The 144,179-nt window shown below is 46.4% G+C and overlaps 1 protein-coding gene across 1 annotated transcript; it reads right to left on the minus strand.

Annotated features, from left to right (window-relative positions):
* Positions 1-23,940: 23,940 nt before the first annotated feature.
* Positions 23,941-81,823, minus strand: LOC125998173 (CCR4-NOT transcription complex subunit 10-like). Its single transcript, XM_049766454.1, has 19 exons — positions 81,787-81,823; positions 68,051-68,145; positions 64,383-64,544; positions 62,307-62,457; positions 58,413-58,555; positions 56,856-56,942; positions 54,001-54,084; positions 52,381-52,498; positions 50,218-50,367; positions 48,213-48,415; positions 46,289-46,410; positions 43,608-43,784; positions 41,507-41,587; positions 35,008-35,121; positions 32,777-32,907; positions 30,410-30,445; positions 30,102-30,229; positions 25,653-25,728; positions 23,941-24,347 (listed from the first exon to the last, which is right to left on the minus strand). The coding sequence occupies exons 1-19, from the start codon at positions 81,806-81,808 to the stop codon at positions 24,196-24,198; spliced, it is 2,232 nt and encodes a 743-aa protein (XP_049622411.1). The 5' UTR covers positions 81,809-81,823; the 3' UTR covers positions 23,941-24,195.
* Between the last annotated feature and the right edge of the window lie 62,356 nt (positions 81,824-144,179).

Here is a 144,179-nt window from a genome sequence, read left to right on the forward strand (position 1 = left end):
CCCAGGATCACATTTCCTTTGTCACCCGGCCACCTCGAGGGCCCTCTAAGCCCGGGGACCCCCTCTGGGCTAGGCCCCGGGGGGATTTGGCGATCAGTGGCACCGGCCACGACCCCGCGCGTGGCTGCGCTCCGGAGCCGAGTGCTCCAAGGGGCCGGCCCGAGCCCGCGGCATCTCCTCCGGGTCCCAAGGCCGAACCGGGTCGGGTTGGGTCGGGTCGGATCAGGTGGAGTTGGGTTGGGTGGGTGGCCGCGTGCGCCCTCCTGGCTCGCCAAGGATCTTTTGGAGAGGTTCGCTCGGCCCGGCGTGGTGGGCGCAGAGCGCGCGCGCCCGGCCCTTTCTCTGTTTTGCTGGGCCGCCTCCGGGTGTCGGAAGGGATCGGAATTCGGGTCCTTTTAACCCGCCGAGGGGCGAACTCACTTCCGCCGGGGGAGGGGGCTGCGGCCGGCCGGCAGGAAACCTTCCTTGGCCCGCCCGGCCCCGCGCGCTTTTGTGTGCGCCCTCCCTCTCTCCCTCCCGCCCGCCCGGCCCGCCGGCCGGCCCAGGAGGACGTGGACTGGACGCAAGGGGGACGTGGACTGGACGCCCCGGACCGCCCTGCCCTGCCCTGCCACGACCTTTGGAGCCTCCCCAGCCCGTTGGGGGAAAAAAAAAGGACAGGAAAGATGTTGGGAAGGGTGATCCGGTGCGCACACACACACACGCGCACGGTTTTTGCCTTTTTGCATTCCCTTCCAGGCCTTTCCGACCCCTACGAAAACATCTCGCAGCTGTGCGCACTTTCGGTGCACGCGTGCTGCGGGCTGGGTCTGAGTTCTGATCCCTGGAGTAGCCAGTTCCCTGGGTTGTTTTTTGGGTTTTTTTTTTTGGGGGGGGGACAAGGGTGCTGGCCATCTGGTGGTGCCCAGACTGCCTGGGTGGTTCTGAAGAAGGACCTGGCCCCCGCCTAGGAGGAGACTGTATTGGGAAGTGCCGAGGGCCGAGGATCAGGATTTTGAGTCTCTGGAGACCATGGATAATTGTGTCCCCCACCCTCACCCCGTCTGACTAGGGCCAAGCTGCAAGTGACATTTTGGGTCTCGCTTCCAGGCACATGGCCGGCTTGCACGGGCCAAGGGAGCAGCAGGTTCGAAGAAACGACCCCACACCAATAAATTCCGACTGTGTGGTTCCCTCGATGGGAAATTCTAGAAAAGGCAGAGCTCCTTGCAGGGCTCCTAAGGAAAGTTCCACCAAGGGAGGGGGGGAGTGCTGGGTTCGAGAAGACGTTTGTCAGAACCTGTAAGTATGATTTAGTTTAAGATCAGGGCCAAATTTCACTGCAAATTAGATCTTAATTTTAAAAGGGGGCAAGGGGATAAATTGATGTCCCTGCTTGTGTCACCAGCCTGCTGGATCATTAAGATGGGAACAAAAAACGACAAAACACCCACTACTACGCAAACATCCTTGACGCGCCTGGGATTGTTTTTGCTTACCAGAATTTAAGGCTTTTTCCGGGGACGACAAAAAGAGCTCCGAGACCAACCTCACTGGACAAATGTCCTGCAGCCTCCTGACCCGCAGCAGCAGCTTTCCGGCCAGCATGCACCTGGACCAAGTGGAGCCTGGCATCCTCAGGGGCAGGAACCTCAGCACCTGAACCCACTCCCAGCATAGCCGGCATTTACTCAGGGAAAAAACTAAGTAAGACCGAAGCAGAGACGGGGCTTGAGCTAGCACGGCCAGGAGGCACATTTGCCTTGCAAGGCCAACCCCACATCCCCTTCGGTGCCACAGAGCAGGACCAGGGGTCATTCTGGAGGGGAGAGCCGGGCCTCACTCCAGAGTGTCATTGCTGGGTGTGGCCCAAAAGCTTCCACACACAACACACCCCACCAAGAAAAGATTCCTTTGACAAGTGAAAAATAGTACACGTGTACTTTAACAGAGATGATAGGAACAGGGACCAGAGCGATAGATAGCACAGTGGCAGGGCATTTGCCTTACCTGCGACCAACCCGGGAAGTAGCTGCTTCGATCCCCAGCATCCCCTTTGATATCCTGAGTCTGCCAGGAGTGATTTCTGAGCACAGAGCCAGGAGTAACCCCTGCGTGCCACCGAGTGTTGCCCTAAAACCAAACAAAAAAAAAAAAGAAAGGATTTTCTCATGCTGCCATGATTGCCAGTATGTTTCTTTCCTAATTTGAGAATTGTGGGCCCGGAGAGATAGCACAGTGGTGTTTGCCTTGCAAGCAGCCGATCCAGGACCAAAGGTGGTTGGTTCAAATCCCGGTGTCCCATATGGTCCCCCGTGCCTGCCAAGAGCTATTTCTGGACAGCCAGGAGTGACCCCTGAGCACTGCCGGGTGTGGCCCAAAAACTAAAAAAAAAAAAAAAAAAAAAATTGTATGTCAGTATATACATGCTCATTCCTGAATCATGCAAAAATCAATATCTCAAACTGGCTTTATTCCCGACACGGTGGGTATATGATGGACGGGGTTGCTTTGCTTTGCTTTGCTTTTTATTTATTAGCATTGTTTTTAACTTTTCTTTCTTTCTTTTTTATTTTTAAGAAAAAGGAGGAAAACAGATGGGGAAAGAAATGGCTCTGAGGATGAAGGCCCCAGAAGGTCAGAAAAGGAACAGGCCAGACCCTGATTGGCCCCACCCACCAGGCTTAGAAAAAAAAATAAATGACGGCGGGGGGTGGGGGAAGCAGCCGACTTGGCCCATCTTCCGGGGGCTGAGACTCAAATATCCTGACAGCGGATGGCAGAGAAGTCAGCGGGGACATCATGGAAGAGCAGAAAGGGGAATCGCACTTGACGGCTTTCTGAAAACAATTACTCAGAATAAGCCAAAAAGAAAAGAGAAAACACAGAGGAGGGGTGGGATGGTTTGGGTTTCTCTGCTGAAAGCCGCTTCCCTTTCTGGAGTTGCCAGGAAAACAGATCAGCAGTGTAAATGGTTAAAATAGCACGGTCCGAATTTACTATTGGTAGGGAGGAAGGGAATCTTTTAAAATAACTAGCTCCAGTTGCAGAGACTTCTGTTACCAAAAAAATATTTCATGGGATGTGTTGATAACAAATTAGGCTAAAAGGTTCATAAAGCTGCTGACTAGCCGTGAAATGAGAGCTACTGATGAGATGAAAGACCAAGGACTGTCCCTCCCTCCTGGCTATAAATTAGTATTAAATTTTTCATTGCCATCCTAACTCATAAACACCTTCCTTAGCAAGAGAGGAGCCCACTTCATTCCAGCTTTCTCTCCACGAGTTAGCACTGGGTCGTCCAAACTTTGCCAAATCCTATAAATGACCCACTTTTCTTCATAACTTTTTTTTTTTTTTGGTTTTTGGGCCACACCCGGCATTGCTCAGGGGTTACTCCTGGCTGTCTGCTCAGAAATAGCACCTGGCAGGCACAGGGGAACCATATGGGACACCAGGATTCGAACCATCGTCCTTCTGCACGCAAGGCAAACACCTTACCTCCATTCTATCTCTCCGGCTCCCCAACAATAATTTTTTGTAGTTTTTGTTTTTTTGTTTTGGGGTCACACCCGGCGGTGCTCAGGGGTTCCTCCTGGCTGTCTGCTCAGAAATAGCTCCTGGCAGGCACGGGGGACCATATGGGACACCGGGATTCAAACCAACCACCTTTGGTCCTGGATCAGCTGCTTGCAAAGCAAACGCCGCTGTGCTATCTCTCCGGGCCTCCAACAATAATTTTTAAAGGACATAGAATAGGGTTGCCTTGCTAGTGGCCACTCCAGTTTGATTTCTGGCACCCCATATGGTCCCCTGTGACCCCTGAGCATTGCCAGGTGTGCTTAATCCCCCCAAATCATTGAAGAGTATTTATTAGCATGCGGGAATTCTTTATATAGTTTGAATATAAATATTTTTTCCAGATATGCTTTGCCATTTTTCTTCCATAACCTGTAGCTAGCTTGTGTTTGCATCATCTTAGAATGAATTCTACACTTCGATGGGAGTTTACCTATTTTGTTGGCCTCTTTCTCAGGCTGCAACCAGCAGTATTCTAGCTGCTCCTGGCTCTATACTCAGGAGTGACCCCTGGCGGTGCTCAGGGGACCCTGTGTTTACCAAATGATTCTTTGGCTTGTCCTTTCCTGTGTGCCTATGGAAATTGTTTTCTTTTGTTTTGGGGCCACACCCGGCGGTGCTCAGGGGTTACTACTGGCTCTATGCTCAGAAATCGCCCCCGGCAGGCACAGGGCACCAAACGGGATTCGAACTACCTGCCTTCTGCGTGGACTGCAGACACCTTACCTCCAGGCTATCTCTCCAGTCCCTTAGAACAATTTTTTAAATAAAAGAGAGAGATAGCCTGGAGGTAAGGTGTTTGCCTTTCATGCAGAAGGTCTTCGGTTCGAATCCCAGCCTCCCATATGGTCCCCAGTGCCTGCCAGGAGCGATTTCTGAGCATGGAGCCAGGAGTAACCCGTGAGCACTGCTGGGTGTGACCCCTCCCCCCCCAAAAAAAAAGCCCTTGAGCATGGGAAGTAGCTCAAATGCTGAGGAGCATGTTTTGCAGGCTGCAGCTGGGTTTGACCCATGGCAGGTTTGATCCCCTCAGCAGCACCTCCCAGAGCAACCCCTGGAGCACTAAACTTGGAGTAACCCCTAAGCACTGCCAGATGTGAACAGGAAACAAAATTAAAACTTCCTTGAGTGAGTCTGGCATTCTGGCACCTCACACTCACACACATTAGTTCAAAACAACAGCTTCTGATTTTTCTGACGATGAAGGATTGTATTAGATAATGCTGGTTTGACTTTTGACGGGGGAGGCAGCCCATACTCAACAGTGCCAGGACTAGTACTGGGTGTGGGGGCGCTTTTGCAGTGTCTGAGCAAGCCTAGGGCTCCTGCACGTTGCTGTAATTATTTTTTTTTCTGTTTTGGTGGTGGTGGTTTTGTTTTGGGGCGACATCCTGTGATACTCAGGGTTACCACTCCTGGCCATGCTCAGGGGACAACAGGGGTGCCAGGAATTGAAACTAGATCAGCCTCATGCAAGGCAAATTCCATACCCTCTGCACTCTTGGTCCAGTATATCCCACACACTCTTTTTTCTTTGGATCACATCCGGCAGCACTCAGGGGTCACTCCTGGCTTTACACTCAGAAATTGCCTCCAACATGCTCAGGGGACTATATGGGATGCCAGGATTCGAACCCCCATCCTTCTGCCTGCAAGGCAAACGCCCTATCTCCATGCTATCTCTGCAGCTCAACCACACAGTCTTATTGAAATAGATGTGGTCCTGGTCTCCCCTGACACGGAGGGATTCTCATTTCCGTTTCAGAAGTGTGGAAGTGAAGCTGTCAGGCAACCGTAATGGGCTGCCGTAAAAGGCCGGTTAGGGTGCCTGATCGCCTCAGCCTCTCTGTACTCAGCTCAGAGGGAAGCTTGCTCTGAGACGTCTCAAATGCCATTGGAAATGGTATGGTCCAGCGAGGCAGTGTAGCGGGTAAGGTGTTTGCCTTGCATGGGGTTGATTCAAATTCAGTCTCCACTTCGAACCCTGACATCCCATAGAGTGCCCCGAGCATTGCAGGGTGTGGCTCAAAAGCCAACATAAAAATAGAAATAAAATCCACCATGGGGGGCCGGCGAGGTGGCGCTAGAGGTAAGGTGTCTGCCTTGCAAGCACTAGCCAAGGAAGGACTGCGGTTTGATCCCTGGCGTCCCGTATGGTCCTCCCAAGCCAGCGGCGATTTCTGAGCACTTAGTCAGGAGTAACCCCTGAGCATCAAACGGGTGTGGCCCGAAAAACCAAAAGAAAAAAGAATAAAAAAATCCACCATGGGGGACTGGACATTGAGTAGTCACGTGACGAATGCCAGGAGAGATCTCTGAGCTCAAAGCCAGGAATAAGTCCTGATCACTCCCAGGTATCCCACAACCTCAAAACAAACAAATAAATAGAGTTAGAACTACGTCTCAAAGGATTGGAGCACATGCTCTTCATGGATCTGATCCTTGGTCCCTCCTGGTTCTCAAGCCACTGCCTTTCAGTACCTTTCAGCCTTGCTGTAGGAAAAACCCGGCACTCATTATCCTGTGTATGGTCCCAAACCCAAAAAGAAGGGAGAGAAGACAAAAGGAGAATGAGGGGCCAGAGAGAGAGCAGTGGGCAGGGTGTTTGCCTTGCGCATGGCTGACCAGTTTCTTTTTTTTTTTTTTTCGGGCCACACCCGTTTGATGCTCAGGGGTTACTCCTGGCTAAGCGCTCAGAAATTGCCCCTGGCTTGGGGGGACCATATGGGACGCCGGGGGATCGAACCACAGTCGCAGTCCTTCCTTGGCTAGCGCTTGCAAGGCAGACAACTTACCTCTAGCGCCACCTCACCGGCCCCAGCTGACCAGTTTCAATCCCACACCCCAGAGAGTCCCCTGAGCACTTTCAGGAGTGATCCCTAAGGACAGAGCCAGAGGAAGCCTTATACCTACAGATGTACCACACACACACACACACACACACACACACACACACACACACACACACAAACACAAACACAAAATAGAACAGATAAGATTTGCTCAGAGTTTAGATGAGAAGCAGATAAGAAGTCATGAGTTTTGGGGCTAGAGCAATACCACAGAGGTAGGGCATTTGCCTTGCACACGCCAACCCCTGACATACCTCTGTTCGATTCCCAGCATCCCATATGGTCCCCCAAGCCAGGAGCGATTTCTGAGTGCAGAGTCAGGTGTAACCACTGAGCGTCACTGGGTGTGGCCCAAAAACTAAATAAACAAGGGAAAGAGACAAGATAGTAAATGGAAAACTAATAAATCTACAAAATCTATTATTTTATTTTATTTTATTTTATTTTTGGTTTGCCTTGCACTTGGCCAACTCAACTGCCGTTGAGAAAGTTCTATGGCCTTGAGGTCTGTGTGTGGTTACGAACCATTCCTGGAACAGTCCCCGTTGTCTCGTATTGGTCCACAATTTATCACTTGGTTTCACCCAAAACGAAGGAAGTTGGGCCTGCTGTGGTACCTCTCTGCCCTAGTCCCAACTACAGAAAGTGTCTTAGTTTCTACGTCCCAGTGTCCCCTGGTCCAGAGACCTTCCGGACAGCAGCAAGGCAGCTTCCTCCAGCTCCATTCCCAAAGCCCATAGGTTGCCACCAATTTCCTTTCCTTTCCTGGGTGGCCCCTGACCTCCCTCATGGGAAGGGTGGACTTACCTGGAAGCTTCCAGGCTCAGAGTGAAGCAAACACCTTGCACAACCCTGCTCCACTCCCCTCTCCCTCCCCTAAGTGTGAGGTCTCCTCTGCCCTTAGGTGGCTTCGCACACTTCCTTTCCTCCACTCCGAGTTCCCAGGCGACCCTCAGCTCTCACAGCTGCAGTGTGGTTCAGCTGTGGGGTTTCTACATTGACTGTTGTGCCCAGCTCTGTGCTCACTGAGCTGTCTCCCACGACTCACGGCTCCCTTATGGGAAAATTTCTTTTTTATATTCTGTTTTGGTTTGGGACCACAGTGAAGCTCAGGACTTATTCCTGGCTTTGGACTTAGGGATGGCTCAGAGGGGCTCAGAGGACCTTATAGGATGCCGATGTCAAACCTAGCTTCCAGCGCCTGACCTGGTGGATTCTCTCTGGTCTCTTCTGGAGAATTTCTAGTCAGTCTCCCCATCATCCCTCAAGAATTCCAATTTGTGGGCCGGAGAGATAGCATGGAGGTAGGGCATTTGCCTTGTATGCAGAAAGACGGTGGTTCGGATTCCGGCATCCCAAATAGTCCCCTCAAGGCTGCCAGGAGCAATTTCTGAGCATAGAGTCAGGAGGGACCCCTGAGCACTGCCTGTGTAACCCAAAAAAACAAAACAAAAAAAAAATTCCAATTTATATGGGGCTGGAGAAATACCTCAGTGGTGGTAGGGCATTTGTTTCCCTTGCACGCAGCCAACCTGGGAGGGACCCAGGTTCAATTCCTGTATGGTCCTCTGAGCCTGCCAGGAGTAATTTCTTTTTTTTCTTTTTTTGAAGGGGGGGTCATACCCGGCAGTTCTCAGGGGTTATTCCAGACTCTACGCTCAGAAATCACTCCTGGCAGGCTCAGGGAACCATATGGGATGCTGGAATTCAAACCACGGACCTTCTGCAAGCAAGGCAAACGCCTTACCTCTATGCCATCTCTCCAGCCCTGCCAGGAGTGATTTCTGCCTGCAGAGCACAGAACCAGAAGTAACCCCCGAGCACTGCTGGCAATGGTCCAAAAAATAAAAAAGAAAAAGAATTCGATGTTGTAGGGGCAGAATGATAGTATAGCAAGAAAAGCACACACACACACACACACACACACACACATGCGGACCAGGGCTCTATCTCCATATCTTTATCACGATCACATATGGTTCCCCAAGCCAGCCAGGAGTAATTCCTGAGCACAGAGAAACCCTTGAACACTGCCGGTTCTGACACCACCAAAAACCCCCCAAAAAATTCCATCTCAGAGAGGCAGATTGTTTCTGGCAGTTTCGCTCCCCCGGCTGAGAAGCCTGTTCCCACATCTGAGCTGTCATCGCCAAGCCTGTCAAACCACAGGGCAGGCATGGTCCAGGTGTGTCCACTCCCATGGAAACTGCCAGCTTCCCTGGAGAAAGTGGGTTAAGTTACTGAGTCTGGGCCAGAGAATAGATGCAGACATAATCCCTGAGAAAAGAACCTGGAATAAACTCAGAGCTCCACTGGGTATGGCTCAACCCTTCCTACCCTCCCCCAAAAGTCACAAAATCTGACCTGGGCCTTTGATTCTTCTTGTGTGTGCCACAAGAATTGCTGCAATGGGGGCTAGACCAATAGCACAGCAGGTAGGCATTTTGCCTTGCACATGGCTGACCCAGTTTCTATCCCCAGCATCATATATGTTCTCCCCAAGCCTGCCAGGAGTAATTTCTGAGTGCAGAACCAAGAGTAACCCCTAAGTGCCACTGAGCATGACCAAAAAAAGACAAAATAAGACAAAAAAGCAATTCCCAGAGAGTTTCTCTCTGTCTCTGTGTTCTCTTCTTGGTTTTTTGGGCCATACTCTTCAGCACTTAAGGGTTACTCATGACTCTGCACTCAGCAATTACTCCTGGTGGGTTCAGGGAAACTTATGGGGTACCTGGGAGCAAACCTGGGTAGGCCATGTGCAAAGCATGCTGGCTCTCGTGTTCTCTCTCTCTCTCTCTCTCTCTCTCTCTCTCTCTCTCTCTCTCTCTCTCTCTCACACACACACACACACACACACACATACACATTCTTTTTTTGGGGTGTGGGGCCACAGCCGGCAGCACTCAGGGGTTACTCCTGAGCTCTGAAATCACTCCTGATGGGGCCGGAGCGATATCACAGCAGCAGGGCATTTGCTTTGCCTGTGGCTGACCCGTAATGGACCCAGGTTTGATCTCCCGCATCCTATATGGTCTCCTGAGCCTGCCAGCAGTGACTTCAGAGCACAGAGCCAGGAGTAACCCCTGAGCACCAGTGGGTGTGGCAGAAAGAAAGAAAGAAAGAAAGAAAGAAAGAAAGAAAGAAAGAAAGAAAGAAAGAAAGAAAGAAAGAAAGAAAGAAAGAAAGAAAGAAAGAAAGAAAGAAAGAAAGAAAGAGAGAGAGAGAGAGAAAGAAAGAAAGAAAGAGAGAGAGAGAAAGAAAGAAAGAAAGAAAGAAAGAAAGATAGAAAGAAAGAAAGAGAAAGAAAGAAAGAAAGAAAGAAAGAAAGAAAGGAAGGAAGGAAGGAAGGAAGGAAGGAAGGAAGGAAGGAAGGAAGGAAGAAAGGAAGGAAGGAAGGAGAGAGAGAGAAAGAGAGAGAGAAAAGATATCACTCCTGGGGACCATATGGGATGCTGGAGATGAAACCCGTGTTGGCTGTGTGCAAAGCAAATGTCCTACCTGCTGTGCTATTGCTCCAGCCCTTCTTTTTGTCTTTTTTTTTTTTTTTTGGTTTTTCGGGCCACACCCGTTTGATGCTCAGGGGTTACTCCTGGCTACATGCTCAGAAATTGCCCCTGGCTTGGGGGGACCATATGGGACACGGGGGGGGGGGGGATCGAACCGCGGTCCTTCCTTGGCTACGCTTGCAAGGCAGACACCTTACATCTAGCGCCACCTCATCGGCCCTGCTTTTTGTCTTTTAAAAAAATTTGGGGGGGGGGCTGGAATGATAGTGCAGCAGTAGGGTGTTTGCCATGCACGTGGCTGACCCAGGATGGACCTGGGTTTGATCCCCGGTAACCCACATGGTTTTCCAAGCCAGAAGTGATTTCAGAGCGCATAGCTAGGAGTAACCCCTGAGTGTCACTGAGTGTGGCCCACCCCAAAAAAAAAACAAAAAAAAGGTTTTTCGGGGCTAGCCAGAGTGATAGCACAGCAGTAGGGCGTTTGCCTTCCAAATGGCCAACCCAGGACCAACATTGGTTGGAATCGCAGCATCCCATAGGGTCCCCTGAGCCTGCCTGGAGCGATTTCTGAACACAGAGCTAGGAGTAACCCCTGAGCGCTGCCGGGTGTGCCCACCCCCAAAAAATCTGTCATTTGCCCTTCATTCAGTGTCTCTAGATGAAAACATTTTCCCCTTTTGCATCACCACTCCCTTCTTTTCCTTTTTTTTTAATTTTTAATTTTTGATTATGAGAACAATGATGCAAAGAGGACAAGGTAAAGTTACAGTGGAAGAACAATCACCCATAAACAGAGTTCTCAGAAGAAACCCCCTTGATGACACCTAAATATTGAACTTACAGTCAAAGAACATTAAGAAAAATAAGACAGAACCCATGTACAATTACTTTGTCCTCAAGTCCCCCGATTGTAGTATATTATAATATTTCTTAGCAGCACACAAAGCAATCTAAAGCCATGAAATTTATGTGACTCCTTAAACATTGAAGGCATAGTATTTTTTTTTATAATTTCATTCACATGCATATTTGTTTAAGTCAACATCAAAAGTTTAGGAGATTTTTTTTTTGGGGGGGGCCACACCCGGTGACGCTCAGGGGTTACTCCTGGCTATGCGCTCAGAAGTCGCTCCTGGCTTGGGGGACCATATGGGACGCCCGGGGATTGAACCTCGGTCCGTCCTAGGCTAGTGCAGGCAAGGCAGGCACCTTACCTCGAGCGCCACCGCCCGGCCCCTTAGGAGATTTTTTTTAAGGGTTAGAGTCAAAGGAGCACAGTAAAAACGGTGTTAGAGGGGCCGGGCGGTGGCGCTCGAGGTAAGGTGCCTGCCTTGCCTGCACTAGCCTTGGACGGACCACGGTTCGATCCCCCGGTGTCCCATATGGTCCCCCAAGCCAGGAGCAACTTCTGAGCACATAGCCAGGAGTAACCCCTGAGCGTTACCGGGTGTGGCCTAAAAACCAAAAAAAAAAAAAAAAAAAAAACGGTGTTAGAGTGGCAAATATTGTTTGCATAGGCCCACCAAAATATGGGGGACATTGAAAGGAAAAGCTTTGGTCTAAATACAAGAAGACCCTACCCCTGAAGTTTCCTGGCATAAGACCAACTCTAGGCTCCAGGCAAACTAGTTTGTTCAATCCAATTCATTGTCTGTAATGCCAATACAGTTTTATTTTTCATGCAGTCTCTATTGTTGGCATCAGGTTTCTGTATTAAAGATACTGAAATCTGCACATCCTACATTGAAGTCAGGCTGGTGTGGAGTATCCTCTAGTTTCTTTCTTTCTTTTTTTTTTTTTGGTTTTTGGGCCACACCCAGTAACGCTCAGGGGTTACTCCTGGCTATGTGCTCAGAAGTTGCTCCTGGCTTGGGGGACCATATGGGACACCGGGGGAATCGAACCGTGGTACGTCCAAGGCTAGCGCAGGCAAGGCAGGCACCTTACCTTTAGCGCCACCGCCTGGCCCCTAACCTCTAGTTTCACCTCACAATTAAGGGGTAATAAAGAAAGCCAGTCCAATAAGCAGGTCATTGTTGTTAAGTCTTCTCAGTGTTAAGGGAAATCTCTTTTGAGTAGGTCAATGTCAGAGCAGTGGTAGGGTCTTCCCTGGTAGAGGATTGCCTTCAGGTGATGTTATAGACAACCTTGGATGTTTCACAGATGTCTTCCCTAGATCAGGGGTGAATGGAGAATGCCCATTCTTCTGAGGCCTGTGCCCAGGTCATTATGTCAATGTTCAGGGTGTAAGGTCCCATTGCACTACAAGATTTGTGTGTTCCCATCTCTATTAGATAACTTATTGGTATGTATAGTATTTTCCTGTTTTAGTGTGCCTAAGCAAACAAGAAATAAAGCCACGTGGCGTTATCAGAGTATATGGGGGCATAATAACACGTCCAACAATACCCATGACTTGGTCCAAACATAAGCATTAAACTGAGGGACTCTTTTACAAAATTCCCTATTGAACAGATCACAAAGAGAAGAAAAGATAAAAAAAAGAAAAAAGGGAAATCGTCAGTGTATAAGAAAATATTCAGCAAGAGTTATAGTCGTCAAAGAAAACACACATAAAATGTTGAAAAGACATGCGTGTACATTCTATGTCTTTTGGAATAGCTGGGGGGGTGTTAACTCCAGGGCACCACTATGGTCTGTGACATAGGATTCTACAGTACCTAAGTTAAAAAGGGTAAATGTGGAGTAATGATGATACGGGGTGAGAGAGTTAAGAGAAAAATGATCTTTTGTAGGGGTGTGCGAATGGGCAGAGTACAAAATGGACATTCTGTATACACAAAGACATAACTCAATGATAGTGAGCACTATTAATATACCTTGTCCCCGCGCGTTTTTGAAAATATAGACTGGTAAGAGATTACCAGTGACTGCTTTAGTGCAACCCACAGGTAAAGCCTAGGGCAACCTTCAGCTACGCGGAGGGACCCACCTCCCTGGCTTGCCCAGGCATATGGCCCGGGGAAGCCCTGGAGATCTGGAGCAAGGAGGTAGAGGCGTGCTGGGGTCACCCAAGTCCCGCACCTCCCCCAGGCCTGGTTAAGAAGGTCTCTGGCATGGCGGAGGCCTGCTGAACCCCATGCTGGTAGAGACTCCCGGCTCCCAGGAAGGAAAAAGAACCTTCAAGAAGCTGGGAGGCTGGAAGTTCAGGGCTCCCACCCAGATCCTCCCTAAGGAGCCGAACCACTCCCTTCTTTCACAGATAATTTTAATATGCTCTGTTTACTACATACAATGCACATCATTAGTATTGACATGTATAAGAGTTTTTTTTTTTGTTGTTGTTAGTTTTTGTGGTGCAGGTCACAGGTTTGCAAGGAATTGAGTTCAGGTTTCAGGTTGTCAAGGTGTATGCTTGGGGGGCGAGAGAGCTAGTACAGAGTTAAAGTCTTCGTCTTTCTTATGGCCTACCTTGATGGGTTCTCTGAGCACTGCCAAGAGTGAACTCTGAGCACAGAGCTGGGAGAAGTCCTGAGCACTGGTGGATGTGCCCCTCAAATACACACACACACACACACACACACACACACACACACACACACACAAATGTAATATATTTTTGGTCTGGAGAGAGAGTTCAAGAGCTTACTGCAGGTTTTGCCCGCAATATGCTCAGGCTCCATCCCCCTCACTCCAAGGTCGTCCCAAGCACTGCCAGAGGTCACCCTAAGCACCACCAGGCATGGCCCCCAAATCAAAATCCAATAAAGTAAAATAAATAGGTTGGGGCAGCAGTAGAGTGGGCAAAGCATTTGGCTGCATGTGGCTAACCTGGGTTTGGTTCCCCGCAACACATATCATCCCCGAAGTGCGGGTAGGCTGTGATCCCCGAGCACAGAGGCAGGAGGAAGCCCTGAACACCACTAGATGTGGCCCCAAAACAGAACAAAAAAACAAACAAGTGATTTACCAATTAGATGCACCTGTGTGACTGTGTGTGTTCCCATGTTTGCTTTTCTGGTGTCATCTGACATTCTCGACCCCTGATCATTTTCCGGTGCTGTTCCTGAGTCCACAGGTTGTCCTTGGTACCTATAGCACAGTTCTCCGTGTGTCAGCAAGGTCAGCACTGATAGCATATCTTTCTTACAGAGTCCAGGGGCCACTGAGGGGCCTGCGCCCAGAAATGCTCCAGGCCCCTTGATGGCCCTTTTCTTTCCATCCTGGAAACCAGCCCAGCCTGACGATGGCTCTGGTCTGGACTGTTTCTAGCTTAACCCCAGCAGCTCCCCAGCTCTCCTGTGTCTTTCAAGATCCTGAAATTTTGGAACTTCTCTGGCAGTTGTTTTGTTTGCTCGCCAGCTCAAGAATGCCCCTCGGATTTCACCTCTCACCACCCTGTGACCCAACTCTTCCTCTTCAGACTCAGAGGAGGGCTCTTGGCTGGGCCTTGTAAAACCTTAAATAAACTACAGGAACAAATTCCACTTTGACCACTATCTTGTTAAAATCCCTTAAAAAGGGAACTCAGAGCCCTGAGTTCCTTAACAAAAGCCAGGCACACTTCTGCCAGCGCTGTCTATTCCTCCAAGGCTTTTATGTGCTATTTAATGATTTTTCACAAATAGTTTTCCTTGCCATTAAATTGGAATTCATTGAATTTTAATTTAGTAGGATCACCCCCTAAAAAAGGGGAACAGTGGCTATGAGGGTCGAGTTAGGGCTGGCACCCTCATTAAGGCCTTTCCCCAATAGCAGGGCGGAGAGGGCGGAAAGCCCTGCACAGCCCTGAACACAACTCTGCTTTAAGTCTCAGTGCAAAGGTCCCCTTTTCTTCTCTGGCTGGTCCCAAAATGAAAGCTAGCTACTGAGGCACCTACAGACCTCACACCTCCACTCCTCAGTGCCCCCTCCCTTGAAGTTAACCTCTCACCTTTGCTTTGCTGGGTCTAAGCCAGTATCTCCATCTCCTCACCATTTTCCAAGGTCTTTCCTTCTTTTTCTTTCTTTCTTTCTCTTTTTTTTTTTGTTGGGTCACACCTGGCAGTGCTCAGGGGTTACTCCTGGCTCGACGCTCAGAAATTGCTCCTGGTAGGCTCGGGGAACCATATGGGATGCCGGGATTCAAACCACCGTCCTTTGCATGCAAGGCAAATGCCCTACCTCCATGCTATCTCTCTGGCACCCCAGGGTCTTTTCAGTACTTCACTTTTTTTTTGATTTTTGGGTCACACCCAGCAGTGCTCAGGGGTTACTCCTGGCTCCATGCTCAGAAATCATTCCTGGCAGGCTCGGGATGCTGGGATTCGAACCAATGACCTTCTGCATGAAAGGCAAATGCCTTACCTCCATGCTATCACTCCGACCACAGTACTTCACTTTTATTTAAAAAACAAAATAAGGTCCAGGAGAGGACAGCTTGCTTTGCCCATGCTCTGACCAATCAGAGTTCCATCCTGGATTCACATAAGGTCCCTTGAACTCCATCAGGGGTGATCACTGAGCGTCACTGGGTATGGCCCCAACATCCTCCCCCACCAAAAAAAAATGGAGTGAAAATATAGCTGGTAAGGATTTGGTCTTGCATAAGGCCAACCTGGCTTTGATCCCTGGGTTTGATTCCCTCCAGAATGTCCCCTGAGCCTCCAGTGGTGAGCCCCGAACACAGAGCACAGAGCCAGAGGTCAGCTCTAAGCACAGCCAGATGTGTCCAAAAACAACAACAAAATAAAATGAAGAATGAAGAGCCAGAGAGGCCCACATATGGTCCTGAGTCCTGTCAAGAGTGTTTCCTGAGGCCAGAGCAGTGGCACAGTCTGTAGGGCATTTGCCTTGCATGTGCTAACCTAGGATAAACTGTGGGTTCGCTCCCCAAACCAGGAGTGATTTCTTAGCACATAACCAGGAGTATCCCCTGAATGTAACCCACTGGGTGTGGCCCCAAAAGAAAAACAAACAAACAAACAAAGTGATTCCTGGGACTGGAGAGATAGCTCAGTGGTATGGCACTTGCCTTGCATGTGGCTGACCCCGGATGGACCTGGATTCAATCCCCAGCTTCCCATATGGTTCCTCAATCCTGCCAGGAGAAACCCTGAGCGCAGAAGTAATCCCTGAGCACTGCTTAGAGTGTCTCCCAAACCAGCAAATAAATTAAAGAAGAGGTGAGGGCCAAGATAATAGGACAGTGACTAGGGCACTTGCCTTGCATGCAGCTGACCTGGATAGGTCACCAGTATCTGATATGGTACCTCAAGTTCCATCAAGAGTGAGCCCTCGGGGCCGTGCGGTGGCGCTAGAGGTAAGGTGCCTGCATTGCCAGCGCTAGCCTAGGACGGACCACGGTTCGATCCCCGGTGTCCCATATGGTCCCCCAAGCCAGGAGCGACTTCTGAGCACATAGCCAGGAGTAACCCCTGAGCGTCACAGGGTGTGGCCCAAAAAACCAAAAAAAAAAAAAAAAAAAAAAAAAAAGAGTGAGCCCTGAACACTGCCCTAGTGTGTGTGATCTCCAAAATAAAACCAAGGGGGAGAGAGAGACCTGGAGAGAGAGAGAAAGAAGAGAGACCTAGAGAGAGAGCGAGAGCGAGAGAGATGGAGAGAGAGACCTGGAGAGAGAGAAAGAGAGAGACCTGGAGAGAGAGAGAGATGGAGAGAGAGATGGAGAGAGAAAGAGAAAAACCTGGAGAGAGAGAGAAAGAGACCTGGAGAGCTGGAGAGAGGAGTGCATGGTGCTCTGCCTGTAGGCAGAAGTTTCATGTGTTTCCCTTGGCACCTTTCCTTCTGCACTGCTGAGAGTAGCCCCTGAGTACTGGAAAGAGGGTGAAGACCCCAAACCAAAAAAATAAAAACTGGGGCCGGAGAGATAGCATGGAAGTTTGCCTTGCATGCAGAAGGACAGTGGTTCAAATCCTGGCATCCCAGATGGTCCCCCGAGCCTACCAGGGGCGATTTCTGAGCATACAACCAGGAGTAAACCCTGAGCGCTGCTGGGTGTGACTCAAAAACTCAAAAAAAAAAAAATAAAAATAAATAAATAAAATAAATAAATAAAAAACCATGGACCAAGTGGGTCAGAGTAATAGCACAGAGGGTAGTGGTAGTAGCCCCTGAGTCAGATATGGTCCAAACACCCCAATCCCACCCCAGTTCAAACTTCCTGCACCTCATGTTGCTCAGAGAGCCACTGGGTAGCAACCTGTATGAAAAATGTAAGTCAATGGGGCTGGAGAGATAGCTTGGAGGTAAGGCATTTGACTTGCATGCGGCAGACCTAGGTTCAATCCCCAGCATTCCATATGGTTCCCCAAGTCTGCCAGGAGTGATTTCTTAGCACAGAGCCAGGAGTAACTCCTGAGTGTAGCCGGATGTGGCCCAAAAGCCAACCAAACAAACAAAACCAACCCATGGGCTTGGAGAGAGATGGTATAGGAGGGAAGGCAGTTGCCTTGCATGTGGCCCATCCTGGTTTCATCTCAGTCACTGCAAGCCCTATGCTCTTCCAAGAGTATCCCTGTACATGGGTGGGCCAGAGAGATTGCACAGTTGTTAGGGCATTTGCCTTGCATACAGCCAACACTCGGTTCGATCCCCTGAGCCTGCTAGGAGTGATTCCTGGGCTCAGAATCAGGAGTAAGCCCTGAACAATGCCAGGTGTGACTCAAAAACCAAAAATAATAAAATAAATTTTTCACTGAACATGGGAGTCAGTAGTAGCCCCTGAGTCAGATATGGTCCAAACACCCCAACCCCACCCCAGTTCAAACTTCCTGCACCTCATGTTGCTCAGAGAGCCACTGGGTAGCAACCTGTATGAAAAATGTAAGTCAATAGGGCTGGAGAGATAGCTTGGAGGTAAGGCGTTTGCCTTTCATGCAGAAGGTCATCGGTTAGAATTCTGGCATCCCATATGGTCCCCCGTGCCTGCCAGGAGCAATTTCTGAGCATGGAGCCAGGAGTAACCCCTGAGCACTGCTGGGTGTGACCCAAAAACCACACACACACACACACACACACACACACACACACACACACACACACAAAATTGCACCTACACCTATGGAGTATCTTTGCTACATTCTCTCTCTCTCTTTTTTCCCCTATATATATTTGGAAGGGTGGGGAGAAGGAAGGAGGGAGGTAGGAGAAAGGTAGAGAGAAAGAAAGGAAGGAAGGAAAGGTTGGAAGGAAGGAAGGAAGGAAGGAAGGAAGGAAGGAAGGAAGGAAGGAAGGAAGGAAGGAAGGAAGGAAGGAAAAGGGAAGAAAGAAGAAAAGAGGGAAGAAAGAGAGGGAGGAAAGAAAGAAGAAAGAAAAGAGGGAAGGAAGAAATAGAAGGAAAAGAGGAAGGAGGAATAAAATGGAAAGAGGGAGAGAAGAGGAAAAAGGGAAAAAGGGAGGTGAAGGAAGGGAGAAAGGGAGGAGGAAGAAGGAGAAGGGAGGGAGGGAGAGGAAGGAATGGGAGGAAGGAAGAGGGAAGAGCAGAGAGAGTTATAGGAGGGAGGGAAGGAGGGAGAGAAGGAAGGAGGGAAAGTAAGAAGAAAGGAGGGCCGGAGAAATAGCACAGTGCTAGGGCATTTACCTTGCACATGGCCGACCCAGGATGGACCAGGGTTCGATCCCCAGTGTTCTATGTTGCTCTCCCCTGGCCCCCAGCCTGCCAGGAGTGGTTTCTGAGCGCAGAGCTGGAGTAATCCCTGAGCGCTGCGGAGTGTGGTTCAAAAACCAAAACCAAGAAAAGGGAGAGATGAGGTAAGAACACCTTCAGAGGGACCCCTGGAGAGTTGTGCCTGGAGTGCCTTCCAGACCACAAGCTGTGGCCACCCCAGCAAACAAGTAGGGGGGTTTTGATATTTTGTCTTTTCTTGTTCTTTCCTCAAGGGCTACTCCCCCACATAACTTGGAGCACATAGGCTGCTTTGGCAGAACTCAGGGAACCGTGTGGTGCCAAGGATCATTGAAACTTGGCTTCTTGCATCGAAGGACGCGCTCAGGGCCAGAGTGATAGCACAGCGGTAGGGCGTTTGCCTTGCATGTAGCTGACCCAGGACAGATCCGGGATCGATCCCCGGCATCCCACATGGTCCCCAGAGCAAGGAGTGATTTCTGAGCGCAGAGCCAGGAGTAACCCCAGAGCGTCACAGGGTGTGGCACAAAAGCAAAAAACAAAACAGAAAACATAAACAAAAAAACAAAACAAAACAACAACAACAACATTACCCCGCAATGCTGTAGTTCCCAGTGGCTGGAGCGCTGCAGGTTCCCCTCGGGCAGGAGAGTGACCAGGGGACCCTGGGCCCCGCAGGCCCAGCGACTTGTCTTTGAACCTTTCCCCAAATGTCTGCTTTGACTTCCAATGCAGTCCTATGTAGCCTGAAATAGGGGACAGGGTAAGGGGGCAGCTGGGGCCCTAGGGGATACTGGGCCAACCCCTCCTAAATCCTCCAGGACAATCGCCTGTCACCACACACATCCCCTGGGTCTCAAGTGAGGGGCTAATGAACCCGAGGCCTCCTGCTTGGGCTCGGTTTCCTTCTTCCCTTGGGCAGGCTCTGGGTTTGTTTGCTTGTTTTGGAATCACACCCGGCAGCGGCAGCGCTCAGGGGTTATTCCTGGCTCTATGCTCAGAAATAGCTCCTGGCAGGCTTGGGGGACCATATGGGATGCTAGGATTTGAACCACCGACCTTCTGCATGAAAGGCAAACGCCTTACCTCCATGCTATCTCTCTGGACCCTGTTTATTTATTTATATCCTGGCTCTGCACTCAGAAGTCACTTCTGGCAGGTTTAGGGGACCACATGGGATGTTGGGAATTGAACCCGGGTTTGTCCAGGGTTGCCTGCGTGCAAGGCAAATGCCCTACCACTGTTGCTATCACTCCGGTCCCTATTACCTCATTTTAATAGTCACACTGGGCCAGAGAAAATGTACCCCTTTGCAGACGGGTCAGATACCTCGAGACATGGAGTGACGGGTTTGAGTCCAGGGCAGCAGTTTTGGGGAAGTGGTCATGGAATGGGCTGTGGGGACAAGAGCCTTGCTGTGGGGAAGGATGACGCTGTTAGGACAGAGGTGCTAGAAGGCAGGTGATAGATCAGGGCAGGAGCCAGAGGAAGTGGTTGAGATGTCACTGTAGGCTGGTGGCACTGAAGCTGGCCGGCACCTGCAAAGAAAAAACTGGGCTGCAGGCACTTGCCTTGCATGCTCGTTTGATCCTGAGCCCTGAGCCCTGAGCTGGGTCTGACCCCAAAATTAGAGGGAAAAAAAGCAGGAGGGGCTGGAGCAACAGTACAGCAGGGAAGGTGCTTGCCTTGCGCAAAGTCCACTTGGGTCCAATTCCTGGCATCCCAGATGGTTCCCAGAGCACTGCCAAGAGTGATTCCTGGGGCCGGAGCGATAGCACAGCGGGTAGGGGGTTTGCCCTGCATGCAGCCGACCTAGGACTGACCCGGGTTCGATCTCCGGTATCCCATATGGTCCCCAGCCCCTGAGCACCACCAGGTGTAACCCCCCAAAAAACCAAACAGTAATTCTTGAGTGGGAGTCAGGAGTAAGCCCTCAGCATTCCCAGATATGGCCCACAAATTTAAGAAAAGGGGGACAGGAGAAAGTTCATAATGGTGAAAATGCTTGCCTTACATGCAACCTAGCTCTATCTCCAGAACTACATATAGCACTCCCCCACCCCCCAATACCATCAACAGTGTTCCATTAGGGGCTGGACTAGAGCGATATAGCACAGCAGGTAATGTGTTTGCCTTGTACACAGCTGACCAGGGTTTGATTCCTGGCATCCCATATGGTCCCGAGCCTGCCAGGAATGGTTTTGTTTTATGGGCCAACCTGGTGACGCTCAGAGGTTACTCCCGACTATGTGCTCAGAAATTGCTCCTGGCTTGGGGGCCCCTCTGGGACGCTGGGGAATCTAGCCGTGGTCCGTCCTAGGCTAGCGCTGGCAAAGCAGATGCCTTACCGCGCCACGCCCCTGCTCTGGCCCCATGCCAGGAGTGACTTTTGAGCAGAGAACCAAAAGTAAAGCCTGAGCACCACTGGGTTTGGCTCCCCAAAAAGTGATCTTTGAGCACAGAGACAGAAGCCTTGAGCACTCTGGATTATCCAGCCCCAGCCCCAGCCTATGACAAAGCTCCTGGAGCGACTCCAGCAAGTACTGGAACTAAACAGATGTGTATGCCACAGGCTCTGCTAAGCACACAGGGGAGCAACACAAACCTCAGGAAGCACCAAGCACTACAGCCTGACGTGCAAAGCTCAGCGCACACCACGGGCAGTGTGCGTGCCGCCCCCGTTGGGATGGGAGTTGCCTGGGTCATGTTGGTGGGGCACTGCTCAAGAAGCTGTGGTGTGGGCCCGGAGAGAGAGCACAGCGGCGTTGGCCTTGCAGGCTGCCGATCCAGGACCAAAGGTGGTTGGTTCGAATCCCGGTGTCCCATAGGGTCCCCCGTGCCTGCCAGGAGCTATTTCTGAGCAGACAGCCAGGAGTAACCCCTGAGCACTGCCGGGTGTGGCCCAAAAACCAAAAAACCAAAAAAAGCACACCCACACCCACAGAGAAGCTGCGGTGTAGGCAAACGCTCAGCATGTGCCACTACCTACCAGTTCCACTGCGGTGGCCCAGAGTGGCAGAGTCACAGGCTGAGTTGATGTGAGTAGCTCTGGGCATCAAACCTGCAGCAGCCTACTGAGAGATGGCTTTTTGTTGGAGATCAGCGATCAGTCCCAAGCCAAGTTCTCAGAGACAGTGTGAGACACGAAGCGAAAGGACACTGGGAACAGCAAGGACCATCTTCATCCGAGTGTCCTTGAAAGCCTTGTATGTATACACGGTGTGTGTGTAAGACTACTGGGTTCTTTTTGCTTTATTCTGTTTTGGGGCCACACGTGGCAGTGCTCAGGGGTTACTCCTGGCTCTGCACTCAGGAATAACTCCTGAGAGGCTAGGGGGACCAGATGCTAAAGATTAAAGGGATCAAAAGAGTCAACTGCCCGCTAGGCAAACGCTCTGGTGCTGTGCTATCCTCCAGGCTTTGGGGACTATTCTGGCTTTGTGCTAGGGAGACCACGTGGTGCTGTGGATTAGACTTTTTGTTTGTTTTTAGGGTTACACAGCGGCATTCAGAGTTAGTTCAGAAATCTCCCCTGGCAGGCTTGGGGACCATATGGGATGCCAGGAATCAAACCCACGACAGTCTTGTGTTGGCCGAGTGCAAGGCAAATGCCCTATCGCCATGCTATTGCTCAGTCTCTTTAGGATTAAACTGGGCTTGGCTGAATGAATGCAAGTCAAGAGTCTTACCTCTTGGGCCCAGAGAGATAGCACAGTGGTGTTTGCCTAGCAAGCAGCCGATCCAGGACCTGGTTGGTTCAAATCCCAGTGTCCCATATGGTCTCCCGTGCCTGCCAGGAGCTATTTCTGAGCAGACAGCCAGGAGTAACTAACCCCTGAGCACCGCCGGGTGTGGCCCAAAAACCAAAAAAAAAAAAAAAAAAAAGTCTTATCTCTTGTAGGCTTTTGATACAGGTTTAATTTCCAACACTAGGTATATTCCACCAAGCATTGCAGAGGTCACTCCTGAACAAGGAACTAGGAACAGTACCTTAGTACCACCACCCTCCCAATCTAAAATCACCAGCCTCAAATAAAATCCAATATTTCCTTTAACTTTTTTTTTTTTTTTTTGGTTTTTGGGTCACACCCGGCAGCACTCAGGGGCTATTTCTGGCTCTACGCTCAGAAATCACCCAGGGCAGGCTTGGGGGACCATAAGGGATGCTGCGATTTGAACCACTGTCGTCCTGCATGCAAGGCAAATGCCCCACCTCCACGCTATCTCTCTGGCCCCCATTTCCTTTAACTTTGAGGGGAGGCATACTTGATGCTCAGGGATTCCGTTCTGGTGGGTCATGGGATGCCTTATGTGGTGTCAGGGATTGAACAAGGTTAGCTGCATTCAAGTGCCATAGGCCAAGTTCTATCTCTCTGATCCCCAATTAGAGCTTCTGTTTTAGTGAGGGGCTGCAGAGACAGCTCAGTGGGCTAAGTGCATATGTGTTTTTTTTTTTTTTTTTTTTTTTTTTTTTTTTTTTTTTTTTTTTTGGGTTTTTGGGCCACACTGGGCGGCACTCAGGGGTTACTCCTGGCTGTCTGCTCAAAATCGCTCCTGGCAGGCACGGGGGACCATATGGGACACCGGGATTAGAACCAAACACCTGGGGCCGGAGAGATAGCATGGAGGTCAGGCGTTTGCCTTTCATGCAGAAGGTCATCAGTTCGAATCCCAGTGTCCCATATGGTCCCCCGTGCCTGCCAGGAGCAATTTCTGAGCATGGTTGCCAGGAATATCCCCTGAGCACTGCCGGGTGTGACCCCCCCCCCAAAAAAAAAAAAAAAAGAACCAAACACCTTAGATCCTGGGTCAGCTGCTTGCAAGGCAAACACCACTGTGCTATCTTTCCAGCCCTTAAGTGCATGTTTTACAATAGAAAGCCCATGTTCCATTCTTGACACAAACAGGAGAAAGCCAGAACTCAGGCCACGACCCCGAACACCATCACAATGACTCCAAAGCCTATAAAAAAACCCAAATAGTAAAAAGAAACAACAAAAAAAACCTAACAAATGTAGCCTGTCAAGGGGCTGGAGAGTTCAATGGCTGAGGGGAAGCTGTGTCTGTCTGCTGGAGACACAGGTACCAGATGGTTCCCAGAGCTCTGAGGCAGGAGTAGCCCCTGACTGCTGCTCATTTCTGAGCGCAGAGCCAGGAGTAACACCCCTGAGCGCTACTGAGTGTGGCCCAAAAACAAAACACAAAACAAAAATATTTAATTATGAAAAGAAGGCTGGGGGCCAGAGTGATAGCAAAGCAGGCAGGGCATTTTCCTTGCCTATGGCAGACTCGGGTTCAATACCCAGCATCCCATAGGGTCCCCAGGTCTGCCAGGAGTGATATCTGAGTGCGGAGCCAGGAGTAAACCCTGAGTGTGTTGGGTATGGTCCAAAATCCAAACCAACAAACAAAAAAACCCAAGAAAGCCGGACTAAGAATGTTCTGATATGACCATGTTTTAATTGCCGATGACACAGATACATCACATAATGGCTCAAAATTAATAGTAAAGATTAAGCTTCTGGCCAAAAAAAAAAAAAAGAAATCAGGGGTTACAATTGATTAGAAATTGTGCCTTCGAAACTTGCACCATCAACACCTGTCTTTTATTCATTTTGCTGTGATGCATCTAGAAGGCCTGTGACTACTCCCCTGGGTCTCAGCTAACAGTTTTCTAAGAGCAAAATTGAAACGATCACTTTCTCTGAACAGGGAAAGCTGGTATTTGGATGGGCTGGATCGGGTGCACGGGCTGGAACACTGGCTTCTTTCTCATTTCAGAGAGTGTTTTCACTGCAGGCAGCAGCTGATTCCTTTTGATGATCTGTAAGGCCAGCTGGGTGTTACCTGTAAAAACACTTCCAGTTAGAAAGGCTGATGGCAACAGCACTACACACAGCCAACTTGCGACTCTGCAGGGCAGGGACAAGGGTCCTGTTCTGGGCTTGGGGAGAGCTGCATGTGTCCTGGGACCACTGGATAGTTTCAGATAAAGAGCAGGAGGGTTGTGGCGGACTTAAGAGGGTATGATGTGGGCAAAGGGGATTCCCAGAGACAGAACAAAGCCTCAAAGAAGCAGAGAGAGTGCTAGACGCTGCATTCCACTATCCCCTCTCGTCCCACTTACTGCCCAGCTCAGCAACAGGAACTCTGAGCACCACCCTGGGAGTGGGCCCCGAGACTGTTGAACCATCTCTCTGGTCCTACATTTTTGGCTTAGAATAGTGGTCGGCAGCCTTTCTGTTCAACTGAGCCAAATCTCACCAAAACCACGACTGAAATTTATTTTCAGAGCCACACAGGGCGTGCACTGACAGAGGCTAGAAGCAGAGTCCTGGCTCCTGGAGTGGCCGCCCGGCACACAGAAGAGCCAAATTAAAAGTGTAAAGAGCCACACGTGGCTCGAGAGCCGCAGGTTGCTGACCACTGGCTTAGAAGAACTTGAAAGGGGCCCGGAGAGATAGCACAGCGGCGTTTGCCTTGCAAGCAGCCAATCCAGGACCAAACGGTGTCCCATATGGTCCCCCGTGCCTGCCAGGAGCTATTTCTGAGCAGACAGCCAGGAGGAACCCCTGAGCACTGCCGGGTGTGGCCCAAAAACCAAAAAAAAGAACTTGAAGGATTTTTAAAAGATGGCCTCCTTTCTTCCCAGTCAGGAATCCAATTCCGAGCCTCATACATGCAAAGCAAGTCTCTAGCAATGAGCTACACCCCTCCATCCCTGAAGGTTTCTTGGTTTGTTTTTTGTTTTTGGGTTACACTCAGGTCATGCTCAGGTGTTACTCCTAGCTCTTCACTCGGAAATCGCTCCTGGCAGGCTCAGGGAACCATATAGGATTGCCGAGATTTGAATTACCATTCGTCCTGGATTGGCAGTATGCAAGGCAAACAAACGTCCTATTGCTGTGCTATCTCAGGACCCCATCCCTGAAGTTTTTGTTTTGTTTTGTTTTGTTTTTGGCTTTTGGGCCACACCTGGTGATGCTCAGGGGTCCCTATGGAATGCCAGGGGATCGAAACTCGGTCCGTCCTAGGCTAGCGCGGGCAAGGCAGATGCCTTACTGCTTGCACCACTGCTTCGGCCCCATCCATGAAGTTTTGATTTCAGAGGAAACAAGCAAACATCAAAACTCCAAAAGGGGCTCAACTCACCATTCTGCAGTTCCAGGTAGACTGCCAATAAGATGGCTTCGGGAGGCACTTCTTTAGGGTGGATCATGGAAGCCGCCTTTGCTCAAAACAAAAGACACACATGAAAATCCAAACTCAAAACAATTGCAAGCAATGCAAAAAGAAGTGAAAATAATAAGAAATAACACCAGCCATGAGGGCGGAGAGAGAGCACGCAGTAGGACATTCGCCCTACAAGCGGCTGATCCAGGACTGATGTTGGTTCGAATCCCAGCATCCCATATGGTCCCCCATGCCTGCCAGGAGTGATTTCTGAGCTCAGAGCTAGGAGTAACCCCTGAGCGCCGCCGGTGGCCCCAAAACAACAAAAATAAAAACACCAGTCAATGACAAACTTTTGTTTGCTCCTGGCTCTGCACTCAGGGATCACTCCTGGCGGTAATAGTGCCAAGTGGGCTGCGTGCAAAGAAAAACCACTCTGCTGTCTCTCTGGCCCCCAACTCTTTTTTGGGGGGCCACACCCAGCAGTGGTGCTCAGGGCATATTCCTGGCTCTGCGCTCAGAAATCGCTCCTGGCAGGCTGGGGGACCATACAGGATTGAAAACAGGTCGGTTGTGCCTTACCTGGAGAGCTATCACTGTGGTCTCTGCCCTAAACCTTTTCAAGCTCTTCCTATTCAACTCTCTGGAGCCACCACAAGACAAGCTGCATCTGGCAGCATGTGGCCTGTGCAGCCTTGTTCTCGACCCTTAACAATTCCACTTGGCAAACAATTCTCAGGTTAGCAGCCTTGACTGAATTCAATCGAGTTACTTCTGCCTCTTTATGATCTCATGCATGTAAGACTATATAGTAGTCACATAATACCTCTTCCTCACCACTGTCTCTAGGATCCGTCTAGCTTTAAGTGCTTATGCTTCTAGGAAGCTTTTCTTCATCCCTTCATCTTCATCTCATTGCCACACCCAGCTCCGTACTCAGGGATCATTCCTGGTGGGGCTTGGAAGATCTTATCTAAAACTGGGAATCAAACCCAGGTTGGCCATGTGCAAGGCAAGTGCTTTTTTTTTTTTTTTGGTTTTGGGCCACACTCGGCAGCACTCAGGGGTTACTCCTGGCTGTCTGCTCAGAAATAGCTCCTGGCAGGCACAGGTGTGTGACCATATGTGACCATATGGGACACCGGGATTCGAACCAACCACCTTAGATCCTGGATCGGCTGCTTGCAAGGCAAACACCGCTGTGCTATCTCTCCGGGCCCGCAAGGCAAGTGCTTTACTCAGAGTACTACCTCTGGTTCCCAGAAAGTGGGATTTTATACTTCCAGGCCTAGTTTGATAGAGGCGAGACCATCTAGACTTCATTTTGTGGATATTAAAAAATCTGTTTTTCGGCCCCTGTATCATTCTTTTCTAAAACAAAAGAATGTGGAGTGGTCACTGTAGAAGATTTCACAATATTTCGTTGACTGGCTGTTCAGAGAGCTTAGTGGCAGACAGGCAACCTCAGAAGCAGCTATTCAGAGCCCTTTCCATCATTGTTTTCTGGCCTCCCAGTCAGGGGGCCTCCCAATTAACAAAGGTCCAGCTATGGGATTAACCTAAAAACTAAGAGACCCAAACAAAACCTCCTCAGACTCCAAACCAGGCCTGACCCCATCTGTCTGCCCCAGTGCGGCAGCTGCCATGACCACCTGCTGCAAGAGAACCTCAGCTGGCAGGTCCAGAGTGCAACTGTATAACCCAAGTCCCGTCCACCACCATTGCTGAGGCACACGGGTCTTCTGGCAGGCTGTTTAGTACACATGTTCTCCAACAACAGTATGGCTCTTGTCTAATCACGCACTAACTCCCAAATAACATCAAATGGGGCCGGAGCGATAACACAGCGGCAGGGCGTTTGCCTTGCACATGGCTGACCCAGGAAGGACCTCGGTTCGATTCCCAGCATCCCATATGGTCCCCCAAGCCAGGAGCAACCTCTGAGTGCATAGCCAGAAGTAATGCCTGAGCGTCACCGGGTGTAGCCCCATAAACAAAACAAATAAAAACCCAAACCAAGGGGCCAGAGTGGTGGTGCAAGTGAAAAGGCCTGCGTGTGCTAGCCTAAGATGGACCTCGGATTGATCTCTGGCGTCCCATATGGTCCCCCAAGCCAGGAGCAGCCCCTGAGCAACACTGGGTGTGGCCAAATAACAAAAAACCAAACCAAACCAAGTAACATCAAATACAGATCAGAAATGTTGACTAGAGGTCGAAAAGATGTCAAAATACCAATGTTATTTTCCACAGTGGAAGTCATCAAGTTTGCCTTCATAGCAAGAAAATTTCCTGAAGCAACTGTTAGGTCATGTTAGGTCTGATTCCAGTTATCACAATGAATGTGTCAGGCTCGGGGACCATAGAGGATGCCGGGAACTAAAGCCGGGTTAGTCTCGGGTCAGCCGCGTGCAAGGCAAATGCCCTATACTCTGTGGCATTGCTCTGGCCCCTCTCTAGTTCTTTTTTGGATGGTAGAGGTGGTAGTGAAGGTGATGGTGTGTGTTAGGGTCATAGCCTGTGGTGCCTAGCACTTACTCCTTGCTGTGCTCTCAGGAATTACATCTGGTAGGGGCTCAAGGGACAATATGTGATGTCGGGGATGGAACCTGGGTTAACATCATAGAAGACAAAAGTCCTATCCACTGTGTTATCGCTCCAGCCCTTGCCCACTAGTGTTCTGTATAACTTGTGTCTGCCCTTTAAATCCCTTAGATCAGGGGTCCTCAAACTTTTTAAACAGGGGGCCAGTTCACTGTCCTTCAGACTGTTGGAGGGCCAGATTATAGTAAAAACAAAAATTATGAACAAATTTCTATGCACACTGCATACATCTTATTTAGAAGTGAAGAAACAAAATGGGAATAAATACAATATGTGGCCCGCGGGCCGTAGTTTGAAGACCCCTGCCTTAGATGGAAGCTATCTCCTAACCAGAAGATTCAAAGGGTGAGTGAGGGCTGTAGCATTCTCACTTTATCACGGTGAAGCAAGGAAGCTAACAGTCACATAAATACTAACATTCTGACATTGTTCTCCTCACGGAATTGGCCCTTCCTTTCTGCAAACCTCTTTAGGGTTGTTAGTGGTAGCGGCCGGGCCCCTGCAGCAATGGGTCCTCACTGGACCATGACTCTTCAGGAATAGGCAGGGGACCCAAAGAAAATCAATCTTCTCTCTCTCTCCCTCCCCCCCACCCGGCAGCGCTCAGGGGTTACTCCTGGCTTCACGCTCAGAAATCGCTCCTGGCAGGCTTGGGGGACCATATGGGATGCCGGGATTCGAACCACCATCCTCCTGCATGCAAGGCAAATACCCTACTTCCATGCTATCTCTCTGGCCCAAGAATAATCTTTAAGCTTGCAAATATTCCCCTTTTTAACATTCTAATCAGAAACCTCAAGCCAAAAACCCAAATAACTGGGGCCAGCGATAGTATAGTACGTAGTGTGCTTGTTTTGCCTGAGACACCCTGATTTGATCCACTATACCTCATATAGTTTCCAAAAGCACTTCCAGGAGTGATCCCTGAGAGCTAAGCCAAGATTATACCTTGAGCACCATCACCCCCTCCCACCAAAACCCACACCAAATGACCCAAACCGTAATATTTTGGTGGAAGTCACACCCAGAGACACTTAGGAATTACTCCTGGCCGTGCACTCAGAAATCACTCCTACGGTGCTCAGGGGACCACATAGGATGCTGTGGATCAGACCTGGGTCAGCTGTGTGCAAGGCAAGTTCCCTACCTGCTTCAGCCCTAAAACCATCAATTCTAAACACTGTTTTCTTTTCTTTTCTTTTCTTTTCTTTTCTTTTCTTTTCTTTTCTTTTCTTTTCTTCTTTCTCTTTCTTTCTTTCTCTCTCTCTCTCTCTTTCTTTCTCTCTCTCTCTCTCTCTCTCTTTCTTTCTTTCTTTCTTTCTTTCTTTCTTTCTTTCTTTCTTTCTTTCTTTCTTTCTTTCTTTCTTTCTTTCTCTCTTTTTCTCTCTCCGCCCCTCTCTCCTCTCCCCCCCCCCTCTTTTTTTTTTTTTAAGGTGAGTACATTTAATGGTGTCTGAGGACTATTTCCAGTTCTGCTTTGTGAATATTCCTGGCAGTGCGTGGGGAGCTATGTGGTACCAGGAATCAAATTTGGGTTTTCCACATTGAAAACATTAATGCAGGCCCGGAGAGATAGCACAGCGGCGTTTGCCTTGCAAGCAGCCGATCCAGGACCAAAGGTGGTTGGTTCGAATCCCGGTGTCCCATATGGTCCCCCGTGCCTGCCAGGAGCTATTTCTGAGCAGACAGCCAGGAGGAACCCCTGAGCACTGCCAGGTGTGGCCCCAAAACAAACAAACAAAAGAAAACATTAATGCTCCAATTCTTTGAAATCTCTGCTGGCCCTCTGGTAAGATGATCTGTTCTGATTCTCCCATCTGAACTCACCTGGTGAAGACACTTGCGTGCTTTGTCATACTCGCTTCTCAAGCAGTAAGCACTGCCAAGGTTAAATAACATCACCGTCCTCGCGGAGTTAACAGAACTGGGGTAGCACTGGGGGGCCCTTTTTCCAGCTGAGAGAAACAATGTGGACATGAGTGAAGGGAAAGGCCAAGCGCCCTGGAGCAACCCAGTCCTCCGCCCACCGAGCCGTTCTTCAGCAGAAAGAGAGACAGCAGAAGGAGACAGCAGTCCCAGCCTTCACCTGGGATATAGGCAAAGCTATCTAAGTAGTCACAAAACTTCTTACTCACAGGATTCCATTGCTTCACTGTCCCCTTTTTCTGAGCCTACAAAGACAAGAAAATATATCTGAGGAGGCAGAACAACAAAGCCTATTTTCTTTCTCCCTTTATTGGGGTAAGTCCTACAGGGACCTCAGGGCTTCCTCCTGGCTGTGTGTTTAGGGATCACTCCTGGTGGTCCATATGGGGTCTCAGTGGTTAAATTCAGTGTAAGCCAGGCAAGAACCCTACCTGCTGCGCTATCTCTCTGGCCCTCAAAGACTATTTTCTTTTTAGCTAGTTTTTGGTTTTTGTTTTTGGGCCACACCTGGTGATGATGATCAAGGGTTATTCTTGGCTATACGCTCAGAAATCACTCCTAGCTTGGGGGACCATATGGGACGCCAGGGGATCAAACTGTGGTCCGTCCTAGGCTAGAGCACACAAGGCAAATGCCTTACCACTTGCACCACTGTTCCGGTCCCCCAAAGTCTATTTTCTAAAACACAAATGCCCTATTGGGAATGGAAGTCCACTATCACAGCACTAGGTACTACTTTTCATATGTAGGGACTCTACCAGAAAAAGACACCAAGAAGCCATCCCAAAGCCCATAACTACCCAGCAAGTAACAATGAATCAAATGTATGCCAGTCTTACTTCCTCAATAATTTAGTCAAGACTACTAAATTACTCTGTGGAGCCAATCCAGGGTCCACACATGGATGGCAAGTGCTTTGCTCAGCTGCATCCAGCCATTAGCCATTGATTTATTTGTGTTTTCTTTGTTTGTTTAGCTTGTGACAACAGCTGGCAGTGTTCAGGGTTTACTCCTGACTCTGTGCTTGGGGATCATCACTCCTGGTGAGGTTCAGGGGGACCATATGAGGTACTGACGCTTGAACCAGGTTAGCAACATGAAGACATGTGCTCTATAGCTGCACTAGTGCTCTGGCTGCTTTATCATTATTTTAAAATAAATTTTAGTGTAAAATTAAAAAAACATCCTTCAGGGCCCGGAGAGATAGCACAGCGGCGTTTGCCTTGCAAGCAGCCGATCCAGGACCAAAGGTGATTGGTTCAAATCCCGGTGTCCCATATGGTCCCCTGTGCCTGCCAGGAGCTATTTCTGAGCAGACAGCCAAGAGTAACCCCTGAGCGCTGCCGGGTGTGGCCCAAAAACAGAAAAAAAAAACCCCAAAAACCCAAAAAACAAAAAACCACCCTTCAACTGCAAAATCACCCACAGCGTCCAGTGCAAAAGGTCAGGGATTTGAGTACCTGCCTGGGCAAGTGTAGGGCCAAAGCCTGAGTGCCGCTGCCCTTAGTGGTGAGTCGGGTGCTGAGAGCTCCGTGGTCTGTGAGCTCTAGGGCAACACTGCAGCCAGGTGGGCTCGGGGAGCAGCAGTGCAAGCTTGGCAGTGTCCTCCCTGGATACTCCAACCAGGACAGGCACTCAGTGAGCCCAAATGAAGCCCATGCTGAGCATGTCAGTCCTGTGATCTGATGTGTGAACTCGGACACGTGTGGGAGCCCCGTAACGGTAACTAACAACAGCCACAAAGGAAATGGGACCGAGAAAGGCTAGACTAGCAAGCATGGGGCTGATAGTACAAGGATAACGTGTTTGCCTTGCATGCGGCCAACCTTGACTCAATCCTTCTCATGCTACATGGTCCCCTGAGCCTGCCAGGACTAACCCCTGAGCATGCTGGATATGGCCTCGAACAAAAACAAAACAAAAGAAAAGAAAAGACTATCAAGCAAAGCAAAACACCAAAGAGTAGAGCTGGATATGACAGTGAATAGGGCATTTGCCTTACACGCATCAACCTGGGTTTGATCTCCAGCATCCCACATGGCTCCCCTCATCCTGCTGGTAGTGATTCATAACTGTAGAGCCAGTTAACTCTGGTTGTGTCCCCAAAACAAACAAAATACCTCATAAAAACACTGAAGAGGAAAGCTGTGAGCGTAACACCCAAAAAGAGAAACACAAAACAAACAAAAACAAAAAACCTAGAATCAGTCCATCAAAACTGATACTTCAAACACAAGATAATCAACTACTACTTCTACTTAACCAAGAATTATTTCCAAGTCATTATTGTCTGAAAGGTAGCGCTGACCTAAAGCATCCTTCCTTTCCAAAAGTAACATATACTTTTCTTCTGGTGGGAGAGGAAGAGGGGGGCTACATCCAGTGCTGCTGAGAGGATCATGTGGTATTATTGAGAGAGGAGGGAAAACATTGAGAGAAAGAAGAGGAGAGAAACAGAGGGAAGGAGAGAGGGAGGGACAGGAAGACGACCCCCTTAAAATCTCATTCATCCTGAGTTACAGGAGGAAGAACAGTGGAAATGGTGATTAGTTCAGATCGAATGTGTCCTCATTAACCTTGTTCCTGATCATTGGAAGAGATCCCTAAGGAGACATCAGTGACGTTTTCTGGATTCAAGTGAGTAATGGCATCAGATATTCTGTCCAGAGAGATGAGGGCTTCTGCAGCATACAAATGGCCCAGAAACCTAAAATGAAACATAGTTTAAAAGAAAGAAAAGTAGCTCATCATAACAACACCAAAAATACAATAAATCATGTATTTGATTCTTTAAATTAGGATCTAAATTTATTAATGCATCAGTAAGTGCTGGATTAGTTTTTTGTTTTCTGTTTTTGCACATTTGGGCAGTGCTCAGGGGACCATAGGAAATGCTGGGGGTTAAATCTGAGTTGTCTGAGTGCAGAGCAAGTTCTATAATATATAATATCACTATGATCCCATTTGGAATTTCATTTTTTGTTGTTTTTGGGTCACACCCGGCAGCAGTCAGGGGTTACTCCTGATCTCTCCGGCCCCTAGAATTTCTTAATTGACTACTTAAAATGCACTCCACAATGCAGATTTATTATGTTGACCAAATTTTCTTTTCTTTTCTTTTCTTTTCTTTTCTTTTTTTTTTTTGGTTTTTGGGTCACACCCGGCAGCGCTCAGGGGTTACTCCTGGCTGTCTGCTCAGAAATAGCTCCTGGCAGGCACGGGGGACCCTATGGTACACCGGGATTCGAACCAAACACCTTTGGTCCTGGATCAGCTCCTTGCAAGGCAAATGTCGCTGTGCTATCTCTCCGGGCCTGTCTTTTTGCTTTTTTTTGGTTTTGGTCTTTGGGTCACACCGGCAGCAATCAGGGATTACTCCTGGCTCTGTGCTCAGAAATCGCTCTTGGCAGGCTGGGAGGGGGACCATATGGAATGCCAGGATTCGAACCACCATCCTTTGGGATGCAAGGCAAACGCCCTACCTCTGGATGCAAGGCAAACACCCCATAATTTGTGAGTTTTTTTGAGGAGCTATCTTTTCTTGGAGCTGGTATCTAAGAAGAAGACTTCAGTGATATGACTTGGGCAGAAAACAAGCAGGCACTGGGTAGTCCTAAGTATCCAAGTTGTTACCACCTTGGGACAACTAGCACAACTCAGTTTCATACATTTAATCTCCATGAACAGGATGCTAGTGTGAGTGTATGAAATAAAATGGGGGTTTTGGTTCTTGGGCCATACTCGGTGGTGCTCAGGGGTTCCTCCTGGCTCTGTGCTCAGAAATCACTCCTGGGGGACCGGAGTGATAGCACAGTGGTAGGGCGTTTGCCTTGCAGGCGGCTGACCCAGGACTAACCATGGTTCAATCCCCAGGCATCCCATATGGTCCCCCAAGCCAGGAGCGATTTGTGAGTCTATAGTCAGGAGTAACCTTTTATTTCACCGGGTGTGCCCCAAAATGAAAACAAACAAAAAGAAATAAAGAAATCACTCCTGGTAGGCTCAGACCATAGGATTTTGGGGATTGAACTTGGGTTGCTACTGGGGTCTGAGTCAACCACATACAAGACGAACGCTCTGGGGCCGGGAAGGTGGCGCTAGAGGTAAGGTCTCTGCCTTGCAAGCGCTAGCCAAGGAAGGACCGCGGTTCGATCCCCCGGTGTCCCATATGGTCCTCCCAAGCCAGGGGCGATTTCTGAGTGCATAGCCAGGAGTAACCCCTGAGCGTCGAATGGGTGTGGCCCAAAAACCAAAAAAAAAAAAAAAAAAAGACGAACGCTCTATCTGCTGGTTTTTTTTTTTGTTTTGTTTTTGTTTTTGTGTCACGCCTGGCAGTGCTCAGCAGTTACTCCTGGCTCTAGGCTTAGAAATCACTCCTGGTAGGCACAGGGGACCATATGGGAAGCCGGGTTTGAACCACCGACCTTCTGCATGAAAAGCAAACGCCTTACCTCCATGCTATCTCGCTGTCTCCTCTATCTGCTGTTTTAATCAATTGCTTTCTGTAGATATAAAATTTCACTTTTGGGGGAGGGTGCGAAGAAATATCATGGAGGTAGAATGTTTGCCTTGCATGAAGAAGGATGATGGTTCGAATCCCAGCATCCCATATGGTCCCCGAGCCTGCCAGGAGCAATTTCTGAGCATAGAGCTAGGAGGAACCCCTGACTGCTGGCGATGTGACCCAAAGACAAAACAAAACAAAACAAAACATTCACTGTGGAAATAGAAAGATGTCAATGTGCATCACAAATTAAGCAGATATACTCCAACAGCACCAACCAGGGCAAGTGCAAGTTATACTTACTTAAGAGATCCGGATAGCTTGGGTTGCTGAAGAAGTTTATCTGCGTGATTCAAAGCCATAAGGTTATCTCCCAAAGCCAGAGCCACGTAAGCACTACACGCTAGGATTGAGCATCTGCAACACAAAGGAGAAGGGCTGAACACCTGTGTCACTAAGTTTATAGTTCTATTGTTTTTTTTGGGGGGGGCCACACCCATTTGATGCTCAGGGGTTACTCCTGGCTAAGTGCTCAGAAATCGCCCCTGGCTTGGGGGGACCATAGGGGACACCGGGGGATCGAGCCGCGGTCCTTCCTTCCTGGGCTAGTGCTTGCAAGGCAGACACCTTACCTCTAGCGCCACCTCTCTGGTCCCTATAGTTCTATTGTTAAACAGAAGGAAGACCACAGTTAAGAGTGGTGAAGAGAGAGAGAAATCCCTAAGACTAATGGAAAGAGTTAAATGATGGGGGCCAGAGATGTCTCTGTGAGCTGAGAGCCTGCTTTGCATGCTGGTTCAGCCTCCAGAAATACACAGACCCCAGAGTACCATAGTTGGGAGCAACCATTGAACTCTGCTGTTGTCCCAAAACAAAATAACCAAAAAAAATTAAAATGATATGTAGGGGCCCGGAGAGATTGCATGGCGGTGCTTGCCTTGCAAGCAGCTGATCCAGGACTAAAGGTGGTTGGTTGGAATCCTGGTGTCCCAGGAGCTATTTCTGAGCAGACAGCCAGGAGTAACCCCTGAGCATCGCCAAGTGTGGCCCAAAAACCAAAAAAAAAAAAAAAAAAAAAAATGTAGGTTTACCTTCCGTTTTTGTTTTTGTTTCTGAGCACACCTAAAGGTGCTCAGGGCTTACTCCTGGCTCTGTACTCAGAAATCATTCCTAGTGAGCTCAGGGGACTATATGTGATGCAGGGATTAAATCCAGCTCTGCTGTGTGCAAGGCAAGCACCCCACATGCTGTACTATCTCACCAGCCTCCAGACAGCTGATATTTTACTAAGAAAAAAAAGTGTTCTCTGGGGCTGGAGTGTGAATGTAGGGCATTTGCCTTGCTTGTGGCTGACCTGGTTTAATCCCTGGCATCCCATATAGTCCCTCGAGCCTGCCAGGAGCAATTTCTGAGAGCAGAGCCAGGAATAACTCCCAAGCACTGCTGGTTTGGCCTCCCTCCCCACAAAAAGAAAATGTTCTCTGAACCTCTTAACAAGTCTATGCATGTTAAGCAACAGGAGCAAGGACACCTCAAAGAATTTTTTTCAGATAGGCATAATTTTCCTAAATGATACTGAAGAAAAAAAATAAAGCAAAACAAATACATGTGAATACTAAAAAAAACCCTGATAACAACATTGGTTCTATATTTTATTGGAAACCTAAATTTCTCCTTGGTTTTCTACAAGCAGATCACAGGGGTGGGGAAGGAGGGGGGCATTGGTGGGGGGAATGTTGCACTGGTGAACGGGGTATTCTGTTTATGACCGAAACCCATCTACAATCATGCTTGTAATCGTGGTGCTTAAATAAAGATTAAACACACACACACACACACACACACACACACACACAAAACCCCAAACAGCTCATTCATAAAGACTGGCTAAATATTGATGCTGTTAAATAGATCCTTCAATGTCAAACAAGTGCTTCACAAAGCAATCTTCAAGTAACATTATTTACTTGAAAGGAGGTCTGAATGGCCCACCGCAAATGGCCCAACTCAAGGGATTATTCCTGGCTCTATGCTCAGAAAGAGCCCCTGGCAGGCTCAGGGGACCATAAGAGAAGCCGGGATTCAAACCACCGTCCTTCTGCATGAAAGGAAAACGCCTTCCTTCCATGCTATCTCTCCGGCCGAAGACAGAGGGTTTTGAATAATGTTTACAAGTTACAATGCATATATACACCAATAAGGTGTGTGAGGATCATTTAAGTCGAAGGGAAAAAGTACCCATATTTAAAAAAAGGCCAAAGGGCCAGAGAGAGAGCACAGCAGAAAGGTGTTTGCCTTGCACGCAGCCAACCCAGGATGAACCTGGATTTGATTCCCAGGATCCCATATGGTCCTCGAGCTTGCTAGGAGTGATTTCTGAGTGCAGAGCCAGGAGTAATCACTTAGCACTGCTGGGTGTGACCCCAAAACTAAAACAAACAAAAAGCCAGGGGCCTGAGATGAGAGTGAGTCAGGCATGGCCAACCCAGACTGAATCCCCAGCAACAAAATTTGCCTCTAAATCTCACAAGGAGTGGTTCCTAACCTCAGAGCCAGACGTAAGCCCTGACACCACCAGGTATGGGTCAAAAACCAAACCAGGGCTATTGGGGTAGGGCGCTTGCCTTGCACAAGGACACCACGATTTGATCCCCAGCACCCCACTCAATAATACCTTAACAAATCACACCAGTCAAATTTTTACTTTTTTTTTTCTTTCTTTCTTTTTTTTTTCTCATTCTGGGCTATACACAGTGGTACTCAGGAGCTACTCCTAGATCTGAATTCAGGAATCGCTCCTGGCAGTGCTCAGGGATCATATGGGGCAGCAGGGAGAAATCTAAGCCAGTTGTATGCAAGACAAGTATCATATCTGGGGCACTATTACTCCAACCCCAGAATGAAAGAGTTTTTTTTTTTTTTTCCTTTTCTTTTTTTATTTTTGGGTCACACCCGGTGGCACTCAGGGGTTACTCCTGGCTCTGCGCTCAGAAATCACTCCTGGCAGGCACGGGGACAATATGGAATGCCAGATTCAAACCACCGTCTGTCCTGGGTTAGGTCCCTGTAAGGCAAATGCCCTACCGCTGTGCTTTCTCTCTGGCCCTGAAAGATTTTTTTTCTAGGGGCCAGAGCTGTGGCACATTGTTTGTCTTGCATGTGGCTGACCTAGGACGGATCTTGGATCAATCCCCCCATGTCCCATATGGTCCCCAAACCAGGAGCAATTTCTGAGTGCAGAGCCAGGAGTAATGGGTGTGGCCCAATAACAAAACAAAATTATTTTTCTGGGGACGGAGAGATAGCATGGAGGTAGGGTGTTTGTCTTGCATGCAGAGGGACAGTGGTTCGATTCCTGGCATCCCATATGGTCCCCAAGCCTGCCAGGAGTGATTTCTGAGCGTTGTCAGGAGTAACCCCGAGCGCTGCAGGGTGTGACTGAAAAAAAAATAAAACAAAACAAAATATTTTTTTTCTAACAGAAAATATTCCTTCACTTTAAACACACTGAAATATACAAATGCAAGGTTTTGGAGCTGGCATTCTGATCAAGAGTCACTGGTACTGAACAAATTTATTTTATTTATTTACATATGTATATTTTTTGGGGGCCACACCCATTTGATGCTCAGGGGTTACTCCTGGCTAAGCACTCAGAAATCGCCCCTGGCTTGGGGAGACCATAAGGGACGCCTGGGGATGAACCACAGTCCTTCCTTGGCTAGCACTTGCAAGGCAGACACCTTACCTCTAGCGCCACCTCACCTGAACAAATTTAATTGCTTCAAACGCAAACAAGATTATGTTTCTTTTCTTTGAGAGGCTTACAACCAATTCCAACTCAGTCTCCCATGCCATCCTTTTCCTCTATGAACACTACACACTGCATAATTCCTGCAGCCTAGAATACTTGAGACCAGGCATAGCTTATCTACTCAAGCCCCTGGAGAGTTCCTTTCGTTTTGATGAGTCGCCACCTAATGTTGACACCTTCTGCTGTCCAACTCCATTCTTTTTTTTGGTTTTTGGGCCACACCGGGTGGTGCTATGCGGTTACTCCTGGCTGTCTGCCCAGAAATTGCTCCTGGGAGGCACGGGGGACCATATGGGACACTGGGATTCGAACCAACCACCTTAGGTTCTGGATCGGCTGCTTGTAAGGCAAACACTGCTGTGCTATCTCTCTGGGCCCCCAACTTCATTCTTTCTGAGTCTAATCTGCTTGACTACCACTCAGGGAATCTGATAGTTCATCAGACTGGAAGGCAGCCCTGAAGGGTGGAGACACAGGCTACTCCCCACTGCATAAGCCCCCCTGCTCTCTCCTCTACATGCTAAAGAAGCCCTTGGAATGAATAAGACAAAGTTGAGAACATGGAAACAAAATGAAATAATTATCTTCCTTCAGGCACCAAATTAGCTTTTTTAAGAAGTAGACAGTTCTGAACGCTGGGTACATGGATGGCACGCAGGTTCCATTCCTGATGCTGCGTGGTCCCCCAGAAGCACCAAGAGATGCCCCACCTTCCGCAGCATGGAGCTGGAAGTAGCCCCTCAGCCCTGAGAACTGCTGGATCAGTAACAATACAAAACCAAAAAAAGTTCTTAAACACTATCATCAATGGACCAAAAAAGTGTGACTTTTACTGTGGGAGTCGTGGGCACCCAAGCAATACTAGTGCCCCAGCGCAGCTGCCAGTGTGGTGTTCAAGGGACTTTGGCAGTGCCTGTGGTGCTGAGAATCAAATCTGGCTGTCCTTCCTGCAAAATATTCCTAATCGCCTTTACAGTCATCTCCCTGATGTGACTTTCTTTTCTTTTTTTTTGGTTTTTGGGCCACACCCGGCATTGCTCAGGGGTTCCTCCTGGCTGTCTACTCAAAAATAGCTCCTGGCAGGCACGGGGGACCATATGGGACACCAGGATTCAAACCAATCACCTTTGGTCCTGGATCGGCAAACAGCGCTGTGCTATCTCTCCGGGCCCTTTTTTCTGTTTTTTGGGTCACATACAGCTACGCTCAGGGGTTCTTCCGAGCTCTACACTCAGAAATCACTCATGGCAGGCTCGGAGGAACATATGGGATGCTAGGATTTGAACCACCATCCTTCTGCATACAAGGCAAACAAACACTCTACCTCCATGCTATGTCTCCGGAAACTAATTACGGTTTTAAGAATTCCACTTAGTGAGGCTAGAGGGCTGTGAGTAGGGCACTTGCCTTGCATGCAGCCGACCCTGGTTCAGTCTCCAGTATCCCAAATGGTTCCCCAAAGCAATGCCAAGAGTGATTCTGAAGAATGACCCTTGAGCACCACAGGGTGTGACACCTCCTGGAAGTGCTCCTGGGACCAAATAGGATACTGGGAATCGAATATAAGTCAAAAGCAAACCCCCCGGGGCCAGAGAGATAGCATAGAGCTAAGGCATTTGCCTTTCATGCAGAAGGTTCCTGCCAGGAGCAATTTCTGAGCATGGAGCCAAGAATAACCCCTGAGCACTGCCGGGTGTGACCCAAAAACCATACACAGGGCCTGGAAGGTGGCGCTAGAGGTAAGGTGTCTGACTTGCAAGCACTAGCATAGGGCGGACAGCGGTTCAATCCCCTGGTGTCCCATATGGTCCCCCCAAGCCAGGGGCGATTTCTGAGCACATAGCCAGGAGTAAACCCTGAGCGTCAAACGGGTGTGGCCCAAAAACCAAAAAAAAAAAAAAAAAATCAAAACACACACACACACACACACACACACACACACACAAACCACAAAAACACAAAAAACAAAAAAAAAAAAACACAAAAAAATCTATGTCAGAAAGATAGTGCACCAGGGAGATTGCTTTGCCTTTCATGTGTTTGACCTCGTTTGATACCTGACGTTACATACGGTCCTCAAGCCCCTCCTCACCAAATAATTAATTAAAACAAAACAAAACCAAATAAAACCTACTCTTAGCAATTTATTTATTTATTTTTGGTTTTTGGGTCACACCCAGCGATGCTCAGGGTTACTCCTGGCTGTCTGCTCAGAAATAGCTCCTGGCAGGCACGGGGGACCATATGGGACACTGGGATTCGAACCAACCACCTTTGGTTCGGGATTGGCTGCTTGCAAGGCAAACGCCGCTGTGCTATCTCTCCGGGCCCAATTTATCTATTTTTTGTTTTTTGGGCCACACCAGGAGGTGCTCAGGGGTTACTCCTGGCTCTGTGCTCGGATATCGCTGCTGGCAGGCTCGAGGGATCATATGGAATGCCGGAAATTGAACCTGGGTCCATCCTGGGTGGACTGCGTGCAAGGCAAACACTTTATGGTTGTGCTATCCCTCCGGTCCCACTCCTAGCAATGTATACAAAATACATTATAAGCCAAATAGGATTCGTCACGCGAGCAAATGTAGGTGAAACATTTGACATAATTCAAAATATGAATGGAATAAAAGAGATTAAAACAGGGCCAGGGACTGGAGAGATAGCATGGAGGTAGGGCGTTTGTTTGCCTTGCATGCAGAAGGACGATGGTTCCAATCCCGGCATCTCATATGGTCCCCCGAGCAATTTCTGAGTGCAGAGCCAGGAGTAACCCCTGAGCACTGCCGGGCGTGACCCCAAAACCAAACCAAAACGAAACAAAAAACAGGGCCAGGTATGTGGCTCAGTGGTAAAGCTCAAGCCATGTGTGAGAAGGTCCACCTTCAACTGAGAGCTTCAGAGTGAGGTTGCCAAGGCATATCCAGCAACACCAAGGGAAAAAGCTAAAAACACCGCAACATTCCCAAAGTGTCTATTTGTTTAGATACTCACTTTAGATTTTCGAGTTCTTGTTTTCTCAAAGGAGAAGATGGTGGAGCTGGGATAAATTTATCTCCATCATGACTCTTACTGCTAAAAGAGACAAACTCTGAATTAAATGAAATAGCTAGATGTAAAATTCTGTTTCACTGTTCAATTTCCACATTCATGTCATTGGGGGCAGTGGCCCAGTCTGTGATAGGAGGTGGGGGAGAGGGGAGACTAGACAACTCCTGACTCGGTGCTCAAAGGTTAATTCTCCTACAAAGCACACACTCCATCCAGTTGAGCTATTACCTCTCTAGACCTCCCATGAACTTTATTCCCCCATAAATTTTTGTTGATTTTTTTTGGGTCACACCCGGCAGCGCTCAGGGGTTATACTCCCAGCTCTACGCTCAGAAATCGCTCCTGAAAAAAATAAAAGAAATCGCTCCTGGCAGGCTCGAAGGACCATATGGGATGCCGTGATTCGAACCAACATCCTTGTGCATGCAAGGCAAACGCCTTACCTCCATGCTATCTCTCTGGCCCCAGTTTTTGTTTATTTTTGTCTTTTTGATTTTTGGGTCACACCTGGTGGCCCTCAAGTGTTACTCCTGGTTTTGCACCCAGAAGTCGCTCCTGGCAGGCTCGGGGACCATATGGGATCCCGGAATTCAAATCAGGGTCCGTTCTGTGTTGGCGCATGCAAGGCAAATGCCCTACATACATAGTGCTGTGCTATTGCTCCAGGCCCCCTTCCCCATAAATTTTGTTTTTTGTTTTGTTTTGTTTTGCCACACCAGGTGACAATCAGGAATAACTCCTGGCTATACACTAAGAAATCGCTCCTGGCTTGGGGGGACCATATGGGAAACCAGGGATTGAAATGCAGTCTGTTCTAGTCTAGCAGGCGCAAGACAGACGCCTTACAGCTTGTACCACTGCTCTAGCCCCCCCAATAAACTGAGCATCAAACATGGGCAGGTCACATGCAAGGCTAGCACCTTATCTACTGTACTATCACTCCAGCTCTAAGAACAAAAAATTTAATGTAAAGATGTCATGTGTAGGGCCTGAGAGATAGCATGGAGGTAGGGCATTTGCCTTGCATTCAGAAGGACGGTGGTTCGAATCCCAGCATCCCTAATGGTCCTCTGAGATTGCCAGGAGCTACTTCTTAGCATAGAGCCAGGAGCAACCCCTGAGCGCTGCCAAGTGTGACTCAAAAACCAAAATAAATGAAAATAAAGGGCCCGGAGAGATAGCACAGCGGCGTTTGCCTTGCAAGCAGCTGATCCAGGACCAAAGGTGGTTGGTTCGAATCCCGGTGTCCCAGGAGCTATTTCTGAGCAGACAGCCAGAAGTAACCCCTGAGCACCGCCGGGCATGGAACAAAAAACAAACAAACAAACAAACAAAAGACAGAAAATAAAGGTGCCATGTGTGGGCCAGGAAGCTGGGTCAAAGGGCAGAGAACATGCTTTGCAAATTGGAGCATTAGGTTTCATCCCTGAACACAGGGTGTCCCAAGCACTGTTGCATATAGCTCCTGAGCACATAGGAATTTTTCCAATAAATCACTTGGTAATATGTAAAACAAAGCATGATTTTCATATTGAACATGTTTATTTAGTTATGATCAGATGAGCTTCCTGCTCCTGTCTCCTGTGTGGTCTTATAAATGATTCTTTTGTTTTCTGCCACATCCTGAAGTGCTCAGGGGGTTACTCTTGTGCTGTGCTCAGAAATCACTCCTGGCAGGCTTGGGGGACCATATGGGATGCCAGGACCAAACCCAGGTTGGTCATGTGAAAGGCAAATGTTGTACTATCACTCCGACCTAAGCTTTTTTTTTTTTTTTGGTTCCTGGGTCACACCCGGCAGTGCTCAAGGGACCACATGGGATGCCGAGATTCGAACCAGCGTCCTTCTGCATGCAAGACAAACGCCTTACCTCCATGCTATCTCTCCGGCCCCAACATCATTATTATTAATAGATAACATTTTAAAACTACAGGCAAAATTTTTGAAATTCTAAAGGGTCAGGTTTTTAGGATTCTCCCAAAATCCCAAAGGCTTGGTCAAGGTCTGGTGGGGAAGTGGAGGAGAGGGCTGAAGGGTCAAATACCTGCTCGTTTCACTGCTTTCACTGCTTTCAGGGTTTCCACTTAATGGATTACTATTTTTGGATCCATTTTCCTGTTTTGAATCCTGTTGTTCTTCAGGCAACAACAATAAGGCATTTCTGAGACAAATAGCTGCAAACTCCATACTGGCTACAGGAATTGCTGAAGATTGTCCGTCACTTAAAAGAATAAAATAAAATTAAGAAAGCAAAATGATATAAAGACAAGTATATTCTACCATCAGTAACAAAATCAATAAAATTATAGATGAAAACTTTGCCTGTCAAGGTAGAACTTATTTTGGGGGATAACCCCACAGCACTAGGGGGTTACTGGCTCTGTGCTCAGAAATCATTCCTGGCAGGCTCAGGGCCCATATGGGGTGCTGGGGATTGAAACAGGGAAAGCCAGGTACAAAACACTCTACCCACTGTGCTATTTCTCTGGCCCTCTCAAGGTAGACATTTAATACAAATAAGTCCTGAACATTGCTGGGTATGGGCCAAAATCAAAATAAAAATGCTGGGTAGGAGCAATGGCACAGTGGTAGGGCATTTGCCTTGCACACAGCTGATTCAGGATGGACCTCAGTTTGATCCCTGGCACCCCATCTAGTTAGTTCCCCAAGCCAGGAGCGATTTCTGAGCATAGAGCCGGGAGTAAGCCCTGAGCATCACCAGTGTGGACCCAATACTAAGGAAAAAAAAAAAGACACCATTGGGGGTGGTATCAGGACGAGAACACAGGGACTCACATAGGCAAGGCATATAATATACTCTGCTACTGAACTACATCCCAGCCATATAATTTTGTTGAGATTCTACAAGATATCTATTACGTAGAAACGGTAAAGTTTTATTGTACAAGATGCAAAAAGTAACAACTGCAAGAAGAACATTTAGAGTGCAGGAGGTGGGGTACTTGCCTTGTGCGTAGCTGACCTGAGTTCAAATCCCTGTCACCACATAATGAAGTCCCCTGAACACTACCAGGAGTAATCTTTGAACACTGCTGGCTATGACCCCCCAAACCAAAGGAAATAAAGGAAAGACATCAAGTCGCCCTCTTCTGGAAAGCGCGAATAATGGCCTTGAATAGGGTTTCTTAGGCCATGCACTGATGGACATAATAAATCAAATCAGTGGCGCCCACAGACAAAAAAAAAAAAAATCGGGCAGGGGCGGCCCAAAATAATCCAATGTCCTCCACAAATCTAAAACACCAATGTTCCCCGACCCCTGGCCCAAACACCAAAGTCAAACCAGTTAAATTCACCACTGAGGAGAGGGGCAAAGAGCTAGCTCAAGGGCTCCACTGCATATTTTGCAGGAAGGAATCTCAGCTGGATATGGCCCCATAGGAAAAAAAGAAAAGCAACAGGGGCTGGAGTGATAGCGCAGCGGGTAAGGAGTTTTCCTTGCACACTGCAGACTGGGTTCAATCCTTGACATCCCATATGGTTTCCCCAGTCTGTCAGGAGTGATTCCTGAAGACAGAGCCAGGAGTAACTCCTGAACGTCACTGGGTATGCACCCCCCAAAGAAACAAAACAAAGTAGATCTGATCATGAAAGTCATTTTGAAATAGCAATAAAACTCTGATAGACTTCTATGAGTCTATCATAAAAAACTTATAGACTTCTATAAAAGACTAAGGCTTTTACAAGTCTTAAAAAAGTGTTGAGTCTTAAAAGACTTCTATGAGTCTTTTTTATTTTGGGGGAGGGAGGATCCATACTGGCAGTGCTTAGAAAATCACTCCTAGTGGGCTCAGGGGAACATACATACCTGGCATCAAATCCAGGCTACTGCCCTACCCTCTACTACAGGATCTCTCCAGCTGCATCACAGAATAAGTCTTTTTTTTTTTTTTTTTTTTTTTTGGTTTTTGGGCCACACCCTGTGACGCTCAGGGGTTACTCCTGGCTATGCGCTCAGAAGTTGCTCCTGGCTTGGGGGACCATATGGGACGCCGGGGGATCGAACCGTGGTCCGTCCTAGGCTAGCGCAGGCAAGGCAGGCACCTTACCTCCAGCGCCACCGCCCGGCCACAGAATAAGTCTTAATCATTTTCTCTCTCTTTTCTTTTTGGGCATACCTGGTGACGCTCAGTGGTTCCTCCAGGCTATGTGCTCAGAAACTGCTCCTGCTCCTGGACCATATGGGACACTGGGGGATTGAACTGAGGTCTGTCCTAGGTCAGATGCGTGCAAGGCAAATGTCCTACCATGGCACCACAGCTCTGGTCACTCTCTCTCTCTTTTTTTATTTTTTATTTATTTTTTTGGGCCACACCCGGCGATGCTCAGGGGTGACTCCTGGCTGTCTCCTCAGAAATAGCTCCTGGCAGGCACGGGGACCACATGGGACACCGGGATTCAAACCAACCACCTTTGGTCCTGGATCGGCTGCTTGCAAGGCAAACACCACTGTGCTATCTCTCCGGGCCCTCTTTTTCTATTTTTAGGGCTGGCAGTGCTCAGGGGTTACTCCTGGCTCTGCACACTGAAATCACTATTGGCAGGTTCAGGGGACCATATGGGATGCCTGGAATCAAACCCAGGTCTGTCCCAGGTCGGCTGTGTGCAAGGCTAATGCCCAACGACTGTGCTATCACTCCAACATTTTCTAGAAGTAACTTGAATATGATTAACTATATTCACTTTCTTTTTACAAATACTTACTTATATACGGTATTCTGTATGGACTGTGATGCCAACACTATCTTACGATGATAACCTTGACCAACAATCGACTGTACGATTCCTTTCTTGCTGGGAAGACCTTTTGTTTCTTGTTCAGAAGTCTAAAAATACAAATAACTTATGATTTCACAGAAATGTTTTAAGGGGTATGGAAAATACTTTTCACACAAATACTGTTTTTTGTTTTTGATGGGTCACTCACACCTGGCTGTACTCAGGGCCGGAGAGATAGCATAGCAGTGTTTGCCTTGCAAGCAGCTGATCCAGGACCTAAGGTGGTAGGTTCGAATCCCGGCATCCTATATTGTCCCCTGTGCCTGCCAGGAGCTATTTCGGAGCAGATAGCCAGGATTAACCACTGAGCACCGCTGGGTGTGGCCCAAAAACCAAAAAAAAAAAAAAAAAAAAAAAGAAAGAATCAAAATATTGGGGCCGATGTGGTGGCAGTAGGGTGTTTGCCTGGCAAGCGCTAACCTGGGATGGACTGTGGTTTGATCCCCTGGCGTCCCATATGGTTCCCCAAGCCAGAAGCTTGAGCTTGAGCGCAGAGCCAGGAATAAACCCTGAGCGTCACCAGGTCTGGCCCAAAAACCAAGGAAAAAAAATTCAAGATATCATGAAACTGAGGCCGGAGAGATAGCATGGAGGTAAGGCATTTGCCTTTCATGCAGGAGGTCATCGGTTCGAATCCCGGCACCCCATATGGTCCCCTGTGCCTGCCAGGGGCAATTTCTGAGCCTGGAGCCAGAAATAACCCGAGCACTGCCGGGTGTGACCCCAAAAAAAATCACAAAAAAAAAAAAAAAAAAAAAGATATCATGAAACTCATTTTTTGCTTGTTTGGGGACACATCCAGCAGTGCTCAGGGCTCACGCTTGCTCTACACTCATAGGATCATCTGGGGGTGTAGGGGATTATATGTGGGACAGCCATGTACAAGGCAAATGCCTTATTTGCAAGGCAAGCTGTATACTACTATTCCAGTTCTGACTTGGGTTTTTCTTTTTTTTTTATATAAAATTGATTTGTTTGGTTTTGTTTGCAGGGGAGCCCATATTTGACTCTATTTAAGGGATCTGGGCTTAGGGATCACTACTTGTATTGTAGTTTTAGGAAACCATGTGGTGCTAATGAGACCAGAAAGATATGAAACAGGCACTTGAGGGGCCGCAGGTGGTAGGATGTTTGCCTTGCACACGACTAACCTAGAACAGACCACGGTTTCGATCCCCTGGCGTCCCATATGGTTCCCCAAGACAGGAGCAATTTCTGAGCACATAGCCAGAAGTAACCCAAGTGTCATCGTGTATGGCCCAACCCCTTGAAGAAAAAAAACAAAACAAAAAAAACAACAGGGGCCGGAGAAATAGCATGGTGGTAAGGCCTTTACCTCACATGCAGAAGGTCGGTGGTTCAAATCCCGGCATCCCATATGGTCCACCGAGCCTGCCAGGAATGATTTCTGGAGCCAGGAGCAACCCCTGAGCGCTGCTGGGTGTGACCCAAAAACCAAAAAAACCCAAAAACAACAACAACAACAACAGGAGCCTGAGAGATGGCATGGAGATAAGGCATTTGCCTTGCATGCAGGACAGTGGTTTGAATTCCGGCATCCCATATGGTCCCAAGAGTCTGCCAGGAGCAATTCCTGAGCCAGGAGTAAACCCTGAGCGCTGCCCGGTGTGACCCCAAAAAACAAACAAACAAACAAAAATACCCCCGAGGAACGAAAGAATAAAAACAAAACAAAAACAAACAAAAAAACAAAAGCAAAAAACAAACAAAACAAAAACTACTTAAACATTAAATGGTCTTCCTAACATCCCCACTGCCAGGTGTGGCCCAAACGGAACCAAAGCGACTCCAAGAAACAAATACGATCGAAGACGTATGTAGCACTCACCCCCTTATTGGCGGCAATGCAGCACTCGGCCAGCCGGAGCCAGAGGCGAGGATTTGCGTGATAAACCTGAACAGCTTCAATCAGACATTCGAAGGCAGCCAGTGGCCTCCCGACGTGCAGCAGCTGAATTCCGCAGTTATACAACAACTCATACCTCTTGTTGGTCAGTAACGTGCACATGGGTCGTCCTGAAAACTTCTTGCCTGGCCACAGGAATGAGATGGGATTAAATGCAAGACTTTAAGGACCAGCCACCCTGAAAACATGTACTCCGGTTTTAGTCCTTAAATTCACGTCGTGTATATGCGACTGACCCAACTGAAGTTGCGTGGCTCTGACCATTGGTGGGTTTTGCCCCGAGACATAGAGTTGCCAGTGCCATGGCAGTTGCTAGTGAGCACAGAAGTGCTAACCTCAAGCACTTCTTTTCCAGAAGACTAAGGAAAGAGATAAGGACTTTTACCTGAGAACCTCACACCATACCTCTCTGTAATATTTTTCGACACACCCAGAGGCACTCAGGGGTTCCTCCTGGCTCTGCACTCAGAAATCACTCTTGGCAGGCATGGAGGACAATATGGGATGCCAGGGATTGAACTCGGGTCTGCCCCAGATTGTCTGAGGGCAAGGCAAACACCCTGTCGCTATGCCACCACTCAGGCCCTCAAATCAATAATTCTTTTTTTCTTTGGTTCACACCTGGTGGCGCTCAGGTGTTATCCCAGGCTCTGTCCTCAGAAATTGCTCCTGGCAGGCTCAGGGGACCATATGGATTACCGGGAATTGAATCAAGGTCCCTTGGGGTTGGCTGTGTGCAAGGCAAATGCCCTACTGCTATGCTATTGCTCCAGCCTCTCAAATCAATAATTCTTTTTTTTTTTTTGGTTTTTGGGCCACACCCATTTGACGCTCAGGGGTTACTCCTGGCTATGTGCTCAGAAATTGCCCTTGGCTTGGGGGACCATATGGGACGCCGGGGGATCGAACCGCGGTCCGTTCCTTGGTAGCGCTTACAAGGCAGACACCTTATCTCTAGCGCCACCTTCCAGGCCCCTAAATCAATAATTCTTAAAAAAACAAAACAGGGCTTAGAATTAGCTCAAAGAGTTGACAAAAGAGCCCCAGGTTTAATCCCTGGTAATGCATGATCAATACCACATATAGCCCCCAAGCACAGAACCAGGAAAAAGTCCTGGACACCTGGAGAAGAAAGGCCTCTCCATCCCATCACCATCCAGCCCCATCCAAGGGCTGATATCGAGTATAACCCCTTCTATTTAAAAAGGAATCCTCAGGATTCAATATATTAAACAAGGATCAGTGTACATAGATTCACAGAGGATGCATTCTGACTGCATGCTTGCTTTTTGGAATCATGCTTTGCCCAAAGCGTAAAATACAAGTAGGCTGGGGCCCGGAGAGATGGCACAGCGGCGTTTGCCTTGCAAGCAGCTGATCCAGGACCAAAGGTGGTTGGTTCGAATCCCGGTGTCCCATAGGGTCCCCCGTGCCTGCCAGGAGCTATTTCTGAGCAGACAGCCAGGAGGAACCCCTGAGCACCGCTGGGGTTAAAAAAGTAAAAAAATAAAAATAAAAAATACAAGTAGGCTGAAAGGGATTAGAGCCTATGGGGAGGGATGAGGCAGGAAATGGGTGTGGTTTTGGAATTACGTGCATGAGAAATTATTATTAATAATATTGCTGGATGATGGGCCCAGAGAGATAGCACAGGTGTTTGCCTTGCAAGCAGCCGATCCAGGATCAAAGGTGGTTGGTTCGAATCCCGGTGTCCCATATGGTCCCCCGTGCCTGCCAGGAGCTATTTCTGAGCAGACAGCCAGGAGTAACCCCTGAGCACTGCCGGGTGTGGCCCCCCCCCAAAAAAATTGCTGGATGTTGCTAAAAATAAAAACAGAACCTCAACCCATTAGAAGAATCCACTCCCCCCAAAACCCCCCCCCCAACAAACAAGAATAAAAAACACTGTCCCCAGCAAAGGGCTTACCTGGATCACTACTGCCTGCACTAAGTTGTGCACAGACATTATCATTTTCTTGTAGAGCCTTTTTAAAGTAGAAAATCCCCAAATTGTGCTTGCTCATGGCAAAATGAATGCAACCCAGATTATTCCAAAACATGCATCTTAAACATTCACCTATGAAAAAAACACAAAAATGTTCACAGAAAAATTTTACTGTTGATGTACCTCATACAAGTATAAAATTCTACTCATTTCCTTAGAATAGTTTACAAAGCATTTGGAATCCAAGGACCATCTGAAAAATATATTCACTATTTTCTTTTGAGGGGGGTCTCACCTGGTAGCAATTAAGGGCTACTCCCCGCTCAGTGTTCAGGAGTAGTTTCTAGCACTGCTGGGGAATCATGGGAGGAAAGAATAGAACTGGGTATCCTACATGCCACCATAAGCTCCAGTTCACAAGCTTTCATTTTGTGTTTTATGGTACTCAGGGCTTAATCCTGGCTCTGCATTCAGGAATCACTCCTGGTAGGCTCAGGGAACCATATCAGATGCCAGGGATGAAGCCGGGTTGGTTGCATGCAAGGCAAGTATGAAAACATTTCCATAAGATTATTATGTTACTGAGCCTACCCTAATCAATAATTGTGCCCTACCCTAGGTGTGACCTGGCATTCTGCTCCCACCCTACGGTGGTGCCTGATTCTGGTGCAGAAAAGCAAGGGTCTGTGGAAGGCTGGGGCTTTTTTCTGGGGCTGATTCTGAGCCCTTTTGCTTCAGCCTTATCCACTGAATAAAGCTGAGATCTCCTGAAGCCTGACTGCCTGTGAGTCTTCTACCCGCCACTATCACCTCAGAACTGCCGGCTGAACAGGGTGGCAGACCATGGTCTGAGCTGGAGGAGAGAGACCTCATCCTACATCCCACCATCATCCAGCCCCATCAAGGGCTGACTTGCAATAGGCAAGCACCCTGCCTGCTGCATAATCACTCTGGTTCCATAATGACAATAGAAGTTTTTTGTTTTGTTTTGCTTAAGCCATCCTTGGTGGTACTTGGGGTTACTTCTGACTCTGTACCCAGGAATCACTTCTGGTGGGCTTGGAGGATGCCAGAGATTGAATCCAGGCCAGCCGCATGCTAGGCAAATGCCCTACCAACTATACTAATGAATTTTTATCAGTAGCAAGAATTCCTTTTTCTCTTTTTTTTTTTTGAATTATAACCAGTATTGATGCTCAGGACCGATTCCTGGTTTAGTACTTGGTGGACCATAATCCAAGGATCAAATCCAAGCCTCCTGCATGTGAAGCATAAATATTTATTCTTTTTATTTTGGGTTTTGGGGCCACACTGGTGACGCTCAGGGATTACTCCTGGCTATGGGATCAGAAATCGCTCCTGGCCAGGGGGACCAGATGAGATGCCGGGATTTGAACCACTGTCTGTCCTGGATCAACTGCATGCAAGGCAAACGCCCTATCATTGTGCTATTGCTCTGGCCTCAAACTTTTTTTGTTTTGTTTTTTGGGTCACACCCAGCAGTGCTCAGGATTACTCCTGGCTCTACGTTCAGAAATCGCCCATCAGGCTCAGGGGACCATATGGGATGCCGGGATTCAAACCACTGACCTTCTGCATGCAAGGAAACACCTTACCTCCGTGCTATCTCTTCAGCCCCAAACATTTATTCTGGAGCCAAAAGGCTGACCGCAGGCTCCGCATGTGACAAGCCTGGGTTTGATTCTTGGGAGAAAAGGCCAGAGGGTTGGGCCGGGTAGGTGGCGCTGGAGGTAAGGTGTCTGCCTTGCAAGCGCTAGCCAAGGAAGGACCGCGGTTCGATCCCCCGGCGTCCCATATGGTTCCCCCAAGCCAGGGGCGATTTCTGAGCACATAGCCAGGAGTAACCCCTGAGCATCAAACGGGTATGGCCCAAAAACCAAAAAAAAAAAAAAAAAAAAAAGAAAAGGCCAGAGGGATAGTACAGTGTGTAAGGTGGTTGCCTCAAAGGAGGCAACATTGAATTAGATCCCTGGTACCCTGTATGGTCTTTTGAGACTGCCAGTAGTGATTCCAGAGCTCACTGCCAGGAGTAAGCCCTGAGCACCGCAGCATGTGGCACCAGAAGAACACCACCCCCCCAAAATAAGGAAAAAGAAAAGTTACTGCTTCAAGATATTCTTTTACCTGTTTTCATGAATCCTGGATGCTCAGCAATGTTTGAACTGTTTAACAGCTTTACAGCTTTTCGATAATTGCCTCTTAAGTACTCAAAATTGCTCTTAAGAAACAGAGAGGGCGCAGACTGTAAAGAAAGTACACGTTACTGGTGATTTGTAATCAAATGCATGATGCATGCATTAAGATGTCTGGTGTGAAGTCAGAATTATACTATGCTGAGATGAATCCAGTATAATTAGCCTCGTTGGTTGCTCTTCTCACAATCTAAAAACAAAATCTGTCACTGAACTAAGGGTCTACCTAAAAAAAAACAAAACCCAACAACATATGTTTATTATTTGAATAGAATCTGACTTTATCAAATATATTATTTAACTAATTTGCTCTTTTTTTGGCCTTTTTTGGGGGCTACATCTGGTGGTGCCCAGGGCTTACTCCAGGACTCTGCATTCAGGAATAACTCCTGGTAGTGGACAGGGGACAATACGGGATTCAGGGATCCAACAGGCTGACAGCATACAAAGCAAGTGTCCTACACCCTGTACTATTTCTCTGGCCCCATTTAATTTGTTTTGGGGGTTATATTCAGTGGTCCTCAAGGCTTAATCCAGGCTCTGGACTCAGGGATAACTCCCTAAGGTGCTCATGAGACCATACGTGATTCCAGGGATCAAATCCAGGTCGGCTGAGGAAGGCAAATACCCACTGATTACTTCTCCAGCCTCTATCTTATATAATTTAATTTTTTTTTTTTTTGGCCACACACAGTAGCGCTCAGAGGTTACTCAGAAATCTCTCCTGGCAGGCTTGGGGGACCATATAAGATGCCGGGTATCAAACCGGGGTGTCCTGGGTTGGCCACGTGCAAGGCAAACACCCTACCGCTGTGCTATCTCTCCAGCACTGAAAAATAAGATTTGATAATAGCTTTCTGGCTAGTTCAGCCTTTCCCCGTAGATTCAAGAATACCTGCCCTCATGTCTAGGTATTAAAATTCTAAAAGATTAGTTGTGACCCAGTGACTAATTTAGATCCTGCTTAGATCTGGCTAATTTAAATCCTTAGATTTCTAAGGTTAATTTTCCTGAATCACTCCTATTATGTACAATATCCTTATGATTTCACACTTTTGTTTTGTCTTTAGGCTAAACCTCGTGGTACTCAAAGGTTTCTCTTGACTCTATAATCAAGAATCACTCCTAGAGGGCTTGGGAGACGATATGGGCTGCTGGAGACCCAATTCAATTTGGTATGGGCCCTACCTACTATACTACTCCTCTGGCCCCTTAAAATGACTGTTTTGAACCGAGGTAAACATGTAGTGAAATTTCAAGTGATAAATACCATAAATTGTCGACACGGATTTCACAACTCTATGACAAAGTTTTTTGATTTTGTTTTGGCACTACTCATGGTTGTGCTGAGGGAACATAGGTGGTGCTGGGGATTGAACCCGGGTCAGCTGCATTTTCTCTGGCCTCAAAACATGATCTGTATCTGGCAGTCTATAGACTCTATAGACTAAGACAAATTATTTTAAAATGACAAATGTCTATTGTACAAGTCAGAAAGTTTGAAGCTTTAAACCACAAGTGAAAACAAAGTCCTGAAGAAAAGGAAACTCACATTTCCAGCTGTGTTCATGACAGACTTCACCTCTCTTTTGCAGGCTTTTAGGGACTTCATCTGGATATAAGCTCTCACTTTATACTGTCAAAGAAAAGATGCTACTGTTGAGAATGAGGATATATCTGCATATGTTACACTTTTATTTTTTAGCAAAGTGTGTTACATTCAAGTGTTTATACTAGTAACACCAGCTCCCTGTGAAAGCAAGTTTTTTTTTTTTTGTGTGTGTGTGTGTTTTTTGGGTCACACCCGGCAGTGCTCAGGGGTTATTCCTGGCTCCAGGCTCAGAAATTGCTCCTGGCAGGCACAGGGGACCATATGGGACACCGGGATTCAAACCGATGACCTCCTGCATGAAAGGCAAACACCTTACCTCCATGCTATCTCTCCGGCCCCATGAAAGCAAGCTTTATATGATCTTAAATGACCTATTTTTACTATTTTATTCTTAATACATTCTGAAAAACTAGTGCTAGGGATCACTCACATGCAAAATAAGTGTGTTAACCTTTGTATTCTCTATACCTGTCTATCAATTCTTTTTCTTTTCCCAATGTTTTCCTTTATTTTGATTTGTTGTTTTTTTTTTGTTTTGGGGCCACACCTGGCTCTGTGCTCAGAAGTCACTCTGGGCAGTGCTCAGGGGACCATCTGGGATGCCGGGAATCAAACCCAGCAAGACAAATTCCATACTCACTGTGCTATCGCTCCAGTTCCTATCAATTCTTTTTTCTTTTTTTTAAATTTAATTAAAAAATTTTTTTTAATTTTTGGTTCACACCCAGCAGTGCTCAGGGGTTACTCCTGGCTCTATGCTCAGAAATCGCTCCTACCAGGCTCAGGGGACCATATGGGATGCTGGGATTTGAACCACCATTCTTCTGCATGCAAGGCAAGCACCTTACCTCCATGCTCTCTCTCTGGCCCCCAACTCTTTTTTCTTTTCTTCCTTTTTTGGACCACACCTAATGATGCTCAGGGGTTACTCCTGGCTATGTGCTCAGAAATCGCTCCTGGTTTGGGGGGCCATAGGGGATGCTGGGGGATGGAACCGTGTTCCATCCAAGATTAGCACATGCAAGGGAAATGCCCTACCACTTGCGCCACTGCTCTGGTCCCAAGCTCAGAAATCGCACCTGGCTTGGGGGACCATATGGGACACCGGGGGATCGAACCTAGGTCCGTCCTAGGCTAGCGCAGGCAAGGCAGGCACCTTACCTCTAGTGCCACCATGCCGGCCCATTATTTTTTGGTTTCTGAGCCACACCTGGTGTCACTCTGGGGTTACCCCATGGCTATGCACTCAGAAATCACTCCTGGCTCAGGGGACCATATGGGACACAGGGGATTGAACCCAGGCCTATCCTGAGTCAGCCGTATACAAGGCAAATATTCTATTGCTGCGCTATCACTCCGATCCCAGCTGCATATGGCAATTAACAAAAATTTAAGTACAGACTTACTTTTTATTCTTCTGTAGTACATAAGAAGCTTACCGCTTTATACTTTTTTTTTTTTGGTGGCTTTTGAGTCACACCCGGCAGTGCTCAGGGGTTACTCCTGGCTCCATGCTCAGAAATTGCTCCTGGCAGGCACGGGGGACCATATGGGATGCTGGGATTCGGAACTGATGACCTACTGCATGAAAGGCGAACGCCTTACCTCCATGCTATCTCTCCGGCCCTGCTTTATACTCTTGAGCAAAAAATATTTAGAAGTATGCTTCAAGCCGGGCCCGGAGAGATAACACAGCGGCATCTGCCTTGCAAGCAGCCGATCCAGGACCAAAGGTGGTTGGTTCGAATCCCGGTGTCCCATATGGTCCACCCTGCCTGCCAGGAGCTATTTCTGAGCAGACAGCCAGGAGTAACCCCTGAGCACCGCCGGGTGTGGCCCAAAAACAAACAAACAAAAAAAACAAAAAACAAAACAAAACAGAAGTATGCTTCAAGCCTAAGAAATATACATGCTTTTAATTATCACTTTTGTTTATTTTGGAGCCTTACCTGGCAACTCTCAGGGATAAATTTCTCCTGGCTCTGCCCTTAGATACTGCTTCTTGGGGGACTATAATGCAGTCTTGGGGGTGTATATGGGAGGTTGAGGATCGAACCTGGGTCCGAACCGGGTCAGCTTCGTGCAAGGTAAATGCCCTTCTGCTATGCTATCATTCCGCCCCTATTTACGTGTTTTAATAATAATCAACCACTTTTTTTTTCCGTCCACACCCGTTTGACGCTCAGGGGTTACTCCTGGCTAAGCCCTCAGAAACTGCCCCTGGCTTGGGGGACCATATGGGACACCGGGGGATCGAACCTCGTTGCGATCTTTCCTTGGCTAGCGCTTGCAAAGCAGACACCTTGCCTCTAGCGCCATCTCACCGGCCCCAATCAACTACTTTTATTACATCAATAAATAATTATTATTATAAGTGGAAGGAAATATCTATTCTGCTCTGCTGCTTATTACACATATAGCCTCCACACATCATAAAAGTAGCCTACTTGGCTGCCCTACAAATTAGGGAAAATACAGGATACAGAAATACAGGGACAATAAATAATCAATATGGGGCCGGAGAGATAGCACGGAGGTAAGGCATTTGCCTTGCATGTAGAAGGATGGTGGTTTGAATCCCGGCACCCCATATGGTCCCCTGAGCCTGCCAGGAGCGATTTCTGAGCCTAGAACCAGGAGTAACTTCTGAGTGCTGCCGGGTGTGACCCAAAAACAAACAAACAAAAAACTCAATAATCAAGAATTTACTACTTATTTAATGCTTTCAAAGATCATGCTTCATCATAAGAATTATAAATGAACACGAGTTATAACCTTTAAAAAATGTACACTACCTGATGTATCTTGGACTTTGCTACTTCTATTAGAGCTCCACCTTCAGTTTTATGATTAGATCCATCTTTGTTGCTATTATTACCAGCCTGCAGGGTGGTGATACAAAGTTAAACACAATTAAGTATTTTAGCTTGTGGAGAGTTTTCACAATTCAGAATCCCAAATCGAACTCCGAGAAATTTAGGTTTAGCAGTGTGGATTGGCTAACCAAAACTGATTTCCAAACAGCTAAGATGAGACTAAGTCTTCCTGTAAAGACTAGATCTGGGTTCGGGATGTGGTTCAGCAGAAAACACTTGCCTTGTAGCCAAGACGCTGGGAGTTTGATCCCTGGGACTACCCTGAATGTTTGTTTTTTTTTTGGTTTTTAGGCCACACCTGGCAGTGCTCAGGGGTTACTCCTGACTGTCTGCTCAGAAATAGCTCCTGGCTGGCACAGGGGACCGTATGGGACACCAGGAATCGAACCAACCACCTTTGGTCCTGGATCGGCTGCTTGCAAGGCAAACGCCGCTGTGCTATCTCTCCAGGCCCTACCCTGAATGTTGAGTGCACAGCGGCTCCCAGCATGACAATGGAAATGTGGTCTTTGGAGAGCACAGAAACCAAGTGTGTAAGTGCCAGTCATTGTAACAACGAAGAGGGGGGGGGGCGTTGTAGGATGAGAAGAACAGATAGGACAGTTTAAAGAGCACTGGTAGGGGCTGGAGAAGTGGTACAATGGGTAAGATGCTTTTCTGGCATGCAAACCAACCTGAATTTGAACCTGCTATCCTGTATGGTTCGTAGAGCCCTGTCAGGAGTGACCCCGAAGTGTAATGCCAGGAATAAGCCCTGGGAACGGCCAGGGCCTACTCCAGCGCAGTACTTAAGAGGCTACTCATTTTTGCTGTTGTTGTTGTTGTTTTAGGGTCACACCTGCAGCGCTCAGGAGTTACTCCTGGCTCTATGCTTAGAAATCGCTCCTGGCAGCCTCTGGGACCATATGGGACGCCGGGATTCGAATCACCGACCTTCTGCATGCAAGGCAAACGCCTTACCTCCATGCTATCTGCCCGGCCCCAAGAGGCTCCTCTTTGCAGTGCTCAAGGGACCATGTGGCATAGGGGCTCAAACTCTGCTCTCCAGCATGTGCTCCAGTCTGGTGAGCTACCTCTCAGAACCCTCGTGTTTCTTCTGGGGTGAATTTAGATGGGAAGAAGGCTATACAACTGTGTTCACTAAAAACCACAGAATTGTAGACTTTAAAAGGCTAAGTTTTATATGAATGCTTATAGATGTTAAATAATATTTACTCATAAAAATATGAATATATGGGGCCGGGAAGGTGGCGCTAGAGGTAAGGTGTCTGCCTTGCAAGCGCTAGCGTAGGATGGACCAGACCGCGGTTCGATCCCCCGGCGTCCCATATGGTCCCCCCAAGCCAGGGGCGATTTCTGAGCGCGTAGCTCAGGAGTAACCCCTGAGCGTCAAACGGGTGTGGCCCAAAAACCAAAAAAAAAAAAAAAATATGAATATATTTTTAAAATTTAGTGGGATCACCCCAGAATACTCACTTCGTTCTTTCCATTTTTGTTATTATTACCCTGTGAAACCATTTTCTCTAGGACAGCCAGAAGATGTAAAGCTTTCTCAGCCTGATAGGTTAGTATGTACAAGTCTACAAGCAAAAAACAGACCGCTTGGGCGAATTTTTCTTCTGCAGGGAGAAAGAAACAAAAAGAAAAGTCACAGTCTAAAGTGAGACAAACATCTTAGACCCCCAACTCTTCCCCACAAAAAGGTCTAAAAGTCCAAGTGTAAGTCTTTACTGAAAGAAGTATAACTCGTGAGGGAGGCCAACACTGGTGGTGGGAATGGCCCTAACTCACTGTCACTAAACACCTGACATACAACTGGGAAACACTTGTAATTCACAATGGCCTCAACTTAAAAAAAGCATGTCTTTATTGTTCACTGGCAGAAATAAATATTCTGAGGCTCAAACCAGGAATTCTCGAATGCAAAGCATGCACTCCAGTCCTATGAGCCATGACTTCAGCACCAGCATGTAAAACTAATAGTTACTTTAAGTGGAAGGAAATCTCAATTCTAGTATCTGCTCTGCTGCTTACCACACAGATGGCCTCTACACATCATAAAAGTAGCCTATTTGCCTGCCCGATAATAAATGATACAGAAATACAAGGACATACAGGGAGTAGGACGTCTGCCTCGCTTGTAGCCGACCTGTTAAACACCCAGTAAGTAGCCCATATGGTTCCCCAAGCAACACCAGGAGCTAATTCCTAAAGGAGAGGCAGGAGTAAGCCCACAGCACCAGCAGGTGCAGCCCAAAACCAAAACAAAAAGCAAAAAAGGCAGAGATGTTGAGAAGGTAATAATTTGAGGTTCTTTGATTCTAAAGATCTGAATTCTAGGAAGAATATTGACTTTTCTGTGGGGGAGTGGAAAGTGAGCACATCCAGTGGTGTTCAGAATTTCCTTCTGGCTCTGTGCTCAGAGATAATTTCTCCAGCGGCTCGAGGGACCATTTATGGTGCTGGGGATTAAATTGATGTCAGCCACATGTGGGACAAGTGCTCCCTGCACTGTACTTTCCAGCTCTAAATACTTACTTTCTCTTTTTTGGTTTTTGGGTCACACCTGGCGGCACTTAGAGGTTACTCCTGGCTTTTGGTGGGCTCAAGGGACCATATGGGATGCTGGGGATCAAACCTGGGTCAGCCATGTGCAAGGAAAGTGCACTTACTTGCTGTACTATCTCTCTGGTCCAAGACTCCCACCCCCCCTTTTTTTTTTGATTTCTGGGTCACACCCGGCAGCGCTCAGGGGTTATTCCTGGCTCTATGCTCATAAATCGCTCCTAGCAGGCTTGGGGGACCATATGGGATACCAGGATTTGAATCACCGGCCTTTTGCATGAAAGGCAAACGCCTTGGGGCTGGCATGGTGGCGCTAGAGGTAAGGTGTCTGTCTGCTTTGCCAGCACTAGCCTAGGATGGACTGCGGTTCGATCCCCCAGCGTCCCATATGATCCCCCAAGCCAGGAGCGACTTCTGAGCACATAGCCAGGAGTAACCCCTGAACCTCACTGGGTGTGGCCCAAAAACACACACAAAAAAAAAAAAAAAAAAAAAAAAAGAAAGACAAACGCCTTACCTCCATACTATCTCTCCGGCCCCTATTTTTCCATTTTTGTTTTTTTTTTTTTTAAAAAAGAATCTTATTTATTTTTCCAAAGATTTCCTTTCTACATATGAGATGGGAGGAAAAATTTTATACTATAGAAACAAAAGAAAGCAGGAGGGCCCGGAGAGATAGCACAGAGGCGTTTGCCTTGCAAACGGCCGATCCAGGACCAAAGGTGGTTGGTTCGAATCCCGGTGTCCCATATGGTCCCCCGTGCTTGCCAGGAGCTATTTCTGAGCAGACAGCCAGGAGTAACCCCTGAGCAATGCCGGGTGTGACCCAAAAACAAAACAAAACAAAACAAAAAAAAAGATTTGGGGCCGGAGAGATAGCATGGAAGTAAGGTGTTTGCCTTTCATGCAGGAGGTCATCGGTTCAAATCCCGGTGCCCCATATGGTCCCCCGTGCCTGCCAGGAGCAATTTCTGAGCCTGGAGCCAGGAATAACCCCTGAGCACTGCTGGGTGCGACCCAAAAACCACAAAAAAGAAAAAAAAAAAAAAGAAAGCAGGAAATGAAGTGGAGTATATCTACAAAGTGAATGGGGTCTGAGAGATTTTACAGTGGATAAGAATGAAATAGAGGGCTGGAGAGGTGGTGCTAGAGGTAAGGTGCCTGCCTTGCAAGCACTAGCCAAGGAAGGATTGTGGTTGAATCCCCCGGCTTCCCATATGGTCCTCCCAAGCCAGGGGCGATTTCTGAGCACTTAGCCAGGAGTAACCCCTGAGCATCAAATGGGTGTGGCCCAAAAAAACCAAAAAGAAAAATAAAGAGAATAAAATAGGTCAGAGCAATAGTACAGGGGTAAGGCATTTGCCTGGCATGCGGGTGTCCTGGAACAAACCTGGGTTAGATCCTTGGCATCCCATATGGTTTCCTGAGCCTGGCAAGAGCGATTTCTGAGTGCGGAGCCAGGAATAACCTCTAAGTGCCACTGGGTATGCCCCCCAAAATAAAGGAAAAAAATAACAACAACAACAACAAAAAGAGGGGCTAACAGAAAACCTGAATTTATCTAAAAGTAAGCCAATTTACATGTTTTCTAACCACACAACTGATTTCTGAGAATCTTTCTTTTTTTTCCCTTTCCTTCCCTCCCTCCCTTCCTCCCTCCCTTTCCTTCCTTCCTGTTTTTGGGCTACACTGGAGGTACTTGGGTTACTCCTGGCAGGCTCTGGGAACCATATGGGATGCCAGGGATCAAGCCTGGATCTGTCCCAGGTTGGTTGCGTGCAAGGCAAACGCCCTACCACTGTGCTATCACTCTAGCCTGTTTTTGTTTTGTTTTGTTTTTTGGGTCACACCTGCTGCACTCAGGGGTTTCTCCTGGCTCTACACTCAGAAATCGCTCCTGGCAGGCTCAGGGAACCATATAGGATGCTGGGATTCAAACCACCTTCCTTCTGCATGCAAGGCAAACATCCTACCTCCATGCTATCTCTCCAGCCCTACAGCCCATTTTTTTCTTTATACTTTTGTGTTTTTGTTTTTGGGCCACACCAGGCAGCGTTCAGAAATTACTTCTGGCAGGCATGGAGGCACCATATGGAATGCCAGGGATTTAACCTGGGTCGGCTGTGTGAAAGGCAAACGCAGCTGTGCTATCGTTCTGACCTACCATTGCTTTTTCATTCCTCTATTTTCTTTCTTTTTTTTTTTTTTTTTTGGTTTTTGGGCCACACCCAGCGATGCTCAGGGGTTACTCCTGGCTGGCTGCTCAGAAATAGCTCCTGGCAGGCACGGGGGACCATGTGGGACACTGGGATTCGAACCAACCACCTTTGGTCCTGGATCGGCTGCTTGCAAGGCAAATGCCGATGTGCTATCACTCCGGGGCCTCATTCTTCAATTTTCTGAAGCATGCTAGCTGAATAACCATTTCAAGTTCTATGCCTCTTAGATCAAGTTCAGGGTTGTTAATCTGGTAAAATAAGGAGCAAGCAGCCCAGAGAGATAGCACAGCAGTGTTTGCTTTGCAAGCAGCCGATCCAGGACCTAAGGTGGTTGGTTCGAATCCCGGTGTCCCATATGGTCCCCTGTGCCTGCCAGGAGCTAATACTGAGCAGACAGCCAGGAGTAACCCCTGAGCACCGCCGGTTGTGGCCCAAAAAACAACAACAACAAAAAACAAACAAATAAAACAAAACAAAAAAGATAAGGAACAAGCTATGGGTTTTTCACTACATGAGAGACCCCAGCAGTCCCTTTACCAGTACAAGAAGTTAGGGAAACTTCTGACAGATTTGTCAGACTACATACCAAAAGGTTCTATGAATTGATAAAGTTTTTCACCAACTGATATTGCTTCTGTATATTGTCGCAGATGGTAAAGAATGACTGCTTGATTGTAATACAACATGCTGTTTTCAACATCATCTAAGCCATCCATTTCTTCAACAGCTGAGTGGACCTAGAAAATAATCAAAGGGATATGCTTTAGATAATGGTAAAGAAATAAAGAGTGGAAATAATAGAATGCTTGAATAAACAAAAAATTAGACCAACAGTTTTGCTTTGCCTATTCTTATACTTTCAAGAGATTAAGTTTAATTACTCATAATAAAAATGACTTCATTATAACTTGTGTTATATCAAACCTGTATTTTTTGTTTCCTTGGCCACTCCTAGCAGTCTCATGACTACTCAGAACAGTCCGTTAGGTGCCAGGGCTTAAAATGAATCTCCTGCTTTCAAAGCGTGATCTCTTGGGCTGGAGCAATAGCGTGGTGGGTAGGGAGCTTGCCTTGCACGTGACTATTATACTAAAACCTTTGTGTCTAGAAATTTTATGTAAGTTATCTGTATCTCAACATTAGAGAAACAATAGAAATAAAACAATTTTTGGCTTTGGGGTCACAGTTGGCTGTGCTCAGAGCTTATTCGTCTCCTGGCTTTGCTCTCAAGGATTCCTCCTGATCATATAGGTATTCAGGGGATCATATGGGGTAATGGAGATTGAACCTGGGTTGGCTGCATTCAAGGCAAGTGTCCCTCCTGTATGGCCCTTAGAAATTACTTCAGGGGGCCGGGCGGTGGCGCTAAAGGTAAGGTGCCTGCCTTGCCTGCGCTAGCCTTGGACGGACAACGGTTCGATCCCCCTGCGTCCCATATTGTCCCCCAAGCCAGGAGCAACTTCTGAGCACATAGCCAGGAGTAACCCCTGAGCGTTACCGGGTGTGACCCAAAAACCAAAAAAAAAAAAAAAAGAAATTACTTCAGAGGGTTCCTGGGAAGAATAAGTAAGATGTTTGATAGAAGGTTTTTAGCAAGGTCTTTTGTTTGTTTGCTTTTGTTTTTGGGTCACACCTGGCAGCGCTTAGGGGTTACTCCTGGCCCTACGCTCAGAAACCACTCCTGGCAGGCACAGAGAACCATATGAGATGCTGGGATTTGAACCACCGTCCTTCTGCATGCAAGGCAAATGCCCTACCACTGGGCTCTCTGGCCCTTTAGCAAGGTCTTTTGCATAGCAAGCAATAAATGCTTCAAAGTAGGTCTTACTCCACCTTTGTTATTAGATCCTCTTGTGAGAAATATTGCTCTTTGAACCAGACAAATGAAAAGACAAGTCTTTCACTTATTTATGTCCTAAAATGCTAAAAATAATCAGATATTACTTATATTTGGGCTATACCTAGCAGTATCGAAGAGTCATTCGCAGCAGTGGGGCTACGGAGACTACGCAAAATCAGGGGCCAAATCTAGCCCTTGGACATTGAAAGCAGTATTCCAGCACTTTGGGCCAGCTTCTCGGTTCTGACCATTTGAAATTATTAAGAATGAAATCATAATAGTAGTAAGATTAATCTTAGCAGCTAAGCTTTTCATAGTCACAGAAGCTATCTACGCTTCCTGCAAAATGAGAAAACTATAGTAACAACTTCACAAGGTTTCTTGTACTTTAGTTCTTTTTCAAAACTCCACCTTTGTCTATCCAGTTCAAATTAAAAACCCAACAAAATAATATAATGAAGACAGTAAAATAATATAACTATCATTACTTGGAATAGTTATTTAGTTTTGTTTTGTTTTGGGGCCGTACTTGGCTCTGTGTTCAGGGATCACTCCTGAAGGTTTGAGGGATTTCATAGGGTGCCAGGGATAGAAACCATGTTGGCCACATGTAAGGCAAGTGTCCTACCTTCTGTACTATCATTCTGGTCCTAGAATAAATATTCTACACAAGTAAAATTAATCACCAATAAATATTTTAAATATACCAGATACTGTGCTATTAATTTCATACAAGAAGTCATGTCAACTTTCATTAACTATTTTTATTTCTCATTGCAGAGATTATCATATATTTATAGCTAAAAACATTTGTGTTATCACCTGATTCTTCAGCTGGTTAAGTGTTTGTCTCAAATTATCTGTTGTTGTTTGGTTACTTTTAAAAAACTCAGCTACGGCGGTATTCAAAATTATTTTATAGTCATCTTTGTTTATATCTTGCAGGCAGGCAAGGTGTTGTAGACAGGCATCGTAATTTCCAGCCTAAAACAAAACACACATTCACAAATGACATTACACAGGGGCTTGAAGAACTATCCATTCATTTCTAAATATGATTTGCTGACTCATCTTCATTTAAAAACGATTTTACTGGGGTCGGGAAGGTGGCGCTAGAGGTAACGTGTCTGCCTTACAAGTGCTAGCATAGGACAGACAGCATTCGATCCCCTGGTGTCCCATATGGTCCCCCCAAGCCAGGGGCGATTTCTGAGGGAACAGCCAGGAGTAATCCCTGACAGTCACAGAGGCGTTTGCCTTGCAAGCAGCCGATCCAGGACCAAAGGTGGTTGGTTCGAATCCCAGTGTCCCATATGGTTCCCCCCCCCCAATGTTTGGGAGGAGCTATTTCTGAGCAGACAGCCAGGAGTAACCCCTGAGCTTAAGATAAAATAAAATAAAATAAAATAAAATAAAATAAATAAATAAATACGATTTTACTTTTTCTTTTTTTGTTTGTTTATTGGGCCACATCCAGTGACACTCAGGGGTTACCCCTGGCTAGGGGGACCACATGAGATGCCGTCCTACGCTAGCGCTTAGTCCTTATCGCTTGCGCCACTGCTCCAGCCTCTACTTTTTCATATATTTTTTTTTACTTTTTCATTTTTTTATTTAAAATTTTTTTGAATCACCATGAAGTAGGATTAAAAAATTACAACTGAGTTTCAGGTACGTAATGTCCCAACAGCATCAATTCCTTTACCAGTGAGTGTCTACTACAACAGTTGAAAAATTATGTCCCCAGTTGAAAATTATTATCAACATATTAAAAGTACTAGATGAAGCCATATTCTGTTCAGTTAAGAAACTCTAGGGCGGGGCAGGTGGTGGCGCTAAAGGTAAGGTGCCTGCCTTGCCTGCGCTAGCCTCGGACGGACCGCGGTTCGATCCCCCAGCGTCCCATATGGTCCCCCAAGCCAGGAGCGACTTCTGAGCGCATAGCCAGGAGTAACCCCTGAGCGTCACCGGGTGTGGCCCAAAAACCAAAAAAAAAAAAAAAAAAAAAAAGAAACTCTAGGGCCAGAAAGTATTTCAAGGACGTAGTGGAAACTGTGTGCAAAAGACCTGAGTTTGATCCTCAAGTATTACGTGGTCTTTCAGGTTCAGAGTCAGGAGTAGTAGTGTTGCTGGACGTGGCCCCAAAACAAATACACAAATAACAAAAAAAATGGGCTGGAGCGATTGCATAGCAGGCAGGCTCTTTCCTTGCAAAAGACCAATGAAACCTAATAAATAAGGCTTTCTTTCCTATTGTTTAAAATCAGAAATGCTAGAAAGCTTACTGTCATGTATCTCTGGAACACTCTTGGTAGAGCATCAGGGACCCTGTGTCGGGGGGATATGAACCAGGGTTAGCCACATACCAGGCAAATGTTTTAACTGCTATGCTGCTCTCTGGTCCTCAAGTACAAGAGTTTTATTTAGGACATCATGAGAGAGAAGGCAAGAAATGTCTGTAGAAAAAAACCAAAACTGCAATCCAAGACAGGCTGCATGGGAGATTTCAGAATAGAGTATCAAACATTCTATTTCTTTGCCAGGTTGCCAGGAATTGAACCCAGGCCTCACATTTAGGAGGCATGTATGTGCTCTACACAGTCACTTTCCTGGTTCTATCTTTCACCCCACTTGAATTCTGCAATGAAATTTTGTCTCTGTCGTTAGAGGCGGTCCCACACATTCCTGGCATTCCCTTCAGCCCTTGAAGCTATTTTCCCTGTCCCCTCTGAAATATTATTATTCTGGTAGGGGACGAGGGGTTGTCTGGGTCACACTGAGTGGTGCTCAGGGCTCACTCTTAGAAGGGCTCAAGGGTTGAACCTGGGTGAGCTGAGTGCAAGACAAGAGCCCTAACTCACTGTACTAAGTAACATTCCTGCCTCCACAACAAGCATCTTTTTTTCTTTTTAATTTGTATTGTGGTCGAAGTGAATTACAATTCTCTCATAGTAATATTTGAGGCACATAATGGCAATAAGTGAGGGGCATTCCCACCACCCCTGTTCCTAGCATGCATCCCACATCTCCCTCTTTTACCCCCGTAATGCTGGTGCAACTGTTCCCCCTTGTACAGTTTGTGTAGACTGGGTATCGATTCTGTTGGCATTGACTTTAAATTTGGTATTCGTGTAAGACAAGCATCTTTTTTTTTTTTTTTTTGGTTTTTGGATCACACCCGGCGTTGCTCAGGGGTTACTCCTGGCTGTCTGCTCAGAAATAGCTCCTGGTGGGCCCGGAGAGATAGCACAGTGGTGTTTGCCTTGCAAGCAGCCGATCCAGGACCAAAGGTGGTTGGTTCAAATCCCGGTGTCCCATATGGTCCCCTGTGCCTGCCAGGAGCTATTTCTGAGCAGACAGCCAGGAGTAACCCCTGAGCACTGCCAGGTGTGGCCCAAAAACCAAAAAAAAAAAAAAAGAAATAGCTCCTGGCAAGCACGGGGGTGGGGGGTGGGGTGGGGTGGGGGGTGGACCATATATGACACCGGGATTCGAACCAACCACCTTTGGTCCTGGATCGGCTGCTTGCAAGGCAAATGCTGCTGTGCTATCTCTCTGGGCCCCAACTCTCTAATCTTTTTTTTTTTTTTTTTTTTTTGTGGTTTTTGGGTCACACCCGGCAGTGCTCAGGGGTTATTCCTGGCTCCAGGCTCAGAAATTGCTCCTGGCAGGCACGGGGGACCATATAGGGCTCCGGGATTTGAACCGATGACCTCCTGCATGAAAGGCAAACGCCTTACCTCCATGCTATCTCTCCGGCCCCCCAACTCTCTAATCTTAACTTGAATTGTTACAGAACAAAAAATGACAAATTGGGCCGGGCGGTGGCGCTAAAGGTAAGGTCCCTGCCTTGCCTGCGCTAGCCTTGGACAGACTGCGGTTCGATCCCCCGGTGTGCCATATGGTCCCCCAAGCCAGGAGCAACTTCTGAGCGCATAGCCAGGAGTAACCCCTGAGCGTTACCGGGTGTGGCCCAAAAACCAAAAAAAAAAAAAAAAAAAAAAAAAAAAGACAAATTAAAGATTTTACCATAAAAATATATACATATAAATATGTATTTTTTTTTTTTGCCACATCCAGCTATGTTCAAGGTTTACTCATGGCTCTTTGCTCAGGGGTCACTTCTGGAAGAGACCCAGTGGGAGTGGTGGGACCTTACAGGGTACCAGGGAGAAAGCTGAATTGGTCGTGTGCCAGGCAAATACCTTTCCCACTGTATTATCTCTCTAATCATGACAGACGTGTTTGTTTTCGGGCCACACGTAGCACTGCTCAGGGGTTACTCCTGTTTCGGCAGTTAGGAATCACTCCCGGAGGACTTAGGGAAATCATGTGGGTTGCCAAGGATCAAACTTAGATCATTCGATCACACCCCCACCTACTATTGGTCCTGCCCCAATGATAAGATTTCTATGACTAGAAAATACTTGCTTACTGCTGAAATTTCTGATTACTGCTGAAAATGGAGATCAAGAGAAACCGTTTCTTACCGTGAAAGCTTGGAAAGCACTGGTGGACAACTCCTTTTCTCGATCAGTGATCCCAGAAGACTGGCTTGCCCCTTCCTGTTTCTCCGCTCCCTGATCTGCAATTACAAACGTTTTACTGCTCTTCAGAAAGGAATAAGTTGGGGCTGGGCGGTGGCGCTAGAGGTAAGGTGCCTGCCTTGCCTGCGCTAGCCTAGGACGGACCGCGGTTCGATTCCCCGGCATCCCATATGGTCCCCCAAGCCAGGAGCGACTTCTGAGCGCATAGCCAGGAGTAACCCCTGAGCGTCACCGGGTGTGGCCCAAAAACCAAAAAAAAAAAAAAAAAAAAAAAGAAGAAAGGAATAAGTTGTATAGAAAAGGTGTGATTCTATTCCTTTCCTAACCAACTTGGCAACATAGGAACACTTTCGACTACAATGAGTAATTAGTGTTACTAATGAGGACGAAACTTCTTTGAGAATATAAAGAAATTGGGGCAGGAGAGATAGCACGGAGGCAAGGCGTTTGCCTTTCATGCAGAAGGATGGTGGTTCGAATCACGGCATCCTATATGGTCCCCCGAGGCTGCCAGGAGCGATTTCTGAGCATAGAGCCAGGAGTAACCCCTGAGCGCTGCTGGGTGTGACCCAAAAACCAAAAACCAAAAACCAAAAAAAAAAAAAAAAAAAAGAGAAATAGCAAGGAAAATAGAAAGCAATGTCTCCACTGGCTGTTGCCAAGGGAAAGGAAAACCCACTATCACACACGTAAGGCTTGTAGTTTTGTTCACAGGTTTGAGATGGCTGTGCTTTATAGATTGTACATCTCTTTCTCTCAGTAACATACTGGGAACAGAAAAACGAATGATGTTCAGGCTTAGAGACATAAGGAGATTCTAAATACATGTGTAATACACATTTAAGAAGTTTGTTAAGGGCCCGGAGAGATAGCACAGCGGTGTTTGCCTTGCAAGCAGCCAATCCAGGACCTAAGGTGGTTGGTTCGAATCCCGGTGTCCCATATGGTCCCCCGTGCCTGCCAGGTGCTATTTCTGAGCAGACAGCCAGGAGTAACCCCTGAGCACCGCCAGGTGTGACCCAAAAACCAAAAAAAAAAAAAAAAAAAAAAAAAAAAAAAATAATTTTTTTAAAAAAAAAAAAAAAAAAAAGAAGTTTGTTACATACAGTTGGATCCCAGAAACACTTAACTGGAAAAATAGACTGTGAAGAACTCAGTTAATTTCCAGTCACAGGAAGATGCTTTCATAGCACCAGCAATCCAAAAGCCACAGATGAATCTGAGTGCCTCCTGTATGGGCTGGGAATCTGCTCACGGGCAGAACAATTACCTTGCTTGCAGAAAGCCCTGAGTTTGATCCCTAGCACTGCAAAAACAGAACAAAACAGAATGCTTCCAAAGGACCAGGTTCAAAAGGCTGGAGCACACACTTCTCATAGTGAAGCCCTGGGTACTATCCCTGGTGCCACCTGATCCCTCAGTATCTCAGGGCATGGGCCCGTACACCAAACATTCTTCCTCAACATACTGTGTCCATCAAAGTTCTTTTCTTTCTTTCTTTTTTTTTGGGTGGGGGTTGGGTCACACCCGGCAGCGTTCTGGGGTTACTCCTGGCTCTTTGCTCAGAAATCGGTCCTGGCAGGCTCGGGGGACCATATGGGATGCCGGGATTCGAACCACTGTCTGTCCTGGCCTGGATCAGCTGCTTGCAAGGCAAATGCCCTAGTGCTGTGTTATCTCTCCAGCCCATATACATACATTCTTTTAATTTCTTTTAGGTCACACCCTGCAATGCTGTTTACGGGACCACAGAATCAAGGAACAAACTATGGTCTTCTACATGCAAAACAACTCTGGTCTCCTACACGCAAAGCCACTATGCTCTCTCTCCATCTCTCCAGCCCCTTCCTGTGTGTGTGTGTGTGTGTGTGTGTGTGTGTGTGTGTGTGTGTGTGTGTGTGTGAAACAGAGAAAAAGAGAGTGAGAGATGGTGTTAGGCATTGAATCCAATTAGTAAGTGCTTGCAATTTATTCAATCTTATAAGGCAAGTAATTTGCTTAGCTATATATTTCCAGGGTTTTGTTTGTTTTAAACCAGACCTGGCAGTGCTCAGGAGTTATGCCTGGCTCTGCACTCAGGGTATAATCTAGGATGCTGAAGAATCCATCGAACCTAGATTGGCCACATTCAAGGCAAGTATCCTACTGGGTGTACAATCAGTTAGCCCTTACCCACCAGCTTATTATTTATTTATCTATTTATTGTTTGGGGCCATACTTGGTAGTACTTAGGGGTTACTCCTAGCTTTGCACTCAGAAATCACTCCTGGCAAGTTCAGGGGACCATATGGGTTGCTGGGTTCAAACTTAGGTCTATCCTGGGTTGGCCATGTGCAAGGCAAACACCCTACCCCTGTGCTATCATTCTGTGTCCCCCACCCCCCCAGTTTATTTTATAGCCACCACAACCTTCCTGCTTTCATTGTTTAGCAATCACTAGTTTGTTCTCCATCTCAATAATTCTATATAAATGAATTTAAATAAAATGCTTAAAGGGGCCAGAGAGATAGCACAGCAGAAGGCCTTTGCTTTGCATGCAGCCGACCCACAACAGATGGTGGTTCAATTCCCCAGCATCCCATATGGTTCCCCCGAACCTGCCAGAAGCGATGTCTGAGCACAGAGTCAGGAGTAACCCTTAAGCACCACCGGTGTGGCCCAAAAAAAAAAAAAAGTATTTTACCAGTTTTCTTTTTCTCATTATATATACATACATACACATATAAACTTCACATGAATCATTTGAAAGATGGTTTCTGGGGCTGGAGAGATAGCACAGCTGTAGGGCATTTGCCTTAGATGCAGAAGGACAGTGGTTCGAATCCCGGCATCCCATATGGTCCCCAGAGCCTGCCAGGAGCAATTTCTGAGCTTAGAGCTAGGAGTAACCCCTGAGCGCTGCCCGGTGTGACCCAAAAACAAAAAAACAAAAGAAGAAAACGAAAACAAAAAAAAGAAAGATGGCTGACTTTTGCACATATAGCCAAAATAAAAGAGCCACACTATCAAAAGTGTCACTTATTTATTAATGGACTCTGTTAAAGAGTCCACTAATTCCACTCAGGATTTCCAAAGTAGCCTAAGAAATAGCTATGACTTTATTCTTCTTCCTTTACCCAGGATCCAACCAGAGCATTTCCCTCGGAAACTAGTTTTACTTCTAATACCAGAACACATCAACTCTTTATTTTGCTTATTAAAACCCTTTTTGTTTTTCTTTTCAAATGTGGGGTTAAACCAAGAATCTCATAGAGAAGACTGTGCCAGTGAACGACACCCCCAGTTCCACCCCCACAGTCCCTTAGGCTCGCACCAGCCCAAGGGAAAGGTTCCCTAACCCAGACTGCTCCCTTGGCTATGATTCAGTGTTTCCAGCCTCTCTGCAAAGACCATGCTGGACCACTCACCGTGTCAGTTACCTCGAACCCAGGTTCCCATGCCTAGGGTGACAGGTTCTGGATATTTGAGTTATTATTCTAGTCTTCATGCCTGCACTTACAAAAGAGCATTAGAGAATTACATTTCTTATTTCTCTTTGAGTAGCCAGACATTAATATTCATTCTTTTTCTTTTTTCTTTTTCGGGCTATGCCCAGCTATTTTTAGGGATTACTCATGGCTCTGCACTCAGAAATCCTCCCGGCAGTGCTCAGGGAACCCTAAGGGATGTCAGGGATCAAACCTGGGTCAACCACATGCAGGAGAGCAGCCTACCTGTTCTACTACCACTCCAGCCCCACCAGACATTAATCTTACTACTTAAAAGTATGAAAGATCTGGACCCCTTGTATTCTTCAGGAGTAATTTAGTGTTTTTTACTACTAGAGGTTAAAATAAGAATTATAAACAGCAAAATTAGATGCTACCCCATATACTAGGGCTTTACAGAAAGATACTGATCTACAATCTGTATGACAGATGTCAGTGACACTTTATAGAACTACCATATGGGAACTCTGGCTCAGAAGAATTAACTGTTTAGAGTGACCTGAGAGGTGAATTTGAGTTTTGAACTGAAAGCCAGTGTTGGGGCCAGAACAGTAAGTGTTTGCCTGGCATGTAGTCAACTGGGTTTCTATCTGGGATATTTATTTATTTATTTATTTATTTATTTATTTATTTATTTATTTATTTATTTATTTTGTATTCTTGGGTCACACCCAGCAGAGCTCAGGAGATATTCCTGGCTCTGTGCTCAGAAATTGCTCCTGGCATGGGGACCATCTGGGATGCTGGGATACAAACCACCTTAAGTCCTGGGTCAGCTGTGTGCAAGTAAATACCCTAGCCCAATCTCCCCAGCCCCTCCCTGGACCATTCTGTATGGTTCCCCAATCCCCTCAGGAGTGACCCTTGAGTGGTGGGGTTAAGACCTGAGCACTACCAGGTGTGGCCACAAAACAAAACAAAACAAAGCTCAAGTCTTTCCACCCATTCAAATTGCTTCCTTAGAAGCCAGTCCTAAGTTCCCTACTGGTCTACCACTAGAGGCACAGATCAGGGCTGTGCTAAAAAAATGTCCTTGTCCCCCCCCTCCCCATTCACTCCTAAAAATCTGTCTTATACTAGCTCCCTTCCACACCTCATCCATCACAGGCCCTTCCCAGGCCACAGGCAGAGTGACCCCTCTCCCACGACCAAGAGCTGTCTAGATAAAGAGTTCTCTTATCCTCCACAGCCTTCTGGCCTCTTCACCAGGGCATCCTCACCACCATAGTCCTTCATCACCTTCCTTAAACAGATGCTTGTTGAAAGAGTAGGCATGCTTGATAACACAAAAGTAAAGTTCATTCTCAGCATTAAGCATAATCAAATAATTAAACATTATTAGAATAGCTCAATACAACACAATGTATATCCGCCCTTCCTTCCTCTCTCTCTCCATCCCTCTCTCCTTCCTTCTCTTTCATTTTTGGGCCACACCTTGAGGGGGGTCAGGGTTTACTCTTGCTGCTGTGTCAGGGATCACTCCTGATAGGGTCCGAGGAACCATATGGGATGCCGGCTGGCCATGTGCAATACAAATGACATATCCACTGTATTACTGCTCTGACTTACAGTTCTTATTCTGTTTGTTTTTTTTTTCAGCTTTTTTGTTTTGTTTTGTTTTGTTTGTTTGTTTGTTTGGTTTTTGGGTCACACCCGGCATTACTCAAGGGTTCCTCCTGGCTGTCTGCTCAGAAATAGCTCCTGGCAGGCACGGGGGACCATATGGGACACCGGGATTCGAACCAACCACCTTTGGTCCTGGATTGGCTGCTTGCAAGGCAAACGCCGCTGTGCTATCTCTCCGGGCCCCCCCCTTTGTGTGTGTGTGTGTGTGTGTGTGTGTGTCACACTGATGATGCTCAGAGATCACTCCAGACTGCACAGAAATCACTTCTGGCAGGCTCAAGGGGGGGACCATAATGGGATGCCAGGATTCGAACCAACATCTGTCCTGGATCTGCTGCGTGCAAGGCAAATGCCCTACCGCTGTGCTATCTCTCCGGCTTCCCCTAAATACATACTTTTTTTTTTTTTTTTTTTTTTTTTTTTTAGAATACATACTTTCTGGGCCCGGAGAGATAGCACAGCAGTGTTTGCCTTGCAAGCAGCCGATCCAGGACCTAAGGAGGTTGGTTCAAATCCCGGTGTCCCATATGGTCCCCCATGCCTGCCAGGAGCTATTTCTGAGCAGACAGCCAGGAGTAACCCCTGAGCACCGCTGGGTGTGGCCCAAAAAAAAAAAAAAGAATACATACTTTCTATAGAGGAGTTTAGATTAATTTCCAGCATCCCACATGACAACCTGAGTATTGCCATGAGTAAGATCCTTGCATAAGGACCAAGACAGGCATGGCCCCTGAATATTCTCAAAGTTCGGCCTCAGCCCAAAATAAACAGTAAAATATGAAAATTAGCAATTATGGATAGAGATTTCTGCTCATTTTAACTAACCAGCTAAGATGCAGTACGGAGAAACAGCCAAGGCTGACGTAAACTAGTTCAACCACCTAGAAAGTAACGGTGATAACATACCTATGTACACAGCCTTTGACCGAGGCACCTTCAGGCATTCATCCTAGTCCACGTATGAAAGCACACAGACATTATTTATAACAGATTGTCTAGAAATAGCATCACTGCAGAGTTGCACTCTTGACAGGCTTGATTATATGGGGTGTTGGGGATCAAATTCAGTAGGCACTGTGCAAGGCAGATACCCTGTCTGCTGTACTCCATAAAAGGTATACTTTTTTTTTTTTTTTTTTTTTTTTGGGCCACACGGGTGATGCTCAGGGGTTACTCCTGGCTATGTGCTCAGAAATCGCTCCTGGCTAGGGGGACCATAAGGGACGCTGGGGGATTGAACCGAGGTCTGTCCTAGGTGCAGCCCTACCACTGCACCATCACTCTTCTTTCTTGGTTTTTAGGTCAACTTGGCAGCACTCAGGGGTTACTCCTGGCTCTACGCTTCTGGCAGGTTCGGGGGAGCATATGGGATGCTGGAATTTGAAACACTGTCCTTCTGCGTCTAAGGCGAATGTCCTACCGCTGTGCTCTCTCCAGCCCCCTGGGTAAGCTCTTTTAAGACTCACTACTAAGAATGTATTTCAAGGCTGGAAATGGAATATTACATAATCTACCTGCTAACTTTAACCATCAGAACCTTTCTTGTTGTTTTCGGGACACATTCAGCTGTGCTCAGATTTCTGTGGCTCTGCACTCGGGGATCACTCCTGGCAAGGCTCTGGGAACCGTATGGGTGGCCAGGGATTGATCCTGGGTTGTTCAGCGTGTGCAAGGCACACTCCCTACCCACTGTACATAATTTCTACAGCCAGAACTAGCAATTCTAGTAAACGATCTAAATAAACAAGGCATACCATGGTGCCTTTTTCATAGGAAGGGTCTCAGTTTCCTTACCAGACACTTCCAGAATTTGTGTCCAATAGCACTTTGTGTTAACCAATTTTCTTTCACCTGTATTTTTTTGTTTGGATCACACCCGGCAGTGCTCAGGGGTTACTCCTGGCTCTATGCTCAGAAATCACCCCTGGCAGGCACAGGAGACCATATGGGATACCAAGATTCGAACCACTGTCCTTCTGCATGAAAGACAAACACCTTAGCTCCATGCTATCTCTCCGGCCCCTCACCTGTATTCTTTTAGTCAAGATAAAATTTAGGAAAAAACTGGGGCCGGAGAGATAGCTCAGAAATAGCTCCTGGCAGGTACAGGGGACCAGATGGGACGCCGGGATTCAAACCAACCACCTTAGGTCCTGGATCGGCTGCTTGCAAGGCAAACGCCACTATGCTATCTCTCCGGCCCCGATCATAATTTTATCATCTCCCAGTTTCTACTTTTTTTTAAATAAGAAATCGGTATGGGCGGGGAGTGTTGGGCCACATGGAGGGATGCTGAAAAGTTACTCCTGGATCTGCACTCAGGAATCACTCCTCGTTGAGCTTGGGGAACCCCCTGGGGTGCCCTGTTTCAAACCCACTGGCCCTGTATAAGGCAAGCCCTTTACCACTGAAGGAGCTTATCTCACTGGCTGGAAAAGGTTGTTGTCTTAACTCAGTCTAAAAATCATTCGTCCTCTGTAAGGGGCGACTTCTTACCAGAGAGAGTCTGCACATAATTCCACAATGTGTCTTTATTTGTCCAAAAGCAATCTCCATTGCCAACTGAAAGAGAGCAAGACCGTTCATCCAGAAGTTTCCCTTTCCTTCGGCCCTGGCCCAATGCACTCGGCAGACTTCCTAAGCGGACAGAACTCTTTGATGCACCAGCCTTGACGCTCTTTAAGCCACTAGACTTCATGTCTAGCCAGACAACTGCCTTGAGGTTTAAACGAAGTAGAAAAGAGACACGACTGCTTTTTAAACACTGCTAAGAAGCAGTTAACTGAAAGCACAGACACATTCCAATACAGAATGCTAACAGCTGAAATCTGATTGGAGGAAGTTTTTATAGTCAAGCTACTTTTCAAAATATCTAACTCCAATGGTGCTCAAGATACCTTTTTTTTTGGGGGGGGGGGGTCACAGCTGGCAGTGCTCAGGGGTTACTCCTGGCTCTATGCTCAGAATTCGCCCCTGGCAGGCACGGGGGACCATATGGGATAACGGGATTCGAACCACTGTCCTTCTGCATGAAAGGCAAACGCCTTACCTCCATGCTTTCTCTCCGGCTCCGCTCAAGAAACATTTTACCAAGGGAAAAAAGAGGAACGCTAAAGCCTAAGTAAAGCTACTACGACACAAACAGAATAACGATGGCGCCTTTGTGAAGGAAGTTTTAAATAAGATGCCATTTTGTTTAGAAATACAATTTCCTTCTAGAGCAGGGGTCTCAAACTCAATTTACCTGGAGGCCGCAGGTGATCCTTGAGTGCAAAGTCAGTAGTTAGCCTTGAACATTGGGGGATATGACCCAAACAACTAAAACAAAACAAAACAAAAAAGATTCCTCTAGGGCAGGGCCACAAAACGTTGTACGGAGGGCCGCAAACGGCCCGCGGGCCTCGAGTTTCAGTTTTTCTTCAGTCCTTAACCTCTTCAGCTCCCTTCCATGGGTCTGGTGGAAATCTTGAGGGAGCACCCAAAGGTCTCACCCAGGGTGGGGGTGTTTGGACCTTGGGCTTCATAACAATGATCTACCTCACTGTGCATAGCACAATGCGTACAATTAGTGTGACTTCACATACAATTTGGCTTTGCAGAAGATACATTGCTATCACTGCTGAGGAGTTTGGCATTTCCTTTTCTTTTTTTTTTTTTAATTGAGATCTCATAGTTTTATGTTATCTTTGTTTTGCTTCTGTTTTTGCTTTGGTCCACATGTTGGCATTGCTCAGGCAATTCCTGGTTCTACTCAGGTATCACTTCAAGGACCATATGAAATACCTGGGAATTGAACTTGGGTTGGTCACATGCAAATCAAGTGCCTTACCTGCTATATCAACTATCCACTCCAAGGTATTATACTTTATTACTGAACTAGTTTTATAGTTAGAGCTACTACACAGTCCCTCCACCTGTGGAAAATGAGAATTAAGAAATCTCCCTCTTTCCCACATGTAGAAAGGTCATAAACATTTCAAGCATTACAGCTAGGATGAACCTAGGCTGATTCTCATGCCCCATCACTTTCTCAGTTCTCGCCTTGTTGTGAGATAACATTTTGCCCTTCGTAAACTCACCAGTGGCTAAAATAAGCAGAATCAACCCAAACTTTCATGGCTTCCAAGGCTTGACAAAAGCTGGTCCTTGATACATGCCCCTTGCCATGCTATCTTTGCTACTATGCTCTCAGTATGTTCTCGTGCCCCTACAGGCCAGCCATTGCCCAGACACTGGAGATAGAGCATACCTGATGCAGTTATACCTCAAGGTGCTGAAATCAAAGGGGTCTTCTTTGCTGTTCTTGAAGCATTTTCCAAGGAATCGTCTGTATTCTTTAGGTCTCTATTAAAAGATTACCTTTGAGGAACCTGAGTGATAGTACGGAAGGTAGGGCATTTGCTTTGCATGTGGTCAACCTGGGTTCTCTTCTTTGCACAATGGTTCCCTGAATCTGCCAGGAGTGATCCCTGAACACCACCAGATATGGCCCAAAGAGCAAAAAAGAAAAAAAACAAAAACAAAGAAAACGCAGATTTAGTTGAGAGGCTCCGAGTTCCTGAAACCAAGGTCTTTTATGTATGTTCTTCATGCGGTAAGAGAAGAAGCCACAACCATATGAAGTCCTCAGCATCAAATGGGGGTGGGGGGAGTTCTTGCAAAGCAATCCGCTTAATCTGTCCTATGTTCCTCAGCCCACTAAGCTAAATCTTGAGTTCACAAGCTAAAGAAAAAGCAGGTCCCATAACAACTCCCGATTTTGGAAGCATTTCTGGTCGGAAGAGCTAGACATCAGGATACAGCAATTTCTAGGAATAGACGGTAGTTTCAGAAGTAACATAAAGAATGAGAATTTGACGCAGAAAAATCTTAGACCTATGTGGACAGGGAAAGGGTGTGATCCAATCAGCCTTTCTAGAAAGGCAATGAGAAGAACAAACTGGACAGAGAGAAAAACGCCCTTTAAGAGGCTCTGTGGAGGCTGGTGTGAGAGCTTGACCTGCGTTTGTCCCAACGTACCATCTGGTCCCCTGGGCCTGCCAAGAGTGATGGCTGAGTGCAGAGCCAGGAATTAGCCCTGAGCACCACCAGGTGTGGCCGCCTCCACAAGAAAACACAAACCAACTGCAGGCTGCTGTGACGGTGGAGACGGCAGGAGGATGTTATAGCGCAGGGTTTGAAGGCTCAAGGTCTCCCTGGCTGAAAGGGTGGGTGCCACAGGGGCCCTAGGAAGGCCTCCAAGCACGCCAGGACTGCCGGGGCACCGAGGCAGCCCAACAGAGACTGACCTTCCACTCCTCCTACAAACCGTACCGAGTGCTATATGCGAATTCTTCTGCACACTGCACAGATCTTATTTTGCGATGCGAATGCAACGTGTGGCCTGCGGGCCAGAGTCTGGGACCACTGAGTCCAGCCTGCTGTCCCTGGCACGTCTGAGGACCACTGAGTCCAGCCTGCTGTCCCTGGCACGTCTGAGGACCACTGAGTCCAGCCTGCTGTCCCTGGCACGTCTGAGGACCACTGAGTCCAGCCTGCTGTCCCTGGCACGTCTGAGGACCACTGAGTCCAGCCTGCTGTCCCTGGCACGTCTGAGGACCACTGAGTCCAGCCTGCTGTCCCTCCCTCGCACGTCTGAGGACCACTGAGTCCAGCCTGCTGTCCCTGGCACTTCTGAGGACCACTGAGTCCAGCCTGCTGTCCCTTCCACGTCTGAAGACCACTGAGTCCAGCCTACTGTCCCTCGCAAGTCTGAGGACCACTGAGTCCAGCCTGCTGTCCCTGGCTCGTCTGAGAACCACTGAGTCCAGCCCGCTGTCCCTTCCACGTCTGAGGACCACTGAGTCCAGCCTGCTGTCCCTGGCACGTCTGAGGACCACTGAGTCCAGCCTGCTGTCCCTGGCACGTCTGAGGACCACTGAGTCCAGCCTGCTGTCCCTGGCACGTCTGAGGACCACTGAGTCCAGCCTGCTGTCCCTCCCTCGCACGTCTGAGGACCACTGAGTCCAGCCTGCTGTCCCTGGCACGTCTGAGGACCACTGAGTCCAGCCTGCTGTCCCTGGCACGTCTGAGGACCACTGAGTCCAGCCTGCTGTCCCTCCCTCGCACGTCTGAGGACCACTGAGTCCAGCCTGCTGTCCCTGGCACGTCTGAGGACCACTGAGTCCAGCCTGCTGTCCCTCCCTCGCACTTCTGAGGACCACTGAGTCCAGCCTGCTGTCCCTTCCACGTCTGAAGACCACTGAGTCCAGCCTACTGTCCCTCGCAAGTCTGAGGACCACTGAGTCCAGCCTGCTGTCCCTGGCTCGTCTGAGAACCACTGAGTCCAGCCCGCTGTCCCTTCCACGTCTGAGGACCACTGAGTCCAGCCTGCTGTCCCTGGCACGTCTGAGGACCACTGAGTCCAGCCTGCTGTCCCTGGCACGTCTGAGGACCACTGAGTCCAGCCTGCTGTCCCTGGCACGTCTGAGGACCACTGAGTCCAGCCTGCTGTCCCTGGCACGTCTGAGGACCACTGAGTCCAGCCTGCTGTCCCTGGCACGTCTGAGGACCACTGAGTCCAGCCTGCTGTCCCTCCCTCGCACGTCTGAGGACCACTGAGTCCAGCCTGCTGTCCCTCCCTCGCACTTCTGAGGACCACTGAGTCCAGCCTGCTGTCCCTTCCACGTCTGAAGACCACTGAGTCCAGCCTACTGTCCCTCGCAAGTCTGAGGACCACTGAGTCCAGCCTGCTGTCCCTGGCTCGTCTGAGAACCACTGAGTCCAGCCCGCTGTCCCTTCCACGTCTGAGGACCACTGAGTCCAGCCTGCTGTCCCTGGCACGTCTGAGGACCACTGAGTCCAGCCTGCTGTCCCTGGCACGTCTGAGGACCACTGAGTCCAGCCTGCTGTCCCTGGCACGTCTGAGGACCACTGAGTCCAGCCTGCTGTCCCTGGCACGTCTGAGGACCACTGAGTCCAGCCTGCTGTCCCTGGCACGTCTGAGGACCACTGAGTCCAGCCTGCTGTCCCTCCCTCGCACGTCTGAGGACCACTGAGTCCAGCCTGCTGTCCCTGGCACGTCTGAGGACCACTGAGTCCAGCCTGCTGTCCCTCCCTCGCACTTCTGAGGACCACTGAGTCCAGCCTGCTGTCCCTTCCACGTCTGAAGACCACTGAGTCCAGCCTGCTGTCCCTCGCAAGTCTGAGGACCACTGAGTCCAGCCTGCTGTCCCTGGCTCGTCTGAGAACCACTGAGTCCAGCCCGCTGTCCCTTCCACGTCTGAGGACCACTGAGTCCAGCCTGCTGTCCCTGGCACGTCTGAGGACCACTGAGTCCAGCCTGCTGTCCCTGGCACGTCTGAGGACCACTGAGTCCAGCCTGCTGTCCCTGGCACGTCTGAGGACCACTGAGTCCAGCCTGCTGTCCCTGGCACGTCTGAGGACCACTGAGTCCAGCCTGCTGTCCCTGGCACGTCTGAGGACCACTGAGTCCAGCCTGCTGTCCCTCCCTCGCACGTCTGAGGACCACTGAGTCCAGCCTGCTGTCCCTGGCACGTCTGAGGACCACTGAGTCCAGCCTGCTGTCCCTCCCTCGCACTTCTGAGGACCACTGAGTCCAGCCTGCTGTCCCTTCCACGTCTGAAGACCACTGAGTCCAGCCTACTGTCCCTCGCAAGTCTGAGGACCACTGAGTCCAGCCTGCTGTCCCTGGCTCGTCTGAGAACCACTGAGTCCAGCCCGCTGTCCCTTCCACGTCTGAGGACCACTGAGTCCAGCCTGCTGTCCCTGGCACGTCTGAGGACCACTGAGTCCAGCCTGCTGTCCCTGGCACGTCTGAGGACCACTGAGTCCAGCCTGCTGTCCCTGGCACGTCTGAGGACCACTGAGTCCAGCCTGCTGTCCCTGGCACGTCTGAGGACCACTGAGTCCAGCCTGCTGTCCCTGGCACGTCTGAGGACCACTGAGTCCAGCCTGCTGTCCCTCCCACGCACGTCTGAGGACCACTGAGTCCAGCCTGCTGTCCCTGGCACGTCTGAGGACCACTGAGTCCAGCCTGCTGTCCCTCCCTCGCACTTCTGAGGACCACTGAGTCCAGCCTGCTGTCCCTTCCACGTCTGAAGACCACTGAGTCCAGCCTACTGTCCCTCGCAAGTCTGAGGACCACTGAGTCCAGCCTGCTGTCCCTGGCTCGTCTGAGAACCACTGAGTCCAGCCCGCTGTCCCTTCCACGTCTGAGGACCACTGAGTCCAGCCTGCTGTCCCTGGCACGTCTGAGGACCACTGAGTCCAGCCTGCTGTCCCTGGCACGTCTGAGGACCACTGAGTCCAGCCTGCTCTCCCTCGCAAGTCTGAGGACCACTGAGTCCAGCCCGCTGTCCCTCGCCCGTCTCCGCCACGGCCTCTGGAGCCAGAGCTGGGCTGCGGGCACCCAAGGCTGACAGGTGCAGGGCAGCGACGGGGAGCCCGGCAGGAGGGGTCCCCAGCCTGCCAGGAGCGAGCTGTGAGTCGAAGGAACGAGCAGGCGAACAACAGGAGGACAAGGCGGGTTCGAGCCCGCAGAGCCGGAGCTGGGTCGGGCCTCACCTGCGGGCCTGTCTGCAGCCATCTTCGGGCGTGCGAGGCTCGCGGATCCTCCGTCGGGCGCGCGGCGGGGCTCGGCTCCAGGACCCCCGCTTCCGGCCCGCGGAAGTGACGTACTGACCCGTCGCCTAGCAACGCACCTCGAGGACTCCTCCCGCCGCCCCGCTTCCGCCTCTGGAGTCATTTCCGGGCGGGAACCGACCGGCTGATTGGCTGGCTGCGGCAGTCCCGTACCGCCCACGCAGGCCACGCCCCTGTCTTCCAGGACGCTTTCGCGCCGAGCCACGCCCCCTGGCGCGTGCCCGCCCCTATTCGCCCCGCCCCTCTCTGCCTCTTTTCTAAGCCACGCCCCCTGAAGCATCTCCTCGCCCCGCCTCCTGCCGGCTCCTTCTGCAAGCCACGCCCCCCGAGCTGTCTCCCCCTCCTTGCCCCGCCCCTCTCTGCCTCTTTCCTTAGCCACGCCCCCTGAAACGTCTCCTCGCCCGGCCTCCTGGCGGCTTCTTCTGCAAGCCACGCCACCGAGGCGTTCCTTCCCGCCCTCGCCCCGCCTTTTTCCGCGCTCTCTCCACGCCCCCTCCCCGATGCTTCTCCCTTTCTCGCCCCGCCCCCTCACTGCCTCTTTCCTAAGCCCCGCCCCGTGAAGCGTCTCCTCCTCGCCCCGCCTCCTGCCGGCCTCTTTAATAAGCCCCGCCCCCTGAGGCGGCCCTCTTTGCCCCGCCCTTTTCCGACTTCTCCACGCCCCGCCCCTAAGTCGGAAGTTCCTCCCTTCCACGCCCCGCCCCCTGAGGCGAGCCCACCGCTCCACTTCCCCTTTCCTGTGGTGCACATGCGCGTGGCCCTCCGCTCCGGGTCCTGGGCGGCCTGAAGGCCAAACCTGGGCACCTAGTAGGCCTAAGAAACCTGGAAGGACTTCTATTGATTATTATTGTTATTGCTGTAACAAAACAATCGGTCACACCATAGAATACTTATAGTAGTGGTTAACAGTCAACATATATAAAAATGGAATATGGGGGCCAGCTGTAGGGCCTTTGCCTTGCACAAGGCCTACCCAGCACAGGTAAGAGTTCGATTCCCGGCATCCCATATGTTCCCCCAGCCTGCCAGGAGCGATTTCTGAGCGCAGAGTCAGGACTAAGCACTGAGTAAGCACTGAGTCAGATGTGGCCTAACCCCCATGTAATATGATGATTGCAATGATTTATAACGATGGAGGCACTACAGTGTGTTATTACTATCACTGATAGTGACGACACTTTATTTGGACTTCATACTTTTTCTTTCCTTTTCCTTTTTCTTTTCCTCCTAGAGTGGGAGGGATATTTCTCTTGCATCAGACTGACCTAAGTTGGATTCCTAGTACCACATATGGACAAAGAATAGAAAGACAACTTCAGGGACTGGAGAGATACACAGTGGTCAGGCTTGTACGCAGCCGATCCAGGACAGTGGTTCGAATCCCGGCATCCCATATGGTCCCCTATGCCTGCCAGGAGCTATTTCTGAGCAGATAGCCAGGACCAAAAACAAAAACAAAAAAAAAAGGAAAGGCAATTTTATTACTCATAGTATTTTTGTTATGTTAGTTCTTGGACTCGAAGTACCATATGGAATGCTGGGGATCCAACCTGGGTCCATGCCAGGTTGGCAGCACCCAAGGCAAATGCCCTACTGCTCTGACACCCAGTTATTTTCAAAGCTTATTCCTGACTCTACAGTTTTTTGGGGGGGCACACCCAGCAGTGCTTAGGAGTTACTCCTGGCTCTACACTCAGAAAATGCTCCTGGCAGGATTAGGGGACCAAATGGGATGCATATGGGATGCCGGAACCACCATCTTTCTGCAGGCAAAGCAAACACATTACCTTCATGCTATCTCTTTGGCCCCCGTGGCTCTACATTTGTTGCTTCTCATGCAAAACACCTTGCTAAAGGGCCAGAGAGCACAGTGGTAGGGCATTTGCCTTGCATGCAGAAGGGCAGTGGTTTGAATCCCAGCATCCCATATGGTCCCCCGAGCCTGCCAGGAGCAATTTCTGAGCAAAGGGCCAGGAGTAACCCCTGAGCGCTGCCAGGTGTGATCCAAAAACAAAAACAAACAAACAAAAGACCTTGCTAAAAACCTTATATCAAACGTCTTACTTATTTTTCCCAGGAACCCTATGACGTAATTTTTTTGGGGGGGGCCACACCCGGCGATCTCAGGCGTTACTCCTGGCTATCTGCTCAGAAATAGCTCCTGGTAGGCACGGGGGACCATATGGGACACCGGGATTTGAACCAACCACCTTTGGTCCTGGATCGGCTGCTTGCAAGGCAAACACCGCTGGGCTATCTCTCCGGGCCCATGAAGTAATTTCTTTTTTTTTTTTTTTTTTTTTTTTTTTTGGTATTTTTTTTTTTTTTTTGGTGACACCCGGCAGCGCTCAGGGGTTTTTCCTGGCTCCAGGCTCAGAAATTGCTCCTGGCAGGCACGGGGGACCATATGGGGCGCCGGGATTCGAACCGATGACCTCCTGCATGAAAGGCAAACGCCTTACCTCCATGCTATCTCTCCGGCCCCCTCATGAAGTAATTTCTAAGGGCCATACAGGAGGGACACTTGCCTTGAATGCAGCCAACCCAGGTTCAGTCTCCATTACCCCATATGATCCCCTGAATACCCATATGATCAGGAGGAATCCTGGAGAGCAAAGCCAGGAGACGAATAAGCTCTGAGCACAGCCAACTGTGACCCCAAAGCCAAAAATTGTTCTATTTCTATTGTTTCTCTAATGTTGAGATACAGATAATTTATGTAATATTTCCAGGCACAAAGGTTTTAATATAATAGCCACGTGCAAGCCAAGCTCCCTACCCACTGCGCTATTGCTTCAGCCCAAGAGATCATGCTTTGAAAGCAGGAGATTCATTTTAAGCCCTGGCACCTAACGGACTGTTCTGAGTAGTCATGAGACTGCTAGGAGTGGCCAAGGAAACAAAAAATACAGGTTTGATATAACACAAGTTATAATGAAGTCATTTTTATTATGAGTAATTAAACTTAATCTCTTGAAAGTATAAGAATAGGCAAAGCAAAACTGTTGGTCTAAGTTTTTGTTTATTCAAGTATTCTATTATTTCCACTCTTTATTTCTTTACCATTATCTAAAGCATATCCCTTTGATTATTTTCTAGGTCCACTCAGCTGTCGAAGAAATGGATGGCTTAGATGATGTTGAAAACAGCATGTTGTATTACAATCAAGCAGTCGTTCTTTACCATCTGCGACAATATACAGAAGCAATATCAGTTGGTGAAAAACTTTATCAATTCATAGAACCTTTTGGTATGTAATCTGTCAAATCTGTCAGAAGTTTCCCTAACTTCTCATACTGTTAAAGAGCCAGCTGGGGCCTCCCATGTAGTGAAAAACCCATAGCTTGCTCCTTATCTCCCAATCACCTGATAAACAACCCTGAACTTGATCTAAGAGACATAGAACTTGAAATGGTTATTCAGCTAACATGCTTCAGAGAATTGCCTGTTAGTGTTTAAAGAATGAAAAAACAGGGGGCCGGAGAGATAGCATGGAGGTAAGGCATTTGCCTTGCATGCAGAAAGAGAGTGGATCGAATCCCGGCATCCCATGTGGTCCCTGAGCCTGCCAGGGGCGATTTCTGACTATAGAGCCAGCAGTAACCCCTGAGCACTGCTGGGTGTGACCCAAATATACAATAAAAGAAAAAAAGAAAAGAATGAAAAAACATTGGGAGGTCAGAACGATAGCACAGCTGCATTTGCCTTTCACACAGCTCACCCAGGTTAGATTCCCGACATTCCAATGGTGCCCCTGAGCCTGCCAGAAGTGCTGACCTTTCTGACACACGCAGAACTGTGCTACAGGTACCAAGGACTCAGAAACAGTACCGGGAAATGATCAGGGGGTAGAGAATGTCAGATGACACCAGAAAAACAAACAAGGGAGAACACACTCACACACACACACACAGAGATACAGACACACACACACACACACACACACATGCACACACGTGCATCTAATTGGTAAATCACTTGTTTGTTTTTTTCTGTTTTGGGGCCACACTTGGTGTTCTGGTGGTGTTCAGGGCTTCCTCCTGCCTCTGTGCTCAGGGATCACAACCTACCCGCACTTGTGGGATGATATATGTTGCTGGGAACCAAAGCCAGGTTAGCAACATGCAGCCAAATGCTTTGCCCACTCTACTGCTGCTCCAACCTATTTATTTTACTTTATTTGATTATGATTTGGGGGCCATGCCTGGTGGTGCTTAGGGTGACCTCTGGCAGTGCTTGGGACGACCTTGGAATGAGGGGATGGAACTTGAGTTTCTTTCGGACAACGCCTGCAGTAGCCTCTTGAACACTTTCTCCAGACCAAAAGCATATTAAATTTGTGTGTGTGTGTGTGTGTGTGTGTGTGTGTGTGTGTGTGTGTGTATGTGTGTGTGTATTTCAGGGGCACATCCACCAGTGCTCAGGAATTCTCCTGTGCTCAGAACTCTGCTCAGAGTTCACTCTTGGCACTGCTCAGACAACCCATCAAGGTAGGCTGTATGAAAGACAAAGACTTAAACCCCTGTACTAGCTCTCTGGCCCCCCAAAAGATATACGTTGACAACCTGAAACCTGAGTTCAATTCCTTGCAAAAAAAAAAATCTCTTGAGGCCGGAGAGATAGCACAGAGGCGTTTGCCTTGCAAGCAGCCAACCCAGGACCTAACGTGGTTGGTTCGAATCCCAGCATCCCATATGGTCCCCTGTGCCTGCCAGGAGCTATTTCTGAGCAGACAGCCAGGAGGAACCCCTGAGCACCGCCAGGTGTGGTCCAAAAACCAAAAAAATAAAAAAAGAAGAAAATAGAACACCTCTTATACATGTCAATACTAATGACATACATGTAGTAAACAGAGCATATTATATAATTATCTGTGAAAGAAGAAAGTGGTGATGCAAAAGGGGAAAATGTTTTCATTCAGAGACACTGAGTGAAGGGCAGATTAAATTTTGGAGGAGGGCACACCCGGCAGCGCTCAGGGGATACTCATGGCTCTGTGCTCAGAAGTCATTTCTGGCAGGCACGGGGGACCATATGGGATGCCGGTATTCGAACCACCATTGGTCCTGGGTTGGCTTCTTGCAAGGCAAATGCTCTACTGCTGTGCTATCTCTCTGGCTGGCCCCCAAAAACTTTTTTTTGTTTTTCTTGGGGGCCACACCCAGTGACACTCAAGTGTTACTTCTGGCTATGTGCTCAGAAATTGCTCCTGACTTGGGGAACCACCTAGGTCACCAGGGATCTAACCCAGGTCCATCCTGGGTCAGCCACTTGCAAGGCAAATGCCCTACTGCTGCACTATCATTCTGACTCCCTCCAAAAAACATTTTAAAAGACAAAAAGGAGGTCTGGAGCAATAGCACAGCAGGTAGGACATTTCTTTGCACACAGTCAACATGCGTTTCATCTCCAGCATCCGAAATGGTCACCAGGAGGGATTAATTTTTTTTGCCACACCCAGCTTGCTTTGTGCTCTGAAATCACTCCTGGCAGGCTTGGGAGAACATATAGGATGCTGGAGATCAAACCTGGGTCCATCCCAGGTCAGCCGCAGGCAAGGCAAACGCCCTGCCTTTGTCTTGTCACTCTGGCCCCATCAGGAGTGATTTCAGTGCTCAGGAGTAATTCCTGAGTTCAGCCAGGTGTGGCCCTATTCCCCCCAAAAAAGAACGAGATAGAGAAGAAAGAGAAAGAGAGAGAAAGCGAGAAGAGAGCGAGAAGAGAGAGAGTGGAGAGAGAGAGAGAAAACGAGTGAGCATGCCTTTCACCTAGCCTAGCCAGGTTTGATCCCAGGCATCCGATAAGATTTCCTGAACCCACCATGAGTAATTGCTGAGTGCAGAGTCATGAGTAACACCTAAGTACTGAAGAGTATGGCCCCAAAATCAAAAAGAGAACAGAGAGACAGATAGAGAGAAACTCTCTGGCAATTCTTTTTTGTTTTATTTTGTTTTGGTCATACTCAGTGGCACTTAGGGGTAACTCTTGGTTCTGCACTCAGAAATTACTCCTGGCAGGCTTGGGGAGAACATATAGGATGCTAGGGATCGAAACTGGGTCAACCATGTGCAAGGCAAAACCCCTACCTGCTGTGTTATCGGCCTACCCCCCATTGCAGCAATTCTTGTGGCATACACTAGTGACTAGAAGAATCAGAGACCTAGGTCAGATTTTGTGACTTTTGCGGGGAGGCCAGGAAGGGTTGAGCCATACCCAGCAGTGCTCTGAGTTTATTCCAGGTTCTGTGCACAGGGATTATGTCTGCATCTGTTCTCTGGCCCCAGACTTGGTGACTTACTGACTTCCTCCAGGGACGCTGTCCGTTTCCTTGGGAGTGGACACACCTGGACCATGACTGCCCTGTGGTTTGACAGGCATGGGGCTAACAGCTCAGATGTGGGAACAGGCTTCTCAGCTGAGGGAGGGAAACTGCTGTAAAGGAAAAATTTCCCCTGAGTTCCCTGAGAGCCCTGATCACCTACCACCCTTCACAATTGTGGGAACTTGTAGACCCAGTTACAGTTCAACTTTCTTTCTGTTCTGACATGGTTCTAACCTGGTCATGTTAACCCTGTAAGCTTACACCTGCACCTTGCAAAAATGGGATTGAGCAAATGCCAGATATCATGAACTTCCTAAAGCAAATCAATCTACTGTACCTTTCTATTGTTTGAAATGCTATATACAGTTTGTAAGCTCATGGCTCGGGGCTGGCAGTTTCTGGCTTATGCTGGATTCTAGCACAGCCCCTGCATATGCTTATAAGAAAATAAACCCCCTGCTTTTGCATGAGACTGTGGTCTTGGTGTCTTTGAACGGCGCATCGTTCTCCTGAACTTAACAAAACCACTTTTGGCACATTTAGAAGGAAACTTCGGTGGTAAGCCCCTTGACTCAATCTGAGTGATCGTTTTTAGTGACGACTTAGAATCAACAGCAAGTGCAGCAAAATAAGCAGAAACAAGAGAACAATCCTGAGGGAATTCTGTCCTTACCTTTTTCACTCCAGCTTTGCATGCTTTAAAGTAACAACAATCTCTAATTGAGGATTTACTATCTACCAGACTGTGGAGCAGTTTAGATGCACAAATTCATGTCACTCTCTCCCTCCAAGAGGCTGACAATGTTATTCAGCTCACAAATGAAGTCATAAGTGCTAGCTCTGAGATGTAAGCAGCCTAGTCCCATGCTGACCTGGTATTAAAACCCAGGTCTCTGTGACCCACAGCTGAGTCCTTCCATCCTACATAGGCTCTAATCAAGGATGCCCATTAGCAAGACCCGTTTCATATGCTGCACTCATCCCACGTGGCAAGAAATCATCTGAGTGAATAGCATTTTCAGAAAATGAACCTTCCTCAATTATAGCAAATTGTCAGATTCTTCGAGAATAGAGAATGCATCCATGGAAATTTCTCTCCCAGCATAAGAGTGAGTAAACCCATGTCCCTGAAGGGTTCTCACACACCTTTGTCAGCCTCTGTATATCTCACTCCTTTCAGGCCTTTCTCCCTGCCTAGGAACTGCTGGTTTGCTTTCTGCCATGCTAGACATGAGAATTCCTATGTTTTGTATTCATAATTATAATTTTAAGGCCCACATCAGGGTGTGTGTGAGTGAGTGAGTGAGTGAATGTGCTTACCTTGTGAGAAAGAGCCAGGCTCTTTGAGGTAGTGTAGCACCTCATCTTTTCACCATGAGTGGAGTGTGAGTTTCTGCACTCATCCTGTCATCTTCATGTTAAGAAAACTTAACACGAGGTGTGTAGTAAGTGATGTTTTACTTTGTGTGTGTGTCCATTTCCATAGTGGTTTGTCAGGCTGAGTGCTAGTGATATGTTTTACCATCTCTATTGGAAAAATGTCTGTTCAGTCATTTCCTATTGTATTAGATTAATTGGTTCCTTCTGTCAAAGATCTCAGAGTTTCAGCTTAATCACAACATGAGATATCAGAGGTGGAATTTGCAAACATGGCTTCTAAAATATGTACATACAAGTATATATAAGTCTATGTGTATACTCTATGTCCTGTGCCTTTGCGCTCCTTTAATGGTATCATTTAAAAGAAAGAAGTTTTAGATTTTGATTAAATCCACTCTCAATTGTTTTCATTACTGGATTGTGACTTAGGAACATTTGTGTTGTGATTAAGAAATGATGGGCTGAGGCCAGAGACATAGCAGGGCTCACCGTAAATGTAGGCAGCCAGGATTTGATCTCTAGCATCATGTAAGATCCCAAAGCACCTCTAGAAGTGACCTGGAGCAGAGAGCAGAAGTAAGCTCTGAGCACATCCTGGTATGCTTAAATAACTCTCCCACGGGAATAAATGATGAGCTGTTCTAACAACGGATCAAGGTCTTTCAATAAAATTTAAAAAATGGATCACAGCAGGCCAAGGTGTAAGACTCCTTTGTCATGACTTCTTCATAGCAGGCTAGCACAACATCTACTGAACCAAATTCAAGTTATTACATATGCAATATTCTAGATATTGTACAAATAGATACATTGATACCTATGGATAGCCTATCTGCCCCACAACAGCATGCTCAATCAGCCAACCAAGACAGGTCTTGTATTGTCTATTGGAGCCCTCAGACTCCCACTTGGCTGCCAATAAGTGTCTGGAATCCCATCTCCAGTTTCTTCTCTCTTGGAGACTTTGCCACATCTTACTTCTTTTCAGGGTAGATAGTCTTTGTCTCTGGAACATCTCCAGATGTGTGGCTGCTCCATATGTATTATGAGTGTTACAGACTCAATGGTTCTGTATCTTGCTGGATCAACCTCAATACACTTGCCATGATAACTATGCTTTTTCCCTACCTATTGTTCAGGAAACTTTATAAATTTAGTGTTGACATATCAATCTATTGTTCAGTTTAGGTTGTTTGACATGGCAAAGAATATGCAAAATAACATATTATTTTTGTTTGATATTTTCTGGAGGTGGGAGTGGGCCATACCTGGAAGTACTCAGAGCTTATTCCTGTATCTGTTTTCAGCAATCACTCTTGGTGTTGCTCAGAAAATCAAACCACATGTCAAGGAAAAAACTTACTTCTTTTTCCTGTCTCTGAGTCTGAAATATGTATTGTTTTGCAAGTGCTTATCCAATCTTTCAGACCCAAATATTGAAAAATGTCTTTTACTTACAATATTCTCTATTTCCTGATCTATAGTCACGAATGGATTCATTTATAGACTATCCCTTCTCTTCTGAAACTGTATTCTCTTGTCATGACTGTTGTGTATGTAAATATTTTAGGGGATCACTATGTTACTCACCCTAACCTGATTGGTGATTGTGCCCTACCCTAGGGTGTGACCTGGCATTCTGCCCCCACCCTAGGGTAGTACCTGATTCTGCTTCTACCATTGGTTGGTATCTGATCCCACCATTGGGTGGTACCTGATTCTGGGGGATAAAAACAAGGGTCTGTGGAAGGCGAGAGGCTTTTGGCTGGAACTTATGCTGAGTCTTTGGACTTCAGTCTTGTCCACCGAATAAAGCGAATATTTCCACAAGCCTGACTGTCTGCTGTTTCACCTCAGAACTGTCGACTAGACAGGGTGGCAGATGCGTGCTCCGAGCTGGAGGAGAAAGGCCTCATCCTCCATCCCTCCATCAGTCAACCTCTTCAGGGGCTGACTTGCAACAATGACAATACCAGCTATTCAGATTATAATCATTTTATAATAAAGTATTTTAATAAAAATGAATAAACAATTTTAACACTTTTATATTTTGGGGGGAGAACAATGCCCCCTAAGCAGTGTGCAAGAGGCCTGACAACCAATTGAGTGATATTCAACCTACTAGGACAAATGACTTAAAGGAAACATCCTCTACCCAGGCATATGACCCATCATTGCAGAATTGACATAAGGCAGTAAGCAGAGTGAAAGCTCACATAGCAAAAAATATTTTTAGGGGTAGTCCAGAAATACATCATAGCCCCTATCTAACCAGAATATCCTGATTGCTCGCTCTGCTTACTCCTATAGGACATGTCAGAATGGTGCATTGTGTCCTCAGAGCCCGTCCCTTTGGCTGAGGGCACTGACCACACAGCATTGTGATAGCCCCACCCCCATTGTTCTGGGATGGTATCTATAGGCAGGTACAGAGGCCTGGGTAGACCACCAGAAAATAAAGGTACCAGAAGAAACTCAAGGCCCACAGTCATGGAGCCAACAACTGCAAAGACCGAAAGGAAAGAAGAGCAGCTGGTCCTTCCCAGCCCAGGAGAGTTAAGGTGAGAGGCTGCCACCCAAGATCCCCCTCTTCCTCAGTGGTGCTCTGACCCCCTGGATTCCTGCCTGTTGTTGTCTGACTCCCACCCCCTCCACAGTCACCATCCTTCTCCTGAGGCCCCTGGAGCCCGACCATACTAGAGCCTTATTCCTGTGCTGTTTTCGTTCCAGGTATCCAAACAAAAGAGGAGAACTAAGAGGTCCTTTCAAGGGAAGGTGAAAAGAACCCCTGAAAGTAATCTCTCTTCCCTCAATGAACCATTATTTGTGGACCACTAGTGTGCCAGAATTGTCTAATGTTGCTCCAGGCAGGGCCCAGCCCTAGGATGAATGAGAGTTGCACTACTCCAGAGGGTGTCCCCACTTCAAGAGCTGAGCAATTCAGCCTTCCTGGGGAGAGATCAGAGAGCTCTCCTACATTGTAACATCAGGTCAAGAAGATTCTGAGCAGCCAGATGGGTTACATACAGTAGAAGCAAAAGAACCCAACCCAATTGCACGACTGACAAACTTCAGATGCCAATGTTTCCTACAAAAGGGTGTTGAATTAATAACAACCTTGGTCAAACATAGGTTTGTGATTTCTGTGATGGGGGGTAGGGAGGAATGGAGGAGGCATCTATGTGAGAGAGGAGTGAGGAGGGACGGGGAGTTTGAGATAAATCTCCATAGCTCACCGGACAGTGGGGAAAGGACCAAGTGAGATTTGAGCACACGGAGAAGACAAAAGCAAGGGACATGACCTTGCGGGATAGAAGCAAGGAGTGGGCCACATCGGGAAGTAATGCTGAACGGGGTGTCAGGCCAGTCCCCCAAATGCTGAGAAATCTAAGAAGAAACACCTACAAATCATCTTGCCCGCCCACTCCACCGGCCCCGGACTTGCACCCGCAGGACGCAGCCGCTCCCCAGCGGGGGTACCGGTGGCTCCTGCCGCCCCCATCCACCCGGGTCTGGGTCGGGTCAACTCTCCTAGAGTACCAGGTGGAAAAAGTCCGAGGAAGTGGTCGGAGGAGAGGTGTGCAGCGACCCTGCAGCGGGCCCTGGGGGCAGCCCAGCCCGGCCCGGCCCCAACATCTGCCCCGGCCAGTCACTGCTGGGCAAAAGCAGCAGTCTCATCTTAGCTTCCACTGGGACGGAGGGGATGGCATTTGGGACAACTCAAGTTCAGGCTGCTGACCTCATCCTTGGACGTGGTCTCTGGGCCCCTGTGAGAGCTTTGGGGGCCCCTGCGGCCAATGTCCCAAGCACTGTCCGCTTCTAGAGGCCAAGCGGAGCTGGGGTCCTGAAGCTCATTGGCAAAATGGGCAATTTGGTGATGTCCCTTCTGGATGTGCTGCTGTGCCGCCGTCGTGGGTCGGACGAGAGTGTCTGGCCCCGAAGGCGGCGCCCTTCCCGGGGCGGCTCCCTGGACCACTTGAGGCCCTTCCGCTGGCTGTGGCGGCATCGCCCTTTCGGGAGGGCCAGGCTGAGGGCGCGTCCTCGGCCCTTGAGGCGCCGGCTGAGCATCGTCTGATGGATCTTTGGGCTGGAGCCCCGAGTGCGGGTCCAGCGCCTCTACCTGGGGCCCCTCGTCCGCTGGCCCACGCCGCCCGCTGCGCAGACACCATCGCCGGCCGGGCAGCGGGCCCTGGGGGCAGCCTGGCCCCGGTCCCGGCCCCAACATCTGCCCCGGCCAGTCACTGCTGGGCAAAAGCAGCAGTCTCACCTTAGCTTCCACTGGGACGGAGGAGATGGATTTGGGACGACTCAAGTACAGGCCGCTGAGCTCATCCCTGGACGTGGTGTCTGGGCCCCAGTGACAGCTTTGGGGGCCCCTGCGGCCGATGTCCCAAGCACTGTCCGCTTCTAGAGGCCGAGTGGAGCTGGGGTCCTGAACCTCATTAGCGTGATGGGGAATTTGGTGACCTCCGTTCTGGATGTGCTGCTGTGCCGCCGTCGTGGGTCGGACGAGAGTGTCTGGCCCCGGCGGCGGCGCCCTTCCCGGGGCGGCTCCCTGGACCTCTTGAGGCCCTTCCGCTGGCTGTGGCGGCATCGCCCTTTCGGGAGGGCCAGGCTGAGGGAGCGTCCTCGGCCCTTGAGGCGCCGGCTGAGCTTCGTCCGATGGATCTTTGGGCTGGAGCCCCGAGTGTGGCCGCCTTGTCCGGACGAGCTGCGGGCCCAGCGCCTCTACCTGGGGCCCCTCGTCCGCTGGCCCACGCCGCCCACGCAGACACCATCGCCAGCCGGGTCCGAGCAGTCTCGTCGGGGACGCGGCGCCCGCCCACTCCACCGCCCCGGACTGGCCCCCGCAGGGCGCAGCCGCTTCCCAGCGGGGGGACAGGTGTCTCCTGCCGCCCCCATCCACCCGGCTCTGGGTCGGGTCAACTCTCCTAGATACCGCGTAGAAGTGGTCGGAGGAGAGGTGTGCAGCGACCCTGCAGCGGGCCCTGGGGGCAGCCCGGGCCCAGTTACTTACTGGGCAAAAGAAAGAGAAGCTTCGAGGCAGAGGAGACAGAGGAGACAGAGGAGACGGGCCGTCCCAGCGGCAAGAAGCCAAGACTTGGCTAAGTCAAGGCCAACATCCCCTTCCGTCTTCAAAGGAGACGGACTGCATCTGAGTCTCTACCCAAAGCAATCGCAGCGACACCAGTCCATTGTTTGAAATCAATCGTGATTGTTCCAAGTGCATGGCCACATGCTCAGGGATGTCGCAGTCACTGTCCGCTTCCAGAGGCCGACGGAGCTGGGGTCCTGAAGCTCATTCGCTTGGTGATGGGGAATTTCCTCCCCTCGCTCGTAGGTGTCTTGCTGTGCCGCAGTCTTCGGTCGGACAGTAGTGTCCGGCCACGACGGCGGCGCCCTTCCCGGGACGGCTGCCTGGACCTCTTCGGGCCCTTCAGGTGCAGTGGCGGCATCGGTCCCTTCGCAGGGCCACGCTGAGGCCTCGTCCTCGACCGTCCAGCCGCAGCGGATCGTGGGCCTGGATGCCGGCGTGCGGATCGCTCCTCTCCTCGGGCGGACAGCGGGCCCAGGGCGTCTACGGGGTGGCCCTCAGCTGCTGGTCGCCGCCGCCTCCACCTCCGCACCGTCGCCGGCCGGGCAGGAGGCGCGCAGAGGCCCGAGCAGCCGCCGCCAGGACCAACGGACCACCGACCAACGGACACGGACCCCCGGACCAGCGGACACGCGGCGCCCGCCCGCCCTCCGGCCCGGATTCCACCCACGGGACGCAGCCGCTCTCCGCGGGGCACAGGGGCTCTGGCACTCGCCGTCATCGCCCTTCCCTTGCCGTCCTCCGCCGCGCAGCTGGACCTGGTTCCTGCCGCCCCCGACCGCTCGGGTGCTCGTCCAGGGAGGTGTCGTGGAGGACAGACTCGAGGTCGTCCGTGGCGGAGAGGGCTGCAGCGGTCACACCGGTGCCACTGGGCAGCCTGCAGCGGGCCCCGGGGACAGCTCGGCCCCGGGGACAGCTCGGCCCCGGCATCGGTCCCTGCGTCGGCCCGTCATCGGCGTCGGAACTGGCCCCGGCCCCAACACTACTGGGCAAAAGAAAGCAGAGCTTCGATGCAGAGGAAACGGAGGAGACGGGCCCTCCCAGCAAAAGGCCAAGACTTGCTTAAGTCAAGGCCACCATCCCCATTCCCTCTTCAAAAGAGACTGACTCCATCTGCATCTCTACCCAATAAATAAATTCTGGTTGTTCAAATTGCATGACCAGTCTTTCACAGAATTATTTACTGTACCACCTAGTAACAAGGAATGAGGGGCATTCCCAGCACCAGTGTTGGCCTCCCCATTCCCAACTTCCCAGGCCTGGTAACTGGCGCCCGGGGGGAGGTTGGGTGGGGAGAAACTCTTCCCCTGTGCATACAGAGCTAGAACAATAGTTTTCTTACTGTTTTTCCTCAGGTACAAATTTGAATTTTCCAAGTGAAAAGGTAACATTATTTGAAGAAAATCTCTAAAATTGGTAGCAACTTTTTTTCTTTACCATGAGCTAAAATGTAAAATTTATGTCCTTAGCTCTCTGTATCCATTGCAATACAAACAACGTCGTTGCAATTTGGAAAACACTCAGTGAAGAAAAAAATCTACATAAGACAAGGTCATAGACTGGTTAAAATGTTCTCCTTTGCTCTGGTGTGCCTCTCTGGTGGAAATTGTTTTGAGAACATACTAATAGAGAACAGGAGATGGAGCTCTTCCTAACAGGAGCTCAAGGTACTGCCCAGCTTTTAGGATTAAACTGAGAAAGCTGAAAATAGGGTGAGAAGTAGCTGACAGGCTGGATTGCAGACCTGCCATGCACAGGGTCCTGCCACAACACCTCTGCTTTAGTACCAGCTGAAAAGGCCCCTCCAGTCCCCATTTAAAAAAAAAGTATAAAGTGGCCAGCGAGGTGGCGCTAGAGGTAAGGTGTCTGCCTTGCAAGCACTAGCCAAGGAAGGACCGGGGTTCGATGCCTCGGTGTCCCATATGGTCCCCAAAAGCCAGAGGCGATTTCTGAGCACTTAGCCAGGAGTAACCCCTGAGCATCAAACGGGTGTGGCCCAAAACAACCCCCCCCCAAAAAGTGTAAAAAAGGATAAATTCAAGAAATCAAATATGATTTTACTAAGTATGTCATTTAGAAATATACAACCAGGGCCAGAGAGATAACATGGACAAAAAGCATTTGCCTTGCATGCATTGAATCCCAGCATCCCATATGGCCCCCCGAGCCCGCCAGGAGCGATTTCTGAGCATAGAGCCAGGAGTAACCCCTGAGTGCTGCAGGGTGTGACCGCAAATCCCCCCATCCCCAAAAGAAAAGAAATACACAACCAATAGAGGGGTAGCGGATGGAACCTGGGAACACTGGTGAGAGTTCACACTGAGTGATATGATCGATGCTGGAACACTGCATGTCTTCAGTTCAGCTCGGAAGAACTACAAGTGCCTTAATAAAATTTATTTTTATTATTTTGACCACTTCCCCAGGACCACTGCCCTGGACTCAAACCCGTCACTCCATGCCTCGAGGTATCTGACCTGTCTGAAAAGGGGTACATTTCTTTGGGACCAGTGTGACTTAAAATGAGTAAATAGGGGGCTGGAGAGATAGCATGGAGGTAGGGCATTTGTCTTGCATGCAGAAGGATGGTGGTTCGAACCCCGGCACTCCATATGTTCCCCCGAGCCTGTGGGAGTGATTTCTGAGTGGAGAGCTAAGAGTAATCCCTGAGCAATGCCGGTGCGACCCCAAAAACAATCAAACAACCAAACAAAATAAAAAAATAAATGGGACTTGAGAGATAGAATGGAGGTAGGGCAATTGCTTTGCATGCAGAAGGAAGTGGTTCGAATCCTGGCATCCCATATGATCCCCCAAGTCTTCCAGGAGCAATTTCTGAGCATAGAGCCAAGAGTAACCCATGAGCAATGCCGGGTGTGACAAAAAATTTTTTTTAATGAGTAAATAGGGCCTGGAGAGATAGCACAGCAGTAAGGTGTTCACCTTAGACGCAGAAGGATGGTGGTTTGAATCCCGGCATCCTATATGGTCCCCTGATCCTGCCAGGAGCGATTTCTGAGCATAGAGCCAGGAGTAACCCCTGAGCACTGCCGAGTGTGACCCAAAAAAAAAAAAAAAAAAAAAAAGAGTAACCCCTGAGGGCCGGGAACCTGCAATGCAGGGTGCACAGTGCCCCATACCGGCCAGTGGGGACTACAGCATCGCAGGGCAATGTTTTGTTTTATTTACTTGTTATTGTTGTTTTTTGTTTTTTGTTTTTGTTTTGGGTTTTTGGTGTGCAACACCCTGTGATGCTCAGGGGTTACTCCTGGCTCTTTGCTCAGAAATCACTCCTTGATCTGGGGACCATATGGGATGCCGGGTTCGAACCCGGGTCCATCCTGGGTCAGCCACATGCAAGGCAAACGCCCTAATGCTGTGCTATCACTCCGGCCCGTGCTAGTCCTTCGATGCAAGAAGCCAAGTTTCGATGGTCCTTGGCACCAAGCGGTCCCCTGAGTTCTGCCAAATCAGCCTCTGAGCTCCAAGTGACGTGGGGAAGTGGCCCCTGAGGAAAGCACAAGAGAAGAGCAAGTATCAAAGGCGCCCTTCTTGTTTGGCTTGGGGTGGCCACACCTGGTGGTCTGCGAGCCACTCCAGACACAACTCTTCAGGGCTCACCTCTGAAGTGTCCTTACCTCACCTCTCCCTTTGCTTGGTTTTGGCTTGGGGGCCACATCTGCAGCAGCTCAGGAGTTACTCCTAGCTCTACGCTCTGAAATCGTTCCTGGCAGGCTTGGAGAACCATATGGGATGCTGGGGATTGAACCAAGGTCTGCCGAATGCAAGACAAATGCCCCTCCCCTCTGTGCTATTTTTGGCCTATGGTTGATATGTTTTTGTTTTGGGGGTCTTCACGGAGTACTCAGTACTCCAGTACTCGGGCCACTCTCAGCAGTGCTTAAGCCAAGGTGCCAAGGAGAGCACATGAAACTTCTGCCTGCATGCAGAGCACCACATACTCCTCTCTCCAGGTCTCTCTCTAAGTCTCTCTCCAGGTCTCTCTCCAGGTCTCCCTCCAGGTCTCTCTCGGTCTCTGTCTCCCACACACACCCCTTGGTTTTGTTTTTGGAATCACATACACTAGGGTGTGTTCAGGGCTCATTCTTGATGGAACTTAAGGTACCATAGCAGCTACTGGTGGCCTAGCCAGGTCAGCTGCATGCAAGGAAGTGCCCTACTCACTGTACTATTACTTCAGCCCTCACCTCTTTATTTGCTGGTTTAGGGGACACTCTGAGCAGTGCTTAGGGCTTATTCATGTCTTTATGAACATGGTTTACTTTTTTCTTCTTGGAGTACATTTTTCGGGATTTTTTTTGTTGTGTTTTCATATTGTTTTTTTGGAGGGGGCCACACCTGGGAATGCTCAGGGGTTACTGCTGGTTCTGTGCTCAGGGATCGCTCCTAACAGGCTCAAGGAACCGGTTATATGGGATGCCAGGGATTGAACCCAGGTCCATCCCAGGCCAGCCGCGTGCTAGGCAAATGCCCTACTGCTGTGCTATCTCCTCAAAACACCCGAATCACTTTTGACAGGACTCAGGACCATATGTGGGTCCTCTCTGGCTCTTCATTTTGTTCTGTTGTTGCTTTGTTTTGGGGCACATTTGGCTGTGATTAGAGCTAACCCCTGGCTCTGTGCTTGGGGCTCACTACTGGAGGTTCAGGGGACATTCTGGAATGTCAGGGATCAAACCCAGGTTGGACTTATGCAAGACAAAAGCCTTAGAAGCTGTACTTCCATTCCATTTTGGGGTGGGGATATGTTGGGGACTTACCCAGCAATGCTCAGGGATCACCCCTGATGGGGTTCAAGGGACTTATGGGATCCCAGGATGGAACTCTGATTGGTCAAGGCATGGGCAAAGCAAGCTGTTCTCTCCTGGACCTTATTTTGTTTTTAAATAAAAGTGGAGTCCTGAAAAGATAATGGTGAGGAGATGGAGATGTAGGGCAAGAAAAACTATTTGTGAAATATCATTACATAACACATAAAAGGGGCCAAGAGATAGCACAGCGGCCTTTGCCTTGCAAGCAGTCGATTTAGGACCTAAGATGGTTGGTTCGATCCCGGCATCCATATGGTCTCATGTGTCCGCCAGGAGCTATTTCTTTTTTTTTTTTTTTTTTTTTTTTTGTGGTTTTTTTTGGGTCACACCCGGCAGTGCTCAGGGGCCACTTCTGGCTCCATGCTCAGAAATTGCTCCCGGCAGGCACGGGGGACCATATGGGACGCCGGGATTCGAACTGATGACCTCCTGCATGAAAGGCAAACGCCTTACCTCCATGCTATCTCTCCGGCCCCACCAGGAGCTATTTCTGAGCAGATAGCCAGGAGTAACCCCTGAGCACCGCCGGGTGTAGCCCAAAGACAAAAAAATAAAATAAAATAAAATAAAAAAGCACATAAAAGCGTTGGAGAAATAGACAACGCTGGCAGAAGTGTGCCTGGCTTTTGTTAAGGAACTCGGGGCTCTGAGTTCCCTTTTTTAAGGGATTTTAACAAGATAGTGGTCAAAGTGGAATTTGTTCCTCTGGTTTATTTAAGGTTTTACAAGGCCCGGCCAAGAGCCCTCCTCTGAGTCTGAAGGGGAAGAGTAGGGTCACAGGGTGATGAGAGGTGAAGTCCGAGGGGCATTCTTGAGCCATGGAGCAAACAAAACAACTGCCAGAGAAGTTCCAAAATGTCAGGGTCTAGAAAGACACAGGAGAACTGGGGAGCTGCTGGGGTTAAGCTAGAAACAGTCCAGACCGGAGGCAATCTTCAGGTTGGGCTGGTTTCCAGGAAGGAAGGAAAAGGGCCGTCAAGGGGTCTGGAGCATTTCTGGGCGCAGGCCCTCTCAGTGGCCCTTGGACTCTGTAAGAAAGATATACTATTAGTGCTGACCTTGCTGACACACGGAGAACTGGGCAACAGGTACCAGGGACAATCTGTGGACTCAGGAACAGCACCGGAAAATGATCAGGGGTAGAGAGAATATAGGATCTAAAGGAGGTGACTGTGTCCTCAAAGATGCCGCGGCTGCAGGAGCGGGAACAACTCCCGTTGGACAGCTCCGGGTCAGACAGCTCCGGGTCGGACAGCTCCGGGTCGGACAGCTCCAAGTCGGACAGCTCCTGGTCGAACAGCTCCCGGTAGCCCAACAGCCACGGGGAAAATAGGGGTAAGTACAAGGTCATTTGCTTTTGGGCCACACCGGGCAGGCTCAGGGGTTCCTCCTGGTCTCCGCTCACAAGTCGCCCCCGGCCCGCTGGGGGGACCCTATGGGATGTCTGGGTTTGACAACCGTCCTTCCACATGCAAGGCAAACGCCTTCCGCCACGCTCTCTCCCCGGTTTCCCCAGAACAATTTTTAATAGGAGAAAAGCCCCTTGGTCCTGGCAAGTAGCTCAATTGCTGCCCACTAGACTAGCCTGTTTCGCAGTCTGCAGGAGGCGGCGGCTCTGGCCCAGCCCCAGGGGGACAAGAAAGCGCCTAGAGGAAGAAAGGAAGGAAGTGGCCACTTGCTTTTGGGCCGCACCTTGGCTCTGCGCTCAGAGGCCCATGTGGTCCCCCTGCCTGAGCAAAAGGCCAAGAGGAGCCCGCGAGCAGACTGCTCTTTTTCTTTTCTTCCAGGGAGGAAACGATACTTCCTCGGAATGAAGTCCAAATGTTCCACCTTTACATTCCATAAGTGTGATGTTACAATGTAAAGCTTCATTTTTAATTTTTTAAAATTCTAATTAACCTTAATAAAGATGGAGTTGGCTTCCCCAATCGCCTACTGGTTTTTTCTTTTCAACTCTAACTGCTGTCTCAGAAACTTCCTTCAGTATTATTTGCTGTAGTTTTTGACACAATAAAGAAGGCATTTTAATGACGACAACAACAATTAAGGTTTAGCAAAAGGCGCAGAAGAAGAAAAGAACAGGCAAAATAAAGTGAGAGAAAGAGAAAATAACAGATTGAAGTAGGTGTGTATTGAAAACCGAGACTCCATTCCCTGAGAGGCCTGGTTTGTGGGACACATCGAAATGACAGGCTTGAAAACCCTCCATAAGCTGCTTGGCCCAAAGGGAAGTCCCGTGTACTCCAGGCTCAGGCACTCAGCGGCTCCCCAGATGTCTTGCTGCTTGTCAGTGACCTCCAGTGCACACCACTGCAGAAGGAACAGCTGGCAACTGGTTGCTTTGGTTCGGCCCAGCGTTCTTGGATGAGATGATTGGCATTGCACCCCAAGAGTCAGCTGGAAAGTTGGTTCGCATGCCACACCGGGGCCGCGATCCTGGGAGGCGGCGCTGGGCCGGGCTTGGCGCCTCTTTTCCAGGGCGGAGGCCTGCCTCGCCTCCCCTCGCCTCCCGCTCCTACTCGGGGATGGGCCACCGGGAGCCGAGCGCAGCTGAGCAAAGGAGGGCTCGGCTGGCCTGGCGCGAGCAAGAGTGCTGGCAGGACCTGTGCAGGACATCCCCGGGGGCCCCAAGCAGGACCTGTGCAGGACATCCCCGGGGGCCCCAAGCAGGACCTGTGCAGGACATCTCCGGGGCCCGGGTCCGGACCAGCCTCCTCCCGAGGAGTCCAGCGGGCCGCGCCTGCCTGCCTGCCTTCCCTCTCTTTCTTTATCTTTCTTCCTTTTTCTTTTCTTTCCTCCCTCCCTTCCCTTCTTCCCTCACTCCCTTATAATCTAGTTTCCTTTCTTCCCTTTCTTCTTTCTTTCTTTTTCTTCTTTTCCCCCTCTCTCCTACTCTTCCTCCCTCCCTAGCTCCCTGCTTCCCTTCCTTCCTTTCTTCCTTTGTCTTTTTTTTCTAACTAGAATTGAGATTTTCTCCCACTTAGAGTAACTCTCTTCGTTTTACACGACTCATAGGACTGGAGTGTCTCTCGGGTTTCTCCTGGCTCTGTGCTCAGAAATCACTTCTGACAGGCTAGGGGGCCATATGGGATGCTGGTGATTGAACGTGGTCGTATGCGTCTGAGGCAAACACCATACCCCCTGTGCTAACACTCCGGCCCCACAAAATGAGATATTTTTTTAATCTGAAGCGCCATGATTTACAGTATGGGTAAGTACATCCAATGTTGTAGCACCACACTCTCCGTTAGTTCACGCCATCCCCACCCCTCCCATCTACTCCCCTGCCCCTGGTAAGCTTGAGCTGTACAGAGTGAGATGTTGGGAACCATTTGTATCCACGTGACCCCTGTTTTGTATATATACCAAATTCTGCCCTTTGGTGTATAGTTCCGTTGTTTATGCGCTTGCAGGCCCTGCTCTGGTCCCTGGCACTACATACTCGGGTGTAGGCCTTATGGGTCACCTGGGTCGTCTCAGCTCCATGACATCCTCAGGCCAACTTGCCATTGAAGCACTGGCCTGGTGGGTGAGAAACTCCAGGAGGGCCCCTAGTCCCACGGAGGACTGCTTGGAAGCCTGAAGCAAAAAGATAAAAATTTTCCACTCTGGGGCCGGAGAGATAGCATGGAGGTAGGGCGCTTGCCTTTCATGCAGGAGGTCATCAGTTTGAATCCCGGCGTCCCATATGGTCCCCCGTGCCTGCCAGGAGCAATTTCTGAGCCTGGAGCCAGGAATAACCCCTGAGCACTGCCGGGTGTGACCCAAAAACCACAAAAAAAAAATTTTTTTTTCCACTCAGTTACACAAAAGGATGTGACAGAGGGGCATGAAGGAAAGGAGCTGACCAAAGGGCATACGAAGTTGATACCTTTACTTTTCAGTTTCTTGCAGGCATGTTACTCAGAGAGCTAACTCAATAGGAGAATATCAGTACGAAGAATATTTAAATAGCTCTGGATTCTTGACAGCTGGTCTCGAAGTGAGCATTTAGAAAATAAAATCTAAATCGGAGCTCCAGCTCCTCAGGTTGAGCACAAATTGGAGCACACTTTGCATACCGGAGGCTCAGGTTTGATGCCTAGCGTTGCGTGATACCACAGGCAACCCTGTGAGGCATCCTTGAGCACAGAACCAGGGGGTGGCCCCCAGACCAAAAGAAAAGAAAAGAAAAATGCAATTATACTTGATGGGGGTGTGGGGTAATCTGTATGGGACATATCAGCAGCAATATCTAATTTTGCTGAATTTTTGGAAATGAACATATTTTTACAGGCGTTAATAATGCTGACACTGCAGAATGATCCTCCTTCTTTAGAAACTGGTATTCAAGATAAAGAAATGCCAGGGCTGGAGAGATAGCATGGAGGTAAGGCGCTAGCCTTGCATGCAGAAGGAAGGTGGTTCGAATCCCGGCTTCCCATAGGGTCCCCTGAGCCTGCCAGGAGCAATTTCTGAGCATAGAGCCAGGAGTAACCCCTGAGCGCTACCGGGAGTGACCCCCCCAAAAAATAAAATAAAGATAAAGAAATGCTGAAAAAATAAAGAAAATCATTCAGGAAAATGATTTCATTGTGCCTTCAAAAGGATCCAGAAAAAAGGTAAAATATGAAATAGCGCTTCCTTATCTTTTCAGCTGATGTGAAAACCATTGCAGAAAGTCTTATAAATTATATACATACTTGGGAGGTTTTGGTAATATTCAGAACTTTACCACCACTGCCACCTCCTCTACCTTATGGTCCTCCTCCTCCTCCTCCTCTAAGAAAATATAGATTATTTACCAAATTGCTTTTCCTGTGCTCAGGATCACTCTTGATGGTGTTTAGGGGACCATATGGGATGCTGAGGATTGAACCCCGGTTTTGCCTCATGCCAGGCAAATACCCCACATGCTAAACATCTTCCAACCCCAATAATTGCCTTCTTAAATATTTTAAATATTGTAATGATTATATTACCACGTACTGTAACTGGTTCAACAGTATTCTTGTCAATTTTTTATAACTACAAAATCTGTAGTTGAGTTTTGTATTGATAAGATGCCAAGTTTGGGGCCAGAGAGATAAGACTGAGGACATACTTTGCTAGAGGCATGCAGGAGGCCTGGGTTTCTTCCATGCCACCTATGGTCCTGCTAGGAGCATTCCCCGAGCACTGTTAGGAATATCCCCTGAGTACCACTGGGTGGGACCTCAAAACAAACCAAAAAGTCAAATTAGTAAGGATTTTCTTTCCATTTGTTTTCAGTGGTTAAAAGGAAATATAATATATTAAAGCCTTTCATCATTTTACTTAAAATAGAAATTCACATTGCAAGCTGTATTTGATATAACTAATCAAACTTTTTGTTGGAACTATATCATAGTAAGTGAGCAGAAGCTCATGAACTTATTAATACTAGATAGGTAAGATGGCATGGAAGAAAACTAACTAACTATATATATATATGTATATATATATATATAAATTTTTTTTCTGATTTCTTTGGGGTCATACTGTTGGTGCTCTCTGCTTTGGGATTTCACCTGTGGTCATCAGAGGACCATATGGTGTTCTAGGCAATGATCCTGGGTCAGTAGCATGTAAGGCATGCTTCCTGCACACTGTACTCTCCCTTGAGCCCCTATAAACAAAGTCTTATGTATCTTTATGAATTAAACAGAATCCTAGCACATTGGAGATCATCAAATTTTTATCTTTGAGGTCAACCAGCTCCCTAATTTTGGAGTTGGACTAGAATTCATAACTCCCCCTTTCTACTGAGGATTCTGTTCCCACTATGTCTGACTTTCTGATTCACTTTTTTTTGGGGGGAAGGTGGGATTTTAGGACCATACCCAACAGTACTCAGGGATAATTCCTGGCTCTGCACTCAGAAATTCACTTTTGGCAGGCTGCAGGGACCATATGGGATGCCGGGGATTGAACCAGGGTTAGTTGCGTGCATTTGCCTTCCATGCAGAAGGTCAGTGGTTCGATTCCCAGCATCCCATGTGGTCCCTTGAGCCTGCCAGGAGCTATTTCTGAGCATAGAGCCAGGAGGAACCCCTGAGCACTTCCGAGTGTGACCCCCCCCCAAAAAAAAGCAAAAAAGCAAAACGAACACCCTACCTGCTGTGCTGTTGCTTCCACCTGTTCCATATCATTTTTATTTCAGCACTTAGGCCGAAAATACTCTTTAAATTTGACCAACAAAAATAAAGTAATTTAGCTGACATGTTATTAGCAACTTGATCATGTTTTTAGTAATAGGGGGCCCAGAATTTACTTTGAGAATACTGAAAAGGGTAAGGGGGCCCAGAGAGATAGCACAGCGGCGTTTGCCTTGCAAGCAGCGGATCCAAGACCAAAGGTGGTTGGTTCGAATCCTGGTGTCCCATATGGTCCCCTGTGCCTGCCAGGAGCTATTTCTGAGCAGACAGCCAGGAGCAACCCTGCGCACAGCCAGGTGTGACCCCCCCCAAAAAAAAAAACTTCCATGGATGTAATTCTCTGGAAATTGGGAGATGAAAAATTAAAAATAGCTGGGGGTTGGGGTTGGAGCATTACGGGTAGGTCTCTTCCCCTGCACATGGGTGCTTTGTGTTAGATCCCCGGCATCCTATATGGTCTCCATGCCCAAGAGTGATTCGTGAGTGCAGAGCCAGGGTTCACCCCTGAGCATAACCAGGTGTAACCCAAAAACCAGGAAAAAAAGGTGGGGGAAAGGGAATGGGGACAGAGTGATAGTACAGCAGGTAAGGCCTGCAGTACAACAGGTAAGACCTTGTACACGGCCAACCTGGGTTTCTCTCTGGTTTCCCATGTGGTTCCCTGAACTCACCTGGAATAAGTTCTGAGTGCAGCACCAGAAATGCATCCCTGAGCATCGCCAGGGATGATCCTAAAACAAACAAACAAACACAAATGAAAAAGAGCTAGGTTGTGACTCAAGTGTTCAGTCACGTGTCCAACATGTGTGAAGCCCTGAGTTCGATCCCTACCACCACATGCACCACCACCAACTTGTGCCGCTCGCTCCTTGGATTGGGTCCTTTTAGAACAATAAGGTACCAAGAACGAAACGACAACCAAAACATTTTGAAAGAGCACAGTCTTTGCCTTAGGTTTATTTTATGCAATTCTTTTGTAGTTTTTAAAAAATGTCTTGGCCAAAACGCACAGTAAGATCTCTGCGCTATCACTTCAACTAAGAAGGATTTTTATGATGTTTGAACTTAGAATATAAAGTAGAGGAAATGTTAGTGAATATGAGTACAGTCATAATGAAGATTATGAAGAGAGGCAGTAAAGGGTGAAAGACAGGAATTTGTATAGGAGAAAAATGAGGAAATGATCATCTCTTTCTATTCTGAAATGGGATAAGATTGGCTTTCCATATCGGAACTATCAAACATGATTATAATCTTCATTTCTGTTCTAAATGGGCAGGTGCAGAGAGTCCCGGGTTCCAGTGGCTATCTTCATAAGACAGAGGACAGTGGCTGGGAACGCAGCGATGACGAATTTGATGAGGAAAGTGAGAAAGGAAAGCTGTGATTTTACAACTCAGGGTAAGTTCTGCTAAACCATGTACTTGAGAGCTATTTTCATGGGGAGCACTTGAAGAAGATTGGATCCTGTGATCTTTATATACTGAGCTAGTAAAAGTGAAGATAGAACACACAGGTGTGGCTGACAAATTTTCTTGAACATCTTTATAATTGGAGACTAATTTAACTTGGGGAATATATTGGAACATCTTTTGATTAAGGTAATATCTAGGCTGCATAAAAGTGACCCATATCTTTTTTGGGAGGGGGGCACACCCATTTGACACTCAGGTGTTCCTCCTGACTATGCGCTCAGAAATCACCCCTAGCTTGGAAAAACCATATGGGACTCTGGGGATCAAACTTCAGTTCTCCTAGGCTAGTGCTGGCAAGGTAGACGCCTTACCTCTAGCGCCACCATGACCCATATCTTTTTTTTTTTTTTTGGTTTTTGTTTTTGGGCCACACCCATTTGATGCTCAGAGGTTACTCCTGGCTATGCGCTCAGAAATTGCCCCTGGCTTGGGGAGACCATATGGGACGCCGGCGGATCAAACCGCGGTCCGTCCTACGCTAGGGCTTGCAAGGCAGACACCTTACCTCTAGCGCCACCTTCCCGGTCCCATAACCCATATCTTAAGCACTTACCTTACATGTGCTAGACCTACCGTGTAATTTCTAAGTGCAGACCCAAATCTACAGATAAAAATTTCTGTATTTGAGATAGAACTATACCTAATATGATAAGACATTAGGCTAATGAGTGGTGAAATATTGCAAAATGAAAAGTAAGTGTACTTGAAGGCCTAACAATAGAACAAAATTTTTAATTACTTCGTTTAAACACTGGTTTATGAAGTTATTGATAATGTAGTTTTTTCCCCAGGTACAGATGTGTTCTTGATTGAGTTTCACTCACATCTTTTGCCAGTGCACATTTCCTGCAACCACTTTCCCTCAATAGAAAATTTCCCAACAACAGAAAATTGTATCTTGAAGTTCGCTAATCTATCCAGAGGTTCAGGTTGGAATGCGGAAAATGCCTCGACAAATCAATGACCTTTTCTGTGGAATGAGTGATAGTATATTTCTACCTTCTTTATTTGTTAATTAAAATAAAAATCTCTGGATTCTGGGCCCGGAGAGATAGCACAGCGGCGATTGCCTTGCAAGCAGCCGATCCAGGACCAAAGGTGGTTGGTTCGAATCCCGGCGTCCCATATGGTCCCCCGTGCCTGCCAGGAGCTATTTCTGAGCAGACAGCCAGGAGTAATAACCCCTGAGCACCGCTGGGTGTGGCCCAAAAAACCAAAAAAAAAAAAAAAAAAAACCCACAAAATCTCTGGATTCTGCATCTACACTGTATTTCCAGGCTTTGAGAAACCACTATGTACTACCACAACTCTTGACAAACAGTATTAAGCATTTGATGCTTATGAAATGAGGGTTTTGTTTTGTTTCTGAAGCAATATCTGTAGTATCAACCTTACTTAGAAAGGTGAGAGGGGAGAAAAAGAAAAGAAGTACCTGGTTACAGGTTTCTCCAAAGTAACAAAACAATGACATAACGACAAGCATGCAGGATATATGCTCAAGGGAGAACCCATTCTCGAAGAGCAAGCTTGAAGTGACATTTCAGTTGTAAAGATTTTACAGAAAAACGTGACAAAAATTTATTAAGCTCTAGGGTTAGAGTAGACAGTGCAGATTATTTTCCTTGAATAGGGTCATTTGGCCATGACTTTTACTTTCTGGCATCATATGTGGGTCATCACTTTGAGTACAGAGCTAGGAATGTCCCCTAAGACCCCCACGTATGGCCTCCAAGTCCAAAACCGATAATATTAAGCTCAAAAAGTATGAATCTCGGGACCGGAGAGATAGCACAGCGGTAAGGCGTCAGCCTTGCATGCAGAAGGGCGTTGGTTGGAATCCCAGCATCTCTCATGGTCCCCCGTACCTGCCAGTGGTGATTTCTGAGCGTAGAGCCAGGCAGAACCCCTGAGCGCTGCTGGGTGTGACCCAAAAACAAACAAAAGAAAACCAACCAAACAAACAAAAAACAAAAACATAAAAGGTATTAATCTCTAACCTTTGAAAAGTTCTTCAGCAAACATACACGTTTTTTATTATTATAATTTTTTTAAAATTTTACTGGGGGCCTTACTTAGAGGTAACCCACTCCTCCTACCATCCCACACTACGAATTAACCCCAACTTCCTGCACGCACTCAGACCTTTGGTCTGTTTTCACCCACTGTGAATTTATATGGGGTCAGAGTGATAGAGCACAGAGGTAGGCCGTTTTGCCTTGTACGAGGCCAACCCAGGACGGGCCTGGGTTCAGTTCCCAGCATCCTGGATGGTCCCCTGAGCCTGCCAGGAGTGATTTCTGAGTGCAGAGCCTGGAGTGACCCCCTGATCGTTGTGGTGTGTGACCCAATCCCCTCCCCCATACACACACAAAAGAAAAAGAAACAGTTCCTTTCTTTGCTTTTTCATGATTCCTATGAATTGGTAATATCTTTTTTTTTTTGTTTTTTTTGGTTTTTGGGCCACACCCGGCGGTGCTCAGGGGTCACTCCTGGCTGTCTGCTCAGAAATAGCTCCTGGCAGGCACGGGGGACCATATGGGACACCGGGATTCGAACCAACCACCTTAGGTCCTGAATCAGCTGCTTGCAAGGCAAACGCCGCTGTGCTATCTCTCTGGGCCCACAATTTTTTTTTGGGGGGGGTTTGGGCCACACCCGGCGTTGCTCAGGGGTTACTCCTGGCTGTCTGCTCAGAAATAGCTCCTGGCAGGCACGGGGGACCATATGGGATACAGGGATTCGAACCAACCACCTTAGGTCCTGAATCAGCTGCTTGCAAGGCAAACGCCGCTGTGCTATCTCTCTGGGCCCACATTTTGCATACTTTTAAGAGTTACTTTTTAGTAACCTAATACTCTGGTCCCCTAACAGCATAAAAACTTAAGAGAGATTGTCCAGGTTAAGTATCTTATTATATTTCTCATGTCTCTTGTTTTTCATGACCTTCTCAGAACCATTTTGATAGCATAAATATAATAACGAGTGTTTAAAAACTTAATTAAGGAGGGTTCCCAAATGGTAGTACAGCAGGTAGGGCCCTTGCCTTATACACGGCTGACCTGGATTCAATCCCCAGCATCTCATACAGCCCCCTGAGCCCACCAGATCCTTGAGTGCAAAGAGTAGCCCTGAACCCAGACCCCTCATCCATAAAATAATTAATAGAGTTACTGTAACTGTCAATGTCTTTTTGTTATTGTTAATCTAACATCCATGACAGTTCTAGACAGTTTTGTTTGATCATTCTCATCACTATGGCTTGAAGAATGCTTTCCTAAATGGAGGAGTTAGTTCTGAGGTAGGGAGACTGTAGTCCATATAATTGGTAAAGTATCAGGGAGAGATTTCTATACAGAGAGAAAACCTTAATGGTCTACAACATTTCCCTTTTGAATAGTTAGCTGAATAGTTTCTCAGTGTGTGTATGTGAAAAGGGACTGGAATCAGTCTGGAATCAGCGTCCATGCTTGCACGGTCCAGGAATGGTACTATTTCCACCAGGAAGACTAGTATGAACGAAGAATTCAATTAGTAAACGAAGAGCAGAAAAACTGAAACATTGAGCATACTTTAAGACCAGACTATTGCTAGTGTCTTTTACTTGAAAAAAAAAAAAAAAAAAAAAAAAAAAAAAAGATTTCCTGAAGCAGTGACTTGATTTCAACGTTTACAAAGAAAAATAAATCAAGTTGTCTGGAATATCTCATTTCATCAGGAAGAGATTTTGGGGGGGGGGGTGCATACCTGGTGGTGTTAAGTCCAGGAGAATGATGTGCCGTTCAAAGACACCAAGACCACAGTCTCATGCAAAAGCAGGGGGTTTATTTTCTTACAAGCATGCAGGGGCTGTGCTAGAATCCAGCATAAGCCAGAAACTGCCAGCCCTGAGCCATGAGCTTACAAGCTGTATATAGTATTTTAAACAATAGAAAGGTACAGTAGATTGATTTGCTTTAGGAAGTACATGACATCTGGCATTTGCTTAATCACATTTTTGCAAGGTGCAGGTGCAAGCTTACAGGGTTAACATGACCAGGTTAAAACCATGTAGGAACAGAAAGAAAGTTAAACTATAACTGGGTCTACACTTTCCCACAATTGTGAAGGGGGGTGAGTGGTCAGGGCAGTCAGGAAACTCAGGGGAAACTTAAGTTCCCAGAATTGTGAAGGGGGGTAGGTGATCAGGGCAGTTAGCAAACCCAGGGGAAACTTTTCCTTTACAGTGGCACTCAGGATAAGTTACTCCTGGCTCTGTGCCCAGAAATTACTTCTGGCAGGCTTGGGGGAACAATATGGGATCCTAGGGATTGAAGCTGGGTCAGCTGCATGGAAGAAAAATGCCCTGTCCGCTGTGCTATCTCTCCAGCCCAAGAAAGAAATTATTTTTATTTTATTAATAAAGACTACTGGGGACAGGAACAATAATACAATGAGTAGACATTTGCCTTGCACATGGCCAACTCCGGGATCCCTGCAGTCCATATGGTCCCTTTCCTAGCATTCGGCCCACCTGGGTTTGATCCCCAGCACCTCCTCTGTTCTCTGAATTTGCCAGAAGTGACTCCTGAGTGCAGAGCCAGAAATCATCCCTGAGCACTGAGGGGTGTGACCCAAAAACCGAACCAAAACAAACAAAATAATAAAGGCTGGAGTGATAGTGCAGTTCCTGGGGCATTTGTTTTGCTTGAGACCAACCTGGATTCAATCCTCTCTACCGCATGTGATCTCCTGAGCACAACAGGATGTGATAAAAAAAAAAGAAAGAAAGAAAGAAAGAAAGAAAGAAGAAGAAAATGAATACATGAATAGATTTTTAAGCGAGTGCTGACTTGGCAGATATGGAAGAGTGTTAGAGGTAGAACATCCTTTTACAGCTGTCGTAAAACGGTGGTAGAGTAGGCTAAGCAGTGATCACCGAGGGCTGCTAAATTTAGGGAGATCTTTTGATGAGTAGGATCTTTACGTGGTCTTAAAGTCCCCTCAGATTGCATATTAGATGACAGGGGAAAATAATTCTGACCTACTAGATAAATCAGAAAATGCCTTGACTATGTGGTTCAAGTTCGCATCACCAGTGAGAGGGACAAGTGAACTTGATACTCGGCAGGATGCAGTATCCTGGATGAGACATGTCACTGTAGGATCCGAGCTGTCAATTTTATTCTGGCCCTGAGGAAACATCAGACTCTCCAAAGAGGAATAGCAGTCAAGAGGGAGCAGGGCTACAGTTTTCAAAAACGTTACTATTTGAGGTAAAATATCTTCAGAGACAAGGCAACTAAACTGCTACATGAACCCAGATTGCACTCTTTTCTGGAAGAAAATATCTAGAAAAAATGAATTATGGGCAATAAACTAAAAGAATTATTAGGGGCCGGAGAGATAGCATGGAGGTAAGGTGTTTGCCTTTCATGCAGAAGGTCATCGGGTTCAAATCCCGGCGTCCCAGATGGTTCCCCGTGCCTACCAGAAGTAATCCCTGAGCACTGCCGGGTGTGACCCCCCCAAAAAAAACACCGAAAATAATTATTATTACATTCTTTCCGGGGCTGGAGTGGTGGCGCTAGAGGTAAGGCATCTGCTTTGCAAGCACTAACCTAGGACAGACCGCGGTTCGATTCCCCGGGGTCCCATATGGTCCCCCAAGCCAGGAGCGATTTCTGAGTACATAGCCAGGAGTAACTCCTGAGCGTCAACAAGTGTGGCCCCTCCCCAAAAAAGTATTATGAACTTTTTTTCCGAGGCCCCCAGTCCCCCCAAAACTTTTGAAGTTGTTAATTGCAAAATGAAGTTTTGAAAGAATACCCCTATTCTTTAATAAATGTCAACTAGATTTTTATAGGTCAGATTATAATTGATTCTTCAGTTTTGGCTCTAGTGTTAATTAAAGTACATAATCAAGTACAAAATAAATAGAATGGAAGAGTTTAGATTCCAGAGTTGAAAACTTATTTATGTAAATGAGAATAGGCATATTAATTATTGATTGTATTGATTGATTACTTACATAGGCTAAAATATCGCAGTCATTCATCACAAATTGACTTTTTTTGGTTGTTTGTTTTGGGGCCATACCCAGTGGCACTCAGGGATTGCTCATGGCTCTATGCTCAGAAATCTTTCCTGGCAGGCTCAGGGACCATATGGGATGCCAGGGATTGAAGCTGGGTCTGTCCTGGGTCAGCTGCATGCAAAGCCAACGCCCTACTGCTGTGCTCTCATTTGACTTTTGATTTATTATCTGAGAATTCTATTTTCTATTCCATGAAGCTTCATTGGTGCAAGCAGCATGAAGTAAATGTGTTATGTGCCTGCTAAGGGGTCAGAGTGAGGAATGGAGGGAAAACTGGGACGTTGGTAGAAGAATGGTCACATTTATGGAACATTATAGGCCATGACACAACTATATTATGAACAATTCTGTAAATCATGGTGTTTCAATCAAAATTTTTTTCAATCAAAATAACTTTAAGGGGCCGGAGAGGTGGCGCTAGAGGTAAGGTGTCTGCCTTGCAAGCACTAGCCAAAGAAGGATTGCGGTTCGATCCCCTGGCATCCCATATGGTCTCCCCAAGCCAGGGGCAATTTCTGAGCCTCTAGCCAGGAGTAACCCCTGAGCATCAAATGGGTGTGGCCCAAAAAAACAAAAAAAATTTTAATGTTTAAAGCACATAATCAGTATTATGCTGCTTAAAATATGTTAAATAATTCGCTTGAAGGTTTTACTCTGTTCAGGAATATGCTGCTCCTAATATGTGCATCATTAGTAGAGCTATAAAAATACTTTCTTAAGAACTCAGGGAGCTCCATTGTTTGCTTATAAACTTCATCGTAAAGTCTGAATAATAGTATCCTGATGCCACTCTGAGCTTCCTGGACAAAATGCAACATCATTGGGACAGTTTTCTTTTTCCAGGACAGTTTTCTTTTTCCAGGACAGTTTTGCTAGAGTAATATTGGTGAATTGCTGTTACGCCAGAATGAAATAGTTGACTAGCATTTCAACATTTCAGGCAGTCGAGAACTAACTTTATGTCATCTTTATGGTATTTTTCCAGTCTCCCCGAGTGAAAGAGTTATCAAATTCTGAGGTAAGTCAATTCTGAGGAACCTAGTAAGCTATTGTTGGTTTCGTTTTAATGGTCAGCCATTGTTGGTATGAGATGAGTAGGAGAATTTATGCCAACTGCATGTTACTAGTGATAGTAGTCCTGAGTTTGAACAGACCCTTTTACTGTTAGTAAGTTGTTGCCATTGCTCTCTTTTAGAAGTTGGCCCAAGGGGTGTTCTTCCCTCTTGCTTCACATTATGAATTGCTTTTTGGGCTTTTTTTTTTTTTAAAGCAGTCTTTTTGCATTAATCTTTCCAGAAGTTTGTCACAATCTACCTTCTCTCTAGAAGTATTTCTAGCCTCTTTATTTATTTTCATTTTCCTTATTTTTATTTGGGGGAATCTCAGGAATTGTATTTTGGTATATATTATATTTGTAATATATACATAATATTTTTTACTTTGGGGGATCTCAGGAAGCCCCAGGACCACCTCTGGTAATATTTGGCAGACCTGACTGAATAGGCCAATGCTAGTACTTTCTTGTATGTGCCCAACTCCAGCTTGACCCCTAGTACCATATTCTACCCTAAGCACCATCAGCCAAAACATCGCCATAGTGCTTGTGTCCTGAGGTGCTAAGTACCAGTAGGACCATACTCTGCACGATGGGAGCATCTCAAGCTATGCCCAGTGGTGCTGAAGATCAAACTGGGGTTCCTTGCCTATAAAACATGCCCCCTGATCCTGTGTTTTTTTTTCCTGTGGTCAGATGGATTTTGTTGTCTGTCATTTCTGTATCAGTGATCTAGGAAGTACTTTTGCTTTCTACCTCTTGCTTTCCCTACAGAGAAACCCTATTTCATCCATGCATTTCGGTGTGCTTCAAGCGAATGATGTGGCGTCTGCGTCTTGTCCCTTTCAGCATGGATTTTACTTCTCTTAACCAGGGATCTCAAACTCAATTTACCTGGGGGCCGCAGGAGGCAAAGTTGGGGTGATCCTTGAGTGCAAAGTCAGTAGTAAGCCTTGAACATTGGGGGGTATGATCCAAAGAACTAAAACAAAACAAAAAAAGATTCCTCTAGGGCCGGGCCACAAAATGTTGTACAGAGGGCCGGAAACGGCCCGTGGGCCGCGAGTTTGAGACTTAAACCATTCATTCTTGCTCCTGTTCCTAAATTTAGTAGATAATTTAAACAGGGTTTGTGGACATGCATTAAGACTGAAAAGAAATATCGTAGCGTTATAAATTATAGCGATAAATGTTCACAATGTAAGTTAAAGCTACTGTTTACTAAGATTTCAGGCTCTTTTTTAATTGGTACAGGTCAGAACTCCTTCCCCTCCCCTTAGGAGTTGCGTGGGACCACATCATCACTGTGTCAGTGAAATGTAAGCAGAAGGACTAGCCATTCTGAAGTTTCCTGTGTTTCCTTTGACCACCTGCTGCCACCTGCCTCCTTGAGGAAGGATGATAATGAGCTTAGCAGCTACTGGGCAGAGAAACAAAAATTTCAGATTGTCGGTTATTTGTTATTCCCTGATTTACCCTATCGGTGAATTCTTAGTTTCTCAGAAATTGAAGAGGGGTGTATTTTCTGTTTTTGGCCTTCTTATTCCATTGCTAAAATGGCATCTTCACATGAACTCGCTCACACTTATGCTCCAACTCAAGCTTATACTCATATTCTCGTGCTCATTATGTTTTTTCTTTTTACTGTCGTAAAATGTGCATAGAATATTTATCTTGACTTTTGAATAGTGTTATTCAGTAGACATTTTGTAAATTTACCCTGTTGTTCAGCAGTAAGTGGGATCATATGGTTTTTACCCTTTTTTTGTGACCGACTTATTTTACTTCACATGTCTTCATAGTCATATAAAAAAGTAGGTTGTGGGGCCCGGAGAGATAGCGCAGCGGCGTTTGCCTTGCAAGCAGCTGATCCAGGATCTAAGGTGGTTGGTTCGAATCCCGGTGTCCCATATGGTCCCCCGTGCCTGCCAGGAGCTATTTCTGAGCAGACAGCCAGGAGGAACCCCTGAGCACCGCCGGTTGTGGCCCCCCCCCAAAAAAAAGTTGGTTGTGGTCCTCACATAGCCTGGCTTGCTGTGACTGGAGTTTGTACATGTGTGGCACCAATAACAGCAGTGCCTCTACAATCAAACTGCCTGTAGCCCACCTCCATGCCCCAGTTTTTCTTCAAACTACCGTTTGACATGACTTTTTTTTTTTCACCAACTCAAAATTTAGAAGTGGCCAGGGCCACAGCAGTAATTCAGAGAGTAAGGTACTTGCCTTGTATGCAGCCGACCAGGGTTTGTCCTGGGTATCCAATACGATCCCCTGAGCCTACCAGGAAGGATCCCTGAGGCATCATGGCCAGGGAGTAACCCCTGAGCATCACCAGGTATGGCTCAAAAACAAACATAGAATACGGTCACTTTTGTATTTCTAGATTACTACTGAAATCTGCATATTGGAGATACTGTTTTGATGGGTAAAAGATTAGAATAGCAGTGATTAAAAGTAAATGTGGTAGGAGCTGGCTAGAAAAGCAGGTTGGGTGCTTGCCTTGCAAGAAGGCTGACACTACATATGGTCCTTTGAACTCTGCCAAGAATGAATCGGAGCACAGAAGCAGGAATAAGCCTGAACATTGCCACCAGGTGTGGCCCCCAAAACAATTAAGAAAGAAAGATTGCTATTCCAGAGAAGATAATTAATTCCTACTCTATATGTCACTACATGAGGGAAACTCTAAAAACTATGTACTTTGTTTTTAGTTTTGTTTTTGGGTCAAACATGGCCATTCTCAGTGTTTTCTCCTGATCATCCCCAGGGAGTAGTTGCTCATGGTACCCTACCCACTGTACTATCTCTCCAGCTTTCAGCAAATGAAAGGAATGAAAGCTAAATGAAAGGAGCCAAACACAGAAGTGTTTGACATAAGATCATGTTTATAAAAATTTTTCAGAAAAGGTGAATTGATCAAGTAGATCAGTGCTTGCCTGAGTTTGAGAGCAAGAATTGAATATGATCCCCCAACCCCTCCAGAAATAATTTCTAAGCACAGCCAGGAATAACCCCTGAGCACTGCTGGGTGTGGCCCAAAAACCAAAAAAAAAAAAAAAAAAAGGAAAAAAAAAAAAGAATCAGCAGAAATAGAGGGGGCCGGGCGGTGGCGCTAGAGGTAAGGTGCCTGCCTTGCCTGCGCTAGCCTAGGATGGACCGCGGTTCAATCCCCGGCGTCCCATATGGTCCCCCAAGCCAGGAGTGACTTCTGAGTGCATAGCCAGGAGTAACCCCTGAGCGTCACCGGGTGTGGCCCAAAAAACAAAAACAAAAACAAAAAAAAAAGAATCAGCAGAAATAGACTACAAATAAAAAGAGGACCTTTGGGTGGTGAATTCAGTGGATGTAAATTTTACCTCAGATAGGTAAGAGATATAGCACTATGCCAGTTTTCAAACAAAAGCTACCTGGACTGTTGTTTCTCTTTGAGGCTGTGTTGGCCACTCTCTAGACCTGTCTCCCTTTATGCTTAACTTAATCATCATTGTGTGTATGTTTTGATGAAAGCTCTTTCCAACATCTGAACCAGTGGGTACTTGACTTCAAGTTCCAGTACAGATTGCTGCTCGTCTACCTCAGCCAGCTGGGCAGCTGCCTGCGCAGCCAACTCGTCACTGTTCCCCCTCCTGCAGAGCCAGCAAAACCAGCTCAGGTAAAGCAGGGCTGTGCTTCTGGGTAGACAGGGAAAAATCAGGAGACCTGGAGCACACTCTAGTGTATAATCATTGATATGGTAGGTTTTAAGATTCTTTTACAGGAACCCCTTGGACTGTTAAGAAACAAGATAGCTATGAAAATATTCTAAGCATCAAGACGTTTTTGAGCTAGTCTCCGCTGGCGCCTTCTAAGATGACCACGTTTAGCTTTAGCCGCAGCTGGCAGGGTCGACAGAGTAGACTTGCCAGCCATTCTCGTTTCTTTGCACTCTGTCCTCTATGTCAGCCTATCTGTATAGTTAATGTGGGTCTGCACATGTCCTGGGGCTACAACACAAATTGCCTCTTCTCTCTCTCTCTCTCTCTCTCTCTCTCTCTCTCTCTCTCTCCCATTATGCCTCCAGGAGAGAATACCTCGCATACGTAAGGATGCAACTTGCAATCGCACCCTTAAGTTAAGGCAAGAGTTCCTCATCTGTTCTCTGAATAAATTAAAGGTCTCTTGTTTCCCCTAATATTTTAGATGGAAAGACTAGGAATGGGAGTCCTATCCCAAGGGTTTACCATGGCTTTGCTGCTGTCCCTTGGTCCTCACATCCACTTTAGCTATACTTTTTTATCATCCAGGCTTTCCATTTCCATCATTAACGTGGGAAAGATACATTGTCATAGGAAAACTAATGAAAACTTTGGATCTAAACAACTTAAATATTAAAACAAATGATTGGCCACAGTAAGCAAATGATAGCTCTAGTTTTTCAAAGGGACTAGTTTATCCATAAAAAGACCCAGCGTAACCGGCAGGTTTTTACCCAGCTTTTGTGTTTTTCACCCTGGTAGAGAACAGGGGTCTAAATAATGCAAATTTTTTTTTTGTGTGTGTGGTTTTTGGGTCACACCCGGCAGTGCTCAGGGGTTTTTCCTGGCTTCGTGCTCAGAAATTGCTCCTGGCAGGCACGAGGGACCATATGGGACACCGGGATTCGAACCAATGACCTTCTGCATGAAAGGTAAACGCCTTACCTCCATGCTATCTCTCCGGCCCCAATAATGCAAAATTTTTTTTTTTTTTTTTTTTTTTTTTGGTTTTTGGGCCACACCCGGCACTGCTCAGGGGTTACTCCTGGCTGTCTGCTCAGAAATAGCTCCTGGCAGGCACGGGGGACCATATGGGATACCGGGATTCGAACCAACCACCTTTGGTCCTGGATCGGCTGCTTGCAATGCAAACACCGCTGTGCTATCTCTCCGGGCCCAATAATGCAAAATTTAAATGTGACTATGTGTGGAATTTATATGGGCTTGAGAATGATCTTTCTAATTGTGTTTGACTCAGGCTGATATTCAGCTCCTGATGCTGCTGGGGGTGCATGTACCCTCATAGCAGAGACTGTCCTAGGGACTAGGATGGCTTCACAGAGATGAAGAAACTTACTGCCCAGTGGATGCTTCCAAGGCAGAGCACTGCCGCCACCACACTTAAGTTCCAGGCAATGACTTTAAACCTTTCGATGCTTTTAAGGCTCTGTCTTTAGGAGGAAGTTCACAAGAAACCAAGATCCCAATTAGTCTAGTACTGAGATTAAGGTAAGTAAGCTCCTGTCTTTATTATTTGCATCCTTTCAATGCGCTGTGTCCTCGGGAAGTCACTTTATCTTCCTGTCAGTGCCTGAGAGGCTGATAGCATCCCCTGCTGTGTGAATGCCTGGGTGGTAAGAGGTTACTTGACTGGACACCCTCCTTCTGCGTGCAAGGCAAACGCCTTACCTCCATGCTATCCCTCCGGCCCCTCTAGAGCTTTCTTAACAGAGTAGCTATAATTGTAGTTCTATTCTACATAGACCATTTTATTTGGAAAAAAATAATCTTAAAACATGGTTTGATGGGCCCGGAGATATAGCACAGCGGCGTTGCTTGCCTTGCAAGCAGCTGATCCAGGACCTAAGGTGGTTGGTTCAAATCCCGGTGTCCCATATGTTCAATTCATTGAAGCTTTATTTACTATTGTCAATAAGTAGGGGCAAGAGTGTTCGCACAGCTGGCAGGATATTTGCTTTTCATGCTGCTGGCATCCCATAATATCCTGAGCCTGCCAGAAATGATCCCTGAGCACCAATCTAAAATCAACCCTGACCATCCCTGGGTGTGGCCTCAAAAAAAACAAACAAAAGGGAAATTTAACTGTTCATCAATGAATAAATGGACAGAGATGGTGCTCCATCTATATAAGCGCATTTATTTGTACTTATATGTGTGTAGATTCCTAATCTTATTCACATGTAATAATATTTATGCATTAAAAACAAAGGAATTCATCCCTTTCCGTCATGGTTGGACCTCTAGGACATTAAGTGAAAGAAGTCAGACAGAGAAAAGAAATACCTTATGTCTTACTTAGCTGTGGAGCCTCAATGACAACAGCAGCAATAATAATAATAATAATAATAATAATAATAAGTTCAGAGATCCAGAAAACAGATAGGTGGTTACTAGAGGAGGAGGTAAAGGGATTGGAAAAATAGGTAAGGGAAGTCAAAAGGTACAAAATCCAGTTATAAAATAAATAAATCTTGGACTATAGTTATTCTGTGACGTGTATTTGAAAGCTACTGGGAGAAATCTAAAAAGTTCCTATCACAAGGAAAAAAAAGCAACTGTGATGATAGGCGGCAGATATTAACTAGATTCATTATAATCATTTCTTTATGTTAACAAATAGCATATCGTTATGCTGTATGTCTGAAATCAATATGCTGTGTGTCTTTATGTAAACAAATAGCATATCGTTATGCTGTATGTCTGAAATCAATATGCTGTGTGTCAATCATGTCTTAAGTAAATAAAACATGCAAATATAAAATCATCAACCTTATTTATATAATAGCAAATGTTTCTAAGGGTTTATGATATTAATGCATGACAGAATATCTTTGCCTATAAAACAAAAGTTTTATTTAAGTCAACCTCTCCTTAACATAGGAATAAACTCAAGACTATAGAGCTGGTTTTTTTTTTTGTATCAGTTAAATGTCCATATACACTAGAAATCTAATTCAATTCTGCTCTTTTTTTTCATTGCAATGCAATGCATTTTACTCTAAAATATTCAACATATAGGGAAAATGGTCCTTCTTTTATTGATTCAATTGTCTTTCCCAAAAAAGGGAAAAATCAAGGAAACAAAAACTTGCATTGATTTGCTGCCCCCTAACATTGTACTTAGCACAGAACAAAAAAAGGAAATGTGATTTTTATCTAGCAACATCCATTCTGGAGTCTACCGTTAACACGTATTGAATCCTTAGCACTTTTGTTATATCATAACTACCCACTTTCATTTTCACCTTCTTTCAGTTGCTTTTGGTGATGAAAGAAAGAGTGCCAAGAAGTAGTAGTGAAGTTAAAAGAAATATTGAAAGCATTTTTTGTATTCAAACAAAATAAACATATTTTAATTTAGATAGCAGAAATTTCTTTACCAAGTAGAACTGGGTGTGTATTTATATAGTTATATTGGTCATTTATATTACAGGGCTAGAAAAATAGTTTTCTTCCTGCTTTTCCTCAGATACAAATTTGAATTTTCCAAGTGAAAAGGTAACATTATTTTAAGAAAATCTCCAAAATTGGTAGCAAGCTTTTTTTCTTTACCGTGAGCTAAACATGTAAAATTTATATCCTTAGCTCTCAGTATCCATCGCAATACAAACAACATTGTCACAATTTGGAAAGCACTCAGCAAGAAAAGCATCTACATAATGCAAGGTCATAGACTGGTTCAAATGTTCTCCTTTGCTCTGGTGTGCCTCGCTGGTGGAAATTGTTTTGAGAACATACCCATAGAGAACAGGAGATGGAGCTCTTCGCTAACAGGAGCTCAAGGCACTGCCCAGCTTTTAGGATTACATTCATTGACTTTTAGCCTACAAGATTCAGTCAGACTCGCAGAAATCAGGGCTGTCATGATGTACCCTGATTATCAGTTACATATATGAGGAAGGACCAACTTTGGGGAAATCCAAGTCCTTCTTAGTCTCTAAGCTAAGTTCTCTCTTCTTTCTCTCTCATTCTATTTTTCTCTTTCTTCTCCCCTCCTTTAACCTCTTCCTCCTGCTCTTCATCCCTCTTTCTAGCTGTGTGTGTCAGAGTAAGATATTGCTTCTCTTTGACAGGAACAATGGTTCTCCATTCTCAAGTGTAGTCTATTCAAAAGAAACTTTAGGACCCTTCATTTCATCAGGGCAATCGCTCTTAAAGATAACCTAAGTATTCTTTTCTTTCTTCTTACCCCTCGTAAACATGTTTTATTCTTCTCAGCATTTTTCTAAAACCTTCCCTCCTTTCCCTTTTATTCTGCTTGTATAGAAGAAAAATCATTTATTTTTATTTTTTTATTTTTTTGGTTTTTGGGCCACACCCGTTTGATGCTCAGGGGTTACTCCTGGCTATGCACTCAGAAGTCGCTCCTGGCTTGGGGGGACCATATGGGACGCCGGGGATCGAACCGCAGTCCGTCCTACGCTAGCGCTTGCAAGGCAGACACCTTACCTCTAGCGCCACCTTCCCGGCCCCGAAAAATCATTTAAAGGTAAAATTTCATCACAATGGTAAGAAAGCAAAAGGAAAATAAAACACACATGATTCTCTCTGAGAACATACTGAGGAGACCCAAAAAATGCTTTCTGTATCTGAATGAGTATCCCAGACAAAGAAAATTTTTTGGAAGGATTCCAGGGGCACTTAGCTGCACCAATTAAAATCTGTTTGAACATCTGTGTGGACACGATACATCATGGAAGCTTTGGAAATGGCACCTTTTAGTTCATTCTCTATGTTTCTCTTTGAGTACACTGATAGCAGGAACAGTCTCAGAATTTTCAGGTTATAAGTGAAATGAAGAGGACACTAGCTTGAATTTCCACTTGCAGAAATTTGTCTTATTTTTCCTCAAAACAAGTAAACTCCAAAGAAAGATGCACGGTGGTTCTAGCCTTGTAACCATGGACAGCTCTCATCCAGATACTAGGTTCCTTAGACAACTAAGCAAAGGCTGTTTTTTTTTTTGGTTGTTTTGTTTTGTTTTGTTTTTATTATTGTAAGAATGTATTTAAGAGACAAAATTGATTAAATAATGAGGTAGACTAACATAACATAGTGCCATAACATATAATATAATTGATATAATAATAATACATGTAAGTCAAAGAAAGTTTCTGATTAAAAACACAATTTTTTCCATAATGGCTTACATATCTTTCACTGTAGTATTTTAGGTATATATTAGCATTGAATCAGGGGAATACCCATCACCAACTTGCTTCCTCTGGAGGGCAGTATTCTCTGCTTTTCTTCTGAGTTAGGAGAGGTTCTTAGTTTGTCTTTGTATCTTTACCGAGACAGTTCAACTACAGGGGAATGACTTGATGGCCTATCATTTCTAAAAGATAAAAAGTTGAAGGCTAAGGGTTATATTTAGTATATCCTAATTACGCTATCAAAAAGATTCTTATATAATAGCTTTATTATTTATTTATTTACTTTGGGTTTGGGGGTCACACCCGGCAGTGCTCAGGGGTTATTCCTGGCTCCATGCTCAGAAATCGCTCCTGGCAGGCACGGGGGACCATATGGGACGCCGGGATTTGAACTGATGACCTTCTGCATGAAAGGCAAATGCCTTACCTCCATGCTATCTCTCCGGCCCCGAACTTCATTTTCTATAGAAACTGTTGAATGCTCTTTACAATACTTTCAATGATTAGGTTTCAAGCATATGACATCAAAATACCACAACCTCCATCATAATGTTTGCTACGTTCAGCCAATATCTCTGTGACACCACTTCCCAACCCATTAACCCTTATCACCACCAGAATGGTAAACCTAGCTCTGTAGATCAGTTCTCAAGTTCTATTGTATTTGTCCATTTGTTATTTTCTTACTATATTTCTTTTATATCTCACATAGGAGATATCATTTTATATATATTTCTCCTGACTACAGTACTCTCCAGACACACCATGTAGTGGGAAAATGCATGTTTTTGTCTTTTCCTATAGCCCATTAGTATATAGTATAGCCCATTGGTATTGTGTATATATGCCATAATTTCTTAATACAGTCATCTCCAGCATACTGAAGTTGTTTCTAGATTTGGGCAATGGTGAATAGTGCTACAATGAAATAGGAGAACAAAATCCTTTTTGGAACTATTTTTGGACTCTTGAGGTAAATGCCAAGAAGTGGAATTGCTGAAACATGTGGAAGCTCCAATGGTGAGAAGTGTTTAAATTGTTTCACAAAAAGGTTGAACCACTCTACTTTCTACCAGCAGATTTTTCTTACTCTCATTCACACTGACACTGGCTATTTTTATTCTTTTGGTTTCGTCAAGTTCAGCTGGTGTGAGGTGATATTTCATTGTTAGTTTAATTTGAATTTTCCTGATGATGAGTGATGCATACCATTTATTTTCATACACTTATTAGTCACCTGTATACATTCTTTTTGTTTGGTTTGGTTTGGTTTTTGGTTTTTGGGCCACACCTATGACACTCAGGGATTACTCCTGGCTATGTGCTTAGAAATCGATCCTGATTTGGGGGATCATATGGGGTGCCAGGGAATCGAACCACGGTCCATCCTAAGTTAGCTTGTGCAAGGCAAACGCCCTACCATTTGTGCCACCGCTACTGCCCCACCTGTATACATTCTTTAAGAAGGTTCTGTTCATGTTGTCACCTCATTTGTCAGTGAGGCTAATTTATATTGCCTTGATAAGCTTCACAATATTTTTACAATACATTTTATAATGCTTTTTATAATACTTTACAATGTTTTTTATATTTGAGGCATTAACCTTTTATCAGATGATTGGCAGGCAAATATTCCATCCTAGTCTGCAGGGTTTTTTTTTTCAGGGGGTAGGAGGCATATCAGGTGTTATTCAGAGCTTACTCCTGGCTCTTTACTCAGGGATCATGATGTGTATGTGACAGAAATCCAACCCCAATCAGACACATGCAAGGTGAACACCCTAGTGGCTGTACAATTGTGTAGACCACTGTCTGGTTATCATCTCTTCAGCAGTGCATTTCTTATTTGATGTAGTTCCTTTTGTTTATCTTTGTTTAGCTAGTTAACCTAATACTTTTACCAAAAAAAATCTTCATAATTACATAATGTTGTAAAACCAATATTACAGAACTTAAAAAAATAGAGATGAAAAAATAAGTCATCTATAATGTCTCAATTTATCATGCTGTATAATCAGATTTTTATGATTTATTTATTGTAATAAAGGTTTTACTAATGGAATTTGGTATGGATAGAAATTTTATTCTGTAACTTATTTTATCTAGGTAATACAATTACACATAGCTTGACAAAAGTAAAGAGATTATAAGAAAAAAGCACTCTCTGCTTTCTTATGCTTTTATTTGGCATACCACCTTCCCTTAGCCTGATATAAGTAGATTTTCTTCTAATCTACCTTAGAGCCTCTTCTCCATCTATCGTCTCTCATCACCACAAGCAAAACATATCTTTCTATCTATGATCCTCACAAAATGTTATGCAGCATATTATTTATGAAGTTCTACCTCTTGTGCTCAAAGGACCATTTGGTAGTGGAGATAGGACTAGGCCTCCAATATTCAAAGCATGAGCATTAGCTATCCTTACTCCATAATTTTTATTCTAATTTTAAGAAGTTATTCAAAAGACTTTTTCCTCCCCCAAATAAATATATTTCCAGGCATATATAATAGCCTCCGTCATTAAGTCTATTCCCCTCTGCTCCGTTCCAAAATTACTTTATCTTATTTCAACCATTAAAACCCCATTCAAAATATTGTTATTTATGAGAGTCATCTTCCAAATATAGACCTCTATCACTACTGCTTGCTTTTTGCCATTTACCAGAAAAATTCACTGATTTGTAAAAAGAATAGATTTCTTTCTTTTTTGGGGGAGGCACACCCAGCAGTGCTCAGGGGTTACTCCTGGCTGTCTGCTCAGAAATAGCTCCTGGCAGAGACGAGGGACCATATGGGACACCGGGATTCGAACCAACCACCTTTGATCCTGGATCGGCTGCTTGCAAGGCAAACGCCGTTGTGCTATCTCTCTGGGCCCAAGAACAGATTTCTTACTTTGATCTGTCAAAGCATTTTCTATGAAGTGGCTCATACTTTCAGGTGGAGAAAAAGGGAATCTGGAATCCAATCCTTAATTTCTTTAGGGAAAAGGGAAAACCAGGTAGCCTAACTTTAGCCTACTTCTCTTCCATCTAAATAATAAGGCTTGAAAAATTAAATTATCAACTTCTTTCTGCAGATATGAAATTTTATGATAAATTATTGAAAATTCACTAAAGTAGAAAGTACGAAGATACTATAAATAGTGGTTAATGTAATGTTCTTCATAATCATAAATTATGTTAAGAAAACATTTTGAACACTGATATTAGATATATATTTCTCAATATATTTCAGGCTACTCATTTTTCACAAAGAAAATGAATGTTCTTTCATACATTATTATACCAAAGGAGTGAGCAAATGAAACTTCTAAAATTGTCTCTGTCAGATATAAATACAGCTAATTTATTCACTGGATTATCAAATCTCCTCACAGTTATTATTATTATTATTATTATTATTTTTTTTTTTTTTTTTTTTTTGGTTTTTGGGCCACACCCGGTAACGCTCAGGGGTTACTCCTGGCTATGCGCTCAGAAGTCGCTCCTGGCTTGGGGGACCATATGGGACGCCGGGGGATCGAACCGCGGTCCGTCTCCTAGGCTAGCGCAGGTAAGGCAGGCACCTTACCTCCAGCGCCACCGCCCGGCCCCTATTATTATTATTATTATTATTATTATTATTATTATTATTATTATTATTAGTTTTTGGGCCACACCCGGCGGTGCTCAGGGGTTACTCCTGGCTGTCTGCTCAGAAATAGCTCCTGGCAGGCACGGGGGGCCATATGGGACACCGGGATTCGAACCAACCACCTTTGGTCCTGAATCGGCTGCTTGCAAGGCAAACGCCGCTGTGCTATCTCTCCGGGCCCCTCCTCACAGTTATTAAAATACTATTGATTGATATTTTTTTTTGCCTTTCATAATAAATGCACCTATCTAGTGTACTTTAAAATAAAAAAAATTATAATAACAAACAGGTTTTAAAATAGATCAAATTGTACTGGTAAAAAAGAAAAGATGGGGCCCAGAGATATAGCACAGTGGTGTTTGCCTTGCAAGCAGCCAATCCAGGACCAAAGGTGGTTGGTTCGAATCCCGGTGTCCCATATGGTCCCCCGTGCCTGCCAGGAGCTATTTCTGAGCAGATAGCCAGGAGTAACCCCTGAGCACTGCCGGGTGTGTCCCAAAAACAAAAACAAAAACAAAAACAAAACAAAAACAAAACAAAACAAAACAAAAACAAAAAAAGACAAAGTTGAAATCTTAAGGAAAAAAAACATTGCCGAAGATAGTGTTACTTGAACTGAATAAAGAATGAGAAAGCCTACAATTAATATCACCTAAAATTTTTTTCTAAAATAATAAACAGATTCAGGTTTTAGCTCCACACTATAGAATTGGAAATTTGTACTTCTAACCTTAGAACAATAAAAAGTTGAACAAAGTAAAAGTACATAGTTTTCCTCAGAACTGTAAAGGAATTGAAGTCACAGCAAAGCACTCCTATGTGACCTGAGGTAAAAAAAAAAAAAAAGAAAGACACTAATACAGAGAATATCAAATATCAATTGAAATGGAAAACCACAAATAAGTTTCTGATAAAGTAGACCAGAAATCCCTGAAGCCATAGGAAAAATAGCCACTTTGACTTATTTCTGGACATTGAATGTAGAGGAATGAAAAATCTCTAAATTTCATTTATTTTAAGAGAAAAGAAGTTTGCGTTTTAATCAATTTACTTATAGGGAACCACCAAACTCTCATAATAGTTATGAAAAATTTATGTGTTTCTCAGCAGAAAAAAAAAAGAAAATTGACCATTTTGAAGAAAATTTCCCCAAGTTCTGCTCTCAAGAGAAAATACTTATAAAAATACAATAAACATACTTGGAGTTATCTACTTGGCAAAGCACAACTATCTGAGTTCCCATCTAAAGTTTTTTCTCTTCAGGAAAGTTTAAATAATATTTAAGATATACTTATGAACCTCACTATTCAAGGACACAGACTTACAAAAAGACTAATATTTTAATCACAGTATTAATAGAATTGTTCCTCTTACTATACATGATACATCAACAGGATTAACAATAATGATGGTAGATTAGGTTTCAAGTGCTAGAAAATATCACAGCTTCTATTTTGAGAGTTGTTAGGAATCTCCAAAGACAAAGAAATAAAAGAATGAAAATATGACAGTGTGGGGAAAATGCGGTCTTTGACAGCAATAGCAAATAGATACTCAATTCTTAGTCGGCTTGAAATATCCAACAATCTCCACTGACTGTGCCACACTCCTTCTAAATAAAAAGATATAGATAATAAACATATAATATCTAAAAATTATATAAATTATGCAACACAAAGTATAAAAGAAAAAATCACTGGACTTGGGAAACATAACTCCACTATATATATTTCACCATAACTTTTATAATAGGTAAATTATTGCCTAACAATTCGATAAACATATTTTAAGCACACGTGTAGTATTTAAAAATGATCATTTGTTAATTTTCTACTATAAATATGTCTGTTAAAGAATCTACTAAACTGATTATATTTTCTTTTTTCTTTTTTGTTTTTTTTTTTTTGTTTTTGTTTTTTGGGCCACACCCGTTTGATGCTCAGGGGTTACTCCTGGGTATGCGCTCAGAAGTCGCTCCTGGCTTGTGGGGACTATATGGGACACCGGGGGATCGAACCGAGGTCCGTCCTACGCTAGCGCTTGCAAGGCAGACACCTTACCTCTAGCGCCACCTTCCCGGCCCCCCCCCAATTTTTTTTTTTTTTTTGGTTTTTGGGCCACACCCGGTGATGCTCAGGGGTTACTCCTGGCTGTCTGCTCAGAAATAGGTCCTGGCAGGCACGAGGGACCATATGGGATACCGGGATTCCAACCAACCACCTTTGGTCCTGGATCGGCTGCTTGCAAGGCAAACGCCGCTGTGCTATCTCTCCAGGCCCTGATTATATTTTCTAGCAGCATACAGTTAAGTCAGAAGGCAATAAGCTCCAAGATGCTATTTTTAATAAATAAGCCTTTAGTTGAATTACCATAAAATACACTTTAAAATGATTCATGATTAAATTTTAGCCATCTAATGCACAACACCCTTCACAAGTGTATATTTCCTGCCACCAGTGTTCCCAGTTTTCCCTCTACACTCTCCCTAGCTTCCCCCTGACCTGCCTCTATGACAGATAATTTTTTACTCTCTCATCTCTCTCTCTCTTCTTTTAGACACTGTGGTTTACAATATTGTTACAGAAGCGATATTACGCATGTTACCTTATCTCCTTTCAGCACCCAGTTCTTGTCCAGAGTGCTCAGTTCCAACTATCATTGTCAGATCTCAACCAACTATCATTGTCAGATCTCAACCATCTCTGCCCTACCTCCCCCTCTATTTGTGCCAAACTTCTTACCATCGATGTTTCTCCTGGCCCACATCTTTATTATTACCATATGGTAAAAGATAATCATTTAAAGTAGCAAATACTTGAAATATAAAACTTGCAAATAACTCATGGATAAAAATTATAAAGGAATTATTAAAATGGATAGAAAAAAATAAAGGCTTTTTTTTTTTTTTTTTTTTTTTTTTTTGGTTTTTGGGCCACACCCGGCATTGCCCAGGGGTTACTCCTGGCTGTTTGCTCAGAAATAGCTCCTGGCAGGCACGGGGGACCATATGGGACACCGGGATTCGAACCAACAACCTTAGGTCCTGGATCGGCTGCTTGCAAGGCAAACACCTCTGTGCTATCTCTCCGGGCCCAATAAAGGCTTTTTTGAAACTTCCTGAACTAGATCAACTTTGTCAACTTACACAACTGAGAATTTCTATCTTCTTTTAAATCAGAAGCCCCCATTGTGCAGAGTGGACATAGAGAAAAGCTCTCTTCTCATGGTATGGTCAAGCAAATAAAGTCACTGACTCTAAGATTTAAATCTCTACATTGGGGTTCAAATACTAACAGAACCATCAATAATTTTGTAAACAAGGAAAGAACAACATTATCTAGCCTTAAGTTGTTCATTTGTCAATGGATATGCTACACTTGAACTTTATAACTAAAACTAACTAGAAGCTTTTATGGAAGCATTTTAAAAAAGTTTAATACACATTATTTTCTTTTGTAATATTTGAATTATTAATATTTAGCCATTTCAACATGATAATCCCTTATTGGTTTATTCAGTTCAACCTTGCATTGCAAAAAAAATTTTTTTTTTTTTTTGGGCCACACCCGACCGATGCTCAGGAGTTAATCCTGGCTGTCTGCTCAGAAATAGCTCCTGGCAGGCACAGGGGGCCATATGGGACACCAGGATTTGAACCAACCACCTTTGGTCCTGGATCGGCTGCTTGCAAGGCAAACGCCGCTGTGCTATCTCTCTGGGCCCGCATTGCAAAAATTTTTGATAGTGACATAATTATCCACTATTTGCCTTCTTACTCTTCCAATTCTCACTTTGCTAAGGGAAATGTATCAGTATAATAATCTCAAGAATAAAAACATTGACTACACTGAAAACTATCATAACAATGTGAATGAATGAGGGAAGTAGAAAGCCTGTCTCGAGTATAGGGGAGCGGAGAGGAGGGAGATCTGGGAAATTGGTGGTGGGAATGTTGCACTGGTGAAGGGGGGGGTGTTCTTTACATGACTGTAATCATACAACTATAATCATGTTTGTAATCACGGTGTTTAAATAAAGGTAATTAAAAAAGAATAAAAACATGTGACAGACTATGCACAGAGTCAAAAATAAAAACAGTAGATAAAGAAATAAAATGAAAAAAAAAGAAATAAAATGGCTTCTTTAACTGTATTTGAGTGGACCTGCTTATAGGTGTGATTAAGACTTTTCTTTTCCATCAGATTGAAAATCAATTTTGAAGGTCTATACTCTGATCCAAACCCTTTTCTGTTCTTTTATGGTCACATAGAACAGAGAAATAAAATCTGATTAATAGTTTTTAAAGAGGATATTTATTTTTATAAGTGGATGCTATTTTATAAGTGGATGCTATCAAATGTTCCTAAAGTTAGTAATTAAAAATGATGAAACTCAAACCCAGAATCACTATTTTAAACAATATTCATATTTTTGTTCTATTAGATCTCAGTATATATATATATATATATATATATATATATATATATAACCTTTTATGTTCATCTATTTATAATAGAGTTTCTAAATCTTTTTTTTTATCACACCCAGCGTTGCTCAGGGGTTACTCCTGGCTGTCTGCTCAGAAATAGCTCCTGGCAGAAACGGGGGACCCTATGGGACACCGGGATTCGAACCAACCACCTTTGGTCCTGGATCGGCCATTTGCAAGGGAAACGCCGCTGTGCTATCTCTCCAGGCCCAGAGTTTCTAAATCTTAACATAACTTATCCTTGTATTCAGACAGTTCTTGCTTGTAGTGGGCATTGTAGAATAATAAATATAAAATACAAAGTTCATGTGTTGGGTGAGGCCACTCTAGGAACCGTGTTTCTAACCCCTCAGGCAGACAGGTTTGATGAAGCAGAGTAAAGGAGGAGAAATAATTCACAAGAAGTCAGTTAATGTTTCATCGGAGTCATCTTGCCTTTCTTCCATGGCTTTTCTCTGCCTTAACCTTTTCCTCACATATGCTTGTCTGCTAAGTTTTCTGATGCCCCTCTGTCTCTGCTTTTTACTGTCTCTCTACTTTGCCTCCCCCCAGCCAGACTTTTTATTCTTTATTTTAAAAGCTCACCCCATACCAGGCATAGGCAGGTCTGATCATCCAGGTGGGGATTAACAAACCAAAAGAGGTTAGGAAGAAGTTGGGAGGAAGTGTATTGGGTCATTAGTTAAATAGACTATTTGAATAGCATCCCTAGCCTCTACACACTAAATGGCAATTGGCAAACACTTCCCTCACCTTATTAGGGCATCCAGAAATGTCTCCAGAAAAATGCCAATGGATCTGAAGGCAAAACTGACTCAGAAAACTAATGTAGAATGATCGCTGTCACACAAGAAACATGACCTATCTCAATAGTTAAAAGATCTGGTGTGCTCTATTTTTGAAATGTATGCCTAAATTACTGTGTCAATCCCATTTAAAATCTCTCAGCTCAATTGGCAAGTCTATTCCTGTTCTCTCATCATGTCAAGGGAATTTGATCTTTTCACCAGAAAGTTGCTTCACTTATTGAAGATCACCATGGCTTCCCTCTAGTCTACAGTATGTGTTTGTGTGTGTATCTATGTATGCATTTGCATAGCAAACATAAACCTGGTACATTTACCATGTATACATCTATTTTTATGTTGCTGATCATATGTTGGAGCATATGTTGGATATCATCTGTTAACAGACTGAAAATTTCCCACTTTGATTTAATTTCTGAATATAATGTTATGAAGTGATTCAACAAGTCAATGTTACATAAATTTTATTCACCACCTTGGTTTGTATGTAATTGAACAATGATACAATGTAATGTGATTTTCACATGCCTGCTAACATATATCTCCTCATATAGTCTACCTCACTATTTTTGTTTTTTCTAAGGATGGCTTTGAGTTGAAGGTCCCATCAAGTAATATATTTCTCAACTTTATTAATTTACTTATGCTTTGGGCGACACCTGACAGCACTCAGGGATTAAACCTGGCTCTGCGCTCAGATATCAAACCTCGCAGGCCTTGGGGACCAAGTGGTCTGCCGGGATTCGAACCACAGTTCTTCTGCATGCAAGGCAAACACCCTATCCATTTTGCTATTTCTTCAGCCCGAACATCAAGTAATATTAAGGATTATACTTGACTGTGTGCTCAGGAGTCATTATTTAATTTTTTGATTTAATTAATATTTGTGACATACAAAGTAATTGGTAGTTGAGCTTTTGGCATATAATATTTCAACACTGATTCTACCACAAGTGTTAAATCTCATAACTAGTGCTCCAAAACCCCATTATCACCATACTCCAAACTTCCTCCATCTTCCTGCCTATAGTTTGAATGTGTATATATATATATATATATATATATATATATATATATATATATATATCACTCTCAATTTCCCCAATATAACCAATCTCAGAACCCTGTTCTCTTATTACCGACTTTTTTTTTTTTGGTTTTTGGGTCACACCCGGCAGCACTCAGGGGTCACTTCTGGATCTATGCTCAGAAATCGCTCCTGGCAGGCTCAGAGAACCATATGGGATGCTGGGATTTGAGCCACCTACCTTCTGCATGAAAGGTAAATGCCTTGCCTCCATGCTATCTCTCCGGCCTCTGGTTGAATTTTTTTTAATTTAAAAAAAGTCTGACTTTTTTTTAAATTTAAAAGAAGTCATATAAAAGATGACTTTTATAATGAAAAAATGTCAACCGAAAATCGAAGGTTGTCTTCTATGCCCTTCTATGCCGAGTATATCCCCCCAAAAATGTTTCAATATGCTACTAAACAAAAATCGTCTGGATATTGCAACGAAACAAATTTTCCAACTTGATCCTGTACCAATCACTACAAGGCTGATCAGACTGCCTCTCTAACTCAGCCAATCCAAGCAGGCTTTTTTCCCCCATTTTTTTCCTTTTCTTTCTGTTTTTAATTTTTTTTAATTTTATAAAGACAAAAATACAAAGAAAGGGCAAGGTGAAGTTACAGTGGAAGACAATCACCCATAAACAGAATTCTCAAACAAAATTCCCTTGCTGACTCCTTAATTGTGAATTTTCAGCCAAAAAACATTAAGAAAAATAAAACAAAACACATGCACAATTACTTTGTCCCTCAAGTCCCTCAAGTCCCCAGATTGTAGTATAACATTATAACATTTCTTAGCAGTACACAAAGCAATCTAAAGCCACAAAATTTATGTACCTCCTTTAACATTAAAGGCTATAGTATTGTTGACACAGTTGATCATGATACATATTTTCATTAAGGATGAGTCAAAGGAGCACAGCAAAGAAGGTGGTAGAGTGGCAATTGTTTTCATAGGCTCAGCAAAATATAGGGGCATGGAAAGGAACAGCCTGGGCCTAAATACAAGGAGACCTTACCCTGAAGTTTTCTGGCATAAGACCAACCCTAGGCTCCAGGCATACTAGTTGTCCAACCCAAGTCATTATCTGTAGTGCCAATTTTATTTTTCACACAGTCACTGTTGTTGGGGTCAGGTTTCTGTAGCTAAGTATCCTGAAATATGTCCATATCCTACATCAAAGTCAGGATGATGTGGAGCGTCCTTTAGTTTCAGTCACAATTAGAGGGCGATGCAGAGTGCTCAGTCCTGAAAGCAGGTTGTTGTTGTTGTTGTTGTTGTTGTTGTTGTTGTTAAGTCCTCTGGGTGTTAAGGGAAGTTTCTGTTGAATAGGTCTATGCCAGAGCAGTTGTAGGGTCTTCTCTGGTAGAGGATTGCTTTCAGGTGATGTTGTACACAACTGTGGTTGTTTTGTAGATGGCATCCCTGGTTTAGGAGTGAACAGACAATGTCTGTTCTTCTGAGGTCTGAGCCAGGACTTTATGACAATGTTCAGGGTGTAAGGTCACACTGCATTACAAAATTTGTGTGTTCCCATCTCTATTAGATAAGAACGTATTTGTATATATAGTAATTTCCCATTTTAATGTACCTATGCAAAGGAAGAACAATGCCACATGGCGTGATTGGTGCCTATGAGGATGCTAGAACAAGCCCAACAATCAACTTGACTTGGTTCTAACATAATCTTTAAATGGAGGGACACTTCTACAGACTTCCTTATTAAATAGATAACAAAGAGAATGGCAGACAAAACACATATATAGAGGGGAAATTTTGAAATAGTGGGGTGTTAAATTCAGTGAACCACTTTGGTCTGTGATTTGACCTGTATGGTATTAAAGGCAAAGTGGGTAAATGAGGGGAAATAATGGTTGGGACTGAGGCAGTAAAGGACTGGAAATGAGCTCTGTAGGGCAGTGTCAAGGGCACAATACAAGATGGGTATTATGCATATGTAAAATATATGCATAGAATACTATCAATATATATTGTATGTGCAGGGGGGTTTAAAATATAGACAAATGAGAAAAAATTGCCAGTGAACAACCCAATGCAACATCTGCCCGCCTTCCTCCCCATGCCCCTCACCCTTAGTGTAGGGAGAGGGGAGAGGTCTGAGGATCCCTAGAGAGTCCACCTGGCACCCACTTCTGGCCACCTGGGCCAGCACCCAGGAAAGGCCTGGAGTCTAGGGGAGAAAGAGGGGGATGGCTGAGGGCTTTTTTTAATATTCATTTATTGATTGATTGGTTTCTGGGACATACTCAGCAGCAATCAGGGGTCACTCCTGGCTCTGCACTCAGAAATTGCCCCTGGCAGGTGAAGGGACTGTATGGGATGCTGGAAATCGAACCGGTCCCTCTCAAGTCGGCCGCATGCAAGGCAAATGCCCTACCATTTTGCTACCTCTCCAATCCCTTATTACTTATTATATATTACTTATTTAAATTAAAAATAACTTAAATATAACTTAAATGATTAAATTTCTTAATGCAATTTATTTATATATACCATAATACATCAGATCATCCTTTCTTTGTCATCTGACTTACTTCAATATATCTTCCAATTATAATCATTATGCAGCAAATTGCATGATTTTATCAAGCCTTACAGCAGCATAGTATTCCACTGCATATATATCATATCTTCATAATCCATTCTTCTATGGTAGGACACCTAGGTAGATTCCATTTCTTAGCTATTGTACTAATTGCAACAATGAATTGTGATGTACAAATATCCCTTCAAATGAATATGTTTAGGTCATGGGGATAGATACCTAAAAGTGCAGTTGCTGAGTCTGATGGCAGCTCAGTTCTCCAGAATTTTTTCCATAGGGATTGAACCAGATAATATTCATACAAGTAGTGGATGGATGCTCCTTTTTCACCACATTGTTGCCAACACAGATTGTGCCAACTATTTATGATATGTACCATACTCACTGGAGTGTCTCATTCTTGACTTTATTTGGATTTTCCTAATATAGAAAGCTGGGAGCACTTTTTCATGTGCCTATTGGTGAGCTTGTCTTCCTCTCAGAGTGTCTGTTCATTTCCTCTTCACATTTTCATATGATTTTTATCTTTTTTGATCTTTATTAATTATTTCTATGTCCTGGACACTAACCCTTATCTGAGGTGTCAAATAAAATATTTTTCCCATTCAGTTAGCCATCTTTTAGTTTTAGCTCATCTATTTTTCCCAATCAGAAAATCGATAACTTCATTTAGTTTCACTATTTTATATTGTTGCCTTTGCCAGTGGTATCAGATCACTGAATATACCTTTGAGTCAAAATCTTGGAGCATTCTGCCTATGATGTCCTCAATGTGCTTCATAATTTCTAGTTGGATCTCTAGAGTTTTGATCCACTTTGAATTGACTTTTGTGTAATTTGTGAGATAGAGATTAAATTTTAAATTCTTACATTTAATTATCCAGTTTTCCCAGCACATCTTGTTGAATAGGCTATCCTTACACCAATTCATGTTCTCAGCTACTTTACCAAAAGCAAACTGGCCTATTAAAAATGCTTCACATCACTAATCATAAGTAAGATGCAAATCCAAACAACAATATAGCACCATCCCACTCCATAGAGACTGGCACACAACACAAAGAACAAGAAGAATCAGTACTGGCAAGGATGTGGGGAGAAAGGAACTTATTTACTACTGGTTTTGAATGCCATCTTGTCTAACCTTTCTGAAAAACAATATGGGTATTTCTCAAAGCACTGGAAATTGAGCTCCCATATAATCCAGCTATTCCACTCCTAGGGATATAATCTAGGAACACAAAGACACAATACAAAAATGCCTGCTGCATGCCTATATTCCTCGCAGCTCTATTTAAATAGCCAGAATCTGGAATCAACCTGAATTCCCAACAACATATGAGTGACTAAAAAACTCTAGTATATATTATAAACATAATGAATTCTATGCAGCCACCACTAAAAATAAAGTCATGAAATCTTTCCCTACATAGATGGACATGAAAACTATTATGCTGAATGAAATAAGTCAGACGGAGAGAGATAAACATGAAATAGTCTTACTCGGGGCCGGGAAGGTGGCGCTAGAGGTAAGGTGTCTGCCTTGCAAGCGCTAGCGTAGGACGGACCGCAGTTCGATCCCCCGGCGTCCCATATGGTCCCCCCAAGCCAGGGGCGATTTCTGAGCGCTAGCCAGGAGTAACCCCTGAGCGTCAAATGGGTGTGGCCCAAAAACCAAAAAAAAAAAAAAAAAAAACAGTAGTCTCACTCATTTGTGGTATTTAAGAAAAATAATGGTAATAATGACCAAAGACAATACAGATGAGGGTTGGAAGGACTGGCTCACGATATGAAGCTTACCACAGAGTGGTCAGTGCAGTTAATGAAATATCTACACTAACAACTATCCTGACAATGGTATTTAGTGAGATAAATAGAATGCATTTATTGAAGACAGGTAAGGGGTGTGGAGAAAGGAGGGGCATTGGTGGCTGGAAAGTTGCACTGGTAAAGGGGTTTTACTTTTTATGATTGAAAACCAACTCTCTCTCTCTCTCTCTCTCTCTCTATATATATATATATATGTTTATAATCATGGTGCTTAAATAAAGATGATTATATCTTTATTTTATTTATTTATTCATTTGTTTATATATACAGTGGTTTCTATGTTGTTTATAATACAGTTGATTTTTTTTTGGGCCACACCCGGTGACCCTCAGGGGTTACTCCTGGCTATGCGCTCAGAAGTCACTCCTGGCTTGGGGGACCATATGGGACGCCGGGGGATTGAACCGCGGTCCGTCCTAGGCTAGCGCAGGCAAGGCAGGCACCTTACCTCTAGCACCACCGCCCGGCCCCAATACAGTTGATTTTTTCCCATGGGTATACTTCTTGATCACATTACAGTCATCCAACAGACTACAACCTTCGGCACTGTGTATTTCCCACCACCAATGTCCCCAGTGTTTCTCTCACATCCTCCCGTTTCCTCTCCCCTTCCTGTCTCTGGAACATACATTTTTCTTGTCTCTCTATTTCCTTTTCTTTTTTGTGTTCTTTTAGGCACTTTGGTTTGCAGTATGGTACACATTTTCCACCACGAATGTCCCCAGTCTCCCTCTTACCTATTCTCCCCCACCTGCCTCTGAGGCAGGCATTTTACTTCTCTCTCTCTCTCTCTCTCTCTCTCTCTCTCTCTCTCTCTCTCTCTCTCTTGACACTGGTTTGCACTGTTGCCTATTAAGGGGTAACATGCATGCACTTTATCCCCTTTCAGCATCCAGTTCTTGTCTAGAGTGATCAGTTCCAACCATTCACCATTCTTTGTTTCAAGCTTCCTATCATAGACTGGTCCTCCAATCCTCATCTCTAATATCTTATTGCATTAAATGTATTATAGTATTATATATTATATGTATGGGAGTATTATTGTCATACTATTATTTTTCTTAGACCCCGCAAATGAGTGAAATTATACTATGACAATCTCTTTCCCTCGACATCATTTTCATTCAGCACAATAATCTCCAAATCCATCCATATAAGCAAATTCATGATTATATTTTCCATAATAGCTTCATAGTATTCCATTGTGTAGATGTACCACCGTTTCTTTAGCCACTCATCTGTACATGGGCACTTGAGTTGTTTCCAGATTCTGGCTATTGTAAATAGTGGTGTGAGTAACATGGGAATGTAGAGGGCTTTTCTGCATGTTTTATTGTTTGTTTGTTGTCTTTGCTTTTTGGACCACACCAAGTGATGCTCAGGGGTTACTCCTGGACATGCACTCAGAAATCACTCCTGCCTTGGGGGACCATGTGGGATGCAAGGGGATCTAACTGCAGTCCGTCCTAGGTTAACACATGCAAGGCAAACGCCCTATCCCTTGCGCCAAGGCTCCGGCCCCATTCTACATGTTTTTTAGAGTAGATCCCTAAGAGTGGTATTGCTGGATCATATGAAAGGTCCATTTTTAGTGTTTTTTTTTTTTTTTGAGGAATATACATATTGTTTTCAAAAAGGATCGGGCCAATGTACATTCCCAACCACAAATGAATGAGAGTCCTTTTCTCCCCGCATTCGCAGCAGCACAGCTTGTTCTTGTTCTTTGTGATGTGTGCCAGTATCAGTGGTGCTAGATGATATCTCATTATTATTTTGATTTGCATCTCTCTGATGATTAGTAATGTGGAGCCTTTTTCATGTGCCTTTTGCCACTTTGTTTTTTTCTTTGATGAGAAGTCTGTTCATTTCTTCTCGCAGTTTTGGATGGGGTTAGAGATTGTGTGTTTCTTGCTGAGTTCTACCAGTGCCTTGTATATCTTAGATAATAACCCCTTATCTGATGAGTATTGGGTGAATAGTTTCTCCCATTATGGGGTAGTCTTTGTATCTAGTTGCCATTTTCTTTGAAGTGCAGAAGCCTCTCAATTTAATGTAGTCCCATTGTTTACCTTGCTTCCACTGGTTTGGGCACAATGAATGATTAGGGTAGGATCAGTAACATAATAACCCCCTCAAGCAGTGCTGCGCCTTGTGCGAGAGCCGAAAGCCGTGGCTGCAGGCCGAGGCTGCAGGCCTGGCTGTCTTCCCGAGTGCCTAGACTTCTGCCGGCACCACAAGGACGAGGTGAGTCGGGGGTCCCCCAAGCCTTGCCTTTCGTTGTCCCCCCCTGGCCGATGTGGCGCATGCGCTCCAGACTCTCCAACCTCTCCAGGCCCACTGGCCGGGATTGGGAATGGTCCCTAGACTTGGAGCGCTGCTGGCCCTGCTTTTTGTGTGTGTGGGGTTCCAAATGTCTGCGATCAATGTGCGTGCTTCCCCGGCCCATTAACTATGGGTGCATGCGTCCCCTGCCTGGCCCATACGTCTCCTGCCTGGCCCATGCGCCCCAAGAGCTGGACAGCCCGCCCATAGCTCGCTATGTGGTGCCCTGTTCTGCACCTTTAGGCAGCGACTTCTTCGTGCCAAGTCTCCCCAGCGGGAGCCGGGCTTCGTGGGTCTGCGCTCATCCCCGTTTGTGCATGGGTTTGGGTTATTTCTTTGGGAAGGGGATGTTGGGGGTGGCCGCCTGCGTGGAGTCAAGGGATGGTATTTGGGGATGTGGGAGGTTGAGGTTGAGGGTTGGCCTTACGTCTGCATGCGCGGCTCTTGACGTTCCCTTTTTGGGTCGCCCCTGCTGGTTCTGGTTCTGATTCGGGCTTGGGAACCCCAGGAGAGTTCGGTTTCTGCATTCAATTTCAGTGTTTTTCCAACCTCCCCAGCTCTCTTTCCTTCGGGATGCGCACCCAAGGGGTCGGCTACCCTTGGTGAAAAATCTAACTCAGGTGCACGCAGGATTTCTGTGTTCTTTTTCACTCTCCCACGCTTCTATTTTCACGCCCCGCAAAGTCATTTCTTCTATATGATCTCTTCATGCCTCCCACTTATTGCAAGTTTGGGTCAATCAAGGGGCTGAGCCTAAGAGACTGCTATGAGCAGGGCTGAAGGTGGAGGGTGTTTTTGCCTTGCAAGCTGCTGACCAGGGTTCGACCTCACACACCTCCTATGGTCACTTATTGAGCCTAGATTAACCCATGAGCGCCTGCTGGTGGGGCCCCCTACCAATACAAACAACAAACCTATACCCCAAAGTTAACGCTAGGGGTGTGGGTCCATTTATTTCTATTTTTTCCTTCAGTGAGAGACTGCCCTATGCATTCTAAACCCAAGTGGGGTTGCTGGGAACAACTGGGGTGCGCCTGCTTTGGTACTGAGCTCTGCACCCTTGCCCCTCGAGTTTTGCCTACCCCCAACCTGTTAATTTTCCGGGAAGTACTCGTGGCCCCAAAGCAGACTTGGCTTCTTTCTCCCTTTGGAAGAAAAAAGTCAGACAAAATCACTTAAAGTCACTACTTAGAAGCCAACGCCCTACTCAGAACAATTGTTTTTCTTTTTTTCTGTTTTGGTTTTTGGGCCACAGCAGTGGTAGACAGATGAAGGAGGAGGGCGAAAAACAGGCGGAGGCGGTGGCCGCCGAGGTGTCGTCAGCAGTCCATGCTCCCGAAGGCCACAGCTCTACCCCAGCCCCAGCCGGCTGAAGACCAAGAACAAACAGGCCGCAGCCTATGCCCGAGGCTCCTCCCCCAGTGAGAAAGGAGGGTGAGTGGCCATTGTTTGTGCCCCGGGAAACCACAAAACAGACAAACCCAGAGCCTGCCCAAGGGGAGAGGGAGACCAAGCCCAGGCAGCTTCTTATGCAGCTTGTCCTTGTGGCCCTGGGGACCCCTGGAATGGCTCCACCTCCCCGCCACTGTTTCTGCCAGTGCTGGCACCACCAACATGGCCCTGCCCTGGAGGACCTGCTCAACCTCCACCTCCTCAGCCCTCCACCACTGATCTTCATTTTTCTCAACTTCTGGAGAATCTGCTGGGGCCTACAGGGCCAGGAGCTGCAGGGCCTGGCAGGGTTTCTCCCACCATCACTGTGGCAACGCCTGGTGTCCCAGCCTTTCTCCGGGGCATGGCTGACTTCTTGCAGGCAACACCAACGCCCTCTCCTCCCCCGCGACACCTCCACCTCCGCCCCAGATCCAGAGCAGCAGACCACACTGCATCACGCTTGCCTCCTGGAGGTGCAGGGAGCCTTGGAGGCCTGGGCCTTTAGAGCTTGCCACTGGACTTTGACACTTCTATGCTGAAGGGTGTGCCCAGCTCCCTGCTGGGCTCTCAGGGTGCCCCGGCTGGCAGTAGTGAAAATATTGCTGCCTTTATACAATACCTCAGTGGATCCAGCAACATCTTTGAACTTGGGGCTGATGGGGCCCTTGGAGTCTTTGAAGCCCTGCTCTCGCACCTGGGAGAGAATTTTCCGTGGTGGATGTGATGATGCAACTCTATGGGCATTTCCAGCCACTGCAGCGGTTCCAGCCCCAGCTTCGATCTTTCTTCCACCAGCACTACCTGGGGGGCCAGGAGCCCACACCTGGTAACATCTGGACGCAACCCCCACACTGATCACTGGGCTAGAATATGTGTGGGAGAGTTTTTCTTTGGTGCAGGTTCAACCAGGTGTGGATATCATCCGGACAAATTTGGAATTTCTTTAAGAGCAGTTTAACAGCATTGCTTCTCATGTGCTTCACTGCACAGACAGTGGATTTGGTCCCATTTGCTGGAGTTGTGTAACCAGGGCCTGTTTGAATGCTTGGCACTGAACCTTCACTGCTTGGGAGGATAGCAGATGGAGCTTGCTGCTGTCATCAATGGCTGAATTCGAATTCGTCCCATGTGTCATGGGGTAAATCCATCCTTGGTGAGCTGGCTGACTTCACCTGATTTATGGGCTCACTTAATGTTTCCCTCTTTTCTTTCCTCATTCTTTTCTCTTTGAAGAGCTGCTTATTCATTTTTAGGGTGATTTTTCAAAAGATTTGTGCAATATGTCTTGAAGTGAAATTTAGTGGATTTTTTCTTTTCTTTTAGTTTTTCGGCCCATGCCTGTTTGATGCTCAGGGGTTACTCCTGGCTAAGCGCTCAGAAATTACCCCTGGCTTGGGGGCACCATATGGGACGTCGGGGGATCGAACCGCGGTCCTTCCTTGGCTAGGGCTTGCAAGGCAGACACCTTACCTCTAGCGCCACCTTGTAGTAGATTTTTTTCTGACAGATTAAAACATTTAATTGACTACTTTACCCTAATGGATTAATTTTTGTCTACTTGCTAAAGACTAGTTCTTTAAGCTGACACATGATGAATCCAAACAGCAGTACCTCATTGTTTACTTAGTTTTTGTACCTATAATTTTCAGAGGAGGAAAATCCTACAATAAATTGTAAATAGTCAACACATAAAGGATTATATGTAAATTTGTGATTTGGCAATGTTATCTCGAAAAATAGACAATAAAGTCTATTTATTGTATAAAATTTGCTCATTTTGCTTCTTCCTGAGTTGAAATCGATTTCAAAGTAGTTAAAATTTTAGGTTCTGTCTACATAACATAATGGGGAACTACTCGTCAAGATAACTAAGTGCAGAATATTTCTAAATATTTATGGAATGCAATATGGCTATTTCTCCAAAACCTGGAAATTGAGCTCCCATATGATCCAGCTATACCACTCCTAGGGATATACCCTAGGAACACAAAAATACAATCCTAAAATCCCTTCCTCACACCTTTATTCATTGTAGCACTATTTTACAATAGCCAGATTCTGGAAACAACCAAGATGCCCTTCAACAGATGAATGGTTAAAGAAACTGTGATAACTAAACACAATGGAATATTATGCCGCCTTCAGGAGAGATGAAGTCATGACAATTTTCCTATATATGGATGTACATGAAATCTATTATGCTGAGTGAAATAAGTCAGAGGAAGAGAGAGAGACATAGAATAGTCTCCTTCCTCCCATTATTTCCAACTCTTTCCTCCCTGTCCCCTTTCTTATTTCTTTTTCTTTTATCTTTATTTTTCATTTTCTCTTTCCATCCTCCCTTTTTTCATTCTCTTTCCTCCTCTACCCTTTTTCTTTCTTTCTTTTCCTTCTTTCTCTATTTCCTTTTCTTTTTTCCCCTTCCTTCATTTCCTTCTCTTCCCTCTTTCCCCTTTCTTCTTTCTCTTTCCTTCTTCCTTTTCTTTCTTTCCTTCTTTCCTTCCTCCCTCCTTTCTTTCTTCTTCCTTTCTTCCTTCCTCCTTCCTTCCTCCTTCCCTCCCTCCTTCCCTCCTTTCTTTCTTTCTTTCTTTCTTTCTTTCTTTCTTTCTTTCTTTCTTTCTTTCTTTCTTTCTTTTCTTTCTTTCTTTCTTTCTTCTTTCTTTCTTTCTTTCTTTCTTTCTTTCTTTCTTTCTTTCTTTCTCCTTCCTTTCTTTCTTTCTTCTGTCTTTCTTTCTTCTGTCTTTCCTTACTTCTTTCCTTCCTTCCTTCCTTCTTCTTTCCTTCCTTCCTTCCTTTCTTTCTTTCTCCCTTCCTTCCTCCCTCCCTCCCTTCTTTCTTACTCCCTCCCTCCCTCCCTTCTTT

Source organism: Suncus etruscus, chromosome 20 (assembly GCF_024139225.1).
Source record: "Suncus etruscus isolate mSunEtr1 chromosome 20, mSunEtr1.pri.cur, whole genome shotgun sequence".
Taxonomy (NCBI): domain Eukaryota; kingdom Metazoa; phylum Chordata; class Mammalia; order Eulipotyphla; family Soricidae; genus Suncus; species Suncus etruscus.

What these genes read in the sequence shown, in the direction of transcription:
- LOC125998173 (XM_049766454.1), bottom strand. Translation starts at nt 81,808, where the DNA reads ATGGCTGCAGACAGGCCCGCAG. An exon ending in ACAAAAATGGAAAGAACGAA is followed by an intron (nt 56,943 to 58,412) that starts GTGAGTATTCTG and finishes ACCACCCTGCAG; the next exon opens with GCTGGTAATAATAGCAACAA. An exon ending in TCCAGGATTCATGAAAACAG is followed by an intron (nt 50,368 to 52,380) that starts GTAAAAGAATAT and finishes TTTTTTTCATAG; the next exon opens with GTGAATGTTTAAGATGCATG.